Raw genomic sequence first — 144,179 nt, 5'->3', positions numbered from 1 at the left:
GGAGACATACCCCCCCTGTACAGACCCTTGGTAGACTTGGCAACACTGGAGGACAGGTACATCATCCTCACCTATAGACTTGACAGGGCCACAATCATAGAGTTGTGTGCCCAATTGGAGCCTGACCTGATATCTGCTGTCCGTCACCCCACTGGGATCCTCCCTCTTGTGCAAGTTCTATCAGTGCTCCATTTCCTGGCAACTGGTTCTTTCCAAGTGACAGTGGGCTTGGCAGCAGGAATGTCACAGCCAATGTTCTAAATAGTGCTGACCAGAGTGTGATCTGCCCTAATTAAACACATGTGCCGCTGCATTGTATTTCCCCAGGTGGAGGATTTGGCCACAGTGAAGGCTGACTTCTATGCAATGGGACATATCTCCAACATTATTGGGCTGATTGATAGAACTCATACTGCATTTGGGCCCCCCTGTCACAATGAACAGGTGTATTGAAATTGTAATAGTTTTCACTCCATGAATGTACAGATGGTGTGCTTGGTGGACCAGTACATCTCCTATGTGAATGCTAAGTATCCTGGGTCAATGCATGATGCCTTTATCCTGAGGAATAGCATATGTGATGGCCCAACTTCAGAGGCACAGGGTGTGGCTAACTGGTGAGCCCTGGTTCCCACCCAGTAGGTGTTGGTGTATGGGTATTTTGTGGGCCATATGGGATAGTGTGGGGCTAAATGTTGTCCCTTGATAGTTGCAGGTGACTTTGGTTACCCCAACCTATCATGGCTACTGATCCCTGTGAGGAATGCCAGGATAAGGGCATAAGAACGTTACAATGAGGCACATGGGCGAACAAGAAGGATAATAGAAAAAACCTTTTGCTTCCTGAAGGCCAGGTTCAGGTACCTCTATCTAACATGTGGATCCCTGTGCTACTCCCCTAAAAAGGTCTGCTAGATAATCATGGCATGCTGCATGTTGCACAACCTTGCCTTGAGATGCCATGTGCCTTTTCTGCAGGAGGAGGAGGCTGGATATGGGTACGCTGGGTGGGTGCTGTGGTGGTGTTTCCAGATGGGGAGGCTCTCTGGTGGTATGTGACTGTGCCTGGGTAGCCGACTGTCCAAAGATCCCTGATGGGCCAGGTTGGTCATCCAGATCCAGGCGACCACAGTTGTTGTCATCACTGTGGGCCTCTTCAGTTGGGGGACTTGATAGTGCTGGCACCTATTCTCCGGTGACATTGGCTGGGTTACCTGTGGGGATGTAAATGAAGTGTTATTGGTTCTGTTGGACTTTTTTGCTTATGCAGGGTCATCCCCAATCTTTTTGCTTCTTGCCTCCTATTTTTTCTGACCTGTTGCTGTTGGCTTTTGAACTCTGAGTACTTTACCACTGTTAACCAGTGCTAAAGTGTATATGCTCTCTGTGTAAATTGTATGTAATTGGTTTATCCATGATTGGCATATTTGGTTTACTAGTAAGTCCATTGTACGGTCCACTAGGGGTGCCAGGGTCTGTAAATCAAATGCTACTAGTGGGCCTGCAGCACTGGTTGTGCCACCCACATAAGTAGCTCTGTAATCATGTCTCGGACCTGCCACTGCATTGTGTGTGTGTGCAGTTTTAACTGTAAATTCGACTTGGCAAGTGTTCTAACTTGCCAGGCCTAAACCTTCCCTTTTCTTACATGTCAGACACCCCTAAGGTAGGCCCTACGTAGCCCCAAGGGCAGGGTGCAGTGTATGGTTAAGGTGGGACATATAGTACTGTGTTTTATATGTCCTGACAGTGAAATATTGCTAAATTCATTTTTCACTGTTGCAAGGCATGTCCCTCTCATAGGTTAACATGGGGGCTACCTTTAAATCTGATTAAAGTGTAGATTCCCTTTGGGAGCGGATGGACATGTGGAGTTTGGGGTCTCTGAGCTCACAATTTAAAAATACATCTTTTAGTAAAGTTGATTTTAAGATTGTGTGTTTGAAAATGGCACTTTTAGAAAGTGAGCCTTTTCTTGCTTATACAATTTCTGTGACTATGCCTGTTTGTGGATTCCCTGTCTGGGTCAGTTTGACAGTTGGGCTGGTTGCACCTCACACTAGACAGTGACTAGGGAGCTGGGATGTAGTCTGCATTTCCTGATGAGCCATCTGTGCTAGGAGGGAGGGGATGAGTGGTCACTTACACCTGAAAGGGCTGTGCCTGTCCTCACACAATGCCATCTCCGACCCCCTGGTGAGTGTCTGGCCCTGGCCTGGGCAAGGCAGGATTTCACATTCACAAGAGACTTTACTTTGAAGTAGGCCTATTTCAAAGGAGAAATTGGGTATAAGAAGGGCACCCAAAACCGCAGACTTTAGAACACTTCTGGAAACAAGAGGAACCTCTGGCTGGAGAAGAGCTGAAGAGCTGAGGATGAAGAGCTACCCTGCCTGTGACTGTGCTTTGTGGAGCTATTCTGCAGTTGCTGCTTCTACCAGAGTAAGAGAGCAAAGCCTGGACTTTGTGTGCCTTCAATCTTGTGAAGAAATCTCCAAGGGCTTGATGTAGAGCTTGCCTCCTGTTGTTTGAAGTCTCAGTGACAGCAAAGACTTCTCTCTGCTCGCACCTGGAGTCTCTGGAGAGACTCCTGCTCTGACAAGTGGTACCCTATCCAGTCCCTGGGCCCTTGAAAGGAAAGCTGGTAGAAATCCAAGGAAATCGACTTCGGACGAATTCGGACAGACGCAGTTGCTGAATCCGGTGACGCCACCTGCAACCGACTCCATGATGTTCGCTGGAACACGACGACCTTCGCAGGCCCGACGCCGCTGCAGCCTCGCTGAAGTCCGTGACTCCGTGGAAGTCGCCGCACCACTTCGTGACCGACACCGCTTGAAGTGCTGTCTAATGGCATTGACCCTGTACACGATCCTCCGCCATAGCTCCATCTTCCTAGCAATGGATATCTGCTGCACCTGTGCTCCAAATATCTGTGGCTCTACCCTGATGATTTCCTCCATCATGACATAGCTCCTCCTCTGAGAATCTGGGGGTGTCTTTCTGGTGCCATGGTTGTTGTGTAAGGTGTGTAAGTAAGGATGTTTAGGGTAATGTGTTGGGGTGTGTGATGTGGGGTGTGTGAGTGGTGTATAGGTGTGAGTGGTATGTGGCTCTGGTTGTGTGAGTGGTCGTGCTGTCTCTCTCTGGTGGCAATTATTTGTAGTCGTGAAGGGTTGTGGATAGTGTGGGTGTGTGTTTTATAGTGGTGTGGATGTGTGGGTGTGGTGTGTGTATGGGTGTCAGGTGTGTGTTATTTAAATTGTCCAATGTAGTGTTGTTTTGTATATGTGTGTGTATTTTAAGCGCAGCGGTATGTAGCACCAATGGTTAACCGCAGTTGAATGTTCGCCATGGTGATTCGTGGGTCATAATGTGAAGGGTGTTGTTCTTTTGGCATAACGGTGTGAGTTTGGATACCGCCACTTTATCACTGACCTATGGACTGCCGGAATTGTGTATGTGGCTGAATAGTGATGGATTGGTGTGTATGTGTCATAATATGGTGGAGGGATCTCTGCTGTGGCAGCGGTATGTTGGCGTCAGTGAGCATGGCGGTAAGTGGGATTTACCGCCAATGTCATAATAAGGGCCTATGTCTTTGTTATTTTTCCTAAATTCACTCATGACCTCAATGTTTGTACCTTACGTTTTTAATAATATGAAATTGGATTTGACCAGCATGGTAAGCCTCAGTATGGCAGAGCTGAGGAAGGTGTGCAAGGGAAAAGGGACTAGGGTTGAGCAGAGAATACAAGAAGGTAGGGTACCATATTGTGCTCAGAACCGAGGAAGAAGTCAGGCTGCTACAATCTACCCCATAGGTACATGAGGAGGAAGTGGAAGAGGGAAAGGAGGATAGGATTGAGGTTTCTGAAATGCAAGAGGAGTGTGTAACCTCTGGAGCAGCCTCAGCTGCATTGTCCAGGCCAAGGAGCAACAAAACAGCCCACAGTCAGCCCCCACCAGAGGTGGAGGACAAACAGCCAGAGAAGGCTTAGAAATTGAAGCTGGCAAGCCTAACCTTGGAGCTAAGTTTGGCTGCTGAAGAAAATAAACTAACCCCGGCTGCTGAGGAGAAAAAGGATGACCTTGGTTTTGGACGAAAAGAAGGCACTGCTGGCCCAAGAGAGGAGCCAGCAAAAGTTGTATAGAATATCCAAAAGAGCATTTGCATCCCGTGATGGTGGCAGTGATAATAAAGTGCCTAGAAGAAATATAGGAGTCCACATCCCCAAGAACTTGGTCCCTATGTAGCTGGTTGAGGGTGACAGAACTAAGCAGTTGTCAGCATATGAGCTGGCTCTGAGTATCCATAGAGTCCCACAGGAGGACTGGAGAGCTAGAACACATGCTTATGTATGGAGGGGAGACACCCTATTGACCCTAGAAGTAGCTGATCAGGTGAAATAAATTCCCATAATGAAAGCCCTTATCTGTAAGTTTAGTTTGAACCCTGAGAGGTATTGTTTGAGGTTCAGAGATAGCCAGAAGCAGTTGCACAAGTCATGGGTATTTTTTTTAGATTAATCCAGTAAGGCATTGGATGGTTGGATGAAGGGCAGCAAAGTCAAAGATTATGATGGGCTATACAACTTGTTCATAAAGGAACCCATTTTAAATAATTGTCTAACTGCCACAGGATTCCCCATCCCCCCACATAAAACCCTTTTACAGCCTAGAGAGAAGCACTCTAAATGTATCTTGATTTTTCTTAAGAATAATCAACAAAACAGTCAATTATATTTATTCTTATAGTAGGAGAATTCAGGTAATAGCATTCAAATCATTGCACCAATGATCATCCAAAGAATAATTGTTTCAATCTTCAGATGTAGAAAATCATCTTTATTAGTAATTTGAATATCTTCCTATTACCAATTATACACCAGTCCAGCCAACATATTTCAACCAATACTGGGCCATCATCAAGGCTATAAAAGTCTTATAAAAGACAACACAATACAAATTACAAATGAAAGATTGCAAACAAATGTAATGATTTACACACATGCATATTTACAAAAGCATTTGAACATGTTATTCCACATGTGAGACGAATTTCTAAATTCCTGCGACAATCCTATAAATTCAATCAAAATTAACATTAGTGTTCCACTTTCTTATTGATTACAATACATGCATTTAAAAAGCCTCTATTCATGGTGTCAAAAAGAGCAAAGGACCTGTATTTGTTCCTACTTCAAAACATTAGTTAACCTAAGTCCAAGTATAGTAATATTGTGAATCATTTTAAACATTTCAAAAGGCAGAACCAAAACCAAAACATAGACATGTTTGCATCATTTCCTATGTAGTTCTTTCACACAAACCTTTCCATGATTAGTTCATTAGTTGTAATGTACAGAGTTATGTTTCTTGTCTAAGCAAAGATCTTCAGTTTTCTGTGTTAATCTTTATTAACTTATTAGATGAAATCTACTTAAACCAAAATATTATACCCTTACTTAAACAACATCCTTACAAATAGTTGTCTTGCATCTCATATATCTAATGCATACCAAAAGTCTATGCAAAAGGAACAGTTTATCTTTCTCCTTATTCTAGGAAATCATAAATGCAATATGGAGACTGTGAGTATATTGAAGGTTAACACTAATATTATATTTGTAGCAATCATTCAAGTTGTGGTTAATGGCTGCATGGAACACATTTCATTGCTTACTGTACTTAAATTGTAGATTATATTATGCATCTAAAAAAAGATGTACATAGAAAATGGTTATCCATTCATTCAAATGTAACAAAAAGTAGGGGAAAAGAGCAACTTGTTCAGGAAAAATCCATAAATCTCGTAAACCTAAGGTGCATGAATAGAGACGTGTGTAGCCCATGTTAAATTAAGCACATATTAGAACAATCATCTCCTTCAGATCAGTCGCACATAGTTATTAAACCCTCTACATCCTGGGCCTACATTTGATAGATTCAGAGATTGCTTTAAGTGGTGTCCTCCTGTTCTTGACAAAATCGTCCTTACTCGCATCCAACTTAAATATTGCCAAATAATAATGATATAAAGCATTGCAGGTTATGGGGTTGCTAGAAAGATCCTTTTTTTCATTTTTTGTGTATAGCTCACTCTCCAAGAATTATATCACCAGACTGCCTTCCCAAATCTAAAGCAATCACTCAAATGGTTACCAACATAAAATGTCCGGCACAATAAAAATACCTGTTTTTTTTCTATGCTCGTATGAATCCTCATGGCACTTCACCAAAGTTCTTACAACTAATATCTGTTTCCCACATTCAACCATTAGGGGGCAAATGGAATAATAGAACATTTCTTCAGTCACAGTCTTCATTCGTGCCATCTTTAAGGTCCTATTTTCAGTCGCAGTTGCTGGCACAATTATGTGTTTTACACTTCAATATCACAAGTAGCTCCCAACTAATTGCAGCACTCCAAGATGCTGAAAATACCACTAGTCATGATAACCAAAATAGCTTGCATAAATGCCATATTTGCACTCTTTTCTGGACATCAGGCAATCTCTCAGTTTTTTCCATTATCTGAAGAAAACAGTCTAAGAGCAAACTACTTCCATTGTTGTTAGAAACAATCTGAAGGTTTACTTTGGATACACGGTACTGTATGAAGAAAACAGCCTAATAGGATATACTTCCATGTACTGTAGAGAACAGTCTGAATGTCTACTTTGGCAACCATTTTAATGCAAAATAGATGTATTCACAGTGATATGCTTACCATTGTAGGTTAATATGAAAATTTACTTTAAGAGACCAGAGCAGCATATTCATGAGGACACACACACACTATCATTGCACAAATGGAGGGTCTGAAGGTTGTGTTGGATAGATATAAGCATTTGTTACAGCAATACAAACACCACTCTTACTTTTTTTTTCAACTTGTGATGCTGATGCACTGACAACAGTGTATGTACAGGGATACAAACTGGGAGATTAGCAAATACAGTATTTGATGTACATAGTGAATTAGGCTGTATCACAGTAGTATTAGCATACTTGGCAACAATGAAAATTATATCACCATTATTTTTACAGGACACCAATGAAATTGGGGACATGGTTATCTACACTCAATGCTTACTTAGGGGTGATTGAAGGATTGAAATTTAAACTAGAGTGGAAAATATTGTTAAGGTTGTATTATCTTAGTGTCAAAGGGCAAAAGATATTAGAACGTTTATGAGAGTAATGACAAAAAATGAAAAAGGGAAAAATATTGAATTCTAAGTCTTATTTCTACAAATGCAACTGAATTCTGAAGAAAAGGAAATGAATACATTCCATGTGCCTTGCAGATCAATGAAGCTGTATTCTAAAGTACACAGAATGCTGTCATTTATAGAAATGTCTATTTTATATAATCACAGGCCTCAGGAGAGTCAGTAGATATTTATAGAAAGCACTGGCCAATGTTTGTGAATATGAGGGTTTAAAGAGTCAGTTGATATGGAGTATGTGCAAAATTCATCTAACCTGCTCTTGCTGCATTATGAGAAATTTAAGAAAAGTTACATGAAATTATGCAAAATGTAAATCTTGCATTTGGTCCTATACTTTACCATGAAATGTGTCAGAGAATTCATTCCAAAAAATAGCACACAAAATACAATTAGAGCAAATAAGAGCTAATCACGCTCTGATCATAAGGGTGGTTTTAGCACTCTCATGCCACAAGACCAAGTGATTACATGAAATAGTGTAATGATTTAATTTTGGGCAATCTGTGTATAAAGCATAATGCAAAATTCCTGAAATTATGCAAACTGTGCTGACATCATTAAAATGTTTCCCTGGCCTATAATTAATCAGTTAGTTGCTTGGACAAATTCTAAAATGCTTCAAGAGCAGTTATTGAGTTCCAAAACCTTAAACTTGAAAAAGCTTTTCCAATAGCACAGATTGTAGCATATTCTCAGGGGTATGATAGAATTAGGCAGCGGTGGGAATTGTGAAAATAGTGGCAAACATAGAAAGGGGGAATATCAAATGGCAGTAAAATAAGTAAAGGATGTCAAACAGAATATATTTTCCTACAAATGTGGTTCTTTGTACCATATTTTTATGTAAAAGGATTTTCCAGCCATAGTAAAAGAATGTCAGAATGTAGGGAACGAGGGCACTTTAGTCATGTACGCAGATTCTGCAAGAGGTTAGAAGTAGGATAAGTTAAGGAGGAGGTTAATGAGGAGAATTAGGAAGATAGTGTAGCAAGGATTAAGAATATCAAGATGATTGTGGGTGGAAAGATGGTTGATTTAATACTAATCTCTGTCCGAGATTAACCATTGTTTCCAAGGGCCTTATAGAGAAACATGGGGGAGAAGACACCTTCAGTCAGCTGACATTCTGATGTGTGAGGCATGAATGCAATGTATTGATTTAATAGCACTTTTGAATGCACATTACACTTGAAGCAAGAATGATCCTCGGACATTTGTATTTTGCAATGAAGGTATTGAATATGTTGGGTCTGATACAACAAACAACATTTATAATTTTCATTACCCCAGGGGGTGACACAAGTGTCATACATGAGTATAGTGGACAAGAGGGAGGAGGTGGTTATGGTATTCTATTTGAGGACAGGCTTAGAGGGCTAATGGGTGCTGTACATCAAATCAAATTGATAAAGGGAGGATAACTGACAAAACATGGATTATCAAATGTTCCATATAGTATGAGAGCGTAATAAAGCAGATTCATAAGGGAAATATGTGCTCGGGCATTATTTAATCAGTTAATACCATATTGAGACTGTCACCCTTGGTAACATCTAGGAAAGCCATGGGTAAGATGATATTGTCATAGGTCTAAGGATTTTAAACTAAGCAATATTGGTTGATGTCAACCTGTTACCACATATTGAGGACTTGTTTGGATTGGCTGTAGGGTAAAATGTATTTACTAAGTTTGTCTTAAGCTCAGAGTACTATTAGCTGTTGCTCAACAAGAGTTCAAGATATGTATCTGTTTTCATAAATCTGATGGTACATATACATTTAAGAGTATGCTTTTCAGCCTTGCCTCTACAGCAACTGTCATAAAACAGACTATGAGTCCCTTATTTAAAATGATTAAAACATTGCAGCATTCCACAACAATATATTGGTGTGAGGTATCAACAACCATAAACATGGAAAAAGTATGAGAGTGGTATGATAAAAGTTGTGCATTTGATGAAAAAAAAATATTTGCCATCTAGGACAGAACTCTTTACTGTTACTGTCAGAAACACATTACCACTAACCTATAGATTTATTTCAAGAATGAAGTGGAACCCAACAGTCTCCTTCCCTATTGACAATGCTGAACATGTTCAAGACTGTGCACAAGAGGAGGCTTTTGTAGGTGCTCTGCAGTCACCCATGAGTGGCAGCTGTTTGTACTAAACAGAAGACAAAACTATTGTTACTCTCTGCTTATATACATCAGTTTCAGTTGCATGCAGTTTTGCTTTTAGATGGATTTCATATGAATGGTACCATTCCACAGGAACTGGAAAAATATACAAAACCCACACTAGCAATAGGTGCCTTATAGTAAACACTTAACATACCAGTGGCAGAGTACCTTTATATTGCTACAGCCAATGGAGTTGTTGCAGTACTGGGCCTGTTCCAATGTCCCATACTTAGTTGTTAAATTTCCAGAACATGAGGCACCAAATAGAAACAAACGTTTGCTCAGCATTTGCAAACAATTCTGCAAAGGCACAAGAGACAGTTCTAACAGTACAATTTACACATTTCATTTTCAGAATATTGATGCAAGGAGTAGTTCAAGAATCCAACATTTCATAATCCAAACAAATTAGTAACCCGAGGACTCTGAAGATAGCATTATAACAGGCCCAATAGTCCCAAGGATGCATGGAAATGCTGTAAAGCTTCCTAAATGTGCCACTTGAATAAACGTCGGAGAAGGAGAACTCAGCATCTGCCTTGAAGATTGTCTCACTGTAATGTTTTAAAGGGTGGCACTGTTTTCCTCAGAACCTGGGATTCAGAAGTGTATGGATGAATAATGCTCTGTCTGACCAATTCCTGTAAACTTAAAACACGTTTAGCAGATGCCAGCAACATATCCTCTTTGACAATCATTGATACCACACATATACCTTTTATAACTTCAAAGTGGATTATAGTATTTGTCATACAGTCCAAGAATATATAAACAGAGTGCATCCACATTTCAAACCATTCATTTAATTAGTTGTTAAAACAGGTATTCATCAGGACAGAAGAAAGTGATACACTCTGCTATCTAAACAGAAACTGCTCCATGAGTTGTGTGGAATTGCTTATGCACAACTACAAAAATGTCAGTGTGTCAAACTGGATTGAAGTGTTAATAATTTAACCTCCACTGTGCAATAAACTGTCACTCATAAGACTCACACACAAGGTGCAATCAATCACCTGTAAAAATTAAATAAATGAGAGAATTTGTAAATCTATGAGGCAAAAAGTCTTAAGGCAGACACCCAGTACCCATGATTAATGCATGAATAGTTTTATACTCACAACAGTTGGAACTGGACTAAAAGAATCCCCAGCTGATCCATAGAATGTAACATATGAAAGACCATCACTAAATTGTATGAAAATGTTAAACTAGACTTATGCAAAATAGCAAAAGAAAGGGTGATGGACTTTCATCTCTTCTCATCACTGCCCTTTAAAAAGAAACTTCAGGGTCAATCTTTTGGTCCGATTGGAGGTGAATCAATATATGTAACAAGAGTTATAATAGCCAATAATGTATTTTTAAATACAGGTGGTTCAGTATCCATAAGGGAATATAAGGGGTGCAATTGCCTTCCTGTGAGGAATTTGGGCACTTAGGCCCTCATTATGACATTGGCGGTAAGTGCCGCTTACTGTCATGCTGACTGCTGCCAACATACCACGACCGTGGCGGTATACCGCTACGTATATTATGACCCACACATAGAAATCCATAACTATACAGACACACACACGTCTGCCACACCAAAGGTCAGTGATAAAATGGCGGACCAAAACCCACACCGTTACGGCAACAGAAATACGCCCAGGGCATTATGACCCACAAATCAACGCCACAGACATTCAACCGTGGTAAACCATTGGCGGTACATACCGCTGCGCTCAAAATACACATACACATACAAAATAACACCACATTGGTCAATACAAACTGCACACACCTGACACACACCACACATTCACACCACTATAAAACACACACCCACATTACCCACAACCCTTTACCACTACAAACAATTTACAACAGAGGGAGAGACCTGCCAGGAGTACCCACAGAACCAGAGCCACAGAACACATCACCCATACACCATCCATGAACCTCACAGCTCACACCCCAACACATCACTCCACACACCCTCACACACACCACACACAGTACACCCATGGCACCACAAAGACACACCAGATTCTCCGAGGAGGAGCTAAGGGTAATGGTGGAGGAAATCATCCGGGTAGAGCCACACCTATTCTGATCACAGGTGCAGCAGACATCCATTGCAAGGGAGACAGAGCTATGGTGGAGAGACGTGGACAGAGTCAACGTCGTGGGACAGCACCCCAGAACAAGGGATGACACCAGGAAGAGGTGGAACGACCTACGGGGGAAGGTGTGTTCTGTGGTTGCAAGACACCAGATAGCTGTACAGAGGACTGGCAGTGGACCCCCACCTCCTCCCCCACAACTAACAACATGGGAGGAGCAAGTCTTGGCAGTCATGCATCCTGAGGACCTGGCAGCAGTAGCAGGATGACTGGACTCTGGTAATTCAAATCTTAACTACTTTCACCCCACTACCTGCATGCCATCACATATCCCCACCCCTACCCCCACACCCATCACCCCACCACCTCACATACACCCCACCATCACAACCCACCCTTCCCAGTATCCAGCACTGCATGCAACACCAATGCATGGACACCACTCATAGCCCTGCATGGACACCCATCACCACAGCATGCAAAGTAGTGACAATTACTTAGCCAACCAAATTATAACTCACACAAGCCAAAGCTGCCTTGGTAATAACAACCATCAAGGGAAACATACCCATTCACAAGATGTCACACGCAGTAACAATAACACTGCATTTACATCCCGACAGGACCCCCACACAACATCGCTGTAGAGGAGGTGCCAGCAACATCCAGTCCCCCCACAGAAGAGACCCACAGTGAAGAAAGCAGCTGTGCACGCCTGGATTTGGATGACCAACCTGGCCCATCAGGGACCTCTGGACAGTGTGTTACCCAGGCACAGTCCCATACCACCACAGAGCCTCCCCACTCAGTAAACACCAGCACAGCACCCACCTAGGGGGCCCATACCACTGTCCCCAGGACACGTCAATCAGCAGTGTGTCCACCACTAAAGGGACCCCAGGCAACCCTACAAACACAGGACGATCAAGGACCTGGGGTAAGTGGCAGTGGGCACACGGTTCAGGGGACAGAGGCACAGGACAACAGGGAAGCTGGGAGGACTGCTGTGTGACAGGGGGAGGACAGGCCCAGGGAACCGACTCTCCACGAGGCACTTACCATGATCCTGGGAGCATGCCACCATTCCCAGGAGACCATGGGCCAGATACTGGCCAAGTTGCAGGAGACCTAGCGGCTGCAGGAGGGACAGTACCTGGGGATCAGGAAGGACCTGAAGGACATCCACACCACCCTGGTCACCATTGCAGGGGTGTTGGCAGACATGGCCAACACCATGAGGGAGGCAGTGGCACACCAACAGGCCCCTGACACTAGCCACACCGATGAACAGCCTTCCACCTCTGCTGACGCTAGTGGACAGGAGGCCCCGCCACAGGAACAACAGGCCACCAGCACCCCACCCCCTGCAGAAGGAGAACCACACCGCAAACGGTCCCTGCAATCCAGGCAGAAGCCAGAGAACATTGCCAAGACCCCCACCAGGAAATAAGACTCCCCTGATTGTCACCCTTGTGTCCCACTCGGTCACCCTGTCCACCTTGAACTGACATTGCCCCCCTTCCTATACCCCAGTGGACAATGCACCTGTGATACCAATAGACTGGACCCTATCCTGGACTTTCCTCCACCATCACCCAAACCCATTGCACATCCCCATTTACTTCTCAGCACTGACATAAACACCAATGGATAAAACAAGTATTTAGTATGTCAAATGATTTAAGGATGTAGTTATTTTACAATCAGTAGACATTGCACATAGACTGTACAGTGATGTATACATAGTTATGACCTGTAATGTGCTGCAGTCAATATACCAGGAGCCACAGGAGGGCACACATATCTGCAAATAGACATGTAAAGGGTACAATAAGTGGCCTTTGTAGTGGGAACAGCAGCCAGCCAGAGAAATTTCACTTCACAAAACAGCAATGGAAGGTGAGGTTACAGTGTCTTACCTGTGTGTCACTGGAAGTACTGTTGTATTATAGTTGTTCTGTTGTCCACATCCTCTTCCTCTGCCTCCTCTTCGTCACTGTCCACAGGCTCCACCACTGGCACATGACCATCTCCAGCCTCATCCTCCTGCAGAAAAGGCACCTGGTGTCTCAAGGCCAGGTTGTGTAACACGCAACTTGCAAGGATGATCTGGCAGACCTTCTTGGGTGAGTAGCACAGTGATCCACTTGACAGATGGAGGCACCTGAACCTGGCCTTCAGGAGGCCAAAGGTGTGCTCAATGATCCTCCTTGTTCGCCCATGTGCCTCATTGTAATGTTCCTCTGCCCTTGTCCTGGGATTCCTCACTGGGGTCAGTAGCCAGGAGAGGTTGGGGTAACCAGAGTCACCTGTACATATCGAGGGATACCTGTTAGCCAGACACTCACCCTTAGGGCCAACCCCACACCCATATACCAACAGACACTTTGTGGGGACCATGGGCTCACCTATTACCACACCCTATGCCTCTGAAGTTGAGCCATCACATGTGGGATGCTGCTATTCCTCAGGATAAAGGCATCATGCACAGACCCAGGATACTTTGCATTCGCACGGGAGATGTACTGGTCTGCCAGGCACACTATCTGCACATTCATAGAGTGAAAGCTCTTTCAGTTTCTGTACACCTGTTCATTTCTCTGGGGGGGGGGATCAAAGACAATATGTGTACCATCAATAGCACCAATGAAGTTCGGCATATGTCCCAGTGAAGTCAGCCTTCACTGTGGCCAAATCGTCCTCCTGGGGGAACACTATGTAGCTGCGCATGTGTTTCATCAGGCAGACAACACTCTGGTCAGCACATTTGAGAACATAGGCTGTGACATCCCTGCTGCCGTGGCCACTGTTGCTTGGAAGGAGTCACTTGCCAAGAAATGTAGCACTGATAGGACTTGCACAAGAGGGGAGATCCCAGTGGGGTGACAGATAGCTGAGATCATGTCTGGCTCCAATTGGGCCCACAGTTCTGTGATTGTGGCCCTATCAAGTCTGTAAGTGAGGATAATGTGCCTGTCCTCCATTGTTGCCAGGTCCACCAGGGGTCTGTACACAGGGTATGTCTCCATCTCCTATTCATCCTCAGCGGTTGAACTCTAGGGTGAAAAACGGTGAGCAAATGGTCATATTAAAAAATATCCTCCGAGCACAATGTCTTGCATGTTGTGACAGAAACAATATTTGAATGTGTAGTTTGGTAAATGTGCCTATGTCTGCTGTGACGCCGTTAGGGGCCATGGCTTGCCCCTTCCTGAAATGGCGACCGCCTGACTTGTGCGGAGGGACAAGTGGAAATGAGGTAATTCCGCAGACGTTGTGCGCCATTGCAGAAGGCGATCGACGACCGCTGTGCAACACCTCATTGGTTAACATTGGGTCCTATGGGTTCCAGTAGCCAATGGTGATGTACACCAGCGGTGACGGGATGCACCGCTGCGGACATGACTGACATTTTCTATCTGTTCACTCACTTGCTACCTGACCTTCAATAGGAGAGGACCTACACTGCAAGTGCTGTTGTGACCTGTGTCTGGAAGCGACCATGGCTCGAGTGTCTGGGGAAGGGGCCCCTGCCTTCACTTCGGAGGAGTTGGAGAGAATGGTGGATGGGTGTCCTACCCCAGTACCATTTACTTTATGGTCCTCCAGACCAACAGGTGAGTACACTGTGAGCACGATGCATGTCACATGAATGCATGGAGTGGTGTGTGTAAGCCTCGTGTGGGGTGGTGGTGGCTGAGGTGTCCTGGGCAGAGTGCTGCATGTAGGATGGTCAATGTCTGTGCTTAAGGGGATGGGAGGGATATGGTGGGCCATGAGTGTAACAGGCCAGACGGTATGACTAATACCTTTTTATGTATCTTTTTCCGCAGTTCAGCGCCCATCAGAAAAAATTTATTTGCTGTGCCATCGCCAAGGACGTGCAGACCCAGGGGGTCTTTGACAGGCGGAGCACCCACTGTCGCAAATGGTGGGAAGACCTGCGCCACTGGGCAAGGAAGACGGCAGAGGCCTAGCTGGGGATGGCCTCCCAACGAAGAAGGGGTACCCATTGTATTCTGACCCCTCTGATGTTCTGCATCCTGGCGGTGGCCTATCCGGAGTTGAATTGGTGCTTGAAGGCATCACAGCAGTCACAAGGGGTTGAGTACAGTTTCAGAATCAGACAATTGCTCGTGTTGAGGTGTTATCTGGGTGGGGGATGTGGGTCTGTGGGTGCCCCTATGGCAGGGTAGCTTCCATGATGGGCAGGGTCCGATGCACTCCAACCCCAAATATGGTAGTGGGCATCTACTACTGGGCTGGGTCCTGTGAGTTTTGGCTGTGCTGCTATTGGCATTAGGCATTGTACTCCATGGCCTGGTGACTAGCATTGTAACTGGTAGTGCATGGCCTAGTGCATAGGGCTGTTCCCTGTGTGTTGTGTACGCCAACGGTGGTGTCGTTGCTGGCATTGACCAAGTGTATCCTCTGTCTCTTCACCCCCCTTTTTGATTTGTCACCCTGTCGTTGTGTGCATTAGCATCATCTGGCGGAGGAGCAGAGGCACCGGCGACAGAGGGAGCTGCATCCCACATGGCCATTGAGGCGGAATCCACCGACGGTGAGGGCACCAGTGGGATGGAGGGCGAGGGGAGCACCATGGCGGAGACTAGAGGGGACAGTTCGAACAGCAACACCTCCTCCGATGGAAGCTCCCTGGTGGTGGTGGACACCTCTGTGGCCACCCCAACTACAGTTACAGCCGCCACCTCCTGTACCAGCACCATCCTCCCAGCAGCTCCTCAGCTTGTTTCCTGTGCCCGCTCACCCAGGAGGGTGGGCATCTCAGTCGCCCCAGGCACCTCAGGCCCTACCCCAGTCAGCCCTGCTGCCCTCAGTGAGGAGTCTATTGACCTCCTGCGATCCATCTCTGTTGGGCAGTCAACCATAGTGAATGCCATCCAGGGTCTGGCTTGGCATTTGCAACAAACAAATGCATTCCTGGAGGGCATTCACTCTGGCGTGGGGGCCCACCAGAGATCATTCCAGGCTCTGGCCAACTCCCTGATGGCAGCCATTGTCCCTGTCTCTAGCCTCCCCCCTCCAACTTCCTTTACCCAGTCCCATTCCCCTCAACCCCTGCCTATCCCAAGCACATCTTCAGACCAGCATTCACCCAAATCTACACACAGAAGTGGCTCTGGCAAACACAAGCACCACACTTCATCCCACAGGCACTCGCACAAGCACCTTCCAGAAGCAGACACACCAACATCCACTGCCTCCACTGTGCCCTCCTCCTCCTCCTCGTCCACCTCCCTCCCAGTAGCGTCTCCACTCACACCTGCATGCAAAACATCCTCATCCACTACCCCCATCACCATCATGCCTATCACTACACGCCCCTCACTGGCAGTCACCATACCCACATCCATGTACACATCCCCTGTGTCCTCTCCCACTGTGTCTGTGCCCCCTCCTCCCAAAGTACACAAGCGCAAGAACTCAGACACACAACAGCCATCCACCTCACAACAGCATACAGCCCATGCACCTGCACCCAAACATAGCAGACAGACGCCTCCTACCACCACTCCCTCTTCCTCCACTCCCAAACCTTCAACCTCTTCCAGCCCCAGTGTCCCTAAAAAGCTTTTCCTCTCCAACCCTGACCTATTCCCTGCCCCCCCATCCTTCACTTCAGCCAGGGTGGTCAGGACCCAGGCTAGCACCTCAGACACCCAGTCAGTGGCCACTGTCATTTCTACAGCCACAGTAGTTGTGAGAGGCTCTCTGAAGACACCCGTCCACACAGCCAGTGTTCCTGCACCAGCTGCCAAGGACAAAAAGGGAGTACCAGCTGGCAGAAGCAAGGTGGCACCACCAGCTGGCAAATACAAGGAGGCACCACCAGCTGGCAGAAGCAAGGAGGCACCACCAGCTGGCAAACGCCAGGAGGCACCACCAGCTGGCAGAAGCAAGGACGCACCACCAGCTGACAAGGGCAGGAAGGGAACACCAGCTGCCGAGGGCAATTACAAAGGCACAGATGCCGCAGGCAGGATGGGTATGGAGTCTGGTGCTGGAGCAGCATCTGAGCAAACAACACCAGCCATGGCACCTCAGCCATCCGAGGCTGCAGGGGAAGGGCTGGAGCCTAGCCCCACCACAGGCAGCACCACCGCCAGCACCGCCGCCAGCACCGCCACCTGCACCGCTACCAGCACCGCTACCAGCACCACTGCCATCAACGCTGCCAGCAGCAACAGCCCTGGTGGGCAGCCGTCCGAAGCTGCAGTGGAAGGGCTGGAGCCTCCCGCCACCGCAGGTAGCACTGCCCCCAGCACCGCCGCCTGCACCGCCACCTGCACCGCCACCAGCACCACTGCCGGCAGCCCCAGTGGGCAGCCGTCTGAGTCTGCGGGTGGAAGGGCTGGAGCCTGCCCCACCACAGGCAGCACCACTGCCAGCACCGCCGCCAGCACCGTCGCCTGCACCGCCACCAGCACAACTGCCAGCAGCAGCAGCCCCAGTGGGCAGCCCTCTGAGCACAAAGCCCCATCTAGAACCAGTGGAAGAAGGCATCCACTCACCCCCTCCTTGCCAGGATGAAACACACTGGGCACAAGCCCCCTCCAGAACCAGAGGAGAAGCCATCCACTAGAGAGACTGTGGCCTTGCACTCCCCAGGACCAAGCAGTGGGCAAACCACCCACTTGAGAAACTGTGGCTTTGCACTCCCCAGGACCAAGCAGTGGGCAGACCACCCACTTGAGAGACTGTAGCTTTGCACTCCCCAGGACCAAGCAGTGGGCAGACCACCCACTTGAGAGACTGTGGCTTTGCACTCCCCAGGACCAAGCAGTGGGCAGACCACCCACTTGAGAGACTGTAGCTTTGCACTCCCCACGACCAAGCAGTGGGCAGACCACCCACTTGAGAGACTGTGGCTTTGCACTCCCCACAACCAAGCAGTGGGCAAACCACCCACTTGATAGACTGTGGCCTTACACTCCCTAGGACATTGCAGAGGGCATGTAGCCCCCTCTACGAGCACCGCCACCTGCACCGCCACCTGCACCACCACCAGCACCACTGCCAGCAGCCCCAGTGGGCAGCCGTCTGAAGCTGCGGGGGGAAGGGCTGGAGCCTGTCCCCACTACAGACAGCACCACCGCCAGCACCGCCGCCAGCACCGCCGCCTGCACCGCCACCAGCACCACTTCCAGCAGCAGCAGCCCAAGTGGGCAGCCGTCTGAGGCTATGGAGGAAGTGCTGGAGCCTCCCACCACCACTGGCAGCACCGCTGCCAGCCCTGCCACTGCTACCACTGAGCAGCCGTCACAGCCGGCAGGCAGTGTATAGTCCTGCCTGCATGGGCTGTAGTGCGTTCTGCCCCCTGCAAAAACTGTAGGTGTGACACCCAGGTTAGAGACTCTGACCTTGCACTCTCCAAGATCTGCATCACAGGACACAAAGCCCCCTCCAGAACCAGTCAAAGAAGGCATCCACTCACCCCCTCGTTGCCAGGATGAAGCACAATGTGCACAAAGCCCCATCCAGAACCAGTGGAAGAAGACATCCACTCACCCCCTCCTTGCCAGGATGAAGCACACTGGGCACAAGCCCCCTCCAGAACCAGTGGAGAAGCCATCCACTAGAGAGACCGTGGCCTTGCACTCCCCAGGACCAAGCAGTGGGCAAACCACCCACTTGAGAAACTGTGGCTTTGCACTCCCCAGTACCAAGCAGTGGGCAGACCACCCACTTGAGAGACTGTAGCTTTGCACTCCCCAGGACCAAGCAGTGGGCAGACCACCCACTTGAGAGACTGTGGCTTTGCACTCCCCAGGACCAAGCAGAGGGCAAACCACCCACTTGAGAGATTGTGGCCTTACACTCCCTAGGACATTGCAGAGGGCATGTAGCCCCCTCTACGAGCAGTGTTGTTGTTCCATCTTCCGGCTGAGGTGCTCCCCTTCCCCCTGAGGTGCCTGTGTATTTTCGGTCTGATGCCCCAGCAGTGTTCTCTCCTTATTGAGGCAGGAGTCAAGTGGGGCCTTGGCCTATGTGATATGGCCCCGTGGCCCACTGACATTTTGGACTGGGCAGTGTCCCTCCATTTGTATATATTGTAGATACTGTTTTGTGCTTTGAGGACGTATTTCTGGAAATGTATATTACTACACTGATTTTACTCACTTCCTTTTGTCCTTGTGTTATTCCTGAGGGGTACGGGGTGAATATGTAACATTGTTGCATCTGTTTGTGCGTATGGTGTTGGGGTGGGGGTGGGGGTGTTGTGTGTTGCGCATGTGTGTCACTCTCTTTTCCCTCCCACCCTCCCTTGTGTGCTACGTGCGGTACTCACCGTGGTCGTCTCTGCTGCCGTTCGTGTTCCTGGTGTAGGATGAGGTAAACCAGCATGGGTAACACCTGTAGTTCGAGCTCCATGGCATTGTGGTTCTCCCTTGAGTGTCCAGAGGTGAGTCATTTCCCTTTCGTGTACTGTATCTGCCGTGTTTTTGATGGTGTTGGTACCGCCCCAGAAAAGCTGGCGGATTGGCTTGTTGTAATACGTTGGGTAGTACATTGTCTTCCGCCTGTCTGTTGGCGGTTACCGCCGTGGTGCTTGTTGCTACCTCCGTGGCGGTCGGTGTGTTCAAGTGGCTGTCTGTGTGAGCGGTTTCCTCTGTGGTCATATATCCATTTTTTTTACCGCCGGCCTGTTGCCGGTATTACCGCCGCCAGGGTTGTAATGAGGGCCATAGTGATCTTTGCTTTGGTTTTGTTTCATGTTTTCAAGTAGATGGATATAAACACAAACGCTGTAAGTGATTTGCCACAAGAATGGATATTTGTGCTGATAAGGTCAACTTTTAATGACATAAAGTTTTGAAACGCCAACACAGAAGTCTTGATTGGTTAGTGATATTCATGAAATTGATGATAGATGGAGGACATTAGTTAAATACTGCATGAAGATTATAAGGGGCCTAGATTGTACAAGTTATAAATCTAAGGTTTTTGATTGTCCTCAAAAGAATTATGATTTTTGTGGCTAAGGGTAAAGTGCAATATATGTAAAACATTTATTACATTTTATAAATAATGAATATGTGCTTTTAATGGAGATTTTATAGAGGATAATAAATATGGATTAGCAAAATATTTTTCTGTGTATTATATAGTTATGATGTCCACTAATAGGTTGGTAAGTGTTACAGTCTGGATAATTGGTGCACAAGTATCTTTTTGAAAGATAGTTATGTTCTACCTTATGAGTAATTTGGATAAAAGTTGCTCAAAACATGATTAGTGTGCAAAAAACAGCTCCACTAGAGATTCTCTATTTGAAGGGATGTGCGGTTGAAAGACAATTTGTTGTTTTTATCCCAAATAAATAGTATGCAGAAATTATGATAACTGTGTGATGTGCAGGGTGTTTGAAATAAGGCAGTAGAGATTTAGGAATGGCACAGTGGGTGATGACAAAAATATTTGACTTATGTAGGGTGAGCAAGAAAAATAAGGAGACTGTGACACAGGTTTGAGAAAGGGTAAATAATTCCCTTCATGTGCATGAAGAAATGTGTATTTATTGTGAGCCAGCAGGATTTTTTAGGAGGTTAAGGGTAATTCTGGGGACAATATTGTACTCTGCACAGTGTATGGTGTACATTTGGATGCCTTGCCCTAAGTGCCTCACTTGTATCTGCTATACTGGTAGCCTCATAGTAACCTAGTTTGTGTGCAAACGCCCAGCACAATCCCTTGACATAAGTGAGGTCCTGGACATGCCATAGTTACACAAACAGTGGAAAACTGTCCCCGCCATGACTTTAATACATAGAGCAGTTGTGGCTGTGTACCATGTTTTGTGAATCAATAGCTGAGTTGTGACCACATCTATTAAATGTGTCACTGGACTGGAGGTCTGCAGGCCAACTCATGTAAAGTACAACTTTTAGTGCTAACATCCCATGCAAATGCTGTACATGTTTGTGTATGTTGTCTGCATGGTATATGCGTGGTGTGCATGAGTAAAGCAGAGTAATGGAAGTCTGTGGGATTCATTTTTAATACCCTAAGTCTGGCTTTGTGCACAAGATGGAAGTGAGGTTGTTCTCCAAGACTGACAGTGTATCAAATGATGAAAGAGGAAGCAGGCTCCGTTAGAGATGTGTTTAAGCCTTTTACTGAGAGTAGCTGCCGAAGCACTTTCATTTCATAGATGGCATGTGTGAGAAATTGGGTTGTTGGTTCAGCCCTGGCTGTTTGGGGTGTGAGCCTTGGTCGAGCAGCAGCCACACTCCCTTTCAGGGTGAACTACAAGAAGCCACTAAATTACCCTGTGCTCAACCTTGGGTTGCTTCACTCAAAAAGCTTTTAGACTTAACTTAGAGGCAATGTGAACGTATTTATGCTGCACACAAACAGTAATGAAGTGAAAACACTGCACAAGAAAATTAGAGTTAATGTAAAAAAATTATTTGACACCAAAACAACACAAATCCAATCAGTAGAACCAGAGTTATGAATGTTTAAAGGTTAACGGTCAAAATAGCACCTAAAAGATATAAGTGCCAACCGTGGACATCTGGTCGCACTATACCAGAGCAAAGTCAAAAGTTCAGGCCAATCACGATGGACCACGGTTCGGATACAAGAGGTTGATTGGGCCCTGTCAGCGATTCCCTTTGAACTTGGAAGAATTTTGAAGAGAACATGTTTGAGATAGTAAAAGTTCAGCAGGACAATACCACCACCAAGGGTCCAGGAGTGTCATGGAGACATCTTGGAGGTTCAGGACTCACTGAGACAGGGATCAGATATAGGCTCAAGATGGTAGAAGCCTGTTATATCACTGTGGCTCTGAACACAAGGCCAGCAAACTAGCCCTTGGAGTCACTTCTGGAAGTCCTGGTTGCAGGTGTAGATGCAGAGCTCAACAGCAGGGCTGGCCTCTGAGGGCTCAAATCAGGCTCCAGACAGTAAAGCAGTCTTTTCAGGTACAGAAGCAATCTGGCAGAGTGCACAAGAGGTCTCAGCTGAAGGCAGTCTTCTGAGACTCCTTCTGCAGGTCCAGTCATGAATTGAAGTGTGGGCCTGTAAATCCTATTTTATACCCTGGTGTCCTACTCTTAGAAGGTGGGAGAATTTTCTGGGAATGTTCTTTGAAGATCTGGGAGTTTCCTTCCTCCCCTGTCCTGTCTCCAAGGTGGCTGCAGTGACAATACAGGGCAGTTAGGCCTCAGGACACAGCCTATTCAGGTGCAAGTAGGGCTGTGCTCAGCCCTTCCCCCCTTCGAGCTAATTAATGACCCATAAGGCACACCTAATCCCACTATTGTGTGACTGTCTGGGAAGTATTCACAAAGTCTAACTATCAGCTAAGCCCAATTATGTGACCCAAGACAGACTTAATGCACTGAGGGCCAAAGGCAGGAAAATACCACCTTTCTAAAAGTGGCATTTTCATGCCTGTAATGAATAATCTGGCTTTACCATTAAAGAGAGTTTAGTATTACAATTCTATAGATACCAAATATGACATATCTAAATCCTCTCCATTAGGAATTTCAGCTTATTGAGGGTTATAAGGAATCCTCAGTGTTATCCTATGGAGGGGTAGGTCCCACAGTAGTGAAAAACAAATTTGGGAGTTATGCTACCAGGACATGGAAAACTTAAGGGTACATGTCTAACCTTTTAATTACACAGCACCCTGTCCTATGAGCTACCTAGGGCCTACCTTTGGGGTGAACTATATGCAATAAAAAGGGCTTTAAGGCTTGCAAGGGGGTTGAAATGACAAGTTGACATGACAGTATGACCCTGCATTCAGGCTGCAATGGCAGGCCTGGAACGTGTTTTGGAGGGCTACCTAAGTGTCTGGCACAAAAAAGTGTTGCAGGCTCACTTGTAGCATTTAATTTACAGGCCCTGGTTAAATGGTATACAACTCTACAAAAAATATGCCAATTGGGAATAAATCAATTTGACCATATTTGACCATATTTTATGGAAAGAGCATTAGAACTTTAGCACTGGTTAGCAGTGGTAAAGTGCACAGAGTACTAAGGACAACATAAAATACTCAGCAAACAAGTTGAGGGTAAAAGGAAAAATGTTTTGGGGTCACACTGCAGATAGGGCCATTTCTAACAATATGGGTAAAAGTAGAGACTGCTGTCTTTGGTTGGTGAAAGAGGCCCCTCAGGTTAGGCCAGCCTTTTGTCTTTTTCTAATCACTATCCAGTGTTACTGAAGAGGGCCAGATGGAAAAATTGCTCATACCTCTGTGTGCCCCTTTTGTGGGTACTCCATGCTGGACACTATCTTTCTGTGAGGAGCTTCACTCTACACAAAGGCTGTATGACCTGGAGCAGTCACTTGAAAGGAGAGCCGCCCAAAACGAATTCTGAAAGTGCAGACAGTGAATTTACATCTCATCTCTTGTTTGACTGCATACAAGTGGGTCCTACTCATCTACTTGCTGTTACATTTTAGAGTTCTCAAGAGTAACAAGAGAGCTCCTTCGCTGACAGAGCGAAGGAGCTTTCAACCCTGGAGAGAGAGTGACTGTCTAGGAAGAGCAAAATATTGCATGAACCCGGTTCATTGGGTCCACAGAAGCAGAGAACTGTAGAGGACTATCTGTATTCCTGAGTGTCAGTGGGCCCCAGTCTTCCCACTATGATTCCTGGTAGAAATTGTGAAGTTGTAGCATGACCTGAGCCACTGAGCTCAGTATGTGAAGTTGCTGTGTGACCTGAGCCTCCACACCCCAAATGAAATTTTAGCATGAATTCAGGGCACTACACCTGTACTCAGTCGCAGCACAACCCAGAGCTGCTGTGCAACTTAATACCTATGCAGACTTCAAACAGTGGTTCAAAATCGAAACAGCAAGGCCTCATCATCTGCCTGAGCCTGGTTCTGCACTGATCAAAACCTAAATATCCCAAGTAGGGCTGCACTGAGCAACTGCACTCCTCTGGGCAGGTGTCCTTGACTGCGACCCCTGAGTGTCAGTGGGCCCCAGTCTTCCCACTTTGATTCCTGGTGGGAATTGTGACATTATACCATGACCTGAGCCACTGAGCTCAGTCTGTGAAGTTGCTGTGTGACCTGAGCCTCCACATTCAACATTAAATTATATCATGAATGGAAGGCACTACATCTGTACTCAGTCGCAGCACAACCCAGAGCTGCTGTGCAACTTAATACCTATGCAGACTTCAAACAGTGGTTCAAAATCAAAACAGCAAGGCCTCATCATCTGCCTGAGCCTGGTTCTGCACTGATTAAAACCTAAATATCCCAAGAAGGGCTGCACTGAGCAACTGCACTCCTCTGGGCAGGTGTCCCTGACTGCGAACACATCACCCAGACAAGACCACTGAGGAGACCTAGAGGAACTCATGTTCAGCCTAGAGGAGCTGGGTGCTTGCCATACTAATGCAACCCACTTCAAGAACAAAAATATTTTTGGGGTGTGAGGACTAGTAAACTGAGTTAAAACAACAGTGTTCTAACACAGGAGTGCAGAAGTAATATGTTCCTGAGTCTAATCAGGCTAGAGTCAGACCCGGGGATAGTACAGTCTGGAGCATATGTAGGGGGTATTGTGGGAAGCAGCACTGACCTCTTATAGAACCTGGACACTAACATGCCTTGTATACACTTTCCCATGTGTAGTATTTTGTTGTAGTGAGCATTAAAGGGATTTTCTTCTCAAAAGTCAAGCACTGGTTTGGAAAATCAATTATTATATTAACGTGTTTGTTGAGTGCTGAGCTTGGTCACTTCCATACTTCCTCCATGAGAGGCTGGTGACTGCTCGCCATCGCTAGCACTCACAATCAAAGAGTTCAGGATTTGTATTCGACGAAGGCTGAAGACCCTTACTAAGAGAGACCGTGAGGCATCAGAGGCAAAGGACCTCAGCCATATGGTTATGAACTAGTTGCCTCTGTTTGCCCTAAGTCCCCCACATCTGGGTCTGACAATAATTATACAAGGATTTTGGTTAATTTCTGATGGAATATAGAAAATGTGACCAAAGCTGCAAGTGATCTAGTGGATAGAGAGGTAATGTATTTGAGAATGATATGGTGTGCATTACTGGAGGACAACATAGAAGCTGCTCTAGCACTTCATTTACTTATGGAAGGAAGGATGGTGAAGTGGAAAGTGCAAATAAGTGTCCCAGACTGAGTGGAAGAGAGTATGAGATTCAGGATCTATCAGTCATATGATGATTAGTTGTGTTTGTTGTCTGTTGTGTAATCAAGTATTTCATTTTTAATTTTATCTATGAGATGTTCAAAGCTATTCTCAGTAAGTCATTTATTATTTCTGAGCTCACATTATGTATCTTATTGCATATGTCCATTGTCATCTTGGATTTTCTCCTGGGTATATGTCTGCAGGGTCACATTGTGCTGTTTGATATGGCTCTTTGATGTTTTGGGCTGCAGAAGTTGTTTTTCTATATTTATTTTTAGGGGTCATCTCGGTTTGAGTCTTAGTTCTCAGTAAAAAAAGAAATATGTTGCAATGTCTTGCTGTGCTGAGAAGTTTCTGTGTGGGTTCTGAAGCCCTGTATTCTAGGAGTTCAATGGATGGCAGTTTTAGTCAAGCCCTGGGGGGAGTAGGAGCCAGTCTTGTGCTATTTTGAATAAATTATCTACATACCTTATTTGCCAATATATTTGTTGACTTCAGAAATTTAACTAGCTTAACAACAGAAACAGAGGCCCTCATCATGACTTCAGCGGTCTTTTACAAACACCGCCAAACCCACAGGTGCCAGAAGACAGCTAGTGCTGGTGGTCTCCAGACTGCCATATTATGACTACTGAAGGATTTTGGCCAAAATTTGGGCAGAAATGCGTCAGCAGCCGTGCTGCCAGTCAGCAGCGCAGAGGCGGTTCCACCGCTGTCACTGTCACACCAAAAGGACTCCGCCCAGTGTAATCCGAGCAGTAACATGGCATGGTGGTGTCCTCACGGCGGGGCCTGTTCCATGGCGTATGGCCTTCTCGCCGGACAAGATAAGTGGATCGTCCGACAGGGGAGAGGGTGGGAGGGTGCCGCGTGTTGTGTGTTAGAGGGTTTATGTCTGCGTGTGTGAATGTAAGTGTGTATGCGTGTGCGTGTGCGTGTGAATGCTTGTGTGATTGTTGAAGAGAGCGCATGTTGGTATGTTTGTGTGAATGCGTGTCTGTTGGTGCGAGTGAATGAGTGTATGTAGGCTTGTAGGTGATTGCGTGTATGCGAGTGTTGGTGAATGCGTGTATACAGGGAGGGTGGTGCTGTCATGAAAGGGGGTGTGAGGGGTAATGTAAATGAAGGGGGGGTTAGGGGAGTTGTCTACCGGAGGCAATAAAGGAATTTCCTATCGGCAGCAGCCTTTCCACTAGGGTTTTCGTGGCAGTGCTACCACCGCGAAAACCCTGGGAGGAAGGCGACTCGTACTACCGCTGGCAGTCTTCAGAGGACCGCCAGCCTGGATGTGCTGTCCTCCGGCTCGGCAGTCCTACCACCCTGCCAGTACCAGCGGAGGTGTTGCAGTTTGGCAGAGGCCAAACTGCCACACTCCTAATGTGGTGGACTTCATCGCTGTAAGCGGTGAGACCGCCACCGCAGCCCTGGCGGTCTTTGAGCCAACAGGGTCATAATGAGGGCCAGAGTAATGATCAAAATCTTAATCATTGGATGCATTTTCCTTCTACCTTACATCCTTAAAAACTGGAGTTTGTGCTTCCTGATACTATGAAACTGCGCTCAAAAATCAAATCCTCCTTAGTAATCTTGTGTTACTATCAGATACCTGCAAAAGTATTGTGCCAATTACACAGCCTTTTCTAGATGTTAGGGAAGAGAACAAACCAACCTGTCCTTAAAAGCTCTTTCCTGGCATGGGCCTGCTAGGTGTTTTGGATTAATATATTTTATCTGTCCTCTAAATGTTGACATTTTCAATACTGTGACACAAACTATTCCACAGGGCTTCGGGAGCAATACACCACCACCTCTTAAAGGGGTCATCCATTGAATGATAACATAAGAAGCCTAACAACCCAAGCTGACACTAGCAATCAAAGCAATGTTCTGTAATACTTTTTGTTGGCGATTGTTAGTGAAGAAGGACTGGGCATAAAAGATCTATTATGTTTAAGCCGATGGTGCACTATAGTAATAATGCTCATGCATGTAGAAGGTTTAAAAGGTTTTGGCATATGCATGCCCATGCTCATCTTTTACATTTTCACTGAATGACTTCCATTTTCCTTTACATTTTGTTTCTCTTATTTTTTTTATATCATTTAAGTCCTGGGCCCGAAAGTAAAAATTTTACAGAGTGCATTGCAGCAATTAAAGTTGCTGCACTACATTTTGTGAAGGAGAGAGAAAACAGAACTTCTCCATATCTTCAGAGAAATGGTACAGTTCTGCTCTCTCTACGTGCTGGTGCACTACTGGCTGCCTAGTTCCAAAGCAGGGACCATTGTGGCATAGTGCAAGGTCATCTTTTGTCTACCTTCCTGCACAAAACCTACCCTTTGTGGTTAATCTCTCTTTGTGTGCTGCCAAAAGAGGAAATAGTGGGGAGAAAATTAGACCTTTCTCTTTGTTATACCACCTTCAGACAGGCGTACGACTTTAGAGCAAACCCATGTCTACAAATCTTTGTAGATATGGATGTGTGTTACAATGCATGGACCGGTGCCCATGCACTACCCATTCAACTCCTCCTTGATAGAAAGTAATGCAAGGCAGTGAAATTCTCTGCCTTGAGTTACTTTTTTTTGCAATTCAAGATTTGTGTTGCTTTTTCATTGCTAAAATGGATTTTGCATTGTCTGCATCAAAAAAGTGAAGCAAACCTGATGTAAAATCTTTGTAAATGTGTGCCTCAGTTGGCAAGAAAAAGAGAAATGCACATTTCCTAATCCAGTCTTTGACACTCAACTTGCATATCAAGGACTGCATTTTAATTACATTCTCTTGGCTCAGCATGATTACCTAAGCAGACCACACACAGGCACACATATTTCTCTGTTTCATGGAACAAAGGAAATATTCACAGGACTTGCACAGTTGCTCCTATAGAGCAAGGAACAGAGAATGACATATGTATTCCTCCTCAGTTGAATATTCGAAGTAAAAATGATCACTGTTCTCTTCTGTGCTTTTGATATTTCCTCCTTCATTCTAGCAAGATACTTCTTTGGAGCTACCCATTCCTACAACTGTATTTCTTTCATTGTCTTTTTCCATTTCATCTCAATTCCTACTGTCTGTTCTTTAGCAAGTCTACTCATACAGTTCACAAAGTGTACCAAAGTATGGAAATGTCAATGCCTCTTTTCAAGCAACACATTTCATTCCGTTGCCTTCTAGCCGAAAATGTTGTGTTTTTTATTGTCAAGTCACTACCCTATTTACAAATGAATGTTTCTCATTTACGAAATTACACAGGCCCCCAAATCTTTGTTGTATGCTAGCACACAATCTATTGCAACAGTCATAGGTGTGGCCCCTTGTCTTTAGATTTCTAAACATAGTTTCTATTACCTTTCCAAAGGAAAAAGAAAATAATGTCTATGATAGATATTTTGTGCCACTTGCTCTATTGTTTCTATATTCAGTGGTACAATCAGTAGTATTGGTACTTTATTGTTTTTCAGTTCTTCTAGAAAAAAAATTCAAATACATTTGTCTTTGTGGGGGGAAACTGGCAGATGATTTTGAATTTCTTTTGTCCTGGACAAACAATGTAAATAGTCATGAGTGGTGGTGGTCAGGGGGAAAGGGCGCATTACCATTCATGATTTTGCTGTTTGTGATGTTTTCCAAAAAGACCATTTGAGATCCAAGGACTTAGGGCATACCTTACAACATATTATACACCACAAATGAAGAGGTTGGTTGCACCACAAAGCAAACAGTGAACTGCAGACAGCCTCTTCTGTGTAAATAAATTTGAATGAATAATCCCTTTCTTTCTGCAGAGTCTGGCATTTTATTTTTTCAGAAAATTACAATTCCACAATTCAGCAGTATCTTGTTTGCCTTTCTATATTCCCATTTAAACTATATATTTGATGCAAATCCTGTATCACTCCTTCTGTACTAATGAAGGGGCATATTTATGAGTGGTTTGCACTAGCCTTACATCACATAGTTTGACACAAGACTGGTTGAAGCACTAAGTCATATTTAAAAGCTACACATCTGCAAAAATGTATTGTTATTTAAGGTTTGTATGGGGCAAAAGCTGTGCTGATACCAGCTGCTTCATGTAGGAATTAGGATAGGCAGCATAGATGTCCCCCACAAAATCCAAAACAACCATAATGCAGTGGTATTTATGGGTTTAGCACTGTGTCATGCATCGTGGAGTAGTGCAACGCAAAGCTAGAAATGTGCCACAATTGCTGCACATCAGCAAATCAGGCATGGGAAATAATGCAGTGGCTGTAGCATAAAATCCTCAACATTGCAGAGCATTTTGGTCAGCTCAACTACGCTATGGATGTCTTCATACTGCAAATAAGAGTAGCTATGGAGTAGCTATGAGGCTACCACCCCTACCACCAAGTAGAGGACGCAATGTATTTTCTGCCAACACATATCCTTCGTTGACCTCAGGGAGGAGGAGGACATACAGTTTTACAGGTTGAAGAGGGAGTTCATCATGGAAGTGGCGGAGATGATACTGCCAAGTGTCCAGACAGCAGCTAAAAGGACCCATACCATTCCAGCATATGTCAAATTGATGTTTGTGCTACATATCTTGGCCTCTGGATCATTCCAAACTACAGTGGCAAGATTGGTAGACATACCACAGGGAGCACTATCTGCCTTTCTCCCATCTATGTTGGATACCATAATTAAAATGGCCCTGGAGTACCTACTCTTCTCTAAAACAAATCTCAACAATTGGAGACCAGGGTTCTACAATTTTGCAGCATTCTCCCATACGCTTGATGCTATAGATTTTACACATGCAAATTGTGCCCCCTGCAGCCACCGTACCCTCATACAGGAACTGGAAACGTAATGATTCAATAAAGGTCCAGGGAATGGTGGACCATCAGGGTCTCTTCAAAAACATTCTGGCTAAATGCCCTGGAAGTGCCCATGCTGCTTACATTTTCCACCATTGTTTTATCAATTAGTGCTTTGAAAATGACAGTTACAGTAACGGCTTACTCATTGGTAAGGAAAACAGAATTACCAATACATTGCCTATTTTAAAATGAATGACTTAATACCCATATCTGTGTTTGTGTTTGGATCATGTGTGATGTGCACCTAGTGGTAGTGTGTCACTCAAGCATATAGCCAATGATGCCCCAATGCGTGAATGACAGAAAGGGTCAGCATCCCTAAAAACCTCCTATAACACAAATATATCCCCTCCTTCGGGCCCCACATGGACAGAATTATGCCTTGGCAAGCTAAAATCGTGTACATTAAATTCAGAATTACTAGCCTACCTCTACAGTAGTTTACAGGCAAGTGGGACATGACTCTTACTTCAACCATCAAGTGTCCTTTTTGCTCAATATCACCAGAGTATGTAGAACACTTCATTTTCTTCTGTCCAGTCCATGTTCTCCCTCACAGAAGTTGGCTTGTGCCATTGTGTAAACCTATGGGCACAGCACACTAGTAGGAGGCAAACAGGCCCTCCAAATATGACACAAAGGAACAAATTGTATTTGTCATCTCTAGGTTTCTTCTCTGGGCATGGAGAGTCAGATTAAAATAGGTTGCAATTGAAGCCTGATAGTCAACAAAATACATTTTGTATATGCACGTTGCAGATCTCATTGTATCTAAACCATGTGTCCTTGGGCTAGAATGTTGAAATCCATGTAAGCACAGTCCTTATGGCCTCTTTGGAGGTAGGATTATTCTCATAAAACATGTCAAGTTATCCTGAAGCTGCACTATTGCACTCTGTATGTTTAGAAATCCAGCCCTAGTATGGGACTCCTTTCATTGTTTTCCACCTCATTGACTGCAGTATTTGGGAAAAATTGAAGCAATTCTCATGTTCTTTAACCCCTTCTGTGCCGCGGACGTAGTGGTTACGTCCCGCGGCACAGTGCTGCTGTGCCGAGGACGTAACCACTACGTCCTCGGCACACAGCCCAGAGGGAGCGCTCTCGCTCCCTCTGTGTGCTTCCCCCCACCCCCCCAAAGTCAGGGATGGAAGGGGAAGCCCTTCCCCTTCCACCCCCGACCCCCCCCACCCCCCCATAATGACGTCAGCGCGCGATCACGCGCTGACTTCATTATGGGGATTTCGCCGCACAGGAAGCCATTTGCTTCCTGTGCGGCGACGAGGAAAGAGGTGAGTTCCTCTTCCCGGTGGGTGGGGGGTTTGGGCTAAAGAGGCACCGGGGGAAAGGAAAGGCTTTTCCTTTCCCCCGGTGTCTCTTTGAGCATTCCTGCTGCCCGATCGCATTGCGATCGGGCAGCAGGAATGCCCACTAGACACCAGGGATTTTTTTTTTTTTTTTGTTCTTTACTGTTTCTTGTTTGCGGGGAGCGGCCCCTTGGGCAAGGGTCGCTCCCCTTGTGGGGGCAATTTGTTACGGCCATTTCTGCCCCCCTTGGGGGCAGATTGGCCTACTTTTTAGGCGGATCTGCCCCCAAGGGGGGCAGAAACCACTGGATCACCAGGGAATTATATTTTCTGTGCAGGTATGTTGGGAGGGGGTGCCCCCTTGGGCAAGGGGCGCCCCCCCCAAGGGGGCAGAGAACTGTTGGCCATTTCTGCCCCCCTTGGGGGCAGATCGGCCTATTTTTTTTAGGTCCATCTGCCCCCAAGGGGGGCAGAAGCTACTTAGGCACCAGGGATTGTGTGTGTAGTGGATGGGGGGGCGCCCCCTTGGGCAAGGGTCGCTCCCCTTTGGGGGGCATGTCTTTTAGGGCCATTTCTGCCCCCCTTGAGGGCAGATCAGCCTATTATTTTTAGGTTGATCTGCCCCAAGGGGGGCAGAAACCACTAGAACGCCAGGGATGTTTTTTTATGTGTTTATTTTTGTGGGGGGGCGTCCCCATGGGCACGGGGCGCCCCCCCAAGGGGGGCATTGACCTGTTGGCCATTTCTGCCCCCCCTGGGGGCAGATGGGCCTATTTTTCTAGACCCACCTGCCCCCAAGGGGGGCAGAAGCCACGTAGACACCAGGGATAGTGTGTGTGTGTGTGTGTGTTAGTGGATGGGGGGGGGCTTGGGCAAGGGTCGCCCCCCACTTTGGGGGCACATGTACCCAGGCCATTTCTGCACCCCTTGGAGACAGATCAGCCTATTATTTTTAGGCTGATCTGCCCCCAAGGGGGGCAGAAACCACTAGAACGCCAGGGATTTTTTTTTATGTGTTTATTTTTGTGGGGGGGTGTCCCCTTGGGCACGGGGCGCCCCCCCAAGGGGGGCATTGACCTGTTGGCCATTTCTGCCCCCCCTGGGGGCAGATGGGCCTATTTTTCTAGACCCACCTGCCCCCAAGGGGGGCAGAAGCCACGTAGACACCAGGGATAGTGTGTGTGTGTGTGTGTGTTAGTGGATGGGGGGGGGGCTTGGGCAAGGGTCGCCCCCCACTTTGGGGGCACATTTACCCAGGCCATTTCTGCACCCCTTGGAGACAGATCAGCCTATTATTTTTAGGCTGATCTGCCCCCAAGGGGGGCAGAAACCACTAGAACGCCAGGGTTTTTTTTTTATGTGTTTATTTTTGTGGGGGGGCGTCCCCTTGGGCACGGGGCGCCCCCCCAAGGGGGGCATTGACCTGTTGGCCATTTCTGCCCCCCCTGGGGGCAGATGGGCCTATTTTTCTAGACCCACCTGCCCCCAAGGGGGGCAGAAGCCACGTAGACACCAGGGATAGTGTGTGTGTGTGTGTGTGTGTGTGTGTTAGTGGATGGGGGGGGGCTTGGGCAAGGGTCGCCCCCCACTTTGGGGGCACATGTACCCAGGCCATTTCTGCACCCCTTGGAGACAGATCAGCCTATTATTTTTAGGCTGATCTGCCCCCAAGGGGGGCAGAAACCACTAGAACGCCAGGGATTTTTTTTTATGTGTTTATTTTTGTGGGGGGGCGTCCGCTCGGGCACGGGGCGCCCCCCCAAGGGGGGCATTGACCTGTTGGCCATTTCTGCCCCCCCTGGGGGCAGATGGGCCTATTTTTCTAGACCCACCTGCCCCCAAGGGGGGCAGAAGCCACGTAGACACCAGGGATAGTGTGTGTGTGTGTGTGTGTTAGTGGATGGGGGGGGGCTTGGGCAAGGGTCGCCCCCCACTTTGGGGGCACATGTACCCAGGCCATTTCTGCACCCCTTGGAGACAGATCAGCCTATTATTTTTAGGCTGATCTGCCCCCAAGGGGGGCAGAAACCACTAGAACGCCAGGAATTTTTTTAAATGTGTTTATTTTTGTGGGGGGGCGTCCCCTCGGGCACGGGGCGCCCCCCCAAGGGGGGCATTGACCTGTTGGCCATTTCTGCCCCCCCTGGGGGCAGATGGGCCTATTTTTCTAGACCCACCTGCCCCCAAGGGGGGCAGAAGCCACGTAGACACCAGGGATAGTGTGTGTGTGTGTGTGTGTTAGTGGATGGGGGGGGGCTTGGGCAAGGGTCGCCCCCCACTTTGGGGGCACATGTACCCAGGCCATTTCTGCACCCCTTGGAGACAGATCAGCCTATTATTTTTAGGCTGATCTGCCCCCAAAGGGGTCAGAAACCACTAGAACGCCAGGGATTTTTTTTTATGTGTTTATTTTTGTGGGGGGGCGTCCCCTCGGGCACGGGGCACCCCCCCAAGGGGGGCATTGACCTGTTGGCCATTTCTGCCCCCCCTGGGGGCAGATGGGCCTATTTTTCTAGACCCACCTGCCCCCAAGGGGGGCAGAAGCCACGTAGACACCAGGGATAGTGTGTGTGTGTGTGTGTGTTAGTGGATGGGGGGGGGGGTTTGGGCAAGGGTCGCCCCCCACTTTGGGGGCACATGTACCCAGGCCATTTCTGCACCCCTTGGAGACAGATCAGCCTATTATTTTTAGGCTGATCTGCCCCCAAGGGGGGCAGAAACCACTAGAACGCCAGGGATTTTTTTTTATGTGTTTATTTTTGTGGGGGGGGCGTCCCCTCGGGCACGGGGCGCCCCCCCAAGGGGGGCATTGACCTGTTGGCCATTTCTACACCCCCTGGGGGCAGATGGGCCTATTTTCTTAGGCCCACCTGCCCCCAAGGGGGCAGAAGCCACTTAGGCACCAGGGATAGTGTTGTGTGTGTTTTTTTTGTTTTTTTTTGTTTGAGGGCTGTCCCCTTTGGCAAGGGTCGCTCTCCATGGGGACACAGTACTAAAGGTATTTTCTGGCTTCCTTGGGGCAGACAGGCCTATTTTTTTAGTAGGCCCATCTGCCCCTATGACAGAATCCACTTAGGCACCAATTTCTAAAATGTTTGATGGTGGGGTGTTTGTCAACTGAAGAAGTCTTTGCATTTGTGATAAAAGAATTTTTCCTCCTTTTTGTTCTAGTTCAAAGCTTTTGCTTTATTTGCTGTGGCTCCTTGCGGTTTTGGCGGTGGTTGACCTGCAGTTTGCACAGTTGCATGTTTTAGGTAAGTAAAAACAATTTACTCCAAAGGAGTATTGTTGCCATGCATGAATGACATGTTTGTAGGGGGTGTACTAAATGCAGGATTGTGTGTGAAATTGTCCTTAGGTTTGTGCACAATGATATTTGTTGTGTCTTATTTCTAATTTGCCTTTCTTTCTTTCTTTTTAGTGGGATATCATTGGTGATTGCTGTGTAGTTGCTGGTGAATCAAGCTTTTTCAGGCAAGTGAGCGGTATAGTTTTTGAGTTTGTAACTCTTACTAACAAAGCTACACTTTGTTACTTGTCTTACACAGTGCTGGTTGTTGGTGGTGAATTTGTCCAGTTAATTTTAGCAGGAGAGATCATGGCTAGCCGCAGGATGACCGCTCAGCAGGTGGTTGGTATGCTTTTTGAGTCACAGTCTGATCATGACTATGAGACAGACTCTGCATCTGAGGCAGAGGAGGAAGTCAGAGATTCTGGCAGTGATGTTTCTGTTGGAGGGGAATCTTCTGATGATGAAGCCACACTCAGTGCAGATGAAGGTTCTGTTTTAGAGGAGGACATTGATGTGCCAATAGTGCAGCAACCTGGGGCTGAAAGGTTTCCCGTTAGAAGACCTGATGTCTGGGTTGCCCCAAACATGGAGCAGCCAGAGTTGCCTGCCTTTACTGGTCTCCCGGGGTGTAACGCCAATACAGAGAACTTTATGCCTATCAATTTCTTTGAGTTATTCATGGATGATGTGTTTTTGGAAGAGATTGTTGAGCAGACTAATTTGTATGCGGAGCAGCATTTGAGGGACAACGCTGCTAGACTTAGGCCACACTCTAGAGCTGCCCAGTGGATTCCCACAAATTTGGAGGAGCTAAAAAAGTTTTTGGGTTTGACTTTTTTGATGGGGTTGATAAGGAAGCCGTCACTGGCTTCTTATTGGTCTACTAGTCCCTTGATGGCAACAGCTATATTTCCAGCTACCATGAGTCGTAATCGGTATTTGCTTCTTCTTAGGATGCTGCATTTTGTTGACAATGCATTAGCCTTGCCACGAGATCACCCAGATTCTGACCGTCTTTTTAAGATTAGGCCTGTCCTTGATCATTTTGTAGATCGGTTTTCGGAGGTCTATGTTCCAGGCAAAGAGATAAGTGTGGACGAGTCTTTGGTCCTCTTCAAGGGTCGTTTGGTTTTTAGGCAGTACATTCCTAGCAAAAGGGCACGATATGGAATTAAATTGTATATGCTGTCTGAAAGTAGGACAGGATATGTGTATAGTTTCCGTGTGTACACTGGTAGGGATTCCAATATTGACCCCCCTGGTTGTCCTCCCACTTTTGTTTGGAGTTACTGAGAAAATAGTGTGGGATCTTGGTAGACGACTGTTCAACAAAGGTCACCATTTGTATGTAGATAACTTCTACACTGGTGTGCAGTTGTTCAAGGAATTGTTTAGAGTGGACACAGTTGCTTGTGGCACAATCCGTTCTAACCGGAAAGGCTATCCAAGGGAGCTTGTCTGTAAAAAACTTGAGAGGGGACAGTGCTGTGCCTTGCGGAACGAGGAGCTGCTAGCTTTGAAATTTTCAGACAAGAGGGATGTCTACATGCCTAAGTACCATCCATGATGAGAGTACTTCCCCTGTGACTGTTTGGGGCCAGGTTGCTGAAGTGCGCAAACCTGTGTGCATTTTAGATTATAATAAGCACATGGGAGGTGTAGATAGAGTTGACCAGAGGTTGGAACCTTATACTGCTATTCGTAAGTCTTATGTTTGGTATAAGAAGTTAGCACTTCACCTCTTCCACTTAGCAACCTTCAATGCTTTTATTGTGTTTAGGGATAGGTCTCCAGACTCAAAGATGACATTTGTGAAATTTCAGGAGTCAGTGATAGAGAGCCTTATTGTGGTGGAACAGGCCAGAGTTCCTAGAGAAGCAGTGGTGGAGGATGTGGCTAGATTGAAGATCGCCACTTGCTGAGCACATTCCTCCCACACCCAAAAAAGACTTTCCAGCTAAGAAATGTAGAGTGTGTTTTCGAAGAGGTATCCGGAGGGAGTCTCGAATGTACTGCCCAGATTGTCCTTCAAAGCCTGGGCTGTGTGTCGGTGCTTGTTTTAAGAATTACCACACCCAGAAGAATTTCTGGGAACAACCATGAGTGTAAACTCATGTCTGTTTTGTATTTTCATGTGTTTAGTTTCATGGTTAGCATTTCTGTCATGTTGTTAGTTAGAGCTTTTGTGTTTGTTGTTTTGTAATTCTTTCTACTTAGTTAGGGGTTCCTCTGTTAAAAAAAAAAAAAATATGATGCCATTGTGTGTGGAGTGGGGCTTGGCTGAGACTGTACATATTGACTTGATGTGGCTACTGCAACACACTGCAAGCCAAACACCAGTCCACACACTCCCATCAGCTGGTGTGATTGTTGTATCAGGCATGTGGGCGTATGTAAGTGATGGGCCCTTGAGTGGCGCTGTCTGTCGATGTGAGTGTTGTAATGTGCTGGGCCCGTGGCTGGCGGTGTGAATGGCCTTGTGTGTGTCATGTATGAAAGTTGTGTGAATGGACTGTAAAGCGGTTGGTGCCTTGTCGCGGCTTTACAGCTCACGAGCTGTGAGTCATTGGTTCAGTTTTTTGCCTTTCAGTTACTAACAGTGCTTTTCATTTTTGTGAAAGCTCTTGTTAGTAAAATTTGATCCACTGAACCATCACTCACCCTCGTGCCAAATCCAACCAGTATGTGTGGTAAAAATGACCAAACCTGCTCCGCTGTAATCAGGCGTCGCAGCACACCTATGACACGCTAGGTGCCTCAGTGGGACCCCGATGATGAAGCATGCCACCAACTTGGTTGGTGGGTGAGGGGTCTTTTTCACATAACCTAAGTGTGTTTCTTTTCAAAATTTTAGTGTTTGGCACATCACGGACGTATGTGGGCACATCAAAACGATATATTACAAAACTACCTGTGTTTGGGGGGGGGAGAGGGCACCTATGTTTTTGGTCCTGTGTGCGGCCTTCATCTAGGGAAACCTACCAAACCCAGACATTTTTTAAAACTAGACACCCCAAGGAGTCTAGGGAGGAGTGGCTTGCGTGGATCCCCCAACATTTTCTTACCCAGACTCCTCTGTAAACCTCAAAATGTGCTTAAAAAAAACATATTTTCCTGACTTTTCTCGTACGATCACCACTCCAGCACAAAATTCCTACTCCCCAGTGTTCCCCTCAGTCTCCCAAATAAAATGACACCTCACGTATGTGGGTCCCCAAAGCAGAGTCAGTCTAAAGATGTATAAAAGAATATGTCCTTATAAACTCGCATTACTATCCCCTGTATCTCTACAAGTTTTGGGCCTTATTCTGTTGGAGGCACCTGGCCCACCCACACAACTGAGGTATCATTTTTATCGGGAGACTTGGGGGAACGCTGGGTGGAAGGAAATTTGTGGCTCCACTCAGATTCCAGAACTTTCTGTCACCGAAATGTGTGAAAAATGCGTTGTTTTAGCCAATATTTGAGGTTTGGAAAGGATTCTGGGTAACAGAACCTGGTCAGAGCCCCTCAAGTCACCCCATCTTGGATTCCCCTAGGTCTCTAGTTTTCAGAAATGCACAGGTTTGGTAGGTTTCCTAGGTGCTGGCTGAGCTACAGGCCAAAAACTACAGGTAGGCACTGTTTTCAATGAAAAAATGTGATGTGTCCACGTTGCGCTTGGTCGGGCGTTTCCTGTCGCGGGGCGCTAGGCCTACCCTCACAAGTGAGGTATCATTTTATCGGGAGACGTGGGGGAACGCTGGGTGGAATCAAATTTGTGGCTCCTCTCAGATTCCAGAACTTTCTGCCACAGAAATGTGAGGAACATGTGTTTTTTTAGCCAATTTTTGAGCTTTGCAAAGGATTCTGGGTAACAGAACCTGGTCCGAGCCCCGCCAGTCACCCCTCCTTGGATTCCCCTAGGTCTCTAGTTTCAGAAATGCACAGGTTTGGTAGGTTTCCCTAGGTGGCGGCTGAGCTACAGGCCAAAATCTACAGGTAGGCACTTCGCTAAAAACAGGTCTGTTTTCTTCCAAAATTTTGGTGGTGTCCACGTTGCGCTTTGGGGCGTTTCCTGTCGCGGGCGCTAGGCCTACCCACGCAAGTGAGGTATCATTTTTATCGGGAGACTTGGGGGAACGCTGGGTGGAAGGAAATTGTGGCTCCTCCCAGATTCCAGAACTTTCTGCCACAGAAATGTGAGGAACATGTGTTTTTTTAGCCAATTTTTGAGCTTTGCAAAGGATTCTGGGTAACAGAACCTGGTCCGAGCCCCGCCAGTCACCCCTCCTTGGATTCCCCTAGGTCTCTAGTTTCAGAAATGCACAGGTTTGGTAGGTTTCCCCTAGGTGGCGGCTGAGCTAGAGGCCAAAATCTACAGGTAGGCACTTTGCTAAAAACAGGTCTGTTTTCTGTGATGTGTCCACGTTGCGCTTTGGGGCGTTTCCTGTCGCGGGCGCTAGGCCTACCCACACAAGTGAGGTATCATTTTTATCGGGAGGACGTGGGGGAACGCTGGGTGGAAGGAAATTTGTGGCTCCTCTCAGATTCCAGAACTTTCTGCCACAGAAATGTGAGGAACATGTGTTTTTTTAGCCAATTTTTGAGCTTTGCAAAGGATTCTGGGTAACAGAACCTGGTCCGAGCCCCGCCAGTCACCCTCCTTGGATTCCCCTAGGTCTCTAGTTTTCAGAAATGCACAGGTTTGGTAGGTTTTCCCTAGGTGGCGGCCTGAGCTACAGGCCAAAATCTACAGGTAGGCACTTCGCTAAAAACAGGTCTGTTTTCTTCCAAAATTTTGGTGGTGTCCACGTTGCGCTTTGGGGCGTTTCCTGTCGCGGGCGCTAGGCCTACCCACGCAAGTGAGGTATCATTTTTATCGGGAGACTTGGGGGAACGCTGGGTGGAAGGAAATTTGTGGCTCCTCCCAGATTCCAGAACTTACTGCCACAGAAATGTGAGGAACATGTGTTTTTTTAGCCAATTTTTGAGCTTTGCAAGGATTCTGGGGTAACAGAACCTGGTCCGAGCCCCGCCAGTCACCCCTCCTTGGATTCCCCTAGGTCTCTAGTTTTCAGAAATGCACAGGTTTGGTAGGTTTCCCTAGGTGGCGGCTGAGCTACAGGCCAAAATCTACAGGTAGGCACTTTGCTAAAAACAGGTCTGTTTTCTGTGATGTGTCCACGTTGCGCTTTGGGGCGTTTCCTGTCGCGGGCGCTAGGCCCTACCCACACAAGTGAGGTATCATTTTTATCGGGAGACGTGGGGGAACGCTGGGTGGAAGGAAATTTGTGGCTCCTCTCAGATTCCAGAACTTTCTGCCACAGAAATGTGAGGAACATGTGTTTTTTACCAATTTTTTAGCTTTGCAAAGGATCTGGGTAACAGAACCTGGTCCGAGCCCCGCCAGTCACCCCTCCTTGGATTCCCCTAGGTCTCTAGTTTTCAGAAATGCACAGGTTTGGTAGGTTTCCCTAGGTGGCGGCTGAGCTACAGGCCAAAATCTACAGGTAGGCACTTCGCTAAAAACAGGTCTGTTTTCTTCCAAAATTTTGGTGGTGTCCACGTTGCGCTTTGGGGCGTTTCCTGTCGAGGGCGCTAGGCCTACCCACGCAAGTGAGGTATCATTTTTATCGGGAGACTTGGGGGAACGCTGGGTGGAAGGAAATTTGTGGCTCCTCCCAGATTCCAGAACTTTCTGCCACAGAAATGTGAGGAACATGTGTTTTTTTAGCCAATTTTTGAGCTTTGCAAAGGATTCTGGGTAACAGAACCTGGTCCGAGCCCCGCCAGTCACCCCTCCTTGGATTCCCCTAGGTCTCTAGTTTTCAGAAATGCACAGGTTTGGTAGGTTTCCCTAGGTGGCGGCTGAGCTACAGGCCAAAATCTACAGGTAGGCACTTTGCTAAAAACAGTTCTGTTTTCTGTGATGTGTCCACGTTGCGCTTTGGGGCGTTTCCTGTCGCGGGCGCTAGGCCTACCCACACAAGTGAGGTATCATTTTTATTGGGAGACGTGGGGGAACGCTGGGTGGAAGGAAATTTGTGGCTCCTCTCAGATTCCAGAACTTTCTGCCACAGAAATGTGAGGAACATGTGTTTTTTTTGCCAATTTGTGAGCTTTGCAAAGGATTCTGGGTAACAGAACCTGGTCCGAGCCCCGCCAGTCACCCCTCCTTGGATTCCCCTAGGTCTCTAGTTTTCAGAAATGCACAGGTTTGGTAGGTTTCCCTAGGTGGCGGCTGAGCTACAGGCCAAAATCTACAGGTAGGCACTTCTCTAAAAACAGGTCTGTTTTCTTCCAAAATTTTGGTGGTGTCCACGTTGCGCTTTGGGGCGTTTCCTGTCGCGGGCGCTAGGCCTACCCACGCAAGTGAGGTATCATTTTTATCGGGAGACTTGGGGAAACGCTGGGTGGAAGGAAATTTGTGGCTCCTCCCAGATTCCAGAACTTTCTGCCACAGAAATGTGAGGAACATGTGTTTTTTTAGCCAATTTTTGAGCTTTGCAAAGGATTCTGGGTAACAGAACCTGGTCCGAGCCCCGCCAGTCACCCCTCCTTGGATTCCCCTAGGTCTCTAGTTTTCAGAAATGCACAGGTTTGGTAGGTTTCCCTAGGTGGCGGCTGAGCTACAGGCCAAAATCTACAGGTAGGCACTTTGCTAAAAACAGGTCTGTTTTCTGTGATGTGTCCACGTTGCGCTTTGGGGCGTTTCCTGTCGCGGGCGCTAGGCCTACCCACACAAGTGAGGTATCATTTTTATCGGGAGACGTGGGGGAACGCTGGGTGGAAGGAAATTTGTGGCTCCTCTCAGATTCCAGAACTTTCTGCCACAGAAATGTGAGGAACATGTGTTTTTTTAGCCAATTTTTGAGCTTTGCAAAGGATTCTGGGTAACAGAACCTGGTCCGAGCCCCGCCAGTCACCCCTCCTTGGATTCCCCTAGGTCTCTAGTTTTCAGAAATGCACAGGTTTGGTAGGTTTCCCTAGGTGGCGGCTGAGCTACAGGCCAAAATCTACAGGTAGGCACTTCGCTAAAAACAGGTCTGTTTTCTTCCAAAATTTTGGTGGTGTCCACGTTGCGCTTTGGGGCGTTTCCTGTCGCGGGCGCTAGGCCTACCCACGCAAGTGAGGTATCATTTTTATCGGGAGACTTGGGGGAACGCTGGGTGGAAGGAAATTTGTGGCTCCTCCCAGATTCCAGAACTTTCTGCCACAGAAATGTGAGGAACATGTGTTTTTTTAGCCAATTTTTGAGCTTTGCAAAGGATTCTGGGTAACAGAACCTGGTCCGAGCCCCGCCAGTCACCCCTCCTTGGATTCCCCTTGGTCTCTAGTTTTCAGAAATGCACAGGTTTGGTAGGTTTCCCTAGGTGGCGGCTGAGCTACAGGCCAAAATCTACAGGTAGGCACTTTGCTAAAAACAGGTCTGTTTTCTGTGATGTGTCCACGTTGCGCTTTGGGGCGTTTCCTGTCGCGGGCGCTAGGCCTACCCACACAAGTGAGGTATCATTTTTATCGGGAGACGTGGGGGAACGCTGGGTGGAAGGAAATTTGTGGCTCCTCTCAGATTCCAGAACTTTCTGCCACAGAAATGTGAGGAACATGTGTTTTTTTAGCCAATTTTTGAGCTTTGCAAAGGATTCTGGGTAACAGAACCTGGTCCGAGCCCCGCCAGTCACCCCTCCTTGGATTCCCCTAGGTCTCTAGTTTTCAGAAATGCACAGGTTTGGTAGGTTTCCCTAGGTAGCGGCTGAGCTACAGGCCAAAATCTACAGGTAGGCACTTCGCTAAAAACAGGTCTGTTTTCTTCCAAAATTTTGGTGGTGTCCACGTTGCGCTTTGGGGCGTTTCCTGTCGCGGGCGCTAGGCCTACCCACGCAAGTGAGGTATCATTTTTATCGGGAGACTTGGGGGAACGCTGGGTGGAAGGAAATTTGTGGCTCCTCCCAGATTCCAGAACTTTCTGCCACAGAAATGTGAGGAACATGTGTTTTTTTAGCCAATTTTTGAGCTTTGCAAAGGATTCTGGGTAACAGAACCTGGTCCGAGCCCCGCCAGTCACCCCTCCTTGGATTCCCCTAGGTCTCTAGTTTTCAGAAATGCACAGGTTTGGTAGGTTTCCCTAGGTGGCGGCTGAGCTACAGGCCAAAATCTACAGGTAGGCACTTTGCTAAAAACAGGTCTGTTTTCTGTGATGTGTCCACGTTGCGCTTTGGGGCGTTTCCTGTCGCGGGCGCTAGGCCTACCCACACAAGTGAGGTATCATTTTTATCGGGAGACGTGGGGGAACGCTGGGTGGAAGGAAATTTGTGGCTCCTCTCAGATTCCAGAACTTTCTGCCACAGAAATGTGAGGAACATGTGTTTTTTTAGCCAATTTTTTAGCTTTGCAAAGGATTCTGGGTAACAGAACCTGGTCCGAGCCCCGCCAGTCACCCCTCCTTGGATTCCCCTAGGTCTCTAGTTTTCAGAAATGCACAGGTTTGGTAGGTTTCCCTAGGTGGCGGCTGAGCTACAGGCCAAAATCTACAGGTAGGCACTTCGCTAAAAACAGGTCTGTTTTCTTCCAAAATTTTGGTGGTGTCCACGTTGCGCTTTGGGGCGTTTCCTGTCGCGGGCGCTAGGCCTACCCACGCAAGTGAGGTATCATTTTTATCGGGAGACTTGGGGGAACGCTGGGTGGAAGGAAATTTGTGGCTCCTCCCAGATTCCAGAACTTTCTGCCACAGAAATGTGAGGAACATGTGTTTTTTTAGCCAATTTTTGAGCTTTGCAAAGGATTCTGGGTAACAGAACCTGGTCCGAGCCCCGCCAGTCACCCCTCCTTGGATTCCCCTAGGTCTCTAGTTTTCAGAAATGCACAGGTTTGGTAGGTTTCCCTAGGTGGCGGCTGAGCTACAGGCCAAAATCTACAGGTAGGCACTTTGCTAAAAACAGTTCTGTTTTCTGTGATGTGTCCACGTTGCGCTTTGGGGCGTTTCCTGTCGCGGGCGCTAGGCCTACCCACACAAGTGAGGTATCATTTTTATTGGGAGACGTGGGGGAACGCTGGGTGGAAGGAAATTTGTGGCTCCTCTCAGATTCCAGAACTTTCTGCCACAGAAATGTGAGGAACATGTGTTTTTTTTGCCAATTTTTGAGCTTTGCAAAGGATTCTGGGTAACAGAACCTGGTCCGAGCCCCGCCAGTCACCCCTCCTTGGATTCCCCTAGGTCTCTAGTTTTCAGAAATGCACAGGTTTGGTAGGTTTCCCTAGGTGGCGGCTGAGCTACAGGCCAAAATCTACAGGTAGGCACTTCGCTAAAAACAGGTCTGTTTTCTTCCAAAATTTTGGTGGTGTCCACGTTGCGCTTTGGGGCGTTTCCTGTCGCGGGCGCTAGGCCTACCCACGCAAGTGAGGTATCATTTTTATCGGGAGACTTGGGGAAACGCTGGGTGGAAGGAAATTTGTGGCTCCTCCCAGATTCCAGAACTTTCTGCCACAGAAATGTGAGGAACATGTGTTTTTTTAGCCAATTTTTGAGCTTTGCAAAGGATTCTGGGTAACAGAACCTGGTCCGAGCCCCGCCAGTCACCCCTCCTTGGATTCCCCTAGGTCTCTAGTTTTCAGAAATGCACAGGTTTGGTAGGTTTCCCTAGGTGGCGGCTGAGCTACAGGCCAAAATCTACAGGTAGGCACTTTGCTAAAAACAGGTCTGTTTTCTGTGATGTGTCCACGTTGCGCTTTGGGGCGTTTCCTGTCGCGGGCGCTAGGCCTACCCACACAAGTGAGGTATCATTTTTATCGGGAGACGTGGGGGAACGCTGGGTGGAAGGAAATTTGTGGCTCCTCTCAGATTCCAGAACTTTCTGCCACAGAAATGTGAGGAACATGTGTTTTTTTAGCCAATTTTTGAGCTTTGCAAAGGATTCTGGGTAACAGAACCTGGTCCGAGCCCCGCCAGTCACCCCTCCTTGGATTCCCCTAGGTCTCTAGTTTTCAGAAATGCACAGGTTTGGTAGGTTTCCCTAGGTGGCGGCTGAGCTACAGGCCAAAATCTACAGGTAGGCACTTCGCTAAAAACAGGTCTGTTTTCTTCCAAAATTTTGGTGGTGTCCACGTTGCGCTTTGGGGCGTTTCCTGTCGCGGGCGCTAGGCCTACCCACGCAAGTGAGGTATCATTTTTATCGGGAGACTTGGGGGAACGCTGGGTGGAAGGAAATTTGTGGCTCCTCCCAGATTCCAGAACTTTCTGCCACAGAAATGTGAGGAACATGTGTTTTTTTAGCCAATTTTTGAGCTTTGCAAAGGATTCTGGGTAACAGAACCTGGTCCGAGCCCCGCCAGTCACCCCTCCTTGGATTCCCCTAGGTCTCTAGTTTTCAGAAATGCACAGGTTTGGTAGGTTTCCCTAGGTGGCGGCTGAGCTACAGGCCAAAATCTACAGGTAGGCACTTTGCTAAAAACAGGTCTGTTTTCTGTGATGTGTCCACGTTGCGCTTTGGGGCGTTTCCTGTCGCGGGCGCTAGGCCTACCCACACAAGTGAGGTATCATTTTTATCGGGAGACGTGGGGGAACGCTGGGTGGAAGGAAATTTGTGGCTCCTCTCAGATTCCAGAACTTTCTGCCACAGAAATGTGAGGAACATGTGTTTTTTTAGCCAATTTTTGAGCTTTGCAAAGGATTCTGGGTAACAGAACCTGGTCCGAGCCCCGCCAGTCACCCCTCCTTGGATTCCCCTAGGTCTCTAGTTTTCAGAAATGCACAGGTTTGGTAGGTTTCCCTAGGTGGCGGCTGAGCTACAGGCCAAAATCTACAGGTAGGCACTTCGCTAAAAACAGGTCTGTTTTCTTCCAAAATTTTGGTGGTGTCCACGTTGCGCTTTGGGGCGTTTCCTGTCGCGGGCGCTAGGCCTACCCACGCAAGTGAGGTATCATTTTTATCGGGAGACTTGGGGGAACGCTGGGTGGAAGGAAATTTGTGGCTCCTCCCAGATTCCAGAACTTTCTGCCACAGAAATGTGAGGAACATGTGTTTTTTTAGCCAATTTTTGAGCTTTGCAAAGGATTCTGGGTAACAGAACCTGGTCCGAGCCCCGCCAGTCACCCCTCCTTGGATTCCCCTAGGTCTCTAGTTTTCAGAAATGCACAGGTTTGGTAGGTTTCCCTAGGTGGCGGCTGAGCTACAGGCCAAAATCTACAGGTAGGCACTTTGCTAAAAACAGGTCTGTTTTCTGTGATGTGTCCACGTTGCGCTTTGGGGCGTTTCCTGTCGCGGGCGCTAGGCCTACCCACACAAGTGAGGTATCATTTTTATCGGGAGACGTGGGGGAACGCTGGGTGGAAGGAAATTTGTGGCTCCTCTCAGATTCCAGAACTTTCTGCCACAGAAATGTGAGGAACATGTGTTTTTTTAGCCAATTTTTGAGCTTTGCAAAGGATTCTGGGTAACAGAACCTGGTCCGAGCCCCGCCAGTCACCCCTCCTTGGATTCCCCTAGGTCTCTAGTTTTCAGATATGCACAGGTTTGGTAGGTTTCCCTAGGTGGCGGCTGAGCTAGAGGCCAAAATCTACAGGTAGGCACTTTGCTAAAAACAGGTCTGTTTTCTGTGATGTGTCCACGTTGCGCTTTGGGGCGTTTCCTGTCGCGGGCGCTAGGCCTACCCACACAAGTGAGGTATCATTTTTATCGGGAGACGTGGGGGAACGCTGGGTGGAAGGAAATTTGTGGCTCCTCTCAGATTCCAGAACTTTCTGCCACAGAAATGTGAGGAACATGTGTTTTTTTAGCCAATTTTTGAGCTTTGCTAAGGATTCTGGGTAACAGAACCTGGTCCGAGCCCCGCCAGTCACCCCTCCTTGGATTCCCCTAGGTCTCTAGTTTTCAGAAATGTACAGGTTTGGTAGGTTTCCCTAGGTGCCGGCTGAGCTAGAGGCCAAAATCTGCAGGTAGTCACTTCGCAAAAAACACCTCTGTTTTCTTCCAAAATTTTGGTGGTGTCCACGTTACGCTTTGGGGCGTTTCCTGTCGCGGGCGCTAGGCCTACCCACTCAAGTGAGGTATCATTTTTATCGGGAGACTTGGGGGAACGCTGGGTGGAAGGAAATTTGTGGCTCCTCTCAGATTCCAGAACTTTCTGTCACTCAAATGTGAGGAAAATGCGTTTTTTTAGCCAAAATATGAGGTTTGCAAAGGATTCTGGGTAACAGAACCTGGTCCGAGCCCCGCCAGTCACCCCTCCTTGGATTCCCCTAGGTCTCTAGTTTTCAGAAATGCACAGGTTTGGTAGGTTTCCCTAGGTGGCGGCTGAGCTAGAGGCCAAAATCTACAGGTAGGCACTTTGCTAAAAACAGGTCTGTTTTCTGTGATGTGTCCACGTTGCGCTTTGGGGCGTTTCCTGTCGCGGGCGCTAGGCCTACCCACACAAGTGAGGTATCATTTTTATCGGGAGACGTGGGGGAACGCTGGGTGGAAGGAAATTTGTGGCTCCTCTCAGATTCCAGAACTTTCTGCCACAGAAATGTGAGGAACATGTGTTTTTTTAGCCAATTTTTGAGCTTTGCAAAGGATTCTGGGTAACAGAACCTGGTCCGAGCCACACAAATCACCCCATCTTGGATTCCCCTAGGTCTCTAGTTTTCAGAAATGCACAGGTTTGGTAGGTTTCCCTAGGTGGCGGCTGAGCTACAGGCCAAAATCTACAGGTAGGCACTTTGCTAAAAACAGGTCTGTTTTCTGTGATGTGTCCACGTTGCGCTTTGGGGCGTTTCCTGTCGCGGGCGCTAGGCCTACCCACACATGTGAGGTATCATTTTTATCGGGAGACGTGGGGGAACGCTGGGTGGAAGGACATTTGTGGCTCCTCTCAGATTCCAGCACTTTCTGCCACAGAAATGTGAGGAACATGTGTTTTTTTAGCCAATTTTTGAGCTTTGCAAAGGATTCTGGGTAACAGAACCTGGTCCGAGCCACACAAATCACCCCATCTTGGATTCCCCTAGGTCTCTAGTTTTCAGAAATGCACAGGTTTGGTAGGTTTCCCTAGGTGGCGGCTGAGCTAGAGGCCAAAATCTACAGGTAGGCACTTTGCTAAAAACAGGTCTGTTTTCTGTGATGTGTCCACATTGCGCTTTGGGGTGTTTCCTGTCGCGGGCGCTAGGCCTACCCACACAAGTGAGGTATCATTTTTATCGGGAGACGTGGGGGAACGCTGGGTGGAAGGAAATTTGTGGCTCCTCTCAGATTCCAGAACTTTCTGCCACAGAAATGTGAGGAACATGTGTTTTTTTAGCCAATTTTTGAGCTTTGCAAAGGATTCTGGGTAACAGAACCTGGTCCGAGCCACACAAATCACCCCATCTTGGATTCCCCTAGGTCTCTAGTTTTCAGAAATGCACAGGTTTGGTAGGTTTCCCTAGGTGGCGGCTGAGCTAGAGGCCAAAATCTACAGGTAGGCACTTTGCTAAAAACAGGTCTGTTTTCTGTGATGTGTCCACGTTGCGCTTTGGTGCGTTTCCTGTCGCGGGCGCTAGGCCTACCCACACAAGTGAGGTATCATTTTTATCGGGAGACTTGGGGGAACATAGAATAGCAAAACAAGTGTTATTGCCCCTTGTCTTTCTCTACATTTTTCCCTTCCAAATGTAAGACAGTGTGTAAAAAAGACGTCTATTTGAGAAATGCCCGGTAATTCACATGCTAGTATGGGCAGCCCGGAATTCAGAGATGTGCAAATAACCACTGCTTCTCAACACCTTATCTTGTGCCCATTTTGGAAATACAAAGGTTTTCTTGATAGCTATTTTTTACTCTTTATATTTCAGCAAATGAATTGCTGTATACCCGGCATAGAATGAAAACCCACTGCAGGGTGCAGGTCATTTATTGGCTCTGGGTACCTAGAGTTCTTGATGAACCTACAAGCCCTATATATCCCCGCAACCAGAAGAGTCCAGCAGACGTAACGGTATATTGCTTTCGAAAATCTGACATTGCAGGAAAAAGTTACAGAGTAAAACTTAGAGAAAAATTGATGTTTTTTTCACCTCAATTTCAATATTTTTCTTTTTCAGTTGCTATTTTCTGTAGGAAACCCTTGTAGGATCTACACAAATTACCCCTTGCTGAATTCAGAATTTTGTCTACTTTTCAGAAATGTTGCGGTTTATGGGATCCAGCATTGGTTTCATGCCCATTTCTGTCACTGACTGGAAGGAGGCTGAAAGCACAAAAAATCGTAAAAATGGGGTATGTCCCAGTAAAATGCCAAAATTGGGTTGAAAAATTGGGTTTTCTGATTCAAGTCTGCCTGTTCCTGAAAGCTGGGAAGCTGGTGATTTTATCACCGCAAACCCTTTGTTGATGCCCTTTTCAGGGAAAAAACCACAAGCCTTCTTCTGCAGCCCATTTTTCCAAATTTTTTTAAAAAAATGAAATTTTCACTGTTTTTTGGCTAATTTCTTGGCCTCCTTCTGGGGAACCCACAAAGTCTGGGTACCTCTAGAATCCCTAGGATGTTGGAAAAAAAGGACGCAAATTTGGCATGGGTAGCTTATGTGAACAAAAAGTTATGAGGGCCTAAGCGCGAACTGCTCCAAATAGCCAAAAAAAGGCTCGGCACAGGAGGGGGAAAAGGCCTGGCAGCGAAGGGGTTAAACAATCAGTACTTTAACACTGGCATAATATAGATTTTGTGGAACTAGATTTCTGAGTTCTTTGCTGTAGTTAAAACACAAATCATGAATCTTCAACATGGTTTCATAGAATCACATTATTGACAATTGATTTTGGCCTGACATCGATAGAGACCATTGTTTTAGGTGAAAATGTTTTAATTTATCTATGCATAATGTAACGGTTTTCTGGAAACAGGGCTATTCTCATAAGGGCTGCTATCCAAGTTATGCTGAAATTGTCCCAACGTACTTTGTAGCTCCAGCACTTTAGTCTTAGTAATATACTCCTGGCTTGCTTCTACCTTTTTGACTGCAGTAACTGAGGAAAAAGTGAAGTAACTTTTATGCACTTATACTTACCAGTACTCTAGCAATGTACATTACTGATCTTGCTGAATTGGATTCATGAGTTTAATCTTTTTATTCTTAATTCTTGACCACTGTTTAGACATAGCTATACAACACGTACATGTATAGATTCCTTCATAGATTGTGATAGATGATTTCAGGTTTTTGTCTATGATTGTGTTTCTCTGGTCTCAAATGCTGAGCCATAATGGTACCAGAGAGCCATTTTGTGCAAACCTTTATTGGAAGCAAGAACCGTGCATTGTATAATATGAAGACAACAAATGTATTTTTTATTTCTGTTTTATGTGCCAACATTTATGGCCTGTGAAATGAAGTACTTTATGACCCCAGATACTCAGATATGGAAGGATGAGAAAACACATACACATAGTGCTAGGTGTTGTGATTTGTCATACAGTATGAGCTGGCAAAGACACAAATAGTGTAATTGGATTGAAAGCAAATGATAAACCAGGTTCCCCATGATTGTTTTGAAGCTAACATTAAAGGACAAACCTAAAGAATCTTGGGATGTGTTTGTGTGCAATGGTGTATCAAGGTGGGAATCTGAATTAATTCTCTTGATTTCAAAATGTTGTAGGCAAAATCTTCACATCCAAAGTATATGTTTCAAACATGACAGTATATCTGTGGCTGGTGAATTTCTTAGGACCATGAAAGTGTTGTATCAAATAATGTAACAAATATGTACTCTAGGTACATAAGTCACACTAAAAGAGCAAATGGCAAGTATACACCAGCCATTACAACATTCAAAGTCGTATAACACACATGCATAATAAGGCACAGTGACATTCTTCATCAATTTAATAGATGATTACATACATGGCATAAGTTTCCTACATGTGCTGCATCTTACTAAATCAACGTAATTGTCACACAGTTCCTACATAGGCCTATACAGAAGCCATAAACTAGGAGCAACCTTAGGTCACATAGGTGGTCATTACAACCTTGGCGGTCGGTGTTAATGCAGCAGTAAAACCGCCAACAGGCCGGTGGTAAAAAAAATGGAATCGCGACCGTGGTGGAAACGGCCAACATAGACATCCACTTTAACACTCCGACCGCCACGGCGGTACAAACAAACACCGCAGAGGTGACTGCCAACAGACAGGCGGAACACAATGTACCGCCCACAGTATTACAACAGTCCAATCCGCCACCTTTTCCGGGGTGGATTCACCGCAAACAAAAACATGGCAGAAACAGGTCTTGGAAGGGAAAACGCTCACCTCTACACACCCAACGAGAAACCAGGGCACCATGGAACCGGAACTCCAGATTCTCCCTGCCTTTGTCTTCCTGCTCCTCTACCAGGAGCACGAACGCTGGCGGCGAAGGCCACGGTGAGTACTACACATATAACACAGGGGAGGGGGGAGGGAAAAGAGAGTGACACACACACGCAACACGCAACACACAACACACAACACCCCCACCCTCACCCACTACAACACACACACTAATACATCATGATACATTACAGTTACACCCCGCAATCCCCCTGGAACAATGCAAAGACAAAAGGAAATGATTTGAACGTTTGTAATCTATTAAAATCCAGTACTCAAAAATATATATACACTATAGACAAATATATACACCAAGAATACAAGTCCAAGGTATTGCACCATAAACGTCCGTGGACCACTGGGCCCAAAATGCATGGGCGAGGCCCACACAAGATACCCGATCAAAACGGAGAGAACACTGCAGGGGCATCAGATAGAAATACAACAGACACCTCAGGGGGAAGGGAAGGGGGGGCACCTCAGCCGGATGAGTGCACGATGCCAGATCCACGAGGGGGCACCATGCCCACTGCTGTATCCTGGGGAGTGCAAAGCCACAGTCTCACAAGTCTCTCCAGTGGGTGGTTTGCCCACTGCTTCATCCTGGGGAGTGCAAAGCCACAGTCTCACAAGTCTCTCCAGTGGGTGGTTTGCCCACTGCTTTTTCCTGGGGAGTGCAAAGCCACAGTCTCACAAGTCTCTCCAGTGGGTGGTTTGCCCACTGCTTTATCCTGGGGAGTGCAAAACCACAGTCTCTCAAGTGGATAACAGTTTCCACTTGTTCTGGAGGGGGCTTTGTGCCCAGAGTGCTTTATCCTGCCAAGGACTGAGGTAGTGGATGCCTTTCTCCACTGGTTCTGGAGGGGGCTTGGTGCCCAGAGTGCTTCATCCTGCTTGTGGCGGCCTCAGTAGCGTTGGAGCTTTCGGCGCTCATTGGCCTGCGGTGCTGGTGGCGGCGGTGTCCTGTGAAGTGGTGCTTGTGGTTGCGGTGTCCTTGGCAGCGGTGCTTGTGGCGGCGGTGTCCTGTAAAGCGGGGCTTGTGGCGGTGGTATCCTTGCCAGCGGTGCTGGTGGCGGCGGTGTCCTGTGAAGCGGTGCTGGAGGCGGCGGTGTCCTTGGCAGCGGTGCTGGTGGCAGCGGTGTCCTGTGAAGCGGTGCTGGTGGCGGCGGTGTCCTTGGCAGCGGTGCTGGTGGCGGTCTTGTCCGCCATGCAGGTTTTCAGCGACTCGCCTGTCTTTCTGTGCCTCTTCCCCACCTTGGATGGTGGCTCAGCTGTCTTCCCACTCCCAACTGTACTCCTGGAAGAGCCCTTGGTGGTAGATGTTTTGCCTTTTTCCCGCCGGGCAGTGGCTAACTTTTTATGCTTCTGAGGTGGGGGACTGTCTGTGGTCTGGCTCCTTGGCACACTGGCTGCCCTGCTGCTTTGCGCACTCCAGAAGCCGGTTACTGCTGGCACCACTGTTCCCACTGATGTTGTGGCTGAGGTGCTGGGTTGGGACCTGGAAAGGTGGGCCCTAGGGGTCAGAAGGGGTGGGGGAGGTGAGGGGAAGAGGTCAAGGTTGGACAGGAAAAGTTTTTTGGGCACACTGGACGGGTAGATGGAGGGGGTTTGGGTGTGGAGGAAGAGGTAGTGGTTGCAGGAGGTGTACATTTGCTGACTTTGGGTGAAGGTGCATGGGCTGGAGGCTGTCGTGAGGTGGATGGCTGTTGGGTGGGTGTGTGGCTGCGTTTGTGTACCTTGGGAAGTGGGCTCACAGACACACTGGGAGAGGACACAGGGGATGTGTGAATGGTAGTGGGGGTGGTGAGTGCAAGTGAGCGGGGTGTGGTGATGGGTGTGCTGGTGATGGCCGTAGTGGCTGAAGATGTACTGCATGCAGGTGTGAGTGGAGACGAGACAGGGAGGGAGGAGGGGGACACAGTGGAGGCAGTGGATGATGGTATGTGTGCCTGGGTATGATGCTTGTGTGAGTGCCTGTGGGATGTGTGGTGCTTATGTTTACTAGAGCTTCCCTTGTGTGTTGAGTTGGGTGCATGCTGGTCTGATGGTGTGCTTGGGATATGCTGAGGTACAGGTGTTTGGGTCTGGGTGGAGGAAGTTGGAGGGGGGAGGCTGGACACAGGGACAATGGCTGCCATCAGTGCTGAGGTCAGAGTCTGAAAAGCTCGCTGTTGGGCGGCCTGACCAGAAGGAATGCCCTCCAGGTATGCATTGATCTGTTGCAACTGCCTCTCTACACCCTGGATGGCATTCAAAATGGTAGACTGCCCAACAGTGAGGGACCTGAAGAGGTCAATGGCCTCCTTACTGAGGGCAGCAGGGCTGACAGGGGCAGGGGCTGAGGTGCCTGGGGTGAAGGAGATGCCCACCCTCCTGGGTGAGCGGCCACGGGGCACACGCTGAGGGGTTGCTGGGAGGGCGGTGCTGGTAGGGGGGGTGGTGGCTGTACCTTTAGATGCAGTGGGCACAGAGGGGCCCGCCAACGCAAGGGAGCTCCCATCAGAGGAGGTTTCCGTGTCGCTGGTTTCAGCTCCTGTCACCGCCATGAAGCTCCCCTCGCCCTCCCTCCCACTGGTGTATTCTGAGTCTGTGGTGTGGCCCTCCAGGGCCATGTGGGATGCAGCTCCCTCCTCCTCCGGTGCCACTGCTCCTCTGCCTGATGATGCTAATGCACACAAGAACAGGGAGACCACAAAAAGGGGGGAAGACAGAAGAAAGACATGTTGAGTGCATGCAATACCGCTACCGTTGGCGGACACTTCAGACACAGAAGCCCCCTGCACTACACCGTGCATTTTGAGTTCCCTAATTAATCACAGGAAATGGGGTACAAGGCCTATGCCCGATTGCTTCACACATGGAAGTCACTGACTAGGTGTAGTTGGCTCTGAACACAGGTGGGGTGGGGTGCCACATGGCCTGCCTTACAAAGGGACCTTGCCTACTAAACTAGCCCTGGCCTAGGGGAACCCACAGCCCACCTCCCCCACCCAGACACCTCTAATGCATGCAGAATCAGCTTAATGAGAGTGTACTCACCCCCTTGTAGCTGCTGTGATGCCCTCAAGCACCCAGCTACGCCACCGCCAGGATCCAGATCATCAGGGGGGGTTATGGTGTGACGGGCACCCCTCCCATGTTGGGAGGCCATCCCCAACCAGGCCTCTGGCGTCTTCTTGCTCCAGCGGCGAATGTCCTCCCATCTTTTCCGGCAGTGGGTGCTCCGCCTGTGGTGGACCCCCAGGGTCCGGACTTCCTTGGCGATGGCACGCCAAATATCCTTCTTCTGGTGGTCGCTGACCTACAGGAATAGTACAGGGAAAAAGTAGAAGATATAACGTCCGCACTGTCACTGCATCCCCACCCTTGCCATGACGCACATGCACTCACCATTGTCTCATGCATGCCTCATTATCCCCCCCATCTTCCATCCACACCACTCCACACAGAAATTGCCCATTCGGCATGCTCACAGTGTACTTAACTGTTTGTCTGGAGGACCGTAGAGTAGTGTGTACTGGGGGAGGACCCCATCAACTAGTTTCTCCAACTCCTCCGTGCTGATGGTAGGGGCCCTTTCCCCAGACACATGAGCCATTGTCTCTTCCAGACTGAGGTCACAGCAGCACTTGCAGTGTAGGTCCTCTCCTGTCGAAGATCAGGTATCAAGTAAGTGAACAGAGAGAAAATGGCGGTCACGTCCGCTGTGGTGCATACCGTCACTGCCGACGTACATCGTCATTGGCTCCTGGGACCCATAGGGTCCAATGTTAACCAATGCAGGATTGCTCTGTGGTCTTCGACCGCCTACCGCAACGGTTTACAACGCCAGAGCAGTTACCTCATATCCCCTTGTCCCACATTACAGGTCAGGCAGCCGCCATTTCAGGGGGCCACATGGCATTAATTTTAAATGCGTCACACATATCTAAACCTTGCACACACACTAATACAGACACATAGCGGATTAAAAAAATTGTGGAATAAAGTTGTGTTTTCGTACCTCAGTGTTGGCTGACTCTTGCTCACTGTTCTCCTCCATAGAGCACGTCCGCTGGGGCAGGTGAGGAGATGGCGGCATCCTCTAGCGTACAGACCACTGGTGGACCTGTCGACAATGGAGGAGCGACATGTAATTGTCACCTACAGACTGGACCATGCCACAATCCAGGAACTGTGTGCCCAATTGGAGCCAGACCTGATGTCAGCTATCCGCCAACCCACAGGAATCCCCCCTCTAGTGCAGGTGCTGTCAGTACCCCATTTCCTAGCAAGTGGGTATTTTCTGACTACCGTGGCCATAGCATCAGGGATGTCCCAGCCTATGTTCTCAAATGTGTTGTCCAGAGTGTTGTCTGCCCTGCTGAAACACATGTGCAGCTACATCGTTTTTTCTCAGGTGGAAGATTTGCCTACAGTGAAAGGTGAATTCTATGCCCTTGGACATATCCCCAACATCATAGGTGCCATTGATGGGACACATGTGGCCTTGGTCCCCCCGCAGGAGTAAACAGGTGTACAGAAACTGGAAGAGTTACTATTCAATGAATGTGCAGATGGTGTGTTTTGCCGACCAGTACAACTCCCATGTGAATGCCAAGTTTCCTGGCTCAGTGCATGACGCTTACATTCTGAGGAATAGCAGCATCCTTTATGTGATGGGGCTACTCCAGAGGCACAGTGTGTGGCTATTAGGTGAGGACATGGACCCTATACAGTGTGACTAGGTGTCTGGGGATGTCCCTAAGAGTTAGTGTCTAACAGTTGTCCCTCGACATTTGTTGGTGACTCTGGTTACCCCAACCTGTCATGGCTACTGACCCCAGTGAGGAATCCAAGGACAAGGGCAGAGGAACGCTACAATGAGGCCCATGGGCGAACTAGGAGGGTTATAGAGAGGACCTTCGGCCTCCTGAAGGCCAGGTTCTGGTGCCTCTATATGACAGGTGGTTCCCTATTCTACTCACCAAAGAAGGTGTGCCAGATCATCGTGGCCTGCTGTATGCTTCACAACTTGGCTTTGTGATGACAGGTGCCTTTTCTGCAGGAGAATGGTCCAGATGAAGGTGTTGTGGAAGCTGTGGAGCCTATGGACAGTGAAGACAAGGAAGCAGAAGAAGAGGATATCAACAACAGAAACACGGTGATTCATCAATCCTTCCAGTGAGACACAGGTAAGAAGACATCACTGCCTGCTACGTCTAATACCCTTGTTCTACCTCTCATCTGTCTGTCAATTTCACCCAGTATATGGACCCTGAGTTGTCACTTTCCCTTTCAATTTCACAGATGTGGGTCCCACTGTGTGACATCTGTTTTGTTTCTGCATGTACTAGAGCTGTGTGACATAGGAATGTTGACAATCCAATGGATATAGCAGTTTTCCACAGTTATTGCAAATACACATTTTCGAAAGCACAGACTGACTCCAGATTGTTTTTTGCTTTAAGGGTGTTTATTTAAGTGCTAAATATTGGAGGGTGTTGTAAAATGGTCAGGGGTGATGGTGGAGGAATGTCCATGGCAGAGTCCAATCTATTAGTCTCACAAGTGCATTGTCCAAAGGGGCATAGTAAGCGGAGCTGAGGCAGTTGATGGATGGACAGGGTAACAAAGTGGGACAGAAGGATGACAATCAAGGTGGTCTCATTTTTTGGTGGGGGTCTTGGCATTGTTCTCTGTCTTTGTCCTGGATCTCAGGGACCGTTTGCGGGGTGGTTCTCCATCTGCAGGAGGTGGGGTGGGATGCTGGTGTCGTGGCCCTGTGGCGGTGCCTCCGGTCCACTAGCGCCGGTGGAGGTGGTGGGCAGTTCATCATCCAGGCTAGTGTCAGGGGCCCCTTGTTGTGTCACAGTGTCCCTCCTGGTGCTGACGAGTTCCTTCAGCACCCCTACAATGGTGCCCAGGGTGGTATTGATGGATTTGAGTTCCTCCCTGAACCCTAAATACTGTTCCCCCTGCAGCCGCTGGGTCTCCTGAAACTTGGCCAGTACCGTTGCCATCGTCTCCTGGGAATGGTGGTAGGCTCCCATGATGTTGGAGAGGGGCTCGTGGAGAGTGGGTTCCCTGGGCCTGTCCTCCCTCTGTCGCACAGCAGCCCACCCAGTTCTCCTGTGTTCCTGGGCCTCTGTCCCCTGAACAGTGTGCCCACTGCCACTGCCCCAAGGGCCCTGGTGTTGTTGGGGTGGTGGGTTAGGCTGCTGCTTGACGTGTCCTGTGGACAGAGTTATGGGCCCGCTAGGTGGGTGCTGTGCTGGTGTTTCCAGAGCGGGGAGGCTCTGTTGTGGCTTGTGCCAGTGTGAGGGGAACCAACTGTTCCGAGGTCCCAGATGGGCCGGGCTGGTCATCTAGATCGGGTTGAACAGAGTTGCTGTCATCACTGTGGGCCTCTTCTGTGGGTGGGCTGGACATGTCTGGACCCTCCTGTCTGGTGACGTTGGGTAGGGGGTCCTGCAGGGGTGTAAAGGCATGATTATTGCATCTGTGTGTGCCATGGTGTGCAATGGGTGGGTGACCCTGTACCCCAGTGTTTGCATTCTTGTGTAGGACCTTGTGCATACATTTTTAGGGGTGGGTGTGGGCATGTGCAGTGGCCATACATTGGTGATGGGTGTCCATGCTTTGGTGTTGCATGCAGGGCTTGGTGTTGGGATGGGTGGGTTGTGATAGAGGGACATATGTGAGGAGTTGGAGTGATGGGGTGAGGGTGGGGGTATGTGATAGCATGCAGGGAGGGTGGGGGATGAAGTAGTGAAAGATTTTCCTTACTAGAGTCCATTCCTCCTGCTACTCCTGCGAGGCCCTCAGGATGCAGTATAGCCAAGAACTGTTCCTCCCATGTTGTTAGTTCTGGGGGAGGAGGTGGGGGCCCGCCGCCAGTCCCCTGAACTGCAATCTGGTGTCTTGAGACCACAGAACGTACCTTCCCCCGTAGGTCGTTCCACCTCTTCCTGATGTCATCCCTAGTTCTTGGGTGCTGTCCCACTGCGTTGACCCTTTCCACGATTCTGCGCCATAGCTCCATCTTCCTAGCTATGGTGGTGTGCTGCACCTGTGATCCGAATAGCTGTGGCTCTACCCGGATGATTTCCTCCACCATGACCCTTATCTCCTCCTCAGAGAAACTGGGGTGTCTTTGCGGTGCCATGGGGTGGTGTGGGTGATGTGTGGGGTGGTGTGTGTTGTGATGTGTGGGGTGATGTTTAGGGGTGTGTGGTGTTTTGTGGGTGGATGTTGTGTGAGTAATGGTGTTGAGTGCCTGTGGATGCTAGTTTGTAGATGGTGGTGTCTCTCCCCGGCCTTCAGTCGCAATTGTGGTCGTAAGGGTTTGTGGGTGATGTGGGTGTGCGTTTTATATTGTATTGGGTGTGTGGGAGTGGTGTGTGTATGTGTATCAGGTGTGTGTATTTTGATTTGTCCAATGTGGATGTGTTTTGTAGATGTGTGTGTATTTTGAGCTCGGCGGTGTGTACCGCCAATGGAATACCGCAGTTGAAAGACAGCCGCGTGGATTCGTGGGTCGTGATAGTGTGGGCATATTCCTGTTGGCGTGATGGTGTCGGTTTTGTTATCACCAGTTTATCACTGACCTTTGGTATGGCAGACTTGTGTGGGTGTCTACATTTTGGCGGATTCTGAGCTGTGGGTCGTAATAGCTGTGGCGGAATTCCGCAGCCGCGGCGGTGTGTTGCCGGTCTTCTGCATGGCAGTAAGCGGCATTTACCGCCAATGTTGTAATGACCCCCATAGTGATGAAGGAAAGGTATCCCAATGTAACTACCATAAACAAATCTCCATACATATGATCAAGAAATGGTGCAAGAGCCACAGCTTATAAGTACTGAGTCAGCAACATTGAAATTTCACATACATGCATTTTCTGACAGAAAAGTTACTGTACAGGTCTGTTGAACCAAGTCAGTCTTTCAAACAAACTTAGGTCTCATACTGAAAAGGGCCACATTTCTATTTCTATTTGTCAATCTAAGTTCATCTACACAACTTGCCATGGTAAAAACAGTACCTGGAGGATGATTATTTCAAACGGAAATATCCATGTCAGATGTCAAACAATGGAACCTTTTACATGCTAATTCATAACTAACTATCTAAGGCTGTTGCATACCATGTAGGTAACCAAGCACATCATAGTTAAAAATATGTCAAATTTACTTGTGTGTCAAACATACTGTCACTATTACAACCCATAGGTCTCAATATGGATGTAAGAGACTCTTTTCTTAATTTGGAGACTTTGTACACACATAGGGCCTGATGAACGGAGCCTGTTGGCATTTCTTAATGGTCCGAATCGCCATTTCAGGTCATTAGGAAATGCAAACTAGACTTTTCTTATGTACAAAGCCCTTTGAGGAATCACACATTATGATTTTTACCCTGGCGAACTTGTAAGTTAAGGATTTCCTGTTTGCAATTCCTATTCTGATGTATCATGCATTTCCTAAATGCAACTTGAGCATTTAGTAGATGCAATTAATATTGACTTTTGATGGTAACCAGGTGCAATTTCAAAAAAGCACACCAAAGTGTTTTTTTATTGCAATTGAGCACACACATGCCTCTGAGGCATATGGGTGCTCTAAAGGTGCACCCCTATTTTTCGGGTGCACCAGGAGGGTCTTTTGCCCATTGCCAACCTTTGTTTTGTATTTCCTAAATAGCAATTTCTGAAAAAGAAATCACTAGTCAGGAAATGCAAAACCAGCCCATGGACTCAGATGCAATGGGATTTCTTAAATAGCGATTTCTATGAAGTTGCTATTTAAGAAATGCAAAAAAAAATTCTATCATTTGTTGTACTTTAGGAAGGGTTTCCTTCAAAGTCATTCTACTTTCAGAACTACAGCAATTACACATCCATTTTTGGCTGTGATACGTTTCCATGGTCTAGAGGAAGATTTGCTGCAGTACTAGCTCCACCCTTGCTTTCCCAGGTATCAATTATTGGTCCGCACAGTCACATTTTTCATATATAGAAATCTTTGCCATAAATAATGGATAATTTGAAGGCTTTTTAGTTGTTTTTCTATTTGTCTGTTGCACTTCAAAACAAATGTATCTTGTCACCTCTTATTTCCCCATAGTACCATGACTTGGAATAGACACTCCAATATGGCTGTCACATCAACTTGCGGCCTTCCAGATGATTTCTGTTCAAAGTGAGCCCCACCTCTATTTTCCCAGGTGCCTACTATTGAAAAGACACTCATATTTAGTTGAGATGGCGACTTGGGCAAAGAATGCTAGCTGTGCCCTGTTGCCTTTGCAAAGGGGACTTAGGGGGCAGATGACCACAGGGAGGTACCCGCAGGTTAGTTTTGGGAATGGAGCAGTCCAAGGCTGCACATTTGGCTTTTTGGGCTAGCTTTGAGCTACATTGAGTGCTAGGGTATATGGGTGGCCATTCTTGGGCGCGCGCAACCATTTTTTCTGGCTGACAATGGTGCACAAGCGTTTTTTCAGTAGGTATTGTAACGGTCGTAGCACAGGCTATAAATTATATATTTAGCAGCAATAGATTAGAGTGCTTACTGGGATGTCCGTGGTAGCTGATGCAGGAGTAGCACAGGCTGTGAAGCTCCTGTGGGAAGTGGGACAACTGGACCTTTTGATCGGGGGCTCTGGGGAATCAGGCTGCCCGACGAGGAAAGTGTCTGCTAGGGTAGCTACGGTGGTGCAGGCATGTATACTGCCGCGCCGCCATCATGCTGCTGGGACCGAGGTGAGTGTACGAGGCCACTCGCATACATGCAGGGCAGCCTCAGTGGTCCGAAAAGGCCAGAGAGGGCTAAGGAGGGGACCCAGGGAGCATTGGGCCTCTCCAGGCCTAAGAGAAGGGCAGGCGTGCAAGGGGAGGCCTTGGGGCGGGGCCTGGTGATGCAGGTATAGCCAGGATGGCTCCTGGTGGGGAAAAGCATCAACAGGCGGCAAGCAGCACCGATGTGGGGATTTTATGCAGAGGGGGGCAGGGTTATCAAAGGGAAGGTAGTTGGGGGAGCAGGTAGAAAAGTTTTATAGGACAGGGAAAAGGGTCAATCAATCAATCAATCAAAAAATCTATAGAGCACCCTACTCACCCCTTAGGGTCTCAAGGCACTGGGGGGAGGGAGGAAGGGTCACTGTTCGAATAGCCATGTCTTTTGTTTTTTTTCTGAAGAGCCGGAGGTCTTGGGTCTTGCAGAGGTTGGTGGGGAGGAAGTTCCAGGCCTTGGGGGCGAGGTAGGAGAAGGATCTGCCTCCTATGGTGGTGCGTTTGATGCGGGGGATTGTGGCGAGGTCAGCAGATCAGAGGTGGCGGATGGGAGTGTGGAAGTTCACTCTTTGGTTGATGTAGGCTCGGCCGTCGTTGTGGAGGGATTTGTGTGCATGGATGAGGATTTTGAAGGTGATCCTCTTGTCGATGGGGAGCCAGTGAAGGGATATGTGGTGAGATGTGTTCGTGGAGAGGGAGATCTAGGATGAGGTGTGCAGCTGTGTTTTGAGTTTGAGTGTGATGCCGGTATAGAGGGCGTTACCATAGTCTAGCCTGCTGCTGATGAGTGCGTGGGTGACAGTCTTTCTGGTCTCTATGGGAATCCACTGTCAAAGAAACTGAAACAACTATGAACTCCATCCAGTCTGGATCTCCCTTCGACCCCTGCCCCCACCACAACTACAACAAAGCCAGCCCAACCATCACCACCATGCTTCGTGACATAATCAACACATCATTCGACACGGCCACCTTCCCAGACCCCTGGAAGCACGCAGAAACCACTGCACTCCTAAAAAAGCCCAAAGCTGACCCAGATGAGCTCTCCAACTACCGCCCCATCTCTCTCATGGGGAGCAGGTAGAAGAGTTTTATAGGACAGGGAAAAGGGTCGATATAGCTATGGGGGTGGAGGCTTACAAAGCGATGAGGAGGAGGTGAAGGAGCTGGGAGAGGTAAGTATTTTAAGGAGGGAGGGATGCCTGGATAGAGTGCCGAGGACAGCAATGGAGCATCTGGCTTTAAATATATTACAAATGCCCGGGAATGCATACACTGGCAGTGTGGTGCAAGGATATATCCAGGCATTGGAGTGGAGTGAATAAGAGGAAGGGGGAGAGAGGGAAAATCAGCATTTGGACGTTGAGCTATGAGTGAGAACAGAGGAAGACTGGGAAAGGGGGATAAAGCAGTTGAAAGTTTACGCAAAGAAAAAAGAGGAGAGGTCATACAGTTGGGAAAGGGGGTAGATGCAATGGGTAGAATTATAGGCAACAAGGGATCGCAGGAAGGGGCACACTCTGTACAGCGGAAAAAGTCAGGCAGTATAATAGATCTGATGCATGTTTTTCAGACACTGGAAGGAAGCGAAGTCAATGACTTGGGGTTGCCCGGTAAGGCCCCAAGACCACGAGGGGAAGAGAAGGTGTGGCCCAAGATGGCCAGCCAGACACCAGAGATGGACGTCAATATCGCTGGCGCACGAAGACCTAGTACAACCTTGGCAGTGCACTGGGTCAGGGAGCAGGGTATGGCTCCTGGCCAGGAATATCACATTACACCCCGGAAGGTGTCAGGGTGCAGGGAGGGGAGGGGGGGGGTATTCTCATGGCTCTTCAGTTCCTATTTTTCAGGGCCGGCAAGCATCAGAGGCAGCAACACAAGAGCGTATAAGGTACGCTAGAGCAATACAGGGGGCGAATGAGAGGGATCCATGCACAGGTCAGGTAAGACCACTGCGGGAAAGCCAGAATGGGCGATCATGGTTTCAGTGGGGGTAGACACGACAGAGTGGCAAGAATGACGATTGAGATTGCACAGTGGGAAGTATGTCAGAAACACCGGGGTAGGCACAGAAATACAAGGCAATCAGATGATATATACAGAGGGAAAAAGTCAGGAAGACAAAATAGGTGATGGCATGGCAACAGGGGAGATTGGGGTGCAGGGGACCCAAGCGAAGGACACGTCTCACAACAAATCGGAGGGGAAGGTTACAGAGTGCAATGGGAGACAGGAACAGAGAGATGATTTGGCAGCGCCAAAGGAAAGCAAGGAGCTTACGGTTAAAAATCTGCCATACATGGCCACTAGGGGCTCATCTTATGCAGACGACAAGGGAAAAAAATTGGAATGGGGAGTACATGGAGATGATGAAGCTTCTACACAGGGAACTAAGGGCAAAAGAGGGATCAAAAGAGGAGGAATATGAGCTGGCCAAATGTCCGAAGGTTCCCTTGACAATCGAGAATTGGACAGCGGGCTTTCTGATTTATGCAATCATATATTGTGTGAAAACATCCAGAGATGGTGTAGCAATGTTTAAATAAATGGATACTATCAGGAAAGCGCAGATTAATTACGGGGGTTACTCCTGGGTGCAATATGATGATGAATTTTGCACGCGAATGGCAGCAGATCCTGATATACAATGAGAGGAGGTTGACTCTGATTTATAGCACCACACAATGGGTTCAGCCAAGTTTGGCAAGACCATTTTCATGGCCAGTGGGTTGCGGGTCGTGTATCGCCCCTTTCAAGGTCGCCCCCCCTTGAGGAGGGATGGGGAGCTCAGATAAAGGACAGACTGGACAGGGGGGACATGCTATGACTTTAATAAAGGCCTCTGCTCAAGAGAGTACTGCAAGTTTCTGCACAAGTGTTCTAAGTGAGCAGGGAGAAATGCATTGGTGCACTGCTATGGTGCAGGGGGACAATCTCAAGCAGCAACCGGAGACTTGGCACCAGGGCAATCCTCCGGCTTCCGGGGTATCCATGGGCAACAAGGACCTGCGGGGAAAAGCACGTACACCCATTAAAGTGGACAGAATGAGGACCTGGCTGGCCCACTATGACATGACGGACGACAGTAGGTTTTTGGAGGAGGGGTTTACATGGGGTTTTCGTTTGGGATATGAGGGGCCCAGATTAAGGAGAGGGGAACAACATTTGAAATCAGTAGCAGCCTCAAGGCAAGGTGTATGGGAGAAGTTGTTGAAGGAGGTCAGGGAAGGACAGATGGCAGGCCCAGTTGACGATTTGCCCATGCCGGACTTGATTGTCTCCCCCATAGAATTGGTGCCTAAAAAAGAGAAAGGGAAATTCCACTTGATTCAGCACCTCTCTTGACCCAAAGGGCAATCAGTCAATGACTATATTGCAGAGGAGTTGTCTACAGTTAACTATTCCTCAATTGATGTTGCACTGGCTATGGTGGAGAAGGTAGGAAGGGGCGCCTTAATGGCAAAAAGTGATATTGCATTTAGACTGTTACCAGTGCACCCGGATGACTTTCAGTTACTCAGTATACAATTTGAAGGACAATGGTATGTAGATAAGGCTCTTCCAATGGTATGCTCTATACCTTGTGCCTTGTTTGAGCGTTTTAGCACATTCCTGCAGTGGGCTTTCACATAGGCAATGGGTCAGACACGGGTGACACACTATTTGGATGAATTTTGCTTTGTGGGACAGACAGGGATGGCTAAATGCAAGGACATGTTGGCTGACTTCAAAGAGGTTATGGGGGATCTGGGAGTCCCTTTAGCACCAGAGAAGACAGTGGGACCCAGCACGGTGCTGTCCTTCCTAGGTGTTGAGATTGATTCACAAGCCATGGAGGCACGTTTGCCGATGGACAAAAAATTGACAATGAGGTTGTTGTTAGACTCCCTGTTGAGTAGGGAAAAGATGACAGTTAAAGAAATTTAAGTGTTGCTAGGGCATCTTAATTTTTGGTGTCAGGTAGCTGGGAGCACATTCTTTAGGAGATTGGGGCTAGCATTATCAGGCAAGGCTTTGCTGCATCACCATGTTCGGTTGTCAGCAGGTGTTAAGGAGGACTTACAAATGTGGGGGGTCTTTTTGGAGTCATTCAATGGAACACCATTATTGTCCTTAACAGAGATCAGTTGGGATGCACAAGTGTACTCGGATGAGACTGGGGGGACAGGCTTTCGCCTCTACTGGCAAGGTCAATGGTGTGCAGAGGAATGGCCCAGGGAATGGAAGAGAGGGTGAATGAGTGTCACTTTTCTTGAATTCTTCCCCTTGGTAGTGGCTTCAACTTTATGGGGACATCAGCTGGCACATACAAAGGTGCTATTTCTTATTGACAATATGGCAGTGGTACAAATAGTGAATAGACAATCTGCCGAGGACACCTAGGTATTGAAGCTAATGCGGATATTTGTATGGCAATGTTTAAAGAATAACATTACATTTAGGGCATGGCACATACCAGATGTGGACAATGACATTGCGGATGCTTTGTCTCGTTCACAGTGGGAGAGGTTCTGTGGGTTGGACATGGCCACAGAGAAGATCAAAAACTGGATGCCACTCGTGGAAGGCCAGAGACAGAGGATGCTTCATCTTGTCCTAAATTCCTTGGCAGCCTCGACCAGACAGGTGTACAGTCAGGCTTGGCAGGAATTTTTTGGGGAGCGGGTCTCAAAGAAGGAGGTAAGTACAGGATAGAGGTAGAGGATGTCATTCAATTTATCATGGCATTAATTGAGAAGAGGCAGTCTCACGTGACCATAGCTGGGAAGCTGGCCGCTATTGCATTCATGGTTAAGTTATTATGGGGATATGCCCCATCAGCGGGCGAGCTTGGAGCGCGCATATTGGAAGAATGCTCTTGGGGTCAATGGCCCAGAGGCCCTAATAGGAAACCACTGACATGTATTCTGTGCAGTTTTGAGAGTTCTGCCTATGACGTGCTATGATGAGGATGAGATGATTTAATTCTCGATGTTGAAAGTGTGGATGTTTTTTGGTGCATTCAGGGTGTCTGAATTGTTGGGCAGCAAAGGAGCAGAAGTATCAGATGGGAAGAAGTATCTTGAAGCGAAAGGGGTGCTGAAGGTATGGTTACGCAGGTCAAAGACAGATCAGAGAGGAAAAGGAAGGGAGTTTCTTTTCCGTGCTTACCCAATGGAAGAGGTGTGTCCATTAAGATGGGTGGGTAAGTTGAGAGCGAGGAGGACAGCAGAACAGGTGGAGTTTTCAGGCATCTATCTGGTTGCATAGTAACAGCGTATCAGGAAGGTTTTGGTGAGTATTTGGGTTGAGGCAACTTGTTATGGCACGCATTCCTTTAGGATGAGTGTGACAATGGAAGCAGGGTGAAGGGGTTTGGGGAGTGGCAGTATAAAAAGATTAGGGAGATGGACATCAGAATGCTTAAGGCGTTACATTCGGGGACGAGAGGATTGTCGATAAAAGATGGACAGCTTACAGTTATTTTGTGTTTTTCAGGTGCTGTCCTGGGGCCGGACTTGCCAGCTCTTACGGCTTGGATCGTGGGTCACTCTTTTGTAAAATGGGCTGAAAGGCAGTCATGGGAGAGTAGTCACGGGGCCAGTTTAGGATTTAATGCGGCATTACTTATTTTTTGCTGGTATGGGAAGGGGGGTATGAGATGGAGAGAGCTCCTACAGTGTCTAAAAAAAATGATTGATTCAGGGACAATGCCCTGATTTATTGCTGTTATACCTAGGAGAGAATGGCCTTGTAGTCGAAAAAGGGGTAACATTAATGCGGAAGATGAAGGACGATATTTTGGAGATTCAGAAACACATATAATTTGGAATGAGTTTATTCCTCATAGAGTATGGAAGTGGGCTGTGAAACAAGCTGCGATTGAGAAAACTAGGAGGAAAATAAATAAGATGAGGACTTTTTGAAAAAAACACAATGTAGGGAGAATAGAACACACATATTTGTCACATGAAGCAGTGGAATTCTTTAGAGGGGACGGAGTACATCTTTCCTTCATGGGGATGGACTTGTACCTCTTGCACATTTGGGATGTGGTGGCTCAGACATTGTGTATATGCTGGGAAGGTGAATTGTAAGGACACTGGGTTGTAAGTTTTCACTGCATGCAAGCAGGGGACAGCGAGATCAAGAAATGGGGGCAGAAAAACATTAAGCAAAGCTTCGTTTTTCAGGTGGCTGTTTTCACAGAAAAGTTGGGATGGGTTAGCCAAGTTTATTGTTGTTGGCAACGGTGATACATACAGAAAGGGAACGGGTAGGAAGGAGTACGCCTGGGTGAGGCAGACAGTTTAAGGGTCAGTAACAAGTTTAATTAGTTACAGGTTTAATAGTTACAGTTAAACAGGATTGGAGGATGAAAGCCTTCAAGTAGGAAATTTAACCCAAAGCAGGGGGTACAGCTTTGCAGTTTAAGTTGCAGGGGGAGGGGCACTTTTACGGGAGGGGAGAGGGGGAATTAGCTAATCAAATGTATAGTGAGGTTTTAGTTTTGTAAGGCGTCAGGCCAAGAAAATGATGTGATGTGAACTTGTTTCAATAAAGCAGCCTTTTTCACACAGCAAGGTGTCAGTGGTCTTTGCTGGTCCCTTATTCCCCAAAGTGAGAAACAATATACGGTTTCTATGCTTGGATTACAGAGAGACGCTTTTCAGAATGGAGAGACAGACATTGAATTGGTCATTTATTTTTCTTAGCATGTTCTTCTTTTAGTTAACGGACACCTTGTGTAGTTCTCACTCTGTTGATCTCTGCCTCTGCTACTAAAAGAGTGGATTAACCAGCGTCTCTACAACATGCAAAGCTTTGATGAAAGACTTTTATCCATCAACATTATGACTTTCTTTTTCTCACTTTCAAAATGTAAAGCGCTTATGAAATCAGCGGGCATGGCTAACAGCGTTTATATTGTAGACTGGACGTTGCCGGGTTCCATTTAAAAACACACCGACTATCCCCAGTATATTAATTCCATTCAATATGCATTGCCCACTTTTACTGAAACATAGCCATCATGTTTTCCAGCTCTTTGTGCACCATGTGTCTGCCTGAACACTGGGTTAGGAACTTCTACAATTGATGTATTTCACCATCAGAGCCCCTATACATTGGGTAGGTGCTACTTTAGCAGCATTTCAGTGACATTTTCTGTGGAAGGTTTGTGTCAGCTAACCGTCTTTCGAATCCTCTTTTTGTTTTTCCTGCTTTATAGCATATGGCCACAACTTCCCAGACCTCATCTGAACCGGGAATCATTTTTTATCCTCCGCATTAGGTCCAAAAAGTTCATAAACAATTATGTGGCTTGAGAATCGGGTCCCTTGTCAACAGAGTATGTGGACCTGTTATGAGGTCTTGAGATATTATCTATTTAGATAATCTACTAAAAGCATAGGAAGCACTTGCCTTCATATATCTCTCAAGGGAGCACCATAAATAGGTAGTTTTGCATTTTGTTCTTTTGGGGCAAGATCTCTTTTTCTGTTCACTGTGGCCTGTGAGGTGGTGTTTAAATTGGTCCAGCAATAAACACATATGCTTTCTCATAACCTGGCCTTGTGGTGGAACTTTCGACTCAGTGTTTAGTGTTACAGTGTATATAGTATTGTTTGTTTCTTGACTCAGTAGGATATTGACTTGAATTGTAGGTTAATTTAATTGAAAGTACCCTTGGAGTGGATTTCCTGAAGAAGGCATAGAGTCACTGAAACATGTGTAGAAATCATAATTGAAGCCACAATACTGAAAAACACGATATAAGCCACAATATGGAGTAATCATAATTGAAGCTACAGTATTGTAAAAAACACAATTCAAGCCACAATATTGAGAGGAGCAATATAATAACATTAATACAAGATTATAGTATGTACAAAGGAACAGATGTTAATGATGCAAATGTTCATATGTAAACGCATGTAGTATGCTTAGATACATTGAATACAGAAATTTCTGATGTTTTGTAAATAAAAGTATATTAGAAAATCACATGTGAGTTTGTGATGCTGTATGCATGATAGTAATAGAAAGTGTGTAAATGAGAATAAATGTGTGTTATGGAGAATAAAGATGATGTCATAAAGTCCTGTCTGAGCCATTGTCAAGGGAGCATTGAGCATTATATAATAAGCTAGGTTGCCAGGCGTTTTCCTCTTTAATTTGTTGGTTTTCCCCTGCCCCATGAACCGCTATCTAGTTCAGGGGGTACCTTGTTACAATTGAATTATTCCTAGTACAGTACCTGGTGTGTGTATTTCATGTTTCTTCATGTTTATTTCAATTATATTCAGAAAGATGCAATTTGTGATAATTATGCTTTCCAATATGGCTTTCATTGTGGATGTAAGAAATGTGTTCTCTGGTTGGTAGTACGTTTGAACTCTGTCCAAGCAGGGACCCTCACTCTAGTCAGGGTAAGGGAGATAAACACCTCGGATAACTCCTGATCATCCCCTTGATATCTTGGCACAAGCAGTCAGGCTTATCTCAGAGGCAATGTGTAAAGTATGTGTACCAATACACACAGTAATACAGTAAAAACACTACAAAATGGACACAACACCAGTTTAGAAAAATAGTCAATATTTATCTAAATCAAACAAGGCCAAAACAACAGAAATCCAGCATATACAAGCAAAGTTAAGATTTTTTTAAAGTAAAAAGAGTATTAATCTATTGAAATCGATGGATGCAGTGATTTTACACAAAGATTAGAAGGTTGATCCTCGGCCCTCTGCCCCACTCTTTGAGGTTCATCATTCAGCCCAATCTCTCTTCCAGGCTCCTTCCGTGAGATGTGTCACAAATTCACCACACACTTAGAGAAGCACAGAGATGGGCTGGCTCTCCCATACTCCAATGTTTGTCTCAGCCAGCTTGCAGCTTTGCTGAACTATCAAACTCCATCTGGTGGAATTCCTCTAATTCCAAAGTTTTTCAGAGGCTGCCATGTCTTACCCATAAAGGAACCCAAGGTCCTCCATGTTATGTATCTGGGCAGGCACCTCTGTACTCAGCGTAGTCGCAGCACATTCAGTGACCAGTACTGTAATCCACTTGTATCACGCTACCACCAACATACTGACATGCAACAAACACATTCAGCCTGTGCACACTATTCACTACTACAGTCTTGTACTGTACTAGAGTGTGTCACTTTAAACATCACACTCACATTAACTATGAGCACACTGTTCTACATTTCAAACTATGTGTTGTGTATGTCTTGCTCAGGTAGGAATTCTGCACATGATGTTATCACACACAGACTTCCAGATCAACCTGATGTTGGGCAGGGTTAAGTAAAACACACAGCAGCAGAACTTTAGGAGAGGTGAGTAAGCCAGTAGGCCTCACTGCATTGACCCAGGGTTGAATGGTCATGTTCACTACTACTGATTACGACACAGTATGCCGACCACCCCCATGTTTGCTCTGTTTCTCTCCTGGCAAAGGCAGCAGTGTACAACCACTATGAGGGTAAGTATTTGGGTGGCCCTCCTGGTTTGACCAGACTACAATCCATGACATATTCCTACGTTGTGGCACACATGCACATTCCATGTTCCCCTTTGTGAATATGGGAATATACCAGCATTACTGATCCACACACCAATACAGTTGGGCACTCAGGCAAGGCGTATACAACTTTACCATGGGTGGGAAGTTCCTACCCAACACCACAATTGTACCATATGTAATAGAAATGTGAATCTCAATAACCATTAGTGCTTGAAATGTGACATACACCCTTCACACATTACGCAAGTCTCTCTTCCTAACATGATGTGATGGTTGGCATACATCCAGCTTGTTTTACTTTTCTTAGAAATGCCATGCATTGCTACTTCAGCAGTTTCTAATGATTTGTTAAGGTCTTTATGCCTCCTTGCAGTGTTGTGCAAAGCATGGTGAATGTGTATAGTATCAAGGGTAGGCAAATGAAATATTTTCATCAATCAGTCCTTGAAAGGATTCCCAAACAGGCATGAATGTATTTTTTACAAATTACATTTTGACATCTACAACTGAGACTAGGCTTTTGGCCATGACAGCTGTCTCCCATTATCAGTGATGGTATCTGCTGCAACATGTGCACCAGCAAAGTGATGTCACTCTGAATGCTAGTCCATGTGTGAAACACACATTAGTCTGAAGATTGCCTCAGAGACTGACTTATTAGGACATTTGTGATCCATCGTACACTGTGTGCCACATTTAGCACACTTTGATACAATGTTGCAGGACCCCTTTAGCATCTAGATTGGGCACCCTTATTTTATCATTAGGGCCACAGCCTGTGCCTTTTACGTTCAGATACATTTTATTTGTTTTCATACTTTTAGCAAAGTCTGCTTTTAGCTAGTTGTTTTTATATTCTAATCAGCTGCCTCTTTCTAAGAAGACAGTGTTCCCGCTGCACATTTTCTCAGCCATTGTACAGCACACACTCTGTGTTTTTCCAAGGCTGCCATGTATGGTACATGATATGCCAACTAGTATTGCCCACCCAGAATCCAGTTTCTATCCACAAGACACATCATTACATCAGGTCTGTTCTCCAAACTTTGGATGGGTTATTATGTAAATAACACATATGCCTAAGGAGGGTAGACGGCATTCTAGTCATCACCATCCTAGGATGCATACCACACTGCAGACTACTTTGCTGATTCTGGCACTGACTATCCAGGTTCCTGAGGGGATTGCCATCTAGACAACAGGCAGATCCCTTCTTATAAATGGGGGTGGGGTTACTCCCTTAGATCGTGATAGACAGAAGGGTTACAACCACTACACTCTCAAATCCAGACATAGGCGGTCATTACAACATTGGCGGTAAAAGCCGCTTACCGCCGTGCAGAAGACCACCAACACACCACCGCGGAATTCCGCCACAGCTATTATGACCCACATCTCGAAATCTGACAAAAATCAGACACCCACACAAGTCCGCCACACCAAAGATCAGTGATAAACTGGCAAAAACAAAACCTCCACCGTCACGCCAACAGAAACACGCCCACACTATCACGACACACGAATCCATGTGGCGGTCTTTCAACCGCGGTATTCCATTGGCAGTACACACCGCCGCGCTCAAAATACACACACTTCTACAAAACACCACCACACTGGACAATTCGAAATACACACACCTGATACACATGCACACACCACTCCCACACATCCACACCACTATAAAACACACACCCAAATCACCCACAAACCCCTACGATCACTATTACAGAGAGAAGGCTGAAGAGAGACACCACCATCCACAAACTAGCAGCCACAGGCACACAACACCATCACCCACACAACTTCCACGCACAAAACACCACACACCACTACATATCACCACACTTATCACCACACACAACACCCCACACATCACCTACACCACCCCATGGCACGGAAAAGACACCTCAGGTTCTCGGAGGAGGAGCTCAGGGTCATGGTGGAGGAAATCATCAGGGTAGAGCCACAGCTATTTGGAGCACAGGTGCAGCACACCTCAATTGCAAGGAAGATGGAGCTATGGCAAAGAATAGTCGACAGGGTCAACGCAGTGGGACAGTACCCAAGAAATCGGGACGACATCAGGAAGAGGTGGAACGACCTACGGGGGAAGGTGCGTTCCATGGTCTCAAGACACCACCTGGCGGTTCAGCGGACTGGCGGCGGACCCCCACCTCCTCACCCACAACTAACAACATGGGAGGAGCAGGTCTTGGCTATACTGCATCCTGAGGGCATCCCAGGAGTCGGTGGAGGAATGGACTCTGGTAAGTCAAACCTTTACTATTACATCCCCCACCCTACCTGCATGCTGTCACATACCCCCACCCTCGCCCCCACCCCTATCACTCCAACTCACAAATCTACCAATATCACAAACCACCCATCCCAACACCAAGCCCTGCATGCAACAACAAAGCATGGACACCCATCACTAAAGCATGCCCACTGCACATACCCATACACCCCCCTAAACCATCATCACACAATGATCACACACGGGAATGCTAGCACTGGGGTACACGGTCACCCACCCATTGCACACCGTAACACACACAGATGCAATAATCATGCTTTTCCACCCCTGCAGGACCACTACCCAACATCACCAGACAGTAGGGTCCAGACATTTCCACCCCACCCACAGAAGAGGCCCACAATGATGACAGCAGCTCTGTCCAACTGGATCTAGATGACCAGCCTGGACCATCGTGGGCCTCGGGACAGTCGGTTCCCCTCACACAGGCACAGGCCACCACAGACCTTCACCCCTCTGGTAACACCAGCACAGCACCCACCCAGCGGGCCCATACCTCCGTCCCCAGGACACGTCAATCAGCTGTGTGTCCACCACTACAGGGAACCCAGGATAACCCACCACCCAAACAACAACAGGGACCTGGGGGCAGTGGTAGTGGGCACACAGTCCAGGGGACGGAGGACCAGGAACACAGGGGAACTGGGAGGGCTGCTGTGCAACCCACTCTCCACGAGGCCCTCTCCTCCATCATGAGAGCATACCACCACTCCCAGGAGATGATGGCAACGGTCCTGGCCAAGTTTCAGGAGACCCAGCGCATGCAGGAGGAACAGTATTTGGGGTTCGGGGAGGAACTCAGAACCATCAGCTCCGCCCTGGGCACCATCGTAGGGGTGCAGAAGGAACTACTCAACACCAGGAGGGACACTGTGGCACTACAAGGGGCCCCTGACACTAGTATGGACGATGAACTGCCCACTACCTCCGCCGGCGCTAGTGGGCAGGAGGCACCGCCACAGGACCACCACACCAGCACCCCACCCCCTGCAGACGGAGAACCACCTCGCAAACGGTCCCTGAGATCCAGGAACAATACAGAGCACAATGCCAAGACCCCCGCCAAGAAATGAGACCACCCTGATTGTCAACCCACTGTCCCACTTTGTCTCCCTGTCCATATTGAAACTGCCCCAGCTCAACTTCCTATGCCCATATGGGCAATGTACCTATGAGACAAATAGACTGGACTCTGCCATGGACACTCCTCCGCCATCACCTCTCACCATTTAACTCCCCCCTCCAATATTTTTTAGGTAAATAAACACACCTAAAGCACCAAAAGATCTGGAGTCTGTCTGTGATTTTGAAATAGTGTATTTGCAATTACAGTGACAACATTTTCAGGAAATAGTAATGTCAACATACCTATGTCACACAGCTCTAGTCCCTGAGGAATCTAAGCAGATGACACACGTTGAGACCCACACCTGTGAAACCGTAAGGGAAAGTGACAACTCAGTGACCATACACTGGGTGAAATAGACATACAGGATAGAGGTAGAAGTGGAAAAGTACTTGTAGAAGGCAGGAATGTATTCTCACCTGTGTTTCACTGGAAATATTGCTGGATGACTGAGTCCCTGTTGTCAATGTCTTCTTCCTCTGCTTCACTGTCCACAGGCTTCACAGCTGCCACAACACCGTCATCTGGACCATCCTCCTGCAGTAAAGGCACCTGGCGTCACAAAGCCAAGTTGTGAAGCATACAGCAGGCCACGATGATCTGGCACTCCTTCTTTGGTAAGTAGAAAAGGGATCCACCTGTCATATGGAGGCACCGGAACCTGGCCTTCAGGAGGCCGAAGGTCCGCTCGATCACCCTCCTAGTACGCCCATGGGCCTCGTTCTAGCGTTCCTCTGCCCTTGTCCTGGGATTCCTCACTGGGGTCAGTAGCCATGACAGGTTGTAGTAACCAGGGTCACCTAATAGCCACACACGGTGCCTCTGGAGTTGACCCATCACATAAGGGATGCTGCCATTCCGCAGGATGTAGGCGTCATGCACTGAGCCAGGGAACATGGCATTCACATGGGAGATGTACTGGTCGACCAGACATAACATCTGTACATTCATGTTATGATAACTCTTCCAGGTCCTGTACACCTGTTCACTCCTGTGGGGGGGGACCAAAGCCACATGGGTCCCATCAATGGCACCTATGATGTTGGGGATATGTCCAAGGGCATAGAAGTCACCTTTCACTGTAGGCAAGTCCTCCACCTGAGGGAAAACGATGTAGCTGCGCATGTGTTTCAGCAGGGCAGACAACACTCTGGAAAATACGTTGGAAAACATAGGCTGGGACATCCCTGATGCCATGGCCACAGTTGTTTGAAAAGACCCACTTGCAAGGAAATGGAGCACTGAAAGCACCTGCTCTTGATGGGGGATTCCTGAGGGATGGCGGATTGCTGACATCAGGTCTGGCTCCAACTGGGTACACAGTTCCTGGATTGTGGCACTGTAAAACCTGTAGGTGATTATCAGATTTCTTTCCTCCATTGTCGACAGGTCCACCAGCGGTCGGTACACCGGAGGATTCCGCCATCTCCTCACATGTCCCAGCGGACGGTGCCTATGAAGGACAACAGCGACCAGAAAGTCAAACAAGTCAGAGGTATGTACCAACTGTCTACGCAGAACACGATTCATACACAAAATCTGGCCTGTATGTGTGTTGAGAGTAGGCCTAGGTATGTGTGACGCAGTTGGTAATTAGGCCATGTGGGCCCCTGAAATGGCGGCTGCCTGACCTCTAAAGTGGGACAATGGGATGTGAGGTAACTGCGCTGGCATTGTACACCGTCGCAGTAGGCGGTCGAAGACCGTGTTGCAATGCGGCATTGTTTAACATTGGATCCTATGGGCTCCAGGAGCCAATAACGATGTATGGCAGCGGTGATGGTACACACCGCCGCGGACGTGACCGCCTGGGACGTGACCGCCATTTTCTAGCTGTTGAATCACTCGATACCTGATCTCCGACAGGACAGGACCTAAACTGCAAGTGCTGCTGTCACCTCGGTCTGGAAGAGACAATGGCTCGTGCGTCTGGGGAAAGGGCCCCTGCCTTCACATCGGAGGAGTTGGAGAAGCTCGTTGACGGGGTCCTCCCCCAGTACACGCTACTCTACGGTCCTCTAGACCAACAGGTAAGTACACAGGGGGCCTGTTGTATGGGCTATGCGTGTGTAGAGAGGGCTGGTTGTAAGAAGGAAGGGGCCAGAGTTCTGAGTGCATGAAAGACGGTGGGTGCATGTGCCACATGGCAAGGGTAGGGATGGGGGCCACTCACTTTGACGGCGCAGTTGATAATGACTTCTCTTCTTCCCCTGTACATTTCATGCAGGTCAGCGCCCACCAGAAAAAGGATATTTGGCGTGCCATCGCCAAGGACGTCCGGACCCTGGGGGTCCACCACAGACGGAGCACCCACTGCTGGAAGAGATGGGAGGACATTCGCCGCTGGAGCAAGAAGACCGCAGAGGCTCAGCTGGGGATGGCCTCCCAACGTGGGAGGGGTACCCCTTGAACCATGACCCCCCTGATGTTTTGGATCCTGGCGGTGGCCTACCCGGAGTTGGATGGGCGCTTGAGGGCATCACAGCAGACACAAGGGGGTGAGTACACTCTCATTCTGCTGACTTTGCGCGCAGTGGAGGGGTCTGGGTGGGGGAGGAGGGCTGTGGGTTTCCCTAGGCCAGGGTGAGTTCCGTAGGCTAGGCCCCTTCGTAAGGCATGGCCCTGTGGCCCCCCACCCCACCTCTGTAGAGTGCCAAGTACAGGTATTCATGCACCTGTGTCATCTATGTGTGCAGATGTCATCCATAGCCTTGTAGGCCATTTCCCAGGAATTGCACTGTAGAGCCCAGCAGCACGAAGTAGTGCAGGGGGCTGCTGTGTCTGCCGTGTCCGCCAACGGTAGCGGGAATCCATGCACTCAACCTGTCTTTCTTCTGTTTCTCCCCCTTTTTTTTCGGTCTCCCTGTTCTTGTGTGCATTAGCATCATCAGGCGGAGGAGCAGTGGCACCGGAGCACGAGGGAGCTGCATCCCACATGGCCATGGAGGGCCACACTACAGACTCTGAATACACCAGTGGGACGGAGGGCGAGGGGAGCACCACGGCGGTGACAGGAGCTGAAACCAGCAACAAGGACTCACACTCCGATGGGAGCTCCCTTGTGGTGGCGGCAACATCTGTGCCCCCCACTACTACAGGTACAGCTGCCACCTCCCCTACCAGCACCGCCCTCCCAGCAGCCCCTCAGCGTGCGCCCCGTGCCCGCTCACCCAGGAGGGTGGGCATCACCTTTGCCCCAGGCACCTCAGCCCCTGCCCCTGTCACCTCTGCTGCCCTCAATGAGGAGGCCATTGACCTCCTCAGGTCCCTCACTGTTGGGCAGTCTACCATTTTGAATGCCATCCAGGGTGTAGAAAGGGAGTTGCAACAAACCAATGCATTCCTGGAGGGCATTCATTCTGGTCAGGCTGCCCTTCATCGAACCTTTCAAACTCTGGCCTCAGCACTGATGGAAGCCATTGTCCCTGTATCTAGCCTCCCCCCTCCAACTTCCTCCACCCAGACCCAATCCCATGTACCTCTGCCTATCCCAAGCACCACACATCCCACAGGCACTCACGCAAGCATCACACACATACAGACACACCAACATCCACTGCCTCCACTGTGTCCCCCTCCTCCTCGTCTCCCCCCTCCCTCCCAGTCTCCTCTACACTCACATCTGCATGCACTACCACTACAGTCACTACGTCCTACACCAGCACACCCACCACCACACCCCGCTCACGTGCAGTCACCACCCCACCACCATTCACACGTCCCCTGTGTCCACTCCCAGTGTGTCTGTGACTCCCCCTCCCAAGATACTCAAACGCAGGCACACACCCACCCAACATACATCCACCTCACAACAGCCTCCAGCGCATGCACCTGCACCCAAAGCCACAAAAGTTACACCTCCTACAACCACCACCTCTTCCTCCACTCCCAAACCCCCTCCAGCTACCCGTTCCAGTGTCTCCAAACAACTTTTCCTGTCCACCCTTAACCTATTTCCCACCACCCCCCGTCCAACTCATAAGTCCCGTACTAGCACATCAGCCACAAAATCTCCGGGACCAGTGGTGCCTGTTGTCACAGGTATGTGGAGTGCACCAGCCACCAGGCCAGCCAGTGTATCATGGAGCCAGAGCACAGCCAGTCCCCCCCCCCTGTGAAGCACCAGAAGTTGCCAGTGCCCGGCGGGAGAGGGGGAAGACTCCAGCCACCTAAGCAGCCCACAGGGGTCCTGGGGGGAGTGTGGACTCAGCTGTGACTCCTCCCAAGTTGGGGAAGGGGGCAGAAGAAACCCGCAAGTCTGGGAGGAACAGCACAGCGGAGAAGACCGCCATCATCCCCGCTGGCCAGGAGGCCACCGCCAGCCCCATTGTCGCTGCCCAGGAGGGCCCTGCCAGCCCCATTGTCACTGCCCAGGACGGCCCTGCCAGCCCCATCATCGCTACCCAGGAGGGCCCCGCCAGCCCCATTGTCGCTGCCCAGGAGGGCCCCGCTAGCCACAGCCCAGTTGGCCAGGAGGACCCTGCCAGCCACAGCCCAGCTGCCCAGGAGGCCCCCACCAGCTACAGCCCAGCTGCCCAGGAGGGCCCCGCCAGCCACAGCCCAGCTGCCCAGAAGGGCCCCGCCAGCCACAGCCCAGCTGGCCAGGAGGACCCCGCTAGCCACAGCCCAGCTGCCCAGGAGGCCCCCGCCAGCCACAGCCCATCTGACCAATGAAGGACCGCCAGCCCCAGCCCAGCTGGGCAATGAAGGACCTCCAAGTCAAGCACTGCTGAACAGGGCAAGCACCGCTGAACAGGGCAAGGACCGCCAAGTCAAGCACCGCTGAACAGGGCAAGGACCGCCAAGTCAAGCACCGTTGAACAGGGCAAGGACCGCCAAGTCAAGCACCGCTGAACAGGGCAAGCACCGCCAACTCAAGCACCGCTGAACAGGGCAAGCACCGCTGAATAGGGCAAGGACCGCCAAATCAAGCACCGCTGAACAGGGCAAGCACCGCTGAAGAGGGCAAGGACCGCCAAGTCAAGCACTGCTGAACAGGGCAAGGACCGCCAACTCAAGCACCACTGAACAGGGCAAGCACCCCCAACTCAAGCACTGCTAAACAGGGCAAGGACCACCAACTCAAGCACCGCTGAACAGGGCAAGCACCACCAACTCAAGCACCGCTGAACAGGGCAAGCACTGCCAACTTAAGCACCGCTGAATAGGGCAAGGACCGCCAACTCAAGCACCGCTAGCCCATGAGCGGCAGGGGCAGTGACGCAACTGGGACCATCACGGGGTGAGTGATGCACTCTGGGCACCAGTCCCCCTCCAGAACCAGTGGAGACATGCATCCACTCCGTCTGTCCTGCACAGGATGAAGCACTCTGGGCACCAGTCCCCCTCCAGAACCAGTGGAGACATGCATCCACTCCGTCTGTCCTGCACAGGATGAAGCACTCTGGGAACCAGTCCCCCTCCAGAACCAGTGGAGACATGCATCCACTCCGTCTGTCCTTGGCAGGATGAAGTACTCTGAGCACCAGTCCCCCTCCAGAACCAGTGGAGACATGCATCCACTCCGTCTGTCCTTGGCAGGATGAAGCACTCTGGGCACCAGTCCCCCTCCAGAACCAGTGGAGACATGCATCCACTCCATCTGTCCTGCACAGGATGAAGTACTCTGGGCACCAGTCCCCCTCCAGAACCAGTGGAGACATGCATCCACTCCGTCTGTCCTGCACAGGATGAAGCACTCTGGGCACTAGTCCCCCTCCAGAACCAGTGGAGACTGTTATCCACTTGAGAGACTGTGGCTTTGAAGTCCCCAGGATGGTACAGTGGGCAAACCACCCATTGGCGAGACTTGAGAGACTGTGGCTTTGCACTCCCCAGGATAAAGCAGTGGGCAAACCACCCACTGGAAAAACTTGAGAGACTGTGGCTTTGCACTCCCCATGATAAAGCAGTGGGCAAACCACCCACTGTAGAGACTTGAGAGACTGCGGCTTTGCACTCCCCAGGATACATCAATGGGCATGGAGCCCCCTCGTGGATCTGGCGTCGTGCACTCATCCGGCTGAGGTGCCCCCTCTTCCCTTTCCCCTGAGGTGCCTGTTGTATTTCTATCTGATGCCCCAGCAGTGTTCTCTCCGTCATGTTCGGGTATCTTGTGTGGGCCTCGCCAATGCATTTTGGGCCCAGTTGTCCACGGACTATGAATGGTGCAATACCTGGACTACTAATCGTGGTGTATATTTTGTTAATAGTGTATATATGTATTTATTTGCTAACTGAATTTTGATATATTACAATGGTTACACTCATTTCCTTTTGTCTTTGCATTCTTCTGGGGGGGTTGGGGGGTGTTACTGTACTGTTTGGATATGCATTGGTGTGTGTGTTGTAGTGGGTGAGGGTGGGGGTGGGGGTTGGGGTGTTGCGTGTGTGTGGCCCTGTTTTTTGCCTCCCCCCTCCCCTAAGTTGTAGGTGCAGTACTCACGTGGTCTTCTCCGCCGGCGTTGGTGCTCCTGGTGCAGGAGCAGGAAGACTGCCGCAGGAAGAATATGTAGTTTCGGCTCCATGGTGTTGTCGTTCCTCGTGGAGTGTGTAGAGGTGAGCGTTTTTCCTTCTAAATGCCTGTTTCTGCCGTGTTTTTATCCACGGGGAATCCGCCCCAGAAAAGGTGGCAGATTGGCCTGTCATAATAGTGTGGGCGGTACATTGTCCTCCGCCTGTCTGTTGGCGGTGACCGCCAAGCTGTTTGGTTGTACCGCCGTGGCGGTCGGAGTGTTAAAGTGGCTGTCTTTGTTGGCGGTTTCCGCCACGGTCGTAATTGCAAATTTTTTACTGCCGGCCTGTTGGCGGTCTTACCGCCGCTTTAACACCGTGTGCCAGGGTTGTAATGACCACCATAGTGTTCAGTAGGAATGTAGAATCCCTAAGATTTCTAAACTCATAGAAAATAGTGGGGTTGTTTATCCTCTTTTCTTTGGTTGTAATGCTGATTATCCTGCTACATTTAATCCTCCTTATTATCGCAGCCTATGCTTTTTACACCACAATGCAATTGCTTCCATAAATGCATTGAAATCCAATTTGCATCTTGTGTCTTGCCATGGCATGTATGAGTAACTGAGTAAAAGGGGTGTGATCTGTTTCCACAACTTCCCTTAGGAGTCAGAGTGTCAGGTTTAGGGTGCCACAAATCACTTCTCTACTGATAAGGTCGAGTGAGGCACTGCAGTCTAGCATGGAGTTAGGCTGACAGCTTCCAAATGGTGTGGGATGAACTAACGCCCACATGTATACTTTTTTAGCACCGTATTTGTGTCATTTTTTTAATCAAAAACGGCGCTAGCTTACAAAATACAATTGTATTTTGAAAGTTGGCACCGCTTTTGCATCAAAAAGCAGTGCAAATGCGGTGCTAAAAAAGTATAATTATGGGCCTAAGTCTCCTACAATTGGTGGTGCTGCCGTGCAAAACAATGCAGTCTTATTACCATAATAGGAACTGCATGACATGGCGCGACTAGTGTTAGGTCAGGTATTCATTTAATTGATCTCCTGAGTAACTCTCTCTCTCGCATGCCTAAGGTACCCTACTCACCTTTTTTATATGGAGACTTCTGTGGTGTTATGGAAAAATCCTCCACAGCTAAATAGGTAGTACCTATTTTAGTCTATAGGTTGTTCAAGCTTCAACCTTAAAAGATACCGCATTTGGTGTTTCTATCTCTGACTCCTATCTTACAGATATGGTACAAGCACAATCAGTAGTAATTCCTGTGAATCGTAGACAAGCTGTCACACAATAATTACTAGATAATGGGCTCACTAGTGGGGGTGGGGATGTTACATTTGTGATAGAAGCCAACAATGCATACAGAGCAGAAACATTCAATTCATGGGTCACTTTTCCTGCAGTTGATGTCAACACAAACACTTTTCACACCTACACTGTAGCTAATGCACCTGTACAATACAGAGCTTGCCAATATCTAGAAATACAGCTAACATATCAATAACACCAAAATTGGTTTCAAACGCACCCTTCCACACATAATTCAACATGTAAGGTAAGGCCCTCTATGTAATGATGGTTCAACATGGCCAGCATTGTCTACTTATACACCACATCCACATATATAAAATATGCAACCATGGATTTACGCCCCTTGTATACTAGAGTTAGCTTATACAGACACTTAATACCATGGGTAATGCAGACTTTGAACACCAACTCATCTAGAGCTGCTCCACTTGCCCAACAATTGGTGACACCAGGGATAAACCTAATAATTATTATTGTAATTATGGGTAAGACCCCCACCAAACGTGAAGAAATTCCATTTTGGATTGCACAGAAAACAAGCCACCTAGAAGCAGTGTTTCCCCATACGGGACCCCAAGATAAACATAGAATTCTCCCAATATTCTTGCCGTTTGGGATGGTTCCCTCCATAGATGACTGTGCAACTTGAGGCACAGTATTTGCTGCAATGTATACCACAATGCATGGTTCACCTACACTTTAGAACCTTCCGGAAGTGCTAAAACAAATACAAAATGAACACTGGGCTTCCCTGGCAATGGATTTGGGAATTCATTAATGGGCACTTTTGCCACAATTTCCACAGTTATTTTAAAGACATATTAAAGAGGAAGCATCAGCATTGGCAATACTTCAGTGGCTCAAACACTCCTCAAATTGACCAGGAATGTGAGCTACCAAAGAATATTTCCGAGACGTATACTAGTATAAGTCGGGATAGTTTGGGGGCCAGACCAATTAAGCTACAGCTTAAATGGAAATTCCGAGAAGGATAATGCCAAGCAAGCACCGAAGGGTTCTCAAAATTCCGGGGACAAACAAAAATCTAATAAAGATAAAGTAAAACAATGAGGAGAATTTCTGAAGTCGGATACCTCGGAAAAAAAGTATAATCTTTCAAAAAATTATAATTTGAAACCCCCTGACAGATATCAATATACTGATACATGCCCTTCTCGGACCTTTCAGGATTCATCCAACAAACAGACTGAGAGAGGTAGGTGGTCAGAATGCAGATACAAGAATGTGAAATCAAAAAAGGACTCAAAACGCTCATCTGACTTCACCAAAAAAAGGAATAGAAACTTCCACAGCTGAAACGTCAATTTAAAATAAGGTTGTGGGGATTTTGGCAATGTATGCCACACATATTGAGAACATTACTAAAGAACAAGACATGGGCAGTGACTCTCCTAGAAACTGCGGCATAGGCCATGATAGTTCACCAGAATCCTCAAGAGTTTCCTGAGGTTGCAACAACTAATGGCTACCTTGAAGTGGAAACCAGAGACAGGCGGGTCGCCCCAGATAGGGTCTATAAATTAAAAATTCAAATTGAGGGGAACATTAAATGCACAAAGTATTTTTTTTCTGGGAAAGATTAACGATAAGCTATAGCATTCTTCTGGCAGAAAGGAGATTGGCTGCCAAACTTTGTCAGATCGGTCCCACTAAGGGAAAGTGCCATTTTGACATCTTTTTCAGGCCTATTTCCAGATCCAGTAAAAGAAGCCCATGCTGTAGATTGGGCTCTGGCACAGGCTCCAGCACTGTACCACAACCATGTAGGTTGGGATAGGAACTCTCTATATCACATTATACCTATATAGTCTTTTACACCTTTCATCCTTGGAGTGGTTTCCCTTAACCCCTTCTGTGCCGCAGACATAATGGTTACGTCCTGTGGCACAGTGCTCGTGTGCCCAGGACGTAACCAACACGTCCTAGGCACAGAGCGCTCCCTCTGTGTTCTTCCCTGCCCCCCAAAGGCAGGGATGGAAGGGGAAGCCCTTCCCCTTCCACCCCGACAGCCCCGCAACTCCCCCATGACGTCAGCGCGGACTATCACAGAGGCCTCCTCCTATTGCCCTGGAAGCTCAGCTTCCAGCTCGATCGGAAGAGAAATGCTGAGCATTTCTCTTCCGATCACGTGGAGGAGGCCTGAGAGGCTTCAAAGGGAAGGAAAGGAATTTTAGACACCAGGGTTTTATTTTATGTATGAAATTGGCATAAGGGGAGCGACCCCTTGGGCAAGGGTCGCTCCCGGGGGGGGGGGGCATTTTTTTTTAAGGCCTTTTCTGCCCCATCGGCCCATTATTAGGCCGATCTGCCCTGAGGGGGGTGGGGGGGTAGAAACCTCTAGGCACCATGGATAATTTTTTTGTTTTGTTTTGTTTTTTTTTGTTTTTTTTAGAGGTGGGGAGTGACCCCTTAGGTAAAGATCGCTTCCCTGGGGGGCAAATTTATTTTAGGCCATTTCTGACCCCTTGGGGTGCAGATCAGCCTATTTTAATTAGGGGGGCAGAAAGCACTAGGCACAGGGGATTTTTGATGTTGTTGTTTTACAAATGGGGAGCGACCCCTTAGACAAGGGTCGCTCTCCTGGAGGGGCAAATTGTATTTAGGCCATTTCTGCTTTGAGGGCAGATCCGCCAATTTTAAGAACCACTAGGCACCGGGGATCTTTTTTTTTGCGCCAATGTCACGCAAGGGGAACGACCCCGTAGGCAAGGTTCGCTTCCCGGGGGGGTGCCGGGTCAGGGGGGCAAATTTATTTTAGGCCTTTTCTGCCCCTCCTGGGTGCAGATCGGCCTATTGTTATTAGGCCGATCTGCCCCCAGGGGGGACAGAAGCCTCTAGGCACCAGGGACACATTTTTGGGGGATTTTTTTTTTGTTTTGTTTTTAGAGGTGGGGAGCGACCCCTTAGGCAAGAGTCGCTCCCCGAGGGAGGTGGGGCAAATTTATTTTAGGCCTTTTCTGCCCCCCCCGGGTGCAGATCAGCCTATTGTTATTAGGAAGAGCTGCCCACAGGTGTGGCAGAAACCTCTAGGCGCCAGGGATAAAAAAGTTTATTTTTTTTGTTTTGTATTTTAGAGGTGGGGAGCGACCCCTTAGTCAAGGGTCACTCCCCTGGGCGGGCAAATTGTATTTAGACCATTTCTGCCCCCCTTGGGGGCAGATCGGCCAATTTTTGTTAGGCCAATCTGCCCGCATGGGGGAAGAAACCACTTAGGCACCAGGGATTGGTATGTGTGTATGCATGTGTTTTCTTTAGGGAGGCAGCCCCTTTGGTAAGGGTCGCTCCCCGTGGGGGCACATTACTGTTGGCCATATCTGCCCCCCATTGGGGGAAGATGGGCCTATTTTTGGAAGGCCCATCTGCCCCCAAGGGGGGGCAGAAAGCCCACCAGAGGCCAGCAAAGTGTTTTTTTTCAAAAATAAGAGGGTGGGAGTATGGCTATACCCCACCCCAAATAAATGGGGCCAAAGTTGTTCTGCCCACCAGTGGGCAGATGGGGCAATTACCCCTGATCCACACCCGGGGGGCATAAAGTCTACTAGATGCCAGGGAATGAAAAAAAATATATATATATTGGGGTGGTGGCTGCCAACCAGTATGGGCCTGGTTAGGCCCTCACCTCAACTGAAGGGAGTAACAGTCTTTCAGCTCTCCCCCCACTCTAAAACATGTTATCCCACAGCAAGCAAGAAGACATTTGATTAGGTTGGGTTTTAGTTTTACATTTGGGCCATGAGAGCTTGGCTTACTCTCAAAATCGTCCCACTTGGAATAGTGAGGACTGCACTTTATGGACTTTGGGACGCTGCCATGTAGAAAAATCCACAAGACCTAGACACATCTGAAAACTAAACATCTGGGTGATTCCAGGGTAGTGTGTTTCACATGCACCCTGCACCATTTTTGTACCCACAATCCCCTGCAAACCTCCAACTTTGCTGGAAATCACAAATTTTTCCCACGTTTTTGTGATGGAACCTTCCGGAATCTGCAGGAATCCACAAAATTCCTACCACCCAGCAGTGTCTCATCTATACCGATACAAATTCTGCTGCACTTGTCAGCCTAAAAATTTTTTTTTGCAAACTGCCCTTTTGGACTCCCTTTAGTTCCCCCTCAATATCGACATGTTTTTGGCTCTTCCCTTTCACAAGCACTTGGCCCACCTACACTAATGAGGTATCATTTTTACCGGGAGACTGAGGGGAACATTGGGTGGTATGAAATGTGTCCCAGTGCGGTGATCCCACACAGAAATGTGGAAAAATGTGATTTCTTGGCTAAATTTGAGGTTTACTAAGGATTCTGGGTAAGAAAACATTGGGGGATCCACGCAAGTCACACCTCACTGGACTCCCTCGGTGTCTAGATTTCAGAAATGTCTGGGTTTGGTAGGTTTCCCTAGAAGGCTGCTAAGCCCAGGACCAAAAACGCAGGTGTCCCCTCCGCAAAAACAGGTCGTTTTGTATTTGATAATTTTGATGTGTCCAGACAGTGTTTTGGGGCATTTCCTTTCGCGTGCGCTAGGGCAATCCACAAAAGTGAGGTACCAATTTTATATGAGACTTGGGGGAATGTTGGGTGGAAGGAAATTTGTGACTCCTCTCAGATTCCAGAAGTTTCTGTCATCGAAATGAGAGGAAAAAGTGTTTTTTTTGCCAAATTTTGAGGTTTGCAAAGGATTCTGGGTAACAGAACCTGGTCAGAAACCCCACAAGTCACCCCATCTTGGATTCCACTAGATGTGTAGTTTTCAAAAATGTGCTGGTTTGTTAGGTTTCCCCAGGTGCGGGCTGAGCTAGAGGCCAATATCCACTGGTATGCACTTTGTGAAAAACACCTCTGTTTTCTGTGAAAAAATGTGATGTGTCCAAGTTGTGTTTTGGGCCATTTCCTTTCGTGGGCGCTAGGTCTACCCACACAAGTGAGATACCATTTGTATTTGCAGACTTGGGGGAACGCTGGGTGGAAGGAAATTTGTGGCTCCTCTCAGATTCCAGAACTTTATGTCACCGAAATGAGAGGAAAAAGTGTTTTTTGGGCCAAATTGTGAGGTTTGCAAAGGATTCTGGGTAACAGAAACTGGTCAGAGCCCCACAGGTCACCCCATCTTGGATTCCCCTAGGTGTCTAGTTTTCAAAAATGCACTGGTTTGCTAGGTTTCCCCAGGTGCGGGCTCAGCTAGAGGCCAAAATCCACAGGTAGGATCTTTGTAAAAAACACCTCTGTTTCCTGTGAAAAAATGTGATGTGTCCACGTTGTGTTTTGGGCCATTTTCTTTCATGGGTGCTAGGCCTACCCACACAAGTGAGGTACCGTTTTTATCGGCAGACTTGGGGGAACACTGGGTGGAAGGAAATTTGTGGCTCCTCTCATATTCCAGAACTTTCTGTCAAAGAAATGAGAGGAAAAAGTGTTTTGTTGGGCAAATGTTGATGTTTGTAAAGGATTCTGGGTAACAGAACCTGGTCAGAGCCCCACAAGTCACCCCATCTTGGATTCCCCTAGGTGTCTAGTTTTAAAAAATGCACTGGTTTGCTAGGTTTCCCCAGGTGCCGGCTGAGCTAGAGGCCAAAATCCACAGGTAGGCACTTTGTAAAAAACACCTCTGTTTTCTGTGGAAAAATGTGATGTGTCCACGTTGTGTTTTGGGTAATTTCCTTTCATGGGCGCTAGGCCTACCCACACAAGTGAGGTACCATTTTTATCGGGAGACTTGGGGGAACACAGAATAGCAAAACAAGTGTAATTGGCCCTTGTCTTTCTCTACATTTTTTCCTTCCAAATGTAAGGCAGTGTGTAAAAAGACTTCTATTTGAGAAATGCCCTGTAATTCACATGCTAGTATGGGCCCCCCGGAATTCAGAGATGTGCAAATAACCACTGCTTCTCAACACCTTATCTTGTGGCCATTTTGGAAATACAAAGGTTTTCTTGATACCTATTTTTCACTTTTTATATTTCAGCAAATGAATTGCTGTATACCCGTATAGAATAAAAACCCATTGTAAGGTGCAGCTCATTTATTGCCTCTGAGTACCTAGGGTTCTTGATGAACCTACAAGCCCTATATATCCCCGCAACCAAAAGAGTTAAGCTGACGTAACGGTATATTGCTTTAAAAAATCTGACATTGCAGGAAAAAGTTACAGAGTAAAACGTGGATAAAAATGGCTGTTTTTTTACCTCAGTATCAATATCTTTTTATTTCAGCTGTTATTATCTGTAGGAAACACTTGTAGGATCTACACAACATTCAGAATGTTGTCTACTTTTCAGAAATGTTTAGCTTTCTGGGATCCAGCATTGGTTTCTCACCCATTTTGGTCACTAACTAGAAGGAGGCTGAAAGCACAAAAATAGTAAAAATGGGGTATGTCCCAGTAAAATGTCAAAATTATATTGAAAAATTGGGTTTTCCAATTCAAGTCTGCCTGTTCCTGAAAGCTGGGAAGATGGTGATCTTGCCACTGCAAACCCTTTGTTGATGCCATTTTCAGGGAAAAAACCACGAGCCACCTTATGCAGCCCTTTTTTCTCATTTCTTTGAAAAAAACAAAATTTTCACTGTATTTTGGATAATTTCTTGGTCTCCTTCAGGGGAACCCACAAAGTCTGGGTACCTCTAGAATCCCTAGGATAATGGAAATTTGGCGTGGGTAGCTTATGTGAACCAAAAGTTATGAGGGCCTAAGCGCGACCTGCCCCAAATAGCCAAAAAAAGGCTTGACACAGGAGGGTAAAAAGCCTGGCAGCTAAGGGGTTAACTTTTTGCCTTTGTTTCCCAGGTTATTGATGTGTGCTGGGCTCTGTTTTTGCTGTTATTGTTACTCTGGGCACTTTACCATTGCTAACCAGTGCTAAAGTGCAAGTGCTCCTATACAAAATGTGTATGTAATTGGCTTATCCACAATTGGCATATTTGATTTACTATTAAGTCCCTAGTACAGTGCACTAGAGGTGCCCAGGGCCTGTAAATCAAATGCTACTAGTGGACCTGCAGCACTGGTTGTGCCACCCACATAAGTAGCCCTATAATCATGTCTCAGACCTGCCACTGCAGTGTCTGCGTGTGCAGTTTTAACTGTAAATTTGACTTGGCAAGTGTACCCACTTGCCAGGCCTAAACCTTTCCTTTTCTTACATGTAAGACACCCCTAAGGTAGGTCCTAGGGAGCCCCAAGGGCAGGGTGCATTGTATGGTTAAGATAGGACATATAGTAATGTGTTTTATGTGTCCTGACAGTAAAATATTGCTAAATTCATTTTTTACTGTTACAAGGGCTGTCCCTCTCATAGGTTAACATGGGGGCTACCTTTAAATATGATTAAAGTGTAGATTCTCTTTGGGAGCGGATATACATGTGGAGTTTGGGGTCTCTGAGCTCATAATTTAAAAAAACATCTTTTAGTGAAGTTGATTTTGAGATTGTGTGTTTGAAAATGCCACTTTTAGAAAGTGGGCATTTTCTTGCTTAAACCATTTCTGTGACTCTGCCTGTTTGTGGATTCCCTGTCTGGGTCAGCTTGACAGTTGGGCTGGTTGCACCTCTCACTAGACAGTGACACAAAGGAAGCTGGGGTGTAGTCTGCATTTCCTGATGAGCCATCTGTGCTAGGAGGGAGGGGAAGAGTGGTTACTCCTATCTGAAAGGGTTGTGCCGTCCCTCAGACAATTCAGTCTCCAACCCCCTGGCGTGTGTCTGGGGCCTGGCCTGGGCAAGGCAGGATTTCACAATCAAGAGAGACTTTCCTTTTAAGTATGCCTTCTTTAAAGGACAAAATGGGTATAAGAAGGGCACCCAAAACCACAGACTTAAGAACACTTCTGGAAACCAAGAGGAACTTCTGACTGGAGAAGAGCTGAAGAGCTGAGGAAGAAGAGCTGCCCTGCCTGTGACTGTGCTTTGTGGAGCCCTCCTGTAGTTGTTGTATCTGCCTGTGCTGAGGACAAATACTGGACTTTGTGTTGCCTTTCTTCTTGTGAAGAGCTTGCCTCCTGTTGTTTGAAGTCTCAGGGACAGCAGACTTCTCTCTGCCAGGACCAGGAGTCTCCGGAGAGACTCCTACCTTGCAAAGTGGTGCCCATCCAGTTCCTGGGACCCTGAGAAGAGAAACTGGCAGCCCAAGAGTGAGAAATCCACGCACAGGCCACTGTGCGGGGAAAAGATTGATGCAACTCCGATCTGCAGCTGCAAAATTGATGTGCCGCTGGCTTCGCCGCTGAAAATCGATGCTTGCCTGCACCGTGACCGGAAGATCGATGCCTGGAGCTGGGGAAACGACGCGCAGCATCGCTGATGGATGCTGGTGAGATCGCAACCCACGCTGCGTGGTTTTCGGACCGCCATATGGCTTTATTTCTGACACAAACTCTGCTGGGCATGTAAAAACCACACAAGGCCTGCCCAGACCCAAGAGTACTGACCGGATTGATGCATCGCTCTCCTGCGGAGAGAATAAATGACGCACGCCGACCCGACTAAGGTCTCAAGGACGCAAGGTCTCGCTCGTGAGTGAAATCAACACATCGCAAGCCCTTTTTGACAAACACTCACCTGTGAGGGTTATTTTTGATGCACCCAATGTACATTTTCACGCTAACAGCGTTAGTGTGTGTTTAAAATTACATAAAGACTCTTTTTGTTTTTTAATTGATGACTTGTGTAATGTGGATTTTTGTTGTTTTGGTCTTGTTTTGTTTAGATAAATATTTTCTATTTTTCCAAACCAGTTTTTTTTATAATTTGGTAGTGTTTCCATCAGGTTACTGTGATTGTTAGTACAAATACTTTACAACTAGCAATCTGAAGTTAAGCCTACTGCTTGTGCTAGGCTACCAAGGGGGTAAGCAGGGGTTAGCTGAGGCTTCCCCCTTTTGTTCTCAGCCCCCAATTGACAAATCATCACAAAACTTTCCAGACAACAGCTAAAGCGAATGGTAAACTAGTTTTGAAAATTTTGTGAAAATTCCTCAAATGGTAACTGGCAAAACAAAAAACCCTTTTCCAATGGAAACTAGGTCCTAACTTTAACTACCTACTGGCGACTTTTTATGCTTCACATGTACATAGGTCACTGCATAGTTTTCATATATGTTATTTGATTTGATATTTATGAGTTTCACTTTGTTTTATTTATCTATCACAATATGTAAATATGACAACTGTAAAAAGAAAATCTATTTACAAAAATAAATACAAAATAAAAAACATACATCAATACCTAAAAGTCTGAATTTCTAACTATATATCCACACTTGCACAAATTATGTTTATGTAATTAAAGAGCCCATAGCTACCCTAAAGCTTTAAACATTTTCCTGAAGCATGCTCATCATCCAGGTGTCTCAACTCGGGGGCAGAGAATTCCAAAGTTTGGGAACCAGGTATGTGAATGATCTGCCTTCCCATCTAGCCCTTTAGATTCTTTGTATTCTCAGTAAGCGGCTGTGTGTGGAGCGTAGGGATCTGGACAGTTAGTAGGGAGAGCGAAGTCCTCTAATCTTTGAAAGGCCCTTGATGTAAAGAACTTTATGTGCCAGACGAATGGATTTAAATGTAATTCTCGATTCAAGAGGCAACCAATCTAGCATTCTCATGGCCTCTTTCATTGAGGCAGATCTAGGAATTCTAAGAAGGATTCTGGCGGCGGCATTTTTAGCTACCTGCAACTTTTTTGTGACATATTTTGGGGAGCCCAGGTAATGTGATTTGCTGTAGTGCAGTCGGGATACCACCGGAGATTTTACAGCTATTTTTCTGGAACACTATGGGAGGATATCTAGAATTTGCCCAGCCACATTCCCAGACTCTTTAAAGGAAAATTGGGGACAGGAGCATTTCCCAGACAGTTTGGGCAGCCAATCTCTGGCATAATGAGTAGGTTGTTCTTCAGGATTATTAACTCAGTCTTGTCACAATTTAGTTTTAGGCAACTGTTCACCATCCATCTTTCACCTTTTTCAAGGCAGGGGGCAGCTGATGATGCTGCAGGTTCTTGGCCTTAACAAAAGATACAACTAATTAAGTATTGTCCACATAGAAGACTATAGACAGCCCAGACTCCTGGATGATGTCAGCCAAAGGTCTCATACAAATATTAAATATAGTGGGGCTGAGGGCTGAACCCTGTGGTACCCCACACTTGGATGGCATTATAGCTGAGAAGCATGATGTTTCATTGATTTGAAAAGTTCCATCCGTCATAAAGAATGTGAGCCATTTCAGCACCTTATCTTTGACTCATATTTATTTAAGTCTCTTGATCAAGATCCTATGATCCACTGTATCAAATGCCACACTTCAGTCCAAGAGAATTATTGCGGCTGCACCTCCCTGCTCAAGTATAATTTAAGCTCCTCTGTAACTGCTGGAAGAGATCATTCTGTGCTGTGCACAAAACCCCATTTGTGTGTGAGGTGAATGCTGGTTATCTTAAAACAAACTAGAGAGTGTTTGATTGACATGGTTCTCTAGGATCTTTCTCATAGCCAGCAACAAGAAGATAGATCGATAGTTACCCGGTGAGGAGGGGTCTAGGTGAGGTTTCTTCAGCAGAGGTCTAACTACTGCCTGTTTCCATTCCTTCTGGACTAGACCAGAGCAGAGTGAGAGTGCAAAGTTAATTAAAAACCATTAAAATATGCAGCAGAGCTGGGTCTAATTACAAGCTGGATTTAACCTTGCACCACCTTTTCAGTAACTGATGGAAATGGACGCCAGTTGTATTGAGTTCAGGGAAAGAAAAGAGTTAGCTATTTGATGGTAAGGTGGGATAGGTTAAGTTGTAGTGAAGCATAGATGTCCTTGATCTTTTTCTGAAAGAAGGCTGCTAATTCATTGCATTGAGTCACAGTGGGAGGTGCAAGGATACTACCCTTATCAACAGTAGTGAGTGATTGGACGATCTTGAACAAGTACTTTGGAGAATTTGAGGCATGCATAATTTTCTCCTCGTAATCAGTGGCCTTAGTCTTTTTAATTTCACTTTGGTAATGCCTAATGGCAGATCTATAGTATGGTTCTAGCTGTATTTCATAGGATTTCTTCCATTTCCTCTTGAGTATCTTACAAATTTTCCTCAGGGAGGAAAACATGTGTAACTTTATGTAATAAAAGTTTATATCTCTTTATTGTTTTCCTAATAGATGTATACCCGTTTAATGTATTGACAGCAATATAAAAGTCTGAATTTCTAACTATGCATCCACAATTGTACATATGGAAATATATGTAATACAATTGTACATCTCTTTTTAATTTTCCTTATAGATGTATACCCTTTCAATGTATTTAAATATCTGTATTTTTAACAGTTTACTGCTACTGTAAAAAGAAAGACGAAAAGCCTTGAACTCTCTCCAATGCACTACTAAATGTTTCATCCTATGCTTCTCTCAATATATCCTCTACCAAAGCTTTCTGACTCATCCCAAACCTCATTCTACCGACCAGTTCAATTCCTCATGTCCCTTATTGACAAATGTGCACCACTGAAGTGCAAATTATCCAGACCAAACCCCTCGAGGCCCTGGTCCTATAAATAGCTTTATGAAGAACGAAAGCATATCAGGAAAAATGAGAAAGAATGGAGAAAAGCACCATCCTTCCTGAGTATGACAAAGCTTTGCAAAGCGAGAAAGAAATACACAGACTAAGGGGGTCATTATGAGCATGGCGGTGTGGCCCGCCATGCCGGCAGTGGGGGGTAAAACCGACAGCCGGCATGGCGGGCCACACCGCCATATAATGTACCCCATGAGGGCCGCCATCGGCAGCCCTCACTCACCACCAGGCTGCCTCTGTCAGGCAGCCTGGTGGCGGTCGGAAACATTATGGTGCTGCCCCTCTGATAATGTTGCCTCAGCCACCAGCCTTTCCCTGTTGGGTTACCCCGCCAGGGAAAGGCTGGCGGAAGGGGTGCACCGCGGCACCAGTGGGGGCCCCTGCGCTGCCCATGCACTTGGTGCAGTGTCCCATCACGCAGGTAACTGCCGTTTTTCGGGCAGTGATCTGTGCAACGGGTGCAGCTGCACCCACCGCACAGAGGCATTGGCCGCGGCTCCATGTGGAGCCGCTGTCAATGTCCCGGCCTGGCCTTCCTGTGGGCAGGCAGGTGGAAATAATGTTTCCACCCGCCGGCCCACAGGAATGTTCCTAATACGGTCGGTGGGGATCCGGGGAAGCTGGCGGTCAGTGTTTTGACCGCCAGCATGAACACGGCGGTTTTTACTGCTGTGTTTATAATGAGGGCCTAAATTCTCAGAGACAAATCCTCCCATATCGGAGCTCTTGTGACTTATGCAAAGAATAGACTGAAGTGCTTCTTTGAGGGTATTACACAGTCTATTAACCCCACTGTCACTTAGACTCCTAAGTCATCTGCGGCCCATTGCAATTACTTCATAGATTTTTTTGATTAAAAAAGTTAGAGACTTCTATAAATCACTTCCCATCAATGATTCCTTTGAAATGTTGAGTCTCTACCATGCAAAGCAATGCAATCATGGTCATCTTTTTCTCCAATCCCTGAGCAGGACCTACTATGAAATATCTCCAAAGTAAGACCCTCAAACTATCATCAGGATGCTATTTCAGGATCTATCAGCAAATCTCTTGCCACACACCTACTCCTCATATGGACTTCCTCCTCTCTCAATCAGGACCTCTTAACTGAATGACAAAAAATCGGTCAAATCCCTCCATTCTTAAAAAAAAAAAAAAACTATCAATTCAGAGAACCTAAACATCTCCACACTCCCACTTTTGGGCAAAGCCATTGAAAGCTGCTAAGCATCCTAACTAGCCTCACGCATTCAAGCAACCTCCTAGACACTCTCCAGTCAGCTTTCCACCAGGGAAAGAAACTGCGATTCTCCAAATTGTTGATGACTCCCTTAGAATCCTCAACTCGAGCAACCCCTGCTTCCTGGTCTTCCTGGATTTATCTTCAGCATTCAACACTGTCAACCATCATGACCTCCTTCGTATTCTTGAACTACGCATGGGACATAGAGGAACGGTACTCAACTGGTTTTCCTCTTACCTATCCACCCGTTCCCAAATAATGAAAATGGGCAACTCAGTCTCGAGATCAGTCAACCCAATTCATCCTCTACCTACAACCACTATGTGTGATTCTCAGAAACTCTGGGATTTTCTTCCACCTCTATGCAGCTAATACCCAAATATACTTGAAAATCTTATGGTGAGAGGATGTTGCCCAGCTTTTAAATGCACTCCTAAAGATTCAAAACTGAATGTCCAACCATCATTTAAAACTCAACCCAAATAAAACAGAATTTCTTTTGATCTCACCTCCAAAAGCAAAAACGCTTGTGTTGGAAATGGCCTTTCTGCAGGGTCACCCCCAAACTTTTTGCCTTCCTCATTCTCTTTTTCTGACCAAATTTTTGCTGGCTTTAGGACTCTGCACACTTTACCACTGTTAATCAGTGCTAAGGTGCATATGCTCTCTCCTTAAAACATGGTGACATTGGCTCATACCCAATTGGCTTATTTAATTTACTTGTAAGTCCCTAGTCAAGTGCACTACATGTGCCTAGGGCCTGTAAATTAAATGCTACTAGTGGGCTGCAGCACTGGTTGTGCCACCCCACATAAGTAGCCCCCTAACCATGTCTCAGGCCTGCCTCTGCAGTGCCTGTGTATGCAGTTTCACTGCCACTTTGACTTGGCATTTAAAAGTACTTGCCAAGCCTTAAACTCCCTTTCTTCTACATATAAGTCACCCCTAAGATAGGCCCTAGGTAGCCCATAGGGCAGGGTGCTATGTAGGTAAGAGGGAGGACATGAACATGTGTGTTCTATATGTTCTGGTAGTGTAAAATGTCTAAAATTCATTTTGCACTGCTGTGAGGCCTGCTCCTTTCATAGGATAGCATTAGAGCTAACCTCATTTACTGTTTGAGTGGTAGATCCTGATCTGAAAGGAGTAGCCAGGTCATATTTAGTATGGCCAGAATGGTGATATAAAATCCTGCTTAATTGTGAACTTGGATTTTATATTACTATTTTAGAAATGCTACTTTTAGAAAGTGAGCATTTCTCTACACTCAAATCCATCTGTGCCTTACAATCCATGTCTGGCTAGGTTTAGTTGATAGCTCCCTTGTGCATTTCACTCAGACAACCCCAAACACAGGATGCTCAGTCACACTTGCATACATCTGCATATTGAATGGGTCTTCTTGGGCTGGGAGGGTGGAGGAACTGACACTTACATGTCAAAGGACAGTAGCTTGCCCTCACACAAAAGACTGCCACACCCCCTACTAGGACCCTGGCTGACAGGATGGAACTGAAATGGGACCTTGTGCACTTCTAAGCCACTCTTTGAAGTCTCCCCCACTTCAAAGGCACATTTGGGTATTTAAACAGGGCCTCTGCCCCTACCAACTCAGACACTTCTGATGTAGACACTCTACTTCATCAAGACACTTCCTTGAGAAGAGAACCTGAACCAGAACTTGCAACCTGCCAAGAAAAACTGCCTAGCTGCCCAAATGACTCACCTGACTGCTTTTCTGAGAAGGACTGCTGCCTTGCTGTTGCCCTGTTGCCTTGCTGCTCCCAGGCAGTGATGAGGGCTTGGATAGAGCTTGCCTCCTGTTCCCTGAAGTCTCAGGACCAAAAAGACTTCATTCCTGCAAGAGAACTCCCTGTGCAGTGAAAATTGATGCATAGCCTTCAAGAAACAATGCATAGCCTGCATCGCAGTGAGAAAATCACTGCACGCCGAACCAGAATGATACAGCCCAACTTTGCAAGGAGAAGATCAACGCAGCACCCGCCTAGTGGATTGATGCAAAGCCGAGCCAGAACAACACAGCCTGATTTCCTGAGAGGAATTGATGCAGCGCCTGACCTGCGGTAGAAATTGACACACAACGTCCACTGGATCGACGCAGCCCCTGTGACTTCGTTCTGCAATACCAGATTTCAATGCATCATCCCCAGATTGTCTGAAAACCCTGCAACCCAAAGTGGATCTTAGTCTACACGCCGGAGATCGACGCAAAGCCTACCCTGTGTGAAAACTCAACGGCGCATCGTCTGTGTGTGCCGGAAAAATCAACGCACACCTCCCCGTTTTCCACGCATCTCCTCCTCTGCAGTCCATTGCAGAGAATTTGAACGATAACCAGGTACTTTGTGCTTGCAAGAGATACTTGTTGTTTTTTAAGAGACTAAAGACACTTGATATCATTTTTACAGTGACATTTCAACATATACTTATTGCATCTTAATCGTTTTGACCTGCATCTTACCTGATAAATATTATATATTTTTCTAAACACTGTGTGGTGTATTTTTGTGGTGTTCTATTGTGTCATTGCCTGATTTATTGCACAAATACTTTACACATTGCCTTCTAAGTTAAGCCTGACTGCTCAGTGCCATGCTACCAGAGGGTGGCCACAGGATAATTTGGATTGTGTGTGACTTACCCTGACTAGAGTGAGGGTCCTTGCTTGGGCAGGGGGTAACCGGACTGCCAACCAAAGACTCCATTTCTAACATCCTGCAAAAGAACGGATGGCCAAGTTTCCCACCTTCTTAGGTTGCTCCGCCATTGTCACGAGTGCCAGATCACTCAGTATCACCCTGGACAATCATCTTAATCTTCACAGGCACATAGCAGCAATGGCCAACAGTGTGTGACACCAACTTAGGCAGCTTTGGGGCATCAGACAAATGATTTTGGAACAAGACGTCAAAACAGTGGTGTAGTCTCTTGTTCTTTCTAGGCCAGACTATAGAATTGCCATTCTTTCAGGCATTTCCACTGAGAGCAACACTACAAGCTGCAGCGCGTTTCATCTTGGGTCTCAAGAATTTTGACCACAGTTGCCCTGCTAACCCTCCAATGGCTCCCCATTGAAGTGCAGGCCCAATTCAAAAAGCGCTCATGTGTGAATGTATGTGTTTGTTTGAATGTGAGCATGTGTGTAAGAATCCATAATATCACATCTATGTTTCCTATTTTATCTATGTTACTTATTTTCTTAGTGGGTGCTTCCAGATCCCAGGAATGACAGCCCCAAAGGAATAACATGGGGGGGTCATTACAACATTGGCGGTAAAAGGCGCTTATCGCCGTGCAGAAGACTGCTAATACACCGCCGCGGCATTCCGCCACAGATATTATGACACACATCTTGGAATCCGCCGAAATCCAGACACCCACACAAGACCGCCACACCAAAGGTCAGTGATAAACTGGCGGAAACAAATCCTCCACCTCCACGCCAACAGAAACACGCCCATGCTATTACGACCCACGAATCCACGCGGCGGTCTTTCAAGCGCAGTATTCCATTGGCGGTACACACCGCTGCGCTCAAAATACACACACTTCTACAAAACACCGCCACATTGGACAATTCCAAATACACACACCTGATACACATACAAACAACACACCCACACACCCATTACAATATAAAACACACACCCACATCACCCACAAACCCCTACAACCAAAAATTAGAGACGAAGGCGACAGAGAGAGAGCACAGAATAGACAATCCCACCACACAGAGGCACACAACACCATCACCCACACAACATCCACGCACAAAACACCACACACCACTACGCTCACCACAACCATCACCACATACACCACCCCACACATCACCCACACCACCCCATGTCACGCAAAAGACACCCCCGCTTCTCCGGGGAGGAGCTCAGGGTCATGGTGGAGGAAATCGTCCGGGTAGAGCCACAGATATTTGGCTCACAGGTACAGCACACATCAATAGCCAGGAAGATGGAGTTATGGCGCAGAATAGTGGACAGGGTGAACGCCGTGGGACAGCACCCAAGAAATAGGGAGGACATCAGGAAGAGGTGGAACGACCTACGGGGGAAGGTGTGTTGAACAGTCTTCAGGCACAACATCGCGGTACAGCGGACTGGCGGCAGACCCCCACCTCCGCACCCACAACTAACAACATGGGAGGAGCAAGTCTTGACCATCTTACATCCTGAGGGCCTCGCAGGAGTCGGTGGAGGATGGGACACTGGTAAGTCAATTCTTAACTATCATATCCCCCACCCTACCTGCATGCTATCACATACCCCCCTCACCCCTCCCCTATCACTACAACTCCTCACTAATGTACTAATATCACAAACCACCCATCCCAACACCAAGCCCTGCATGACACAACTAAGCATGGACACCCCTCACTAAAGCATGCCCACTGGACATACCCAGTACACCCCCCCAACCATCACCACACAACCCCACACACAGGAATGCTTGCACTGGGGTACACAAACACCCACCCATTGCACACCATTACACACACACACATGCAATAATCTAGCTCTTATGCCCCTGCAGGAACCCGAAGTACCGTCACCAAACCAGAGGGTCCAGACAACACCACTCCACCCCCAGAAGAGGCCCACAGTGACGAGAGCAGCTCTGCCCTACTGGATCCTGATGACCAGCCCGGACCATCATGGGCCTCGGGACAGTCGGTTCCCCTTGCACAGGCACAGCCCAACACCGACTTTCCACACTCTGGTAACACCAGCACAGCACCCACCCAGCGGGCCCAAACCTCCCTACCCAGGACAGGTCAATCAGCGGTGTGTCCACCACTACATGGAACTCAGGCTAACCCACCACCCCAACAACAACAGGGACCTGGGGGCAGTGGTAGTGGGCACACGGTCCAGGGGACTGAGGCACAGGAACACAGGGGAACTGGGAGGGCTGCTGTGCGACAGGGGGCGGACAGGCCAAGGGAACCCACTCTCCACAAGGCCCTATCCTCCATCATGGGAGCATACCACCACTCCCAGGAGACGATGGCGACGGTCCTGGACAAGTTGCAGGAGACCCTGCGCCTGCAGGATGAACTGTATTTGGGGTTCAGGGAGGAGCTCAGGACCATCAGTTCCGCCCTGGGCACGATCGTAGGGGTGCTGAAGGACATACAGCAGACCTTGAAGGACACCGTGGCACTTCAAGGGGCCCCTGACACTAGCCAGGACGATGAACTGCCCACCACCTCCGCCGGCGCTAGTGGACAGGACGCCCCGCCACAGAACCAACACACCAGCACCCCACCCCCTGCAGATGGACAACCACCACACAAGCGGTCCCTGAGATCCAGGAACAGGACAGAGCAAGATGGCAAGACCCCCGCCAGGAAATGAGACCACCCTGTTTGTCCTCCCACTGTCCCACTTTGTTACCCTGTCCACACTTAAACTGCCCCAGCTCCACTTCCTATGCCCAGATGGGCAGTGCACCTGTGAGACTAATAGACTGGACTCTGCCATGGACATTCCTCCACCATCACCCATCACCATTTTACCACCCCCTCCCATTTCTGAGCACTTCAATAAACACCATTGAAACACAAAACAATCTGGAGTCAGTCTGTGATTTAGTAAAAATGTATTATCAATGACAGTGTCATAATGGGTTTACCATTGTAAAGCTAACATATCTATGTCACACATCACAAGCCCTTGTAGGATGCAAGCAGTTGACACGTAGGTAACCACACCTGTGAAACCGTAATGGAAGGGTACAACTCCAAATAGTGATTTAAATCGACAAACGGGATAGAGGTAGATGTGTGAAAGTTAATGAAATGCTAAAAATGAAGATGTTCTCGCCTGTGTGTCACTGGAAATATTGCTGTATGACTGACTCCCTGTTGTCGTTGTCTTCTTCCTCAGCTTCATCCTCATCACTGTCCACAGGCTCCACAGACTCCACAGCTGCTACAACACCGTCATCTGGATCATCCTCCTGCAGAAAAGGCACCTGGCGTCGCAAAGCCAAATTATGGAGCATGGAGCAGGCGATGATGATGTTGCACACCTTCTTCGGTGAGTAGAATAGGGATCCACCTGTCATATGGAGGCACCTGACCCTGGCCTTCAGGAGGCCGAAGGTGCGTTCGATCACCCTCCTAGTCCGCCCATGGGCCTCATTGTACCGTTCCTCTGCCCTGGTCCTGGGATTCCTCACTGGGGTCAATAGCCAGGATAGGCTGGGGTAACCAGAGTCCCCCAATAGCCATACACGGTGCCTCTGGAGTTGACCCATCATATCAGGGAGGCTGCTATTCCGCAGGATGTAGGCGTCATGCACTGAGCCAGGGAACATAGCATTTACCTGGGAGATGTACTGGTCTGCCAAACAGACCATCTGTACATTCATCGAATGATAACTCTTCCGGTTCCTGTACACCTGTTCACTCCTGTGGGGGGGACCAGAGCTACATGGGTCTCATCAATAGCACCTATGACGTTGGGGATAGATCCAAGGGCATATAAGTCACCTTTCACTGTAGGCAAATCCTCCACCTCAGGGAAAATGATGTATCTCCTTACGTGTTTCAGCAGGGCAGACAACACTCTGGACAACACGTTGGAAAACATAGGCTGGGACATCCCTGATGCCACGGCCACTGTTGTCTGAAAAAAGCCACTTGCAAGGAAATGGAGCACTGACAGCACCTGCACGTCAGGGGGGATTCCAGTCGGATGGCGGATTGGTGACATCAGGTCTGGCTCCAACTGGGTACATAGTTCCTGGATTGAGGCACGGTCAAACCGGTAGGTTACGATGACATGTCTCTCTTCCATTGTCAACAGGTCCACCAGCGGTCGGTACACCGGAGGATTCCGCCATCTTCTCAACTGTCCCAGCTGACAGTGCCTACGAAGGACAACAGCGACGAATCAGTCATTATTCCTCCAGGTATGTACCCACAGTTACACACAAGACTACACCACTCACAAAACTCATCCTGTATGTGTGTTGAGTGTAGGCCTAGCTATGTGTGACGCAGTAGTAAATGAAGCCATGTGGGCCCCTGAAATGGCGGCTGCCTGACCTCTAAAGTGGGACAATGGGATTGTGGGGTAACTGCGCTGGCGTTGCACACTGTCGCAGTAGGCGGTCGTAGACCACGGCGTAATGCTGCATTGGTTAACACTGGACCCTATGGGTCCCAGGAGCCAATAAACAGGTGCGCTGGCGGTGATGATGCGCACCGCCGCGGACGTCACCGCTGCGGACGTCACCGCCATTTTCTATCTGTGCAATCACTAGATACCTGACCTTCAACAGGAGAGGACCTACACTGCAAGTGCTGCTGTGATCTCGGTCTGGAAGTGACGATGGCTGCTGCGTCTGGGGAAAGGGCCCCTGCCTTCACTGCACAGGAGTTGGAGAAACTGGTAGACGGGGTCCTCCCCCAGTACACGCTACTCTACGGTCCTCCAGACCAACAGGTTAGTACACAGGGAGCACGTTGTATGGGCTAGGCCTTGGTGGAGAGGGCTAGTTGGAAGAGGGAAGGGGGCAGAGTTCATAGAACATTAATGCATGTGAATGAATGGGCCAAATGGCCAGAGTAGGGAGGGGGCCACTCACAACGACGGTGCAGTAGGTAATGACTGTTCCTCCTCCCTTGTGCATGTCATGTAGCGCCCACCAGAAGAGGGACATTTGGCGTGCCATCGCCAAGGAGGTCCGGACCCTGGGGGTCCACCAGAGACGGGGCACCCACTGCCGTAAGAGATGGGAGGACATTCGCCGCTGCAGCAAGAAAACGGCGGAGGCTCAGCTGGGGATGGCCTACCAACGTGGGAGGGGTGCCCGTCGCACCATGACCCCCCGATGTTCCGGATCCTGGCGGTGGCCTACCCGGAGTTGGATGGGCACTTGAGGGCATCACAGCAGACACAAGGGGGTGAGTACACTCTCATTCTGCGGACTTTGCGTGCAGTGAAGTTGTCTGGATGGGGAAGGTGGGCTGTGGGTGTCCCTAGGCCATGGCGAGTTAGGTAGGCAAGGCCCCTCCGTAATGTAGGCCATGTGGCACTCTACCCCACCTCAGCAGAGTGCCAAGTCGACGTATAGTTGCCCCTGTGGCATCCATGTGCGCAGATGTCCACCATTGCCATATAGGCCATATCCCAGAAATTGCATGTGCAGAGGGCAGGAGCACAGCGTAATGCAGGGGGCTGCTGCGTTTGTCTTGTCCGCCAACGGTAGCGGTATGCCATGCACTAAAACTCTCTTTCTTCGGTCTCCCCCCCTTTTTTGGCTCTCCCTGTCCTTTTGTACATCAGCATCAACAGGCGGAGGTACAGTGGCACCGGAGCACGAGGGAGCTGCATCCCACATGGCCATGGAGGGCCACACCACGGACTCTGAATGCACCAGTGGGACGGAGGGCGAGGGGAGCTTCACGTCGGACACCGGATCAACAAGCAGCGACACAGACTCGTTCGACGATGTAGGCTCCCTTGTGGTGGCGGCACAATCTGTGCCCCCCACCTCAACAGGTACAGCTGCCACCTCCCCAACCAGCCCCGCCCTCCCAGCAGCCCCTCAGCGTTCACCCCGTGCCCGCTCACCCAGGAGGGTGGGCATCACCTTCGCCCCAGGCACCTCAGGCCCTGCCCCAGTCACCCCTGCTGCCCTCAGTGAGGAGGCCATTGACCTCCTCAGGTCACTCACTGTTGGGCAGTCTACCATTGTGAGTGCCATCCAGGCATTCTGGTCAGGCTGTCCTTCAGCGAACCCTGCAATCTCTGGCCTCAGCACTGATGGCAGCCATTGTCCCTGTGTCTAGCTTCCCCCCTCCAACCTCCTCCACCCAGACCCAATCCCCTGTACCCCAGCCCATCCCAAGCACACCTACAGACCAGCATGCACACAAGTCAACACACACAAGTAGCTCAAGCAAACATAGGCACCACACACACCACAGGCACTCACGCAAGCCTCGTACAGACACAGCAACATCCACTGCCTCCACTGTGTCCCCGTCCTCCTCTTCTCCCTCCTCCCTCCCAGTCTCGTCTACACACACACCTGCATGCACCACATCTACAGGCACCATGAATCGCACCAGGACACCCAGCACCACAAGCCGCTCACCTGCACTCACCACCTCCACTGCCATTTACACGTCCCCTGTGTCCTCTCCCAGTGTGTCTGTGACGCCCCCTCCCAAAGTACACAAACACCGGCAATCACTCACCCAACATCCATCCACCTCACGACAGCCTCCATTACCTGCACCTGCACCCAAAACAGCTAAAGTGACACCTCCTACAACCACCTCCTCTTCCTCCACTCCCAGACCCCCTCCAACTACCCATCCCAGTGTTCGTCAGAAACTGTCCCTCTGTAAAGTTGACCTTTTTGCCCCCACCCCCCCCTCCAATTCATCAGTCCCGTCGTAGCACCTCAGCCAAAAGGCCTCCAATACCAATGGTGCCTGTTCAAGGTTTATGGAGTGCACCGTCCACCAGAGCAGGCAGTAGGACCCGGAGCCAAGGCACTGGCAGCCCACCCCTTGTAAAGGCTCTAAAATTGGAGAGTGGACGACGGGACCGTGTTAAGACTCCTGGTGGGAAAACAACTGACATGGGTTCCAAGGGGATTGGAGAGTCAGCTGTGACTCCACCAAAGGTGGGGAAGGGCCAGAGGAAGTCTGCCCAGCCTGTTGTGAGTGTCACGGAGGAGAAGTGCGCCATCATTTCCGGTGGTCGAGACACAATCGCCAGCACCGTCGTCACTGGTCCAGAGACCACCGCCAGAGTCACAGCCCAGGAGGGCCCAAGTATTGTCACTGGTCAGGAGACCACCGCCACCGCCGGAGTCACAGCCCAGGAGGGCCCAAGTATCGTCACTGGTCCAGAGACCACCGCCAGAGTCACAGCCCAGGAGGGCACAAGTATCGTCACTGGTCAGGAGACCACCGCCACCGCCGGAGTCACAGCCCAGGAGGGCCCAAGTATTGTCACTGGTCCAGAGACCACCGCCAGAGTCACAGCCCAGGAGGGCCCAAGTATCGTCACTGGTCAGGAGACCACCGCCACCGCCGGAATCATTGCCCAGGAGGGCCCAAGTATCGTCACTGGTCCAGAGACCACCGCCAGAGTCACAGCCCAGGAGGGCCCAAGTATCGTCACTAGTCAGGAGACCCCCGCCACCGCCGGAGTCACAGCCCAGGAGGGCCCAAGTATCGTCACTGGTCCAGAGACCACCGCCAGAGTCACAGCCCAGGAGGGCCCAAGTATCATCAATGGTCAGGAGACCACCGCCACCGCCGGAGTCACAGCCCAGGAGGGCCCAAGTATCGTCACTGGTCCAGAGACCACTGCCAGAGTCACAGCCCAGGAGGGCACAAGTATCGTCACTGGTCAGGAGACCACCGCCACCGCCGGAGTCATTGCCCAGGAGGGCCCAAGTATCGTCACTGGTCCAGAGACCACCGCCAGAGTCACAGCCCAGGAGGGCCCCAGCTGCCACAGCCCCGCTGGGCAATGATGAAACGTCATGCCACACACCAATGTCCAGTGTAGAGAACGTCATGCCACACACCAATGTCCAGTGTAGAAGAAGTCATGCCACACACCAATGTCCTTATCAGAACCGCCATGTCAAAGCACCGCTGAACAGGGCAAAGACCGCCATGTCAAAGCACCGCTGAACAGGGCAAAGACCGCCATGGCAAAGCACCGCTGAACAGTCCTGAACCGCCATGTCAAAGGACAGCTGAACAGGGCAAAGACCGCCATGGCAAAGCACCGCTGAACAGTCCTGAATCACCATGTCAAAGCACCGCTGAACAGGGCAAAGACCGCCATGGCAAAGCACCACTGAACAGGGCAAAGACTGCCATGGCAAAGCACCGCTGAACAGTCCTGAACCGCCATGTCAAAGCACCGCTGAACAGGGCAAAGACCGCCATGGCAAAGCACCACTGAACAGTCCTGAACCGCCATGTCAAAGCACCGCTGAACAGGGCAAAGACCGCCATGTCAAAGCACCGCTGAACAGGGCAAAGACCGCCATGGCAAACCACCACTGAACAGGGCAAAGACCGCCATGTCAAAGCACCGCTGAACAGGGCAAAGACCACCATGACAAAGCACTGCTGAACAGTCCTGAACCGCCATGTCAAAGCACCGCTGAACAGGGCAAAGACCGCCATGGCAAAGCACCGCTGAACAGCCCTGAACCGCCATGTCAAAGCATCACTGAACAGGGCAAAGACCGCCATGGCAAAGCACCGCTGAACAGGGCAAAGACCGCCATGGCAAAGCACCGCTGAACAGGGCAAAGACCGCCATGTCAAAGCACCGCTGAACAGGGCAATGACCGCCATGGCAAAGCACCGCTAAACAGTCATGAACCGCCATGTCAAAGCACCGCTGAACAGGGCACAGACCACCATGGCAAAGCACAGCTGAACAGTCCTGAACCGCCATGTCAAAGCACCGCTGAACAGGGCAAAGACCGCCATGGCAAAGCACTGCTGAACAGTCCTGAACCGCCATGTCAAAGCACCGCTGAACAGGGCAAAGACCGCCATGGCAAAGCACCGCTTAACAGTCCTGAACCGCCATGTCAAAGCACCGCTGAACAGGGCAAACACCGCCATGGCTAAGCACCGCTGAACAGGGCAAAGACCGCCATGTCAAGGCACCGCTGAACAGGGCAAAGACCGCCATGGCAAAGCACCGCTGAACAGTCCTGAACGCCATCTCAAAGCACCGCTGAACAGGGCAAAGACCGCCATGGCAAAGCACCGCTGAACAGTCCTGAACCGCCATGTCAAAGCACCGCTGAACAGGGCAAAGACCGCCATGGCAAAGCACCGCTGAACAGTCCTGAACCGCCATGTCAAAGCACCGCTGAACAGGGCAAGCACCGGGTAGGAATGAATGGACCGCCACATCAGGCATCCTTATCCCATGTGCAGCTGGGACAGTGACAGGACACTACCTTTCACGGGGAGACTCATCCAGTCTGGGCACCAGTCCCCCCCAGTACCAGTAGAGACCTGCATCAACTTGAGAGACTGTCGCTTTGCACTCCCCAGGACTGAACAGTGGGCAAACCACCCACTGTATAGACTTGAGAGACTGTGGCTTTGCACTCCCCAGGATTGAACAGTGGGCAAACTACCCACTGTATAGACTTGAGAGACTGTGGCTTTGCACTCCCCAAGATGGCACAGTAGGCAACCCACCCACTGTATAGACTTGAGAGACTGTGGCTTTGCACTCCCCAGGATGGCACAGTGGGCAACCCACCCACTGTATAGACTTGAGAGACTGTGGCTTTGCACTCCCCAGGATGGCATAAATGGGCATGGAGCCCCGTCGTGGATCTGGCTTTGCACTCCTCCGGCTGAGGTGCCCCCCCTTCCCTTCCCCTGAGGTGCCTGTAGTATTTCAATCTGATGCCCTGGCAGTGTTCTCTCCGATTGTGTTCATATATCGTTTGTGGGCCTCGCCCATGCATTTTTGGACTGATGGTGCACGGACATTGTTATGTACATATCTGCACTACTTCTCGTATTGTATATAATTATGACTGATTTTCAAATATATAGCTGTATATTTTTGTATGACATGTATATTGGCACATTACATTGTTTGACCGACTTTTGCTTTGTGTTTTCATTCTTCCGGGGGGATTGTGGGTTGTTACTTTGATTTTTTTTTAATGCATTGGTGTGTATGTTGTAATATGCAAGGGTGGGGGTGGGGGTGTTTAGTGGGTGTCCCCCTAACTTTTGCCTCCCCCCTCCCCGTGTCGTAGGTGCAGTACTCACCGTTGTCTTCGGCGCCTACGTAGCTGTTGGTCATAGAGGAGCAGAAACACAAGGGCAGGGAGTATTTGGAGTTCCGGCTCCATGGTGTCCTCCTTCCTCGTGGGATGTGTTCAGGTGAGCGTTTTCCCATTGAAAAAGCTGTTTCCGCCATGTTTTTATCCATGGTGAATCCGCCCCGGAAAAGGTGGCGGATTGGCGGGTTGTAATACTGTGGGCGGTACATTGTCTCCCGCCTCTCTGTTGGCGGTGACCGCTGCGCTGCTTGTCTGTACCGCCGTGGCGGGCGGTGTGTTAAAGTGGCTGTCTTTGTTGGCGGTTTCCTCCAGGGTCATAATTCCCTTTTTTTGCCCGCCAGCCTGTTTGCGGTATTTCCGCAGCTTTAACACCGTCCGCCAGGGTTGTAATGACCACCATGGTTTCTTTCAGTGTAGGTGTAATAGAAATAATCTCACCCTTCCAGTTCCCAGGTGGACTTTCCTATGGTGGACCATCAGTGCAGAGGTAGGGATAGCTCCTCAGTTGCCTAAGAACCCACCACCCTGCTTGTCCTGAGCAGTCCCTTGTGGTAATTAAAATATTCATCCTGTTGTGAAGGATCACTGATATTCTGGTTGTATAAAATGGAAAACAAATCCAAGCAACCCACTTTGGAAATACTGAAATGCTTTAAAATGTTTGAATTTGCAAGTCTGAAAACTTCACAACATCACACAATCCAACGTTATGAGACCTAAATGTGCAGCATTGCACCAAACAATTTTCTTCTGATACAAAATCATATCTCTTGTTTTCTGTTAATTATAGTTCTGTATCTATCATATCCTTCTGCAGTGGCATAGCAAGTGTATCATGGACTTTAATGCAAGCATGGAAGATAGATCTACTCCTAGATCAGTGTAGGAAAGTTGGTGCTGGTCCTCACACACCTGCTGCACTAATTATAGATGCACTCCAGCATTTAGCTTTATTTGCTCCACTTTCTCATTTCAGTCTCCATCTCTTTCTCCTTTGCTATCCTTCCTCCATTTCATTGTATTACCTCACTATCTGTTAGACCTGCCATCCTCAGCATGGATTCCCCTAACTTTTTTTTGCCTCCGGACCTCCTGCTTTTGCCCTAGTTGTTGCTGGCTTTAGCACTTAGTGCACTTTACCACTGCTAACCAGTGCTAAGGTGCATGTGCTATATGCTTGAAACATGGTAACATTTACTCGTCCACAGTTGGCATATTTAATTCACTTATACGTCCCTAGTAAACTGCACTACCTGTGTCCAGGGCCTGTAAATTAAACATACTGGTGGGCCTGCAGCACTGAGTGTGCAGCCCACTTCAGTAGCTCTTTAAACATGAGTCAGGCATGCCATTGCAAATCAGTGTGTGCATGTTTAAACTGCCATGTCGACCTGGCAAGTTAACCCTCTTGTTAGGCTCAAACTAGCCTTTTTAATACCTGTAAGTCACCCCTAAAGTAGGTCCTGGACAGCACAATGGCAGGATGCAGTGTATTTAAAAAGCAGGACATGTATTTATTACGTTTTACATGTCCTAATGATAAAGAAAAAAACTATTAAATTAATTCTTCACTATTGCAAGGCCTATCTCCTCCTTAGGATAACATTGAGATTGCCTTATTACATTTTATAAGTGTAAAGTCCAATTGGGAAGAGAGGGGACTCCCAAGTCTGGTGTCCCTGGAATCACACTTTAGAATCACAACTGATGTTAAAGTCAGATTTTTATTTGTAATTCTGAAAATGCCACTTTTAGATAGTTGGCATTTTCTTACTTTAATCACCTGGTGCCTTCTACCTGTCTCTGAATGCACATCTAGGTGGGTGACAGTTGGGCTCTTGTGCTTTCCCTACAGACTGTCACATACAAGGGGGGCTTAGGTGTTACTGATTGGCCATTCACAGTCTGATAGACCATCCTGTGCAGGATGGACGGGAAAAGCTGACCCACCTGCATAAGCTGAATAAGCAGTGTCCTGATCCCACACAAAGGGTTGTATAACCCTCCACTCCCCGTAGTGAGCTTGGAGCCAGAGCAGGAAGGACAGGGACTTTGTGCTTTTTGAAGGCCTCTCTTTGATGTCCCCCCACTACAAAGGCACCACTGGGTAGAAGAACTGGACCGCAGACACCAGCAACTTAGTACACCTCTGGACCTGTGGATAATCTGCCCGGAAGAAGAACTGCTATGCTGCTGAAAGGACTGTCACTCTGCTGGATTCCTGCTTTGCTGAGCTGACCTGCTGCCATCTTGCCTGAGAATGAGAAGGACTGGACCTGCATATCTACATCTCATAACCAAATGACTCCAAAGGCCTGCTGGCATGCCTCCTTTTCTTCTGAAGTCTCAGGGACACAAAAGACTTCAAACTCACTTGCTACAGCTCCTGGACCTGGAAAAGATTCTGACCCCTAAGAGGCGTCCCTCCAGTCCTGGGGCCTTCAAAGTGTTTTTTGGCACCTGAAATCTAGCTTTTGGGCTCTTTGCTACTGCAAACAAGCCTACTTGCACAGGAACCGCACCACTCACCCAAAGAATCTGCGTGAGCCACCACAAGTTTGTCTCTTTGACCAGTAAGTAAGGTTCCAGTCCACCCAGCTGCAACACCTGGCTGTCTCTTAGCTCCCACAGACCACCGCCAGTGGTGCTCTCCTTTCTTCCGGCTAACTTTTTCCCTGTGAACGGGAGTCTTGGCGCAAATCTTGAGAAGGTATAATTTTAGTGAGATTTGTCTGGGACTGTATCCGACCTGCTCTCCATTGTGGTTGGCCTGAACCTTTGGATTTACCCTTATCTATCACGACCAGATGGCCCTAGTAGGCACTTTAAGCTTCTGAGCACTAAATTTGAGTTTACTCTTTAAAAATTCATATCTTGAGTTCTATGTATTGGATTTTTGTAATTCTGATCTTGTTTTGCCTATAAAATTAAGTTCTATTTTTTCTAATTAGGTATAGCATCTTTTTGTGGTGTATTCACTGTTTTACTGTTCAAAGGGTTGCATGAAAAGTTTACATATTTCCTCTTAAGTTAATCTGCCTAGTCTGTGCCAATCTACCAGAGGGTCTGCTGCCCTCCCAGGCTCCTCTGGCTGCTGCTGCCTCACCCCTGCCTGTGAGCAAAATGAGAGTCTACCTGACTCTCAGTTCGAGTTCGAGGCCCTCCTCCACCTGCAGGCTCCTGCCTGCGCCTCATCCCTGGTGGTCTAGTGGCCATCCCAAGTAAGTATCTCTATCTCTCCTTTACTCTCTCCTTTATTCCTGCTTCTATACTTCTGCCTTTTTTTCTTTCACACATTTTTCCAGTTTGGGTTTTTCTCTTTTTCTTTCCTTTTCTGTTCCTCTCCCTCCCACACCGCTCCTGCCCCTGCGGCCCTGCCCCCCTCCCGCAAAGCACCTTTCCCATCCTCCTGCCTCCCAGCTGACTGGACCCCCCACCCTCTCCCCTCCTTAATGGCAACTGCAGCGCTGTGAGAGGGCAACTACACTGACCTCCTGGTCAGCGTCTGTTGCCCTCCCCAGCTCCTCTGGCTGCTGCTGCCTCTGCCTTGCCTGGGAACAAACTGAGAGTCTGCCTGACTCTCAGTTCGAGTTTGAGGCCGTCCTCCACCCACAGGCTCCTGCCTGTGCCTCATCCCTGGTAGTCTACTTGCCATCACAAGTATCTCTTCTTTACTCCTGCTTCTCTACTTCTGCCTTTTTTCTTTCAATCATTTTCCTTTTTGGGTTTTTCTCTTTTTCTGTCCCTCTCCCTCCTGCACCGCTCCTGCCCCTGTGGCCCTGCCACCCCTCCCCCATAAAGCGCCTTTCTCACCCTCCCGTCTCTCAGCTGACCAGACCCCTACACCTCCTCCCCTTCTTAATGGAAGCCGCATTGCAGTGAGAGGGCAACTACACTGACCTCCTGGTCAGCGTCTGCTGCCCTCCCCAGTTCTTCGGCCTGCTGCTGCCTTTGCCGTGCCTGGGAACAAACTGAGGTGCATATTTATACTTTTTTTGGGCTGCATTTGCATCACTTTTTGACACAAAAGCAGCAAAACTGACAAAATTAAATTATATTTTGTAAGTTTGCTTCGCTTTTGCGTCACAACATGACGCAAATGCGGCACAAAAAAAGTATAAATATGGGCCTGAGAGTCTGCCTGACTGCTGAAGCACCTTTCCCACCCTCCTGCCTCCCAGCTGACTGGACCCCCGTCCCCTCGCCTTCATAATGGCTGCTGCAGTGCAGCTGCACCGCTGGCTCACCAAAGGCAAGCCCGTCTGTGCCCGTTCGTGCCCTCTCCTGCCCGGTCTACGCCCAGCTCCAGGAACCCTGGATTGCCAACAAGCCATCCCCTGGCCAGTATCCATTATGATGCTGTGACCCTCCACCGCCTTAACACCGGATGTCTCAGTGACTGCTGCACCACATCCCCCCCAAAGACACCCACAGACCTTTCTCATGCAGGAACTGCAACTTCAGTGCCAGCCACAACAAGCATAAGGTACTCCCCACACAAAGAAACACAAACACCCACCACAACACCATCAATTGCCTCCACCTGAACATCCCCTCCCTCCACAAACATGCCACTGTTAGCTCGCCTGACCTCAATAAGTAAACTTACAAGGGGACGCAAATAGGTCGATGAACCTTTTGACCCGCAATTAAGAAGTTCTTACCATAACTCCAGTACATAATCAATAATCATTAATCAATACACGATAATCAACAAACATTAGTAATCAATAAAATCAATAATCAATGGAGTCAGTAATTATTACACATCATGACCTTTCAGTCATGAATAACCACACCTTTAGTAAAAGTTTTGAATGTTTATTTCCCTATATTAACAATGTTAAGGTAATGTAGATTAATCCCAAAATCTAATGAAACACATACATAAACAACACTGAGTGTCCAAAACGGTGAAAGAACCGCAATCTAATCAAAGCTTGAACTACAACACATTCGAAAGTTACGGTGCAAATCTATTGCAAAGTCAGCTGCGTCAATATGATGAAGTACATGAAGATAAGCAGAGAAATCCATCAAGCATTAGTCTCTATTGTCATAAATCAGGATCCTTAACTAACATCAGATTAGCATCAGCATGTTGGGCTTCATGCAAAACAATTTAGTAACACCAATTTGGAAAAACATCTAACTATGAATGGAGCCATAGACAAACAGCGCAGTTGGTACCTAGAAAGGAAAAGCAAATATGCATAACATAATAACCAAATTTCAGGGTATACCTATCCTCGGGATGGATCAGCAAAGCAGAATCAGTCTTCGTCCTCAGGACATGAGTCGATTAGCAAGGCATCTGGCTCAGAGGAATATGAGCCCAATGAGCCAGAATGTCAGAATGACCCAAATGGCAGAATGACCTGTCTTCTCGCAGAAAGTCGGAATTAACTTTTCTCTCCCAGAATGAGCATTGTTATATCAAAGTCATCTAAACTATCCCCTAATTCCCTATTGGTCAGTTAATCGTATGTTCACACTCTGTCCAATAAAACTACTATACCAAATCTATGAATTCTAATATTTCTCTGTTCTCATATTGTTGATTGGTTCGTCTTGTGATGTCTTCATCATCCGGCTTGTCAGGTAACAATATTATTGCAGGTTCCACTCTAGTCATTATCTTCATTGTTCTTGTCCTGGGAAAGTCAGTTTCACACACATTACACATAATATGTTGCATTAGTAAGAATACCATCTCCTAGCAGTCGGTTCTCACGAAAAGCTTCTGTCATGAGCAAACTTGTTCACCATTATTATTAAACGCTAAATACAGTTTAATACAACTTCTACATGAGGCCTACAATTAATAAAGCTAATGCTAAATTACTGCATTAGTCTAACATATATTCAACTGTTCATAAGTATTAATTATTGATTAGTACACTTTGTTAACATTGTTGGTTATTCTTCAAGATCACATTTTTAAATGTGTGCATTATTTTTCTATGTTATTTCATTTTCTACATAAACTCATTATTCAGAATACATAAACACTCATTAATAATTCCTATTAAAACAACTGCGCTAGCTCCACCAAACTCTGGGATTTGATCAACACTGCCCGACCGGCATCGCCTTCCTTACCAAGACCTTGCCAACCCCGCCTCGGGACCAGACAACGCCATGGCCATACCAGATGGATACAGCATCGTAAGGAGGGACAGGCCCTCCCGCCCGGGCAGAGGACTCGCCATAGTACACAGGTCTTCACTACGCATCAAGGCCAACTCAAAAGAACAGTGTACCACCATGGAACACCTTCACTTTGTGGTCCACACCAATCACAACTCCACCATCCATGGCACCCTGGTCTACAGCCAGGGTGCCCAGCACTCATCAAGGAAATGATAGAACTCGCCACCCCTCCAGGCCCTGGCATCCAATGACTATCTCCTCCTCGGGGACCTGAATTTCCAACCAGAGGACTGCAACGATCCAAACACCACTGCTCTACTGGACAACCTTGCCACCCTCGGCCTCCAACAGCCGATCACCATGCCCATGCACATTGCGGGACACACACTGGACCCAATCTTCATCTCAAGCAAATGGATCACCATTGAGTCCATCTCTACCCCAGACTGGACAACCACCAATGCTTACACTTCACCATCACTGCACCCAGTAGCCGCATCTGTACCTCAAAGACCCCACCACAGGAAATGGAACAAAATAACCAACGAGCAAGTCACCACAACTCTTGCCAAATCCCTCCCTCCGATTACGCCAATACCCCAGCGCGCAATCTCAACCAATGGATCATCGATTGCACCGACACTCGAGCCCCCATCCGTCTGACATCTGCCAAGCGCATACCAAAAAAAGCCAGCTGGTTCACCACCAGACTCCAAGAATTCAAATGCCTCAGCAGGCGCTGAGAAAAAAAATGGAGGAACAGCCAAACCAGTGAAGACCTCACCTCCTTCAGAGATACAACCACCATCCACCGCCGATATATCAAAAATGCAAGAAAGAGTGCACTCTGGGAATGCATCAACTCCTCCACACACAACACAAAGGAACTTTTCTCAGTCATAAACAAGTTCACAAATCCCCCCTCCGAAGCCACCAGCATCCCCCCATCGCAAGACCGCTGCAACAAACTTGCCACCTTATTCCACTGCAAGATCTAAGACATCTATGACAGCTTCCTCCCGGAAAACCAACCCAGCACCAGAACCTATGACTGACCCACGCCCCCATAACTCACCCAGACAGCTGCTCCACACTCACCACGGAACAGACAGAAAGCATTATGAACAGCTTTCACTATGGAGCCCCCACGGACCCTGTCCCACAGTATATCTATGTCAGAGCCAGCACATTCATTGCCCTTGAGCTCCGTAACACAATAAACCACTCCATCAACACTGTCACCTTCCCCGAGGACTGGAAACACGCTGAAGTATGCCCCCTCCTGAAGAAACCCTTGGCCAGCCCATCAGAACTAACGAACTTCTGGCCCAACTCACTGCTACCCCACCCGGCTTAATTACTGGAGACAGCCATCAACACACAACAGTGAAATTTAACCGAAGTCAACAACTCTCTGGACAGCTCCCAGTCCAGGTTCCCCAGCAACAACAGCATGGAGACAGCTCTTCTCACAGCCACCGACAACATCTGATCACCTCTAGACCGTGGCCACGCCGAGGGCACTCATACTCCTCGACCTCTCAGCGGCCTTCGACAGGGTCTCCCACAGAACACTATGCACCAAACTCCACGACATGGGAATCCACGAAACAGCCCTGAAATGGATCCACTCCTTCCTCTAGAAGGACTCAGAGGGTCAGACTTCCTGTCTACACATCTAAGCCCACAGTCAGCTGCAGAGTTCCCCAAGGATCCTCTCTGAGTCTAACTCTTTTCAACATATACAGGACCCCACTCGCAGCTATCGTCAGGAGCCATGGAATGGACATCGTTTCATATACCAATAACACACAACTCATCATTTCCCTTACAGAAGACCCAGACATGGACAAAAGGAATTTCTACTTGGGAATGGAAGCTGTCGCCATCTGGATAAGAGAAAGCTGCCTCAAGCTCAACTCTGACAAGACAGAGCTCATCATGTTCGGAAATGTAACCTCAGCATTAGACGAATTCTGGTGGCCCACATCTCTCAGCACCCCGCCTTCACTGACTGAGTACACCCACAACCTAGGTAACATCCTCAACTGCCCCTAACTATGACCCAACAGGTAAACTCAAGTCACCTCTTCCTGCTGGCACACCCTCCGCAAACTCTGGAAAATTTTCAAATGTATCCCAGCTGACTGCCACAGGACAGTCACCCACACCTCTCTACGCTGGCACCACAACGAGAAACATCAAAAAGCTGCAACTCATCCAGAATGCCGGCACCAGTCTTGTCCTTAAGCTCCCATACCAAAAAATGCAAACAGGAGGGGCAGTCTTCCAAATTAATTGCATCCTGCTCAGAGCACAATGCTGGATTCCCTCACACCTGGGCTTGGTACAACTGCACGGACTGTACCACTGATTGCTACACATCTGTATTTCAATAACTCTTTTACTCATTGTATAACTGTCTGTGTTTCTTTGCCTGACATTTCCAAGGCTTTAATAATGAAATGCGTTTTAAATTCAGCAGAATTTCCCTCGGGATAAATAAGATGGACTGGGCACTGGTAACTTAAAAGGTTAATTTGGCGCTCACTGTACATAATTAAGGTGAATCCCCAAAAGCATGCTTCTTAATTATAAGAATCACATAAATGGCACAAGATTCAACTCTAATCTTCAGGACTGTGATACTAAAATATACAAGACATATTAGAGAAGGAAAATAGGATTTATACAAGTGACATCTATTTAAGAAGTCAAATCACTTTTAAATGTAAAACATTTTACAAAGGTGACAATGTTATCAAAATATGCTGAATTTCATTTAAAAATTTCAGCAGATGAATGACTTATTAAATGAGAAAAATTATTTGAGGTGTCATAAAAACTGAAGCTTCGGTATAGTTGAAAAACAAATGTGGTCTACCTTGACCTTTGTGAGAAACTCAGATTACATTTTTCCTTTAAAGTTCAGTTTTACCACAATGGAGGAAAAATATCTCCGTGTTCAACTACCTCTTCTAGAAGGGCTGATCACAGCACTGCAACCAAAGGTTTAAGCAGGTCCGCGTTGAGTTACTGCACTCCTAAGACTCTGGAGCATGCAGCCCCTCCTATGAGTAGATATACTATAATCCAGGACACCCATAAGAGAACACTTAGTTCCACCTACAGATAGATACATGTTAAGCTAGCTGAGAAAGACAGTCTATGTATTAAGAGCAAAGTGTAACATTGCCTCGTTCCTCAAGCTTGATTTCCTATGTTTTGGTATCTTACTATTGTCAAACGTACCCTAATCATTGCGGTATCTTGTTTGTAAAGGTAAACAGTTTTATGAAATCATAAAAAGTGCATGGGTAAATTAAAGGCTATAAAGTGTAGTAAACACTTTTCATCCACATCTAAGGGCATTTTGTTAAGCTTCATAGTTGGTTGAGTTAGAAAATAGCAATAGAAAATAGAATGTAGAAATATTTTTATTACTGGAGTAAAATCCAGTGCAAAATGAGTTGCAAAATTGAAAAGCCTAATGAAATTAATTAAAGGAACATTGAAGATAAAAAAAGTGATTCATTAGCAGTGTTTAAGCTTTCTCTGTGAGAGGATTGTAGATTGTGTTTGTCTCACCAACTATAATTACACCGATAAATGGTGGAATTCATCACGATTGCCCTAAAAACTGTAGTCTGACTATTCCCTCATGGATTTTATGTATTGTCTTTAAATTGCATCTCCATATAATTGACTCTGCTACACTCAATCCTAACAGAAGAATAAAACCATTTTTCATAATTCCTATTCCTGAAGCATTACCTTATTGTATGCCTTACAAAATATTTCAAATACACAAACCATCACTTGCTTCTCAGTTCTCCATTTTGATCCTAGGGCTCATTTCTGTTTTAGCTTTCCTGACTTGACCACAAAGCAAAGCACCACAAACAACATGTGTTTCTCACAAAACTGTTGAAATATCCAGATGGCCAAAAGCAGGACAATAACCTCCTTGCAAAAGTTTGCCCTTCATAATACGAGAATCTGCCACAGTTGGTGTCTGCGAAAACCCCCCTCATCCAGAAGTAAAGTCCAGCCAAAGGAGGCCAGTACCAAATTGACTACCTAACAACCTAGTTTTCATTTGCCAACCTATGACTCACCTATTTAAATAGACTAGGTGGGAGGATTCATGATGCTTTATAGCTATTCTCTATAAAAAAGTGTCCCATGATAAAAGTAAAAGTGTTACATGCAGAAGAACATAGAACTGCTATCTTATTGTATATACCTAAAATTATGCCCCCGGCATTAAATGACCTCTTGGGAAAAGGACTAAACAATTGCTTCCTATGAACATAATCTTGTACAACAGTGAATCTGGTCAATTATGCAGCCTGTTTTGAGAAACCTGTGACTATGAGCAGGAGTTGGGCCTTCCCAATATAAATTGGTGTTTGAGCTTCTAAAACCCAGACAATATATCACAGTTTCAGGTAATGAGGGGAGTATCAAATATCCTAAGACTTTACCACTGTGCCCTCACTTGTTTTAGGCACCAGCAGAACAGTCAGAACATTTCATAGATCGATAGTCAGCAGTATGTTGTCAGAGTCTGGCAGAACACAATTGAACCCAAAAGAGAAAGAGATTAGTTTTAAGATGTGCAACGTGATTCTTGAAGCGTATTTATTGGTATCAAGTTCACAGATAATGACCCCTGGCTCGGCCGTCCTAAACAACAACTGCCTCTGCCCTTCAATCTCACATTCTACAAGCAGAGTCCAGTTGCCAGGAGACAACATGATTCCAGGGAAGAACATTACAAAGAATTAGCATCAACCCAACATGTTTAGCAAGAATATAACACATCTCCTTTCCTATATTGAAACTTAACATACTATACAAATTAGGCTATATATACTCCCTATTAATAACACCACAAGATTACCTACAACTTCCTGTAGAAATACATTTCCACCACCATATTTTTAGCTCACTTAATCACGTAATTACCTTGTTCTTTATTTTACACGTGTGTTAGGTCCTCTTTGTTTTAACTCATTCTCTCCACCTACTTATTAATTTATCCCCATCAATCTGCACTCTGCCTCTCTTCCCTTTCTACATCAGTACACTTAGTAACCCTCCTCACATTCCACCAGTTGCCATCCAATAGTTTTACATTATTGCCCTGCACCTCTGTCACAATTCTTGGTTCTGATAGCTTAGACTCTCCCTTCCTAACACTTGTTCCTAAAATTATTCTCACCCACATGCCCTTTTTATATTTCATATGTTCTCTGTTGATTTTGGTATTGTGTCTAGATACATACCATTTTTGATCACCGTTTCTCTCACTTCCCCATGACTAATGTTGTGCCTTCTTCCTCTGGACATCCAAGCTGGCACAGCTACTGTACTTGTGCTCTCCCTCTAATAAGGAAGAAAGGTGTTTCTCTAGTTACACCACGCAGAGTAGTTCTATAACTCCACAACATATCTCTGACTTGATTCCTCCATGAGAAGTTGTTGAATAGAAACCTAAAACACAATTAAAGCATTCAATCATACCATTACCCCTTGGATGACACACACACATTCTACAATGTTCTATTCCCCACTTGTTGAGGAACTTTTCAAATTCCATAGATGTGAACTGCAGACCATTGTGTGTCAAAATCTCCCTGGGGCTATCTTCTCTCCTAAAAATGTATTCACAGAATGTCATTACATTTCCAGTTTTCACCACTTTCACAAAAGCTATTTCTGGCCATTTCGAATAGTAATCCATCATGACAATTGCAAACTTGTCTGACCCCAAACATTCAAAAGGTCCACAAACATCAATGGCATTTCTCTCCCATGATTTTTTTGGAAACTTCATCGGTTTAATAGGTGATTCACACAATATATGTGATTTATCACTACATGTGCACGTAGTACATTCCCTTACATATCTTTCTATATCTCTATCCATCCCTGGCCACCAAAAATGTGCACATGCCTTCTTTTTCATGGCAGACATGCCTCCATGACCTTTGTGAAGTAGATCCAATAGCCTTCCCCTCAAACTTACCCGTACAACCAATTTGTCACCCAGTCTCACTATTCCATCTTCGACTGACAACTCTACCCACACTTTCTTGAAAATCTCTAAGTCTACATCCGAAGTCCACTTCCTTACTCCTGGTAACTACTTTATTAACTTTTCCAAAATTAAATCTGATTGTACTGCAGTTTTCTATTCCTCTATACTTATTGCTTCACACATCTCAGATATCTCTGCTACCATCCACTCATCCTCATCAACCCATTCCACATCATCTAACAGAAGTCCTGACATGCGATTCGCATTCATATTTTTAATCCTCAGCGCATATCTCATTTTAAAAATGTATTCCTAAAGTCTATATAGCTATTTAGCAATTTGTGGCATGGCGTAGCTCTGCTGGTCCCTTTGGTAGTGAATATATCTACCAGTGGTTTGTGATCAGTACGGAGTTCAAATTCTGTCCCCCAAACATATATGCGAAAATGTTGCACACCCCACCAACATGCCAGTGCTTCTTTTTCAACTGTGGAATACGTTTTTTTAGCACTCTTTAATGTTTGTGACGCAAAAACCACTACTCTTTCTTTACCATCATGTTGCTGTAACAGTGCTGCACCTAACCCATGATCACTTGCATCCGTTACTATTACGGTCTTGTTCTCTGGATTGTACAGTTTCAGTGTTATTGCTTTTACTATGGCTTGTTTAACCAAGTCAAATGCCTCTTGACAACTCTCTGGCCACTCAATTTACTACCTTTTTTCATCACTTCCCTCAGGACATGCACTTTGTCGGCAAAATGATCTATACATTTAGTATAATATTCTGCCAACCCAAGAAACAATCTTAGTTGTTCCTTATTTTGTGGAGGAGGGGCCTTTTTCAATTGCATCCAAAAGTTTTAACTTTGATTTAATTCCTTCCTGGTTCAATGTATGCTCTAAGTACTCCACTTCCTTCACACAAATGTATACTTTTTTCTACTGATAGTAAGTCCTGCTTTTTCCAATCTTCCTAACACTTCAATCAACACATTGTCATGTATCTGTTTGTTTTCTCTCCATATTATTACATCATCCTGAAACACCAAAGTGTTAGACACATCACCCAAAACGTTTTGCATCACCCTCTGCAATACAGCGGCTGCTGAAGCTAGCCCAAATGGCATTCTTTTAAATTGAAAAGCACCTTCCGGTGTGACGAGGGATGTTAAACTATGGGAACCTTTTAACAAACGTATTGGATGATAAGCATTGGATAGGTCTAATGTGGTTAAAAATGCACCCCCTTCCACTGGCGAGCATTTCATTTATCCGTAGTAAAGGGTGTCAGTTGACTAATATGTTTTCATTCAGATCTGTTAAATCAATGTACATCCGGATCTTCCCATCATGTTTCTTCGCTATCACTATTGGACTTAACCAATCAGATGCTTCTATAGGTTTAATAATCTCTTCTCTGCACAACCTTTGTAACTCTTCTCTCAGTCTGTCCCTCAGAGCCAATGGTACACTACGTGCTTTGTGTACCTTTGGTGTAACATTTTCTCTTAAAACAATACGGTGTTCGAAACCCTTTAGACATCCCAATTTCCCACTAAATAAATCAGGAAACTTGGCGACACATTCATTATTACTGCTTGAATCCATCAATAATACTTGTTTGGGATGATTTGGGTTCAACACCATCCCTAACACACGTTGTTTCTTCCAACCAAACAATGACCTCCCTTGTTTGACTACATATATTTTTCCAACTGCCGTCCTGTTTTTAAATTGAGTATCCGCTTGAAAATAACCCAAAATTTGAAGTTTCCCACCACAATAACCTTCCGGTTCCACGTCTGTTTGCGTGAGTGTATTGTTCTTTAAAGGGAAACGCCCTTAAGGCTGACCACGGAACAATGAATTCCTGGTTAACGAAAGCAGAACAGCGCTTTCCTTAACCACAACTTCGTTGTTTTGTGCCTTAACCACGCATGTGCTGAACAACGCACATGCGTGGTTAAGGCACAAACAAGGGAGTCAGCTGACGAGGACGACGAGGCGACGACTCAGATAAGTGGGGTGGGGGGTTGGGGTTTTAGTTTTAGGGCCGGGGGTGGGCGGTCGGGGTATTTTCTGTTTTAGGGACGGGGCGGAGGTGGGGGGGGTCAGGGTTTTAGTTTTAGGGCCAGGGGTGGGGTTCAGGGTATTTTCTGTTTTAGGGGCGGGGCGGGGTGGGGGGGTCGGGGTTTTAGATTTAGCTCAGGGGGTAGGGAGTCGGGGTATTTTCTGTTTTAGGGGCAAGGGCAGGTGTGTGGGTCAGGGTTTTAGTTTTAGGGCCCGGGGTGGGGGGTCGGGGTATTTTCTGCTTTAGGGGCGGGGCGGGGGTGGGGGGTCGGGGTTTTTGTTTGGGGCAGGGGTGGGGGGTCAGGTTTTAGTTTTAGGGCCGGGGTGGTGGTGTCGGGGTATTTTCAGTTTTAGTGGCGGGGGTGGGGGGTCGTGGTATTTTCTGTTTTCGGGCGGGGTGGATGGTTGAGGTTTTAATTTTAGGGGTGGGGAGTCGATGTATTTTCTGTTTTAGGGGCGGGGTGGAGGACCGGGGTTTTAGTTTTAGGGCCGGGGTGGGGGGTCAGGGTATTTCCTGTTTTAGGGGCGGGGTAGGGGTTTTAATTTTAGGGCCGGAGAGGGGGGTCGGGCTATTTTCTGTTTTAGGGGCGGGGTCGGGGTTTTAGTTTTAGGGGCAGGGGTGGGGGTCAGGGTATTTTCAGTTTTAGGGGCAGGGGTGTGGGATCCGTTTTTTTTCTGTTTTAGGGGTGGGGGGTCGGGTTTTAGTTTTGGGGGCGGGGTGGGGGGTCAGGGTAGTTTCTGTTTTAGGGGCGGGGGGTTGGGTGTCAGGGTTTTAGTTTTGGGGACAGGGTATTTTCAGTTTTAGTGGCGGGCGGGGTGGGGGGTCGGGGTTTTAGTTTTAGGGGTGGGGGTTTGGGGTATTTTCTGTTTTAGGGGCGGGGCGGGGCGGGGTGGGGGGTCTGGGTTTTAGTTTTAGGGGCAGGGTGGGGGTCGAGGTATTTTCAGTTTTAGGGGTGGGGTGAGGGGGTCGGGGTTTTAGTTTTAGGGCCGGGGGTGGTTGTGTCGGGGTATTTTCAGTTTTAGGGGCGGGGTGGGGGTGGTGGGTCGTGGTATTCTCTGTTTTCGGGCGGGGTGGATGGTTGGGGTTTTAGTTTTAGGGGTGGGGAGTCAATGTATTTTCTGTTTTAGGGGCGGGGGTGGGAGACCGGGGTTTTAGTTTTAGGGCCGGGGTGGGGGGTCGGGGTATTTTCTGTTTTAGGGGCGGGGTAGGGGTTTTAATTTTAGGGCCGGAGAGGGGGTCAGGGTATTTTCTGTTTTAGGGGCGGGGGTCGGGGTTTTAGTTTTAGGGGCAGGGGTGGGGGTCAGGGTATTTTCAGTTTTAGGGGTGGGGTGGGGGGTCAGGTTTTAGTTTTAGGGGCGGGGTGGGGGGTCAGGGTATTTTCTGTTTTAGGGGCAGGCAGGGTGTGGGTCGGGGTTTTAGTTTTGGGTGGTCAGGGTATTTTCAGTTTTAGTGGCGGGGCGGGGGTCGGGGTTTTAGTTTTAGGGGTGGGGGTCGGGGTATTTTCTATTTTAGGGGCGGGCGGGGTGGGGGGTCGGGGTTTTAGTTTTAGGGGCAGGGTGGAGGTCGAGGTATTTTCAGTTTTAGGGGTGGGGTGAGGGGGTCGGGGTTTTAGTTTTAGGGGTGGGGTATTTTCAGTTTTAGGGGCAGGGGTGGGGGGTTGGGGCTTTAGGTTTTAGGGGTGGATTGGGGGGTCAGGTTGTTTTAGGGGTGGGGTGGGAGGTTGGGGAGTTTGGGTTTAGGGTCATGGTGGGGGGCTCAGAGTTGTTTTAGGAGTGGGGGTTGGGGTACTTTAGGTTTCGGGGATGGGGTGGGGGTTGGGATTGTTTTAGGTTTTGGGGGTAGGGTGGGGGTCGTGGTAATTTTAGGGAGGAGGTGGGGGTTGGGGTAGTTTTAGGGGCAAGGGTGGGGGGTTGGTTTGGTTTTGGGGGTGGGAGGGTCGCGGTAATTTTTAGGGGTGGGGGTGGGGGGCCAGGGCGGACGCATGCAAGAACAATGGATGCCTATCACTAATGCCTTTACCAGGAATGCCTTTACAACGAAAAATGGTTGTTAAGGCATTCGTGGTAAAGACATTAGTGGTAACAACGAGGTCGTTGTTCCGACCTCGTTATTCAGGCATTTGTTGTTCGGCAGGCATCGTTCCGACATACATTCTTCTTTAAAGTTTCCCATACTTGCTCATCTATCAAGGTGAAAGGTGAGTATGAATCTGCCCACACTTGTACTTGCTTCCCGTTTATTTCAATAGCACACTTTGGTGGGTTGTATTCATTATCCTCTTAACATATTGAGCACACCACTAGGACTTCCAGTTCATCTTTTTCAATAACACATAAGTCATTAGTTTTAAAGTTCGCATCCCCATCTTCTACTATATTCACCAATTTCCCAAATCTGTTTCCCTTAATTGTCCTACATACTCTTGCAAAATGTCCAACTTTCCCGCATTTGAAACATTTGCTGTTAAAAGCAGGACAATTCTTTGCTTCAGCTAAGTGTTTACTACTGCCACACCTAAAACATTCTTTCCTTTTTCCACACTCCTCCCCAAATCCTGCTTTTCTTCTGTTTTTCTCCTCAAGTTTATTTGTAGTTTTCCTGCTAATCTTCACATAATTTACTATATTACGCTTTTCAATTCTAATTATAATATATTCCATGCGTTTTGCCACTTCTATGGTTTTGTCCAATGTGGGGTTTCTTAAACTTAGTAACTTATCTTGTATTTTTGTATCTCTCACTCTGTTTATAAATTGGTCACTTATAATCTTGTCATTTAGATCTCTAAATTTGCAAGTTATAACCAATTGTCTTAGCATGGTTATATATTGGTCTACAGTTTCTTCTTGTTTTTGCATGCACGAAAAAAAATTGTGTCTCTCCACTACAATATTGATTTTTTTTTCCATAGTGCTCAGTTAGTGCTCTTATGGCACATTCATACACTTCCTCTTCCCCTTGGTCAGCATCTCCACTTTCTTCTCCTATATTATGTGTTGGTAGATTTTATAAACTTTCCTGCCCTCCACACCCAGGCAGTGTTTGAGAATGGCAAATTTCCTTCTTTCAACGTAAGATTCACCTCATATAGTATCCAAATAGGTTTCAAATGCCTCTCTCCAATCCTCCCATATCATATATGGCTCCCATGGATCCTGTCAAAATATTGGAGGCGCTGGTATCATTTATGAAGCCATGTTCCTTGTATATATTTACTGCAATGTATAATAAACAATTCCTTAGTTCAGCTGTGCGTTTCAGCGTATTTAATGTGTAAGCGCGAATTTGCACCGTTTGTGAATAAAGTCTCTCTTCGTACAATTTGTTGACTTTGCTGCTGTGCACATCAGCGAATCAAATTCCTGCTGTGCGCTTGCTGCTAGGACACACTGTACGTTTCCTAGAGTGCGCGCGCACCTGAGTTAATTGTGTTCATGCACGTGCAGCTCCTCAAGTGTATCGGTAACCAGGTTGGTACACACGCGCGGTTCCTTGCGTGCCATTTCAATTAATAACAAAGTCAGTTTCCTTCATTTCCTTTCTTGTTATCTCTTTTTTTTTTACGCTGTTTCATTCATCCATCTGTCAACACTGTCACGCTATAACTGCTTCGTATAATCCGTGCTGTGGATTATAATGTTTTAAGCTTCCTTGTAATTTTGTATGTCTCCTCCTGCTCGTCAACACTTTTAAGATGCGAGACGTGTCTCATGAAGTGTATTTATTGGTATCATGTTCAAAGATAATGACCCCTGGCTCAGCTGTCCCCCACAACAACTGCCTCTGCCCTTCAATCTCACATTCTACAAGCAGAGTCCAGTTGCCAGGAGACAACATGATTCCAGGAAAGTATATTACAAAGAATTAACATCAACCCAACATGCTTAGCAAGAATATAATTATTAGTATGCATACAACTTCATCAAAACATCCGTTCCAACTGTGCCAGACAAGACCAAACCCAGTCCAAGTATTTTACTTTATCAGTGAGCCCACACTAAAAGTAAGACTTGGTAGATCAGGTAGGTAACTGTGTTTCCTCCAAAGACCTGGACACAATAGACAAATATTAGTTTCAAGGGCTTGAACACCAGAAATGATTGCTAAGTCTACTTCGTTATAGTGGAGTGTGTGCATTTCCACGTCATAATTAGTTTTAGGGAGACGGTCAAAAAGGCATGAGATAAGGCAACCGGAAAACACAAATCTCTTGCCAAGGTGGAGATGGTTCAGCAGGAGGAGGAAGGCCTCAAGCTATCACTTTGTAGAAAGAAGATGAGGAGGCACAGAAAAGTGACATAAATCAGAAACTTCGAAGTACAAATACTACCCACTTTTCCTGCTCCAGCTTCAAGAAGATTCGCACCTCCACAACACTTGAATAGATCCCAAAACCACTGGAAATATATGCATTATCCCTGAATAAGGTCTCTGGCAAGACACCGCCTACCAAAAAGCTGGAAGTGGCAAGGGAAACTAATACCTGCCACATTCGTTTCTGTACTCTATTTCCCATATATGTGTAAAATGAGCTTTTCAGAGCAGCCTTTCAGTCAGTTACCATTGTTATGCCATCATTATGATTTAAACCTAAGGGACCCACAAGGATAACAACTTGTCTCTGGTTGCCTTAAAGACACACCTTAGTTTAAAGTGTCTAAATGAGCTTTCACAAATGTAGACAATAGTGATGATGCCGCAGTGCTGTCTTCGTGCTGCTGTGTGATGTAGTAGCAAATGCTTCTTTTTACACATGAACGTGACTCATTTTGTGCAGATGTATTTTACAATATGCCTCAAATCCAATCACTAGATAATCTACACATAATATTAGAACATTGGCATGTGTGGTGTGCCTTTTATTTGTTTTTGTAATGTTACATACAATACAGGGCTTGGTATATGTTAAAAAGCCCATGACCTAAATGTAGGCCTCCTTATTTTCTAACAAGAGCCATTTAGCTCCTGAAGACACAAAATATGTGCTAAATTGCCACATTTTCAGAGGTTCGCATTAATTGGCTCTGAAACATTTTTAGATAGACTGTTGCTGAAATATAACTACAGGATGAAGAAACTGTAAATTTCATCTTCTAGGAAAGAAAGGGAAGGAGATAGTACAATAGTAAGCTTCCATGGTCTTCCTTTAGTCTAAAAAGAAGTAGCATTTCTCAGTGTTCTGTGCAGCAAAACAGTAACCAAGTGCAGGCTGACCCTTTCTCGCTGCACAGAGAACGAGAAAGTTATCAAAGGTACAGGGCCGGATTAAACAGTTAAACTGGTTCCTTGGAGAATGCTTAAATATGAGGTCTACGGTAGCATGAAAACAGTGCAGGATTTTTTATACGGTCCAGCAACAAAACTGATACAACTGTGCTCTTTATCCTCTAGATATAACAGGTAGGAAATTAACCTACTTGATTATGGACGCTTAATCAAATATGATCTGAGCATTTCTAACCTTTGCCTATTTGTATATTTAAATAAATATTTATAAGGTTTACAACCATTTATACTCATGTAGTGTGTGATAAATTAGCATATAATATAAACTACCAATACTTGTGTGTTTATACTGCTTTGGGGGTCGGGATTGGCAAGGTTGAGATCCATCATATCAACTGTGGATGAGAAATTCCCTGATGGATGTTGCCTTACTCTTTAGACTCTTTACAATTCCAAAAGTATGAGCATACCTCAGAGCAAGTAGTGAGAGACAAGTGCCAGTTTCCTTCTCAGCCTTTCCACTGGGCTTTGTAAATCTTCATGATGTGATCTAAAAGATTTTTGGTTAGCACAACACAAGCTTATAAAGTATTTGTCCACTAAGGTTACAAACCAGTACTCTTCTTTCTTGTTCATGCAAACAAATGGTGTTTTTCTCCAAAATGTTTCTGGCAGTTTTATAAGTAGCTCTATATCCTATAAATTCTCAATTTTCTTCCACCCACCTTATCGTCCCAGTCAGTATTGCTCAACCTCTTCTGTTCACTTCAAGTGGACCAAGGTAATTTAAAATTCAGCCTTCCTAGAAGGTCTCAATCTCTGGCTGTCACCTGAGATTTCAAAAGATAATCTTCAGTCATCAACAAAATTGCGGGCAAGTAACTATCATCCTGTAGGAAATTGAGTTTTTGGGCAAGGGCGGTGGTTACCCTCCTCGTGCAACAACCACAATCCCTGTCAGGGTAAACCATAGGATGTAACTAAATTAACTTGTGCCTAATCCTATGGTAGCCTAGCACAAAAGCAGTCAGATTTAACTTTGAGGCAGTGTGTAAAGAGTTAATGCAGCACACACACAGTAATAAGGTGACAGCACAGGAAAAAGCCCACAACAATTTAGAAAAATAGAAAAAAGTTCATTAAGTAAATTACACAAAAATGAACTAAATTCAATCAGTGGAACCAGAGTTATGCATTTCTAAAGCTTTTAGTAAAAAATAGTACCTAAAATATTAAAGTGGCAACTGAGGGCATCTTGTTGCGTGAGAGTGGGGCATAGGCAAAGGTTATGGCCGACCATGATTGAGTGCGATCCAGATACATGAGGTGGATTGGGTCCGGCCTAGGTTTACTTTTGGTCTTGGAAGAAATTTCAAAGAAAAAGAACTGAGAAGGTAAGGTCCAACAGGACAAGGCATAAGCGGAGTCTGAGGAGGAGGAGTCATCATCAGAGAGCTGCCAGACAAAGTTGAGATGAAGATTTCTCTTTCAGGCTTAGTTACTTTTTTGAAAGTCAAAAATCTCCAGTGGGACAAAACTGAAGGCTGAGAGCTCCATGAGGCTGCATACCTTTCCAAGAAGAGCCACTGAACAGGATTTGCTGCTGCAGAGAAGAATGAAGGGGGAGCTACCGCAAAGTCAGGCCAACCAGCGATACACCCTGGGAGGATCAGCAAACAGGTAGGTTCTACTCTCCTGTTGGTTCTTAGCCCACCTTTTGGTGGAAAATGTTCTAAGCTTATGTTTACGGCTGTTTGGGCACTTTTAGCACCCCTTTCAAGGGGCCAGGACTGGTGGTGAACCACTTGGAGGATGGGACTCACTTCAGGCACGGTCCAGGTGAGGGTTCAAGGTTGTTAGAGCTTTTTGTGTTCCTGTAGCTCAGAACATGAGGCCTGCAAGTAGCATTTAAAGTCATTCTGGTAGTCCTGGAATCACGCAGCAAGCAGGCCCCAAGCAGCAGGGCAATTCTCTGAGGGTACAAGACAGGCCTCATGCAGAAGGGCAGTCCACTGGAGTGCAAGGCTGTCCTTTTGGGGGGATCATCCACAAGTCTAGGAGTGAACAGAAGAGATGGTCTGAGTGTTCAATATGTATACCTAGTGCCAGCCTTTGAAGAGGGAGAAACTCCCTAGACACCCCCCCACATCTGTTCCTGGAATGTTCCATCCTTCCCTTCCTAGGCTCCAATAGGTCTAAGGTGCTGAAAGATTGGTGCTGAGTACTTTGTGCGGTGTGCTGAGGCAGCCCCTTTGAAACATTAGTGGGGCAGGGAACATCTCTGTCCCTCCCATCCTGGCATGATGGCCCATTCTGTTAACAGTTAACACTTCAACAAATGTCAACTGCCAACTATTCACAGTCATGTGACCCGGGGCAAATGCTGCACCAGCTCCTTCGCACAAGAAAATGCCAACTTTCTAAAAGTGGCATTTTCCGAATTTTGACTTAATCTGTTTTTGCTTATGGAAGTATCTTAAATGACAATTCTCTTGAGACCAAACATGTTGCCATTCAAAAGTTAACACTTATTAAATGTAACAAGGTAATCCAATGTTATTCTACAGTAGAGGTAGGCCTCACAGTAGTGAAAAATTAATGTGGGAGTTTTTCACAGCACTAGCAGGACATATAAAACATGAAAGTACATGTCCAACTTTTTAAAAATACTGCACCCTACCCAATTGGCTGTTTGGGACCTACCTTAGGGGTGACTTACATGTATTAAAATGAGAGGTTTAATCCTGGCAATAGATTTATTGCATCAGGTCAGAAAGGTTAAAAATGCACACAGGCTGTAATGGCAGGTCTGACAATGTTTTAAAGGGATACTTAAGTGGGTGGCTCAAGAAGTGCTGCAGCCTACTAATAGCATTTACCTTCAGGCCCTGGGTACACATTTCCCTCTTTACTAGGGACTGGTAAGTAAATTAAATGTGAATGTATCAATCAGGTGTAGGACACTTTTACCATGTTTTAAAGAGTGGGCACCAGCACCTTAGCACTGATTAGCAGTGGTAAAGTGCACAGAGTCCTAAAGCCAGCAAAATCAAATCTCAGCAAAAAGGAGGTGATAAGGCAGACATTTTGGGGAAAACACACCAAGAACAGTCAGGCCTATCACGTATGCATTGTGACTTCTCACAAAATGAAAGCATCTTTCCTTGAAAAAGGATATCCAGACTTTTTTGGTGGAGGCTGAATCTATTCCACTAAAAGTAACATGCTGACCCCAAATATCCTAAATTGTTTATCACTGCACCTTTCCTTTATGCACCATTACTTGCCTAGCAATTTATTTCACACTGTTCAAATCAGACATAGGCAGTGCAATTCCCTGGATTTACTGATACACATGTGATGTTTCTTTATAAATTATATGCTATTACACCCTAATGATCACAGGATATGTGTACACACCGAAATAACTGATTTTCTGTTGGTTGGTCCTCATACAAAATTGGATGTAGCTAAGACAAAATGAACCTCATTCCATATTGTAGACATGTCTATTAACATTGAAGTTAAGACTAAAACAGTTGGATTTATCTTTGACTCCAATATCTATAGAAGCTGATTTTATTCATCAGCATTTTGCTCCTTCTATGGCAGAAACCAAGAAGGCAACAGAGTAGCAACCAAAAATTGTTTGAGTAATTATTTTGTTGAAAGTTGAATAGAGTAGATCTTTTTGTCCTGGTGTTTCATCAATGAAACTGATATAAATACATGTACTACATTATAACCTTAACAATAATTGTGAGAACCACAAATAGACCTAAGGAATCTGCTGGCTGCCCTTTCAGAGCAGCGCCAGGACATTCCTTGGGCTGTGCACTTCATGAATGGCTTCATTCAATCATTCATAGATACAAGCACATTACTGACTCATTTATACACTTACAATGTTTATTGGTGATGGAAAAAACCATATTTAAAACATTGTCTCTCTCACAAAACACCTTCAGACAACAGCATTTTGTTCTTTACAAAACATACCGAAGCACTAGTTTTTATTGATTGCGATTAGAGCCAAAAGATAAGAATGCATTTTCTGCTTCTTGAGAAACATGTATTGATCACTCACTTATCAGGCCTCAAAGCTTTGGAATCATCCCCCAGAAAATATAAGGTTGATTGAACAACTTACATTCGGAATGATTCTTCCAGAAGGTGCAAGGAATACAATGCTTTGTAGGGTTTTGGGTTTTAGTGCTTCCTAAATGCACAAATACTAGGTGGAAGCTCTGCAGAGTGGTTCAAATGCATCAGATTTGCCTTCCTGCATCTCTATATTCAAGTACAAGTATTGTCCTGTTATCAGGAAATTATACGTACAGTGCCTATTACAGTTTCTGAGACAATTTATGAATTATCCCAGGTTCCATACTGGTAAGTGTTTGAGTATCACTAAAAATTCCAAAGAAGCATTACTCAGTTCGGCTCTGGTTATTTGGCTGCCTGTGACAAATAGGGCCTCCTAAAAATCTGCATGTTCACTCATGCTCAGTCAGAAAGAAATCACCTAGTGCTTGTGCTAAAGTGCAAGAATAGGCAGTAAAGATGATGAACATGTTTTCTGCCAAAACCTAAATATGCCTAGGTACAAGTCTATAGGAAAAAGCCAGCCAAAATGGCCTGCGTGTTGCATGACCTTTTTAGTGCTGTATGAGTTATGAATGACAGAACCCTCTTGATTACTGAAGGACTCTAGAACTGAGACATAAGTGTTAGAATGTGGTGGAGTGAATGCAGATTTAAAATGTTGAGTTTGTGGTGTTACATACAGATGAATAAAAATGTGTAATACAAAGCTCCAAGTGTGGCCTAGTTATTGGCGGGTACTCTGGCTGAGGAAGACGCTGGCGATGAGATAGTGGATAAGTAACCCGAAGATTGACAGTGCTCTCACAGAGAGTTTGCCATGGTCCAAGCAAACTGCTCATGTGTGTTGCGTATGTCTCCGTCAATGTGCAGATTCAACATTTGGCATATATTGGGTCAAAGCGCACCTCCACTCGATATGAAGAGTTTGAAGATGAAGAAGCTTCTCTAAGAAGTCTACACATCGGTGGCCAAGAACCTGCTTGCAAGGCCGTAAAAAGAGGTGCCGTGCTACTACGGAATATAAAGCTATACAGTGGAAGGAGTGATAATACTGAAGGCGGATACAAACAGGTTTTGAGAGTGCAGCAAATATCAACAGCAATGTGCAAGATAACTCTGTGATTAGAAATGCTGTGAGGCAGAGATCAAACAGGTGTCAAAAAGCACAAAGGGACACCTCAAAACACAGCAATTCCGATATAAGAAAAAGTCATCTGCTTACCAGAACCACATATAGAGATTCATCATACCACAGAACTGGAAAGTGGCCCAAGGTTGTGCTAACAGAGCTGTTGGTCCTTAAAGAGGTGATCAGAAGAGTCAAAGGCTGTTCTTCCAGTAGAGACCAAGAAAGAGGCCTCTTATCCTGGAGTTATCAAAGATAACCCAGAGGCCAGCACATTGAAAGGCCTCTGAGATGGTGTGCATGAACAAGTTCACCAAGACTGCCGAGCAGAGTCAGAGAGAACCCCATCCTCGGTGTCAGCCAATCCCATGAAGAGTTATAATACTGCCGCCTTCCTGAATCCACCAACACAATTTGATACCACCAAAAAGCAGAATATTGGTGATAGATAGACTGCTTGGTTAGAGACAATTCATGATTTCACTGATGTGATAAAAGAAACTGAGAACAAGAAGATTATCAAATAGCTCAAGAATCTTGCTTGTGAAGGTGTAAAAGAAGTCATAAAGAAAATGTTGCAAGCTGATGAAGTTATGTAGTATCAAATTAAAGAAGCCTTGAGACTCTAGTTCAATCCAGTACTGAATATAGATTGTAAAAGGACATTTTCAGTCAAGAATGACAGAGAGTTGGTGAAGGCATTGGCAAATTTGTTGGTAGACTGGCTTTGCTCAAACACTGTAAGTTTAATAAATTTAATGATGAGGAAGCAATATATCTCCAAGTTATTTCCGGATGGGTTTCAGATTAATTCAGGTCACAAATGCTGAGAGAAACCTAGGTGCTCATTGCGAGTTTGGCAGTCAGACAGGCCGACCACCAAACTTGCGGGGAGGAGACAGCCATCAACCTGACTGCCTCACCCCCCACCATATAACAATGTCCCCACTGTGCTGACTGGTGGGAACATTGTATTACAACGGGAACAGTGCTGCAGTATTGGTCTCAGGTCTCTTATGGGAGCAGTGGCCAATACCCTAGCACACTAGCACCTCTGGAATGCACACTGCAAAGCAGACAGTGAGCATTCCAAGGGTGCTAGGCAGGGAGGCCTCTGCACAGCCTTTCCACCAGCCTTTTCATGGCGCTTGAACTGCCATGGAAAATCTGGCGGAAAGGAGACTCAACCTCAGCACAGTGGTGCTGAGCTCAGCATTGCTGTAGCTGAACACTAGTCAGACCACCGTCAGCCCATCAGAAGCCAGAGTTGTGATGTGGTTGTTGGACTGCCTGGAGTGCAGCAGTTCGACCACCACAACAAGTCTGGCCGTCCTAGGACCTCCAGACTCGTAATGAGGGCCTTAGTCTGTCGTGAGTACTGATGGCTGCCAGAGCTGAAGAGCATGCTGATCAACAAGCTGCTGACATGGAGGCCGGAGGTGCTCAAAGTGAGTTAGTCACAAACATTAAAAGCAAGCAGAAACACGAAGAAAAATAAGTTGTGTTTCAGGTGTGGATTGTCATTTGTACTCAAGGGTAAATGTCTGCCATTGGACAGATTTGTAAAGGCTGTGGGTTGTGGAACCATTTTGTAACTGTTTGCAAGGCAAAGGAAAAAGTAAGTGTGTCACGACAAGAAGACAAAATGACCCCGAACATTCCAGAAACGATGATCGAAGCATGCTGGCAAGGCCAAGCAACACCAGTTGAGACAAGCCAACACCAAACAAAGTCAATTGTCATCTAAATCATTGTCAAAAAGTTCTTCAGTATCAAGATGAAGTGAAAATGAAGAAAATGATTGTGCAAAGTCGATGTTCACCTCAGAAAAATGTGGCATGTGGGACTGGCTACATGTTAAGGAAATGTCGACATGAAAAAGCACACAAGACATTTAAACATTACACTGAAATTAGAAGGTTTTTCAATCCCTTCATTTTTGCCAGTAGTGCATCAATAAATATTATGCCTGAGGAGAAATATAATGTACTATCTCTATTATCGCAACTGATGCCATTGAAAACTAAAGCATACACATGGGCTGCATCGACCCCATTGAAAAGTCAAGGTTCAATCATAGCGATGATGAAACACAAGAAGATGAAAGTGCAAGTGCCTATTCATATGCTTTAAGGTATGGCATCAAGTCCCTGCTTACTCAGCACAGCTGCTGATATGGGATTGATCTCAGTGAACTACAACATTAATGCTCATCACGAAATAGTAGGTCAGTTCCTTTCTTTGTTTCATGGGTTAGGACAACCTAAGACTGTGTAAGTACTATTTCATAGAAATGAGGAGCTTTGTCCTGTTGATCAAAGACACAAAAGAATTGCATTTCATGTACAAGTAGCTGAAGAAACTCAAATCATTACTTATACATGCTGTCATTGAGCATTCAGCTGGTCCAACACCATGGATTTCTCACAAAATGGTAGTGTCCGAAAAAGGACAGTGAAGGAGCTGTACGCATCTGTGTGGATATGTGTCAAGTAAACAGAGCAATTGGTGTGTTATCAGCTGCAGAGATTTTTCAAGATGCCATTGGACGTATCATACAGCCTGTCATGAATGCTTTTAACTATAGTGATGACATATTAGTCTTCGGAGCTACACAAAAGGAACATGATGAAGCTCTCAAGCAAGTGTGTTGTTTACTGGTTGATGCAGGTTTAACTTTGAAGGCTGAGCAATGTGAATTCAATAAAACAAAGCTAAAGTTCTTCGGCCATATCTTTTGTGATGAGGGTTTGACACCTGATCCCGCTAAAGTACAAGCATTGTCAACTGAAAATCCCTCACAAGATGTTTTCATGTTACGTTCATTCCTTGGCATGGGCATTTACTGTTCCAGATATATACAAGATTTTGACACTGTGATTGCTCAATTGAGAGACTTGACGAAAAATAATGATTTTCCTAAAGCTTTGCTTGCATTCTCATGATCAATGAAGAAAAACAATAAAGCTATCAAGAATGCTACTGAGATGTCATATTTTGATCCAAAACCCCATGCAGAAGTTGTTGTTGATGCTAGCCTAGTCTGGTTAGCATAATCCTTGCACAGCGGATATCCACATTTTTGAAGACATTTTGTAGCATATGCATGCAAAAGACGGTCCCAAACTGTATGTGCTTATTGATAAACTGAAAAAGAAAGTTTAGTAGTGTCGTAGGATTGTGAACATTTCCACATCTTATACGGAAAGCCTTGAACGCTTGTGACAGATAATCAAGCATTGCTGACCATCTTTGGCAATCAAAATGCCAAGATGCCACCTCGCATTGAATGTTGAGGTTCACGATTACAAGAGTACAACTACACAATTGTGCATCGTCCAGGGAAAGTTCAAAACCCTGTCGACTACCTCTCCAGAGTGGCCATGCAGAGTCATGTTACCCCTTCCAAGACAATTGAAGGCTTGGCATCTATGCAACTGACTTTCAGTGAAAGCCACTTAACATTCCTTAAACATGTCAGAGTTGCCAAAGCATGCAATTGAAAGAATTGCTGTTGGCTTTTTCAGTCCTCTTGACAAACGATAACCTAATGATGATTGTGGATGAACACTCCTTTTTTCTATTGGTAGAAGATCTCTCATCTGTCACTCAAGAGAGAGTCTTGGAGAGATTAGATGGCATCTTTGTGACATGGGATAGTGCTGCGATCTTTAAATATGACAATGGCCCACCTTTCAACAATCAGTCATCTTAATGTGAAGCATCAGTAGATCATACCTCTTTGGCCACAGGCTAATAGCCTTGTCAAATGTTTCATGAGAACATTAAAGAAAGCCATTCAGCATGCCACACTGGAAAAGCTCAACCTTAAAACTACCTTGAATTCCACCCTACAAGCATATCATCCCACTCGTCACTCGACCACAGGTGAAAGCCCTGCAAGTTTGATGTTTGGGAGAGCAATCACAACTACATTTCCTAAATGGACCAACACAATACCAAGTAGTGAGGAAGAAACCTGTACCAAAGACTTGGATTGTAAAAAGAAAATGAAGGCCAATGCTGGCAAGTGACGACCTGCAAAAGACATAGGCCCTCATTATGACATTGGCGGTAAATCCCACTTACCGCCACGCTGCCTGCCACCAAATTACCGCAGTGGGGGCGGATATCCGTTCACCATATTATGACACACACACCAATCTGACAGTATTCAGCCACATACACAAATCCACCACACCAAAGGTCAGTGATAAACTCGCGGTATCAAAACCCACACTGTTTCACCAACAGAACAACGCCTATCACATTATGACCCACGAATCACCATGGCAGACATTCAACGGCAGTAAACTATTGGCGGTACATACCGCTGCACTCAAAATTGACACAGACAAACAAAACACCACCACATTGGACAATTCAAACAACACACACCTGACACCCATACACAACACACCCACCCACCCATATTACCCACAATCCTTTACCATTACAAACAGTTGCCACCAGAGAGACTGCAAGACCACAGACACAACCAGAGCCACACACTACTCACACCTATGAACCACTCACGCACCCCACATCACACACCCCACCACATTACCCAACACACCCTCACCTACACACCTCACACAACACCCATGGCACCACAAAGACTCTCCCGCTTCACAGAGGAGGAGCTAAGGGTCATGGTGGAGGAAATCATCAGGGTGGAGCCACAGCTATTTGGAGCACAGGTGTAGCAGATATCGATAGCTAGGAAGATGGAGCTATGGTGGAGAAGCGTGGGCAGGGTCAATGCCGTGGGACAGCACCAAAGAATTAGGGATGACATCAGAAAGAGGTGGAATGACCTACGGGGGAAGGGACGTTCCATTGCAGCAAGACACCAACTCGCTGTACAGGGAAATGGCGGTGAACCCCTACATCCTCCCCCACAATTAACAGAATGAAAGGACCAAGTCTTGGCAGCAATCCTGCATCCTGAGGGACTGGCCGGAGTTGCAGGAGGACTGGATTCTGGTAAGTCAAGTCAACTCTCTACTACTACTACTACCCCCCTACCTGCATGCCATCACAGACCCCCAACCTCACCCTCACTCCCATCACTCCACCACTACCCACACACCCCACCATCACATCTCACTTATCCCAATGCCAAGCCCTGCATGCTCTACCAATGCATGGACACCACTCACAGCCCTGCATGGACACTCACCACTAAAGCATGCACACTATAGAGAATTAGCTATCCCACAACACACCAACGTACACAAGTGAAAGCTGCTAGGGCAAACACAACCAAAGAGGGTAAGCCACAGATGCACAATATGTCAGACACAGAAACCATAACACATCATTTACATCGCCACAGGTTCTCCAGCCAATGCCAGCAGAGAGGAGGTGCCAGCAATATCCAGTCCCCCAACAGTAGAGGCCCACAGTGATGACAGCAGATCTGGTCTACAGGATCTGGATGACCAACCTGGCCCATCAGGGACCTCTGGACAGCCGGTTACCCAGGCCCAGTCACACACCACCACAGATCCTCCCCATCAGAAAACACCACCACAGCACCCACCCAGCGTACCCATACCTCTGTCTCCAGGACACATCAATCAGCAGTGTGTCCACCTCTAAAGGGACCACAGGCCACACCTCAAACCCATGACAATCAGGGACCTGTGGTCAGTGGCAGTGGGCACCCAGTTCAGGAGACAGAGGCACAGGCCAACAAGGACACTGGGAGGACTTCTGTGCTCCAGGGGGAGGACAGGCCCAGGGAACTGACTCTCCAGGAGTCCCTTGCAGAGATCCTGGGAGCATATCAACATTTCCAGAACACGATGGGCCAGATCATGGACAATGTGCAGGAGAAAAGACGGCTGCGGGAGGGACAGCATCAGGGGATCAGGGAGAACTTGCAGGCCATCAACAACACCCTGATCTCCATAGCAGGGGTGCTGGCAGATATGGCCAATATTATGAGGGAGGCAGTCACACAACAGAGGGCCCCTGCCACTAGCCAGACATCTGAACAGCCCTCCACCTACGCTGCCAATAGTGGCCAGGAGGCCCCGCCACAGGACTCACAGGCCACCAGCACCCCTCCCCCTGCAGAAGGAAAACCACCCCGCAAACGTTCCCTGTGATCGAGACAGAAGCCGGAGACACTTGCCAAGAGCCCCGCCAGGAAATGAGACTCTCCTGATTGTCACCCTTGTGTCTCACTCTGTCATCCTGTCCACCTTGAACTGCCATTGCTCCCCTTCATATGTCCCCTTGGACAATGCACCTTTGCTACAAACCGACTGGAACAATAACCTGGACTTTCCTCCATCATCACCTTATCCCCCTGCACTTGCCCCTCAGTACTTTAGCTCTTCAATAAACACCCTTGGAAAAAAAGAAGTTTGTAGTATGTCAAATGTTTCAAGTATGTATTCATTTAAACAGGTACACGCATTGTGATTCAACTGTACAGAAAATGAGCAAAGATTAATGACCTGTAGCTGGCTGCAGTGATCACACCAGGAGCATATGTGAAGTCACCAACACCTGCAAAATGAATTGCCAAAGGGTACAGTAAGTGGGCATAGAAATGGAAAATAACAGCATGCCAGTGCCACAGAAATTCAAACAAATGTTATTGATATGTGAAGTAACACTGTCTTACCTGTGTGTCATTGGAAGTATTGTCTGATCACTGATGTTCAGTTGTCCTCATCCACATCCTCTGCCTCCTCACCCTTACTGTCCACAGGGTCCTCTGCTGCCACCCGGGCATCTCCAGCCTCCTCCTCCTGCTGAAAAGGCACATGGCGTCTCAGAGCAAGGTTCTGCAACATGCAGCATGCCACTACTATCTGGCAGAACTTTTTGGGTGAGTAGCACAGGGATCCACCTGTTAGATGGAGGCACCGGAACCTGGTTTCAGGAGGCCAAAGGTCATTTCTATTATCCTTCTAGTTCGCCCATGTGCCTCATTATTACGTTCTTCTGCCCTGGTCCTCCTCACAGAGGTCCGCAGCCATGATAGGTTGGGGTAACCAGAGTCACCTGCAAATTCTGAGGGACAACATTTAGCCACACACTATTCCATATGGCCCACACCATACACATACACAAACATCTACTAGGTGGGAACCAGGGCTCACCTATTAGCCACTCCATGTGCCTCTGTAGTTGGGACATCACATTTGGGATGCTGCTATTCCTCACGACAAAGGCATCATGCAACGACCCTGGATACTTAGCACTGATGTGGGAGATATACTGGTCCACCAAGCACACCATCAGTACATTCATAGAGTGGAAACTCTTCCGATATCTGAACACCTGTTCACTCTGACGGGGGGAATGCAATATGTGTTCCATCAATTGCCCCAATTATGTTGGGGATATGTCCCATTGCATAGAACTCGGCCTTTAATGTGGCCAAATCTTCAACCTGTGGAAATAGAATGTAGCTACACATGTGTTCAATCAGGGCAGACAACACTCTTGTTAGCACTATTGAGAACATTGGCTGTGACATTCCTGCTGCCAAGCCCACTGTCACTTGGAAAGAACCAGTTGCCAGGAAATGGAGCACTGATGGAACTTGCACAAGAGGGGGGATCCCAGTGGGGTGACAGATAGTAGATATGAGGTCAGGCTCCAATAGGACACACAGCTCTGTGATTGTGACCCTGTAAAGTCTATAGGTGAGGATTATGGCCCTCATTCTGACCCTGGCGGTCTATGACCGCCAGGGCCGCGGGTGACGGAAGCACCGCCAACAGGCTGGCGGTGCTTCCTTGCCCATTCTGACCGCGGCGGTAAAGCCGCGGTCAGAAAACCTGGTCCGGCGGTTTCCTGACGGATTTCCCCCGGCTGGGCGAATCCGCCATGGCGGCGCTGCAAGCAGGCAAGCCATGGGGATTCTGACCCCCTTACCGCCAGCCTTTTTCTGGCGGTCTTTACCGCCAGGAACAGGATGGTGGGAACGGGTGTCCTGGGGCCTGGGGCCAATGGCATGGGCAGTGCAGGGGCCCCCTATCAGGGCCCCAGCATGCTTTTCACTGTCTGCTAGCAGACAGTGAAAAGCGCGACGGGTGCAACTGCACCCGTCGCACACCTGCAACACCGCCGGCTCCATTCGGAGCCGGCTTCAGTGTTGCAGGCCCCTTTCCCTTAGGTAGCGCCCGCCGGCCCAGCGGGAAAGTTGGAATGGCCCCAGCGGTCTTTTGACCACGGGGCGGCCAAATGGCGGTTCCCTCCAGGCGGGCGGCAATCGCCGCCCGCCGGGGTCAGAATGACCCCCTATGTGCCTGTCCTCCATTGTTGCAAAGTCCACCAGGGGTCTGTACACAGGGGTATGCCTCCATCTCCTATTTATCTGCAGCGGTAGCAATCTATGGGGCAAAAGAGTGAGGAGCCGGTCACAAACTGAACAATGGGGCTACAACAGAACTTTGCATTCTGTTAACTTGTAATGAGTAAGTGTGATTTGTACAGTATGCCCTCATTTCACCAGTGACACAGCAATTATCCAGGGCCTGCCCCCCCTGAAATGGCGTCTGCCTGTCCTGTGTGGAGGGACAGGTGGAAGTAAGGTAATTCCACTGACGTTGTGCGCCGTTGAGGGAGGCGGTCAGGAACCACCATGCAACTCCTCATTGGTTAACATTGGGCCCTATGGGGTACAGTGGCCAATGGTGATCTACGTCGGCAGTGACGGTATGTACTGCAGTGGATGTGACCGCCATGTTCTATCTCATCCCTCACTTGCTATAAGATCTTCAACAGGAGAAGACCTACACTGCATGTACTGCTGTGACCTGTGTCTGGAACATACCATGGCCCGTGTGACTGGGGAAAGGGCCCCAGCCTTCACTTCAGCGGAGTTGGAGAGACTGGTGGAAGGGGTCCTACCCCAGTACGGACTGCTCTATGGGCCTCAGGACCAACAGGTGAGTACACTGTGGGCACAATGCATGTGGCATGAATGCATTGAGTGGTGTGTGTGAAGGTCTTGTGTAAGGGGGTGGGTGAATGTCCACTGGGCGGCGTATTGATTGTGTGCTGGGCCATGTGAGTGTAAATGGCCATGTGAAGGGGTATGGTGGGCCATAAGTGTAACAGGCAGGACTGTTTGACTAATTCTATTTCCCTGTGTGTCTTTCCTCTGCAGGTCAGCACCCATCAAAAGAAGGGTATATGGCGTGCCATCACCAAGGACATGTGGACCCTGGGGGTCTACGGCAGGCAGAGCACCCACTGTCAGAAACGGGGGAGGACCTGAGACGATGGGCATGGTTGACGGCAGACGCCCAGCTGGGGATGGCCTCCCAATGAGGAAGGGGTGCCTGTAGAAACCTGAGCCCCCTGATGGCCCGCATACTGGCGGTGGACAATCCTGAGCTGGATGGGCACTTGAGGGCATCACATCAGCCACAAGGGGGTGAGTACAGCTTACGCATGGTAGGGTGGTATTTGGGTGGGGGATGTGTGTCAGTGGGTGCCCCTATGCCAGGCCGACATTGCAGCACAGATCCCCTGCTGGCTAGGGTTCACAATGGATAATTTTCCAACCTAGCTCGTAAGCATCCACAACTGGTCAGGGCTGGGTGGTTCCCAGGTGTGCTGCATTTGGCGGTGTGTGCCCCTCCCCATGGCTTGCCTGCTAACTATTTCTCTGGTAGTACTACGGCATTTTGCGTAGGGCTGTTCCCTGTGTGTGAGGGTACTGGGTACACCAACGGTGGTGTTGGTGCAGCCATTGACCATGTGTATCTTTTGTCTCTTTCCCTCCCGTTTTTGTTTTGTCACCCTGACCTTATGTGCATTAGCATCCTCTGGCGGAGGAGCAGAGACACCGGTGACAGAGGGAACTGCATCCCACAGGACCCAGGAGGCAGATTCTACTGACGCTGAGGACACCAGTGGGACGGGGGGGCGAGGGGAGCACCACAGTGGAGTCAGTTCTGATACAGATATTTCCTCCGATGGAGGATCCCTGGTGGTGGCAACACCTCTGTGGCCACCCCAGCTACAGGTACAGCCGCCACCCCCCCAACCAGCACTGCCTTCCCAGCAGCCCCTCAGCGAGTTGCCTGTGCTAGCTCACCCAGGAGGGTGGGAATCTCCTTTGTCCCCGGCACCTCAGACCCTGCCCCAGTTAGCCCTGCTGCAGTGAGTGAGGAGGCTATTGACCTCCTGAGATCCATCTCTGAAGGGCAGTCAACCATTGTGAATGCCATCCAGGGGCTGGCAGCCTAGATGCAACAGACTAATGAATTCCAAGAGGGCATTCACACTGGATTTGTGGCCCAACAGAGATCGATCCAGGCTCTGGCCTCCTCTCTGATGGCAGCCATTGTCCCTGTTTCTACCGTCCCCCCTCCAACTACCACTTCCCACTCCCATTCTCCTCAGCCCCAACTCATCCCAAGCACACAGGCAGACGACTATGCACACAAGACAACACACAAGAGTGGTACAGGCAAACACAAGCACCACACTTGATCCCACAGGCACTCACACAAACTCCATCCAGATGCAGACACACCAACATCCACTATTTCCACTATCTCCCCCTCCTCCTCCTCCACCACCTCCCTCCCAGTTCTGTGTACACTCACACCTGCATGCACTACATCATCATCCACTACCAGCATCACCACACCAAGCAGAATACACACCTCACTGGCAGACACCTCCACAACAGCCATGCACACGTCCCCTGTGTCTTCTCCCACTGGGTCTGCCCCCCTCCCCAGGTACACAGACGCAAGCACTCAGACACCCAACAGTCATCCACCTCACAATAGCATCCAGCCCATGCACCCAAAATCAGCAGACAGACACCTCCAACAAACACTCCTTCTTCCTCCACTCCCATTCCCTCTCCCTCTTCCCGCCCCAATGTACCTAAAAAACTGTTCCTATCCACCATTGACATCTTCTGCATGTATGGCCAGGGTGGGAAGAACCCAGCCAAGCACCTCAGCCACCCAGTCCACGGGCACAGTCATCACCACACCCACTCGTGGTGGTAAAGGATCCAGGCCACATGTCCTGAAGGTAAAGGAGCCTGCACCAGGCAGCCTCAAGGGAAAGCAGCCTGCCCGGCTGCCAGAAAGAGAAAGGAGCCTGCCCCAGCAGCTGCAAATAAGGTAAAGGAGCCTGCCCCAGCTGCCAGAAAGAGCAAGGAGCCTGCCTCAGCAAGAGCAAGGAGCCTGGGGCAGGAACTGTGACGGAGCCCCTACCACCAACCATGGTTTTGCAGCCGTCCGAGGTTGCAGGGGATGGGCAGGAGCCCCCCTCCAGCAGCACAACTACCTCTAGTGGGCAACCGTCTGAGGTTGCTGGGGATGGGCAGAAGCCTGCCCCCCAGCAGCACCACCAATTCCAGTCGGCAGCCATCCGAGGTTGCAGGGGATGGGCAGGATCCTCCCCCCAGCAGCACCACCACCTCCAGTGAGCAGCTGTCACCGTCGGCGGACGGTATGTAATCCTGTCCCCATGGGCTGCTGTACAGCCTGCCCCCTCCAGAGCCAGTGGTCAAGTCACCCACATGAGAGACTGTGGCCTTACACTCCCCAGGACCAAGCATAGGGCATGCTGCCCCATCCAGAGCAAGTGGGAGAGTCACCCAATCAAGAGACTGGCCTTGCACTCCCCAGGACCAAGCACAGGGCATATTGCCCCCTCCGGAGCAAGTGGGCAAGTCACCCACCTGAGAGACTGTGGCCTTGCACTCCCCCAGGACCAAGCACAGGGCATGATGCCCCCTCCAGAGCATGTGGGCAAGTCACCCACTCAAGAGA

Source organism: Pleurodeles waltl, chromosome 1_2 (assembly GCF_031143425.1).
Source record: "Pleurodeles waltl isolate 20211129_DDA chromosome 1_2, aPleWal1.hap1.20221129, whole genome shotgun sequence".
Lineage (NCBI taxonomy): Eukaryota > Metazoa > Chordata > Amphibia > Caudata > Salamandridae > Pleurodeles > Pleurodeles waltl.
This window is presented reverse-complemented; position numbering follows the sequence as displayed.